Source organism: Tachysurus fulvidraco, chromosome 15 (assembly GCF_022655615.1).
Source record: "Tachysurus fulvidraco isolate hzauxx_2018 chromosome 15, HZAU_PFXX_2.0, whole genome shotgun sequence".
Lineage (NCBI taxonomy): Eukaryota > Metazoa > Chordata > Actinopteri > Siluriformes > Bagridae > Tachysurus > Tachysurus fulvidraco.
This window is the reverse complement of record NC_062532.1, coordinates 10953060-11097238: the sequence shown is the minus strand read 5'-3', so window position 1 is coordinate 11097238 and position 144179 is coordinate 10953060. Positions and strand designations below refer to the sequence as shown.

Below are 144179 nucleotides of genomic sequence, written 5' to 3'. Positions count from 1 at the left end.
CCAAACAACACAAACACAAAGGCAAACACATGGAATCAGCCAACAACACACACAAGACAACCGGTATAAACAGGGGGAACAATCAGTGAAACACAAGGAGCAGGTGTACAAAGCCGGAAACGGATTAAGGAAGGGGCGGGGCAAACAGGGTATACGCCTCATCTCATCTTCTACCGCTTATCTGAACTTCTCGTGTCACGGGGAGCCTGTGCCTATCTCAGGCGTCAATGGGCATCAAGGCAGGATACACCCTGGACGGAGTGCAGGGTATACGCCAAATGTTGTAAATGTACACAAAACAAAAACAAAAGCACATACTGTAACACAAGACAAAGCCTGCCAGAACGTCAGACATGAAACACGAAGTGAGTCATTTTAAGTGGCTCAATCACAAATTCCTTCCAATGCACTGGAACATTTGCTCCCTAAACAATCCCACAATGCAACACAAAAACCAGGGCACATCACCTCTAAGTCAACATCATCTACAATTTTAAGTAGCTTGTTATCGCTGTTGTAGCTATCAAATGACATTTACTTACAGTGCGTTCTTGATTTTTAACTCAACATTCTATACAGTTTAATGAATACAAAAACAAAATTACATAAAAAACATAAATATTTTTATATTATTTACCAGAGTTCGAAAGTGTATATGCACTATATAGTGATTCATAACCTAGGAAACTAAGGAGCTGATTGAGACACAACCTCAGACTCTCTCACATTCACACTGACTACAGCACACTCACATAGTTTATAAGGACGTATATTTAAAAATGATACTCTCTATGTCTCTTTGTAGCAGTCGATACCTTTTACTGATCAGATTTGTCTCTTTGGTTTTGACCTTGTTTTGTATTTACATGTTTTCTATTTTTTCTGCCTTTGTTCATCACCTCGATGTTTTTGGATTACATCTTGGTCTTGCTTGACGTTACAACTTTACAATTTCGAATGACATACCATATTATTTATTCATTTATATTCACATTTAGTGCTATTATCGGAAATAATCAACAACTTCAGACTAATCAGAACAGGGAATACGATGTCTATGGTCTAAATGAATATAATAATCACTTTAAATTCAAGCAGTGTTATTTATGTTAATGAACAACATTATATTAAATTTGCAGTTATCCAAATCACACTGGATATCATTTAAACAAGAGAGAGGGCATCAAATGTGATGTGACCACCCTGGAAATCAATATGATGGTTAAACAGTAACAAGTGAATGAGCAAAAAGATATTCAGCAGTTACACTTACTAAAGACTCCAGGATTAAAATGAAGTACTTTGGAAATAATAATTGCTTATTGTGCTTGAGACATGCATCTTATAAAAGAAGAGCACTAAATCAGCTAAGATAAGCAGATAATCAGATGGACACAGTAGCTCTGCATGTCATCTACTGTAGTGATATGAACACATAGTGAACTGAACGAGACAGAACATTTAAACTGGTTCATTTATATTACACAGAACTTTATAAAATTATTATAAACTCAATGATTATATGACATTGACTAACACATTTCTAAGAAGTGATATTTTCCACAATGCATTTCTTATACTATGCTATTACTGTTTTAACACAACCCTAAACCAAAAATAAATTGTATTTCTATATTTAAAAAACACCAAGCTGTTCTGCTGAAGTACTGTAAATGACACAAAGGTTCAAATGAATCAAGAATTCAAAGCTTTGGTATTGTGAATAAAACAAAAAGAATTGTTAGAACTAGACAATAAATGCAGATACAATGGCCAACACAAACAAATATTGCACTTATTACAAATCCTTAGGCGTTCCTGAAAAATGGCAAGTCACAGATTATTGCACATACTCTATACCTGAGTTATGCATGGTACATAGGATAGCATTTCAGGTGCAGTATTCTTATGTAATTACCCATTTTATAACATAAATTCATGCTCTCGATATATCCAAAACACTAGTCTGTATATACAACAGTTCCCTTTTGGCAATGATTAAATGTAATAAATACAACAAGCAGCAACGTTCCTGATCCAATGCTTTTGGATCATAATATTCTATAATAATATTCAGGTTTGTAGGGATATTAACAACAACAACAACAACAACAACAACAACAACAACAACAACAGCGAGAACTCAACAAGTACTTTGTTTCACTTTCACATGCCTGATAATTGGGTAGTTAAAAATGAGGCATTGTCTACTGTAAAGCTATTCACAAAATGTATTAACATCGATGGCTGTTACACCTGATATATTTCTTTCAGTTAGCCTAGCTGGCCTACAGTAATCAAAGCTAACCATATGTAAAATATTCACTGATGTTTCTTCATGCATGAACCAATTACTGTACATGTTCTCCAAGATCTCTACATTTACTGCATGAATAGAATCTTTAATGTCCAGCATTCAGATGCCATTTCACCTCCCCACCACGTTTATATGCCTCTAAATGGAGAGACTTCATTTGTAATCCTCTTTAATCGATTTGTAAATAAAAAGATGTTTGTGCTTGCTGTGCTTCTCATGTCTCCCAAGCCATTAGCAGAGGTCTTCTCTGCAAAGTGACACACATAATAAAAATCATCATTTAAACTCCAATCTTGGTTAAAAAGGAGACATAAAAAATTAATGAACTGTGAGAGTGCTGGAGTTTTCCCTAGGCCAAGGGGGAAAGGATAGAAAAATTCCAGAGCTTCCACTGATTAGTTTGAATTTTAATTGAACCAGAAGGAAAGTAGGAGATGGCTGTTTAATGGGAATTGTTCCGTCCTGGTCAGGATCATGGCAGATTCAATGCCTGGGAGCAACGTGTGAAAATTCTCTTTGGATGGTCTACCAGTGTGTACATCACTGTGTACTCACACACACATATCCACACACAATTTAGGGTGAATTAGTAATGCCATTCCACCTATTTGCAAATTTTTGGACAATGGGGGGACATAGCAGAAAGATTCACACAGACTGTAAACCCAAGCCCAATATTATGTAGATAGTACTTGCATCTTCTCAATATGTTATGTAAGAACTAGCAAATTTGTTATGAAGCAAATTTGGTTTGTTTCAAACTATACATAATATAGTAAATATATATCACAGTATTTTCTTATACATCAAAATATATATCTCTTGTGTTTGGGTAGATAGTTGGTGGTTAATAAAGTGAAATTTCTTAGACCTTCTTAGAACATCTCTACCTCTGGATGGTTTTGGTTTCGTCCATGTCGCAATGTACTGTAAATGTATGACACAGTCTTTATTTTCAAAATGTATGAATGTAATGTTTAATTGACCGTTTTGAAGAACTCCAGCAGATACATTTCTGTAGCTTTAGTAATGACCACCAATTTCTGCTGTGACTTTAAGACAGCAGACACAAGTCTGATGTTATACTCAAGTATTTCTGAAAGACGTGTATGAAAAATTAGTGCTGTGTGTCGCATCAAAATATTTCACATGCTCTGCTTCACCGTAACCTTCGGACTCATAAATAACTTGTAATAATCCTGCCATTTGCATGATGTCTCTTGGATTGTTTTACATGCCATGTCAATGCATGTGTGCTATCTGGATATATAGCTTGATGTCTGTGGATGGAAATTATACACATAGAGAGATTTTAAAAGTGAGACACAGCTACAGCTGATGAAACAGTTGTGCAGGGAAGGCAATAGCAACAGCAAAGCTGGTTTATAGTGAGATCATCTGATTTCCCCTTCCTTCAAATCTAACCAGTGGAGAGACAGCTGTAGTGTACGAGAATCCCTGAATAAGAACATGCCCTTAGAACTTGTTCATCTCTGGAAGATGTAGCCTAGAGAGAATGTTAAGCATAATTGAATTCATTTTAGCACCTTCTCAACCTTACAACAACTTATTCACTTCACCTTCACTAACAAGGACCCTCTCTTTCTGTCACTGCTAACACAGAACATTCAAGTGGTCCCTGTTTTCAGAAGAGTAGTCTGCTGAGACAGCCTGGTCTGGCCTAATCACACGTTATTCTTTGTTCAATTCTTTGTATTGTATAGGCATTAAAGAACTACATGTGCACTTGTTTCAATACTTGAGTACCTGGTTCATGTATCATAGTCATTTTACTTGAATTTCCACAACTTGATTACATTTATTTTTGATAAAACATAAGCTAATAATAGTGCATCTACCCTGGAACTTCTATGTGCAAATGAATGTTTTTCCAACACCCAATCAAAAATAACAAGCAGTATGAAATCTTTGAATCTGAGACAGTGAAGGGAAAAGAGCATCAAAGTATTTGATAATTTGCAAATGATGTTAGATGAACCTAGGTAGCCAAAATGCTGCTTTGATGTTAGCAAATGTCTGTTGTGTTAAAAACTGTATATATGTAAATAAATAAGTGCTGCAAGAGCACCTTAATGCTCTGAATGTGTAAGATTCATTTTTCCTAGCTAGTTAACTAGGTAGTAAAATGTATAATTTACCAGCTAGCTAAAACATATAGCAGGCAACTAAATTCGTTGTCTACTTGGTTAGATAAAATACTACTTTTACGCCAGTAACAGCAGTGAAGTAAGATTATTTCCTTTCCACTGGTGATTACACTGGAAATAGATGCGGTTCTTGGAAATTTTTGTAGATCATTATTATAGCAAAACAACTCCATCATTTACATGAATCTCCCATTCCATTCACCTTCCAACTTCTCCTCCAAAAGTGAACAGTTAAATGTGTTTGGAGAAACATGTGTTTAGAGGAAATGAAAACTTGCCACCCGGTAAAGATGACCAGTTAACTTTTGGCTAACATGGATCTGGCTGAACATATGGTTAATATTTAGTTTCTACTTTAAAAGGGAGTACAGACTGCAATAAGCACAAGAGTACACATCTACAGCAAATGATATTTTCCCCCAAGCCAGATGTCTGAGATTGCTGTTTACTCACACTGCAGTCAACACCATCATGCAGAGTCTGTTATGTGATGTGCAAATCATGCAGCTATTAGCAATGCTGTGTGTAAAGAAAATTCAGACCAGTCACTGAGAAACAGCATATGATTACACAAACATACTTCCAAAGTTGTCAGTTAATATGGTACACTTACTTTCTATCATCAATGACAAACTCATTTTATAGAAACAATCAGGGCTGGTCCTAAGTGAGAATTTTTAAAAAGGCTATCCCCAAAACATACAATATATGGCCAAAAGTATTTGAACGCTGACCATCAAACCCATATATGTTTCTTCCAGAAACTCCCACAAAGTTGAAAGCACACAACTGTATTTTATGTCATTGTGTGCTTTAATGTTAAGATTTTCTTTCACTGAAACTAAGAAACTCCAACATGTTACAACACAACAGTGCTGCTAGTCTCAATGTGTGGTCTATAAAGACATTGATTGCCAATGCTGGTGTGAAATACTGTAATTTGAGTGTCCAGCATAGAGACTGTATGCACCATGCACTGCACTTTTTAGATGATTAAGCACTCTTTAAGACAATATTCACCTAACAATAAAATTTAAACTAGAAACTGAATACGTTTGGAATGACCTAGAGTGCATTAGGTCTCCTCACCCTACCCAGAGGATGGTAGTTTATTATAGCAGTGTGAGTTTATGGGGGTGGTTTGGTGTATCTGTAATGGGATGTTTAAAACAACATATACTGTATGAGTGTGATTGTCACGTGTCCACATACTTTTAGACGTATCGTGCCGCTGGAGGTCAAGTCCATGAACTATAATAAGAATAAAAATAATATAAATATAGATGGGTGAGAGAGGGTACAGAAAAACTAAAATAAAATAACAAAGTTGCTGGGAGAACATATCCAGAACAGCTTGACATTAGTCTCTGGGTTTGAACTAGATAGATGAATACTATTCCTCGAAAAGATATTCTCTCAGCTGGTGATACTGTATAAAGCACAGATTGGACCAAAATCTCCCATTTGAGTTTAATTGGGTTGAGATCTGGTGAATGCCCTGTTGAGATCAGACTGCATACCCTGTGGATGGTGACAGATTCATTACAGACGATACCCCCATCCAGGACAGAAATATTCCATCAACGGAACTTTGAATTGATTTGCAGAATTACAAGAAGTTTGAATTGATTTGAGGGCAGTGGCCCTTTGCTTGAAAAAGAAAACTGGCCCAAAACATGGCAAAAAAATGCCATTCTCTAACAGCCTACAGTAACTAACGAACAGATATCTAATCAGTAGAAACCTTTAAATGATTCGTTAATTAGCAATTTCATCTTAAACTGGTTTCATGAACATGACAGTGAGTACAGTTTACACTACATCACATCAGAAGAGCACCTTTTGGACATGGTAGTGTGGGAGACTTGTACAGTTAGCAATAATGTACAACTGACACATTCATATCCTGCAATTATGTCATGCATTCAATTCAATACAATTCAATCTTATTAGTATAGTACTTTAAACAATGGTAATTGTCACAAAGCAGCTTTACAGAAATCTATGCATTCCAGGTATAAATTTAAAATTTAGAAATTAACCAATTTATTTCTAAAGATCAAGCCATGAGACAATATTGTATGAGGAAGAAACCTTGAGAAGAACCATGTTTTTTTTTAGGGTGTTCTATGTACACTATGAACTACATAATGATTGAATTTTGTGTATTTGTATGGTCTGGTTTGATTTGCATCACTTGCATTACTTAAAAGCATCCTGACCTTTGTTTTATGGATATATGACCCAATTCAGAATCATGTCAAGCGAACCTCTAATATTTCTCGAAAACAAAAGCACCATATTCCAGTATGGAATCTACACCTGTACCAAATTTGATGGATCTCTGTCAAAAACTGACTTGTGAAAAAAAAAGTACACATTTTCAAATAAAAGAAGAAGAAGAAGAAACAAGAAGAAACTTTAGCCTTTTATATTGAAATGAATACTGTAAGACATAATGTATATTATTCTGATACACCTAAGACATACTGGGCCATAACAGTCGTATGGGCAGGCTATAAGGAGAAAAATCATTGGAATTCAGGTGCAGGAGAAGTCACAGGCTCATCTTTCTCCAAACTTTGACTGTATTTATTTTCTCTCTTATTCCCATCTCTGAAAATATTGCTTGAAGTATTGCCAGCAAAATCAGCATGTGGGTAGACAACCAGGAAAAGAACAAGAAGAGTCAACACGGTGCTTAAAGGCTTTAAGGTACTCTTCTTTTTTTTCCTTAACATGTCATATGTGTGTGTGTTTGTGTGTTTTCTTTCAACTGTGGTAGTGTATGACACTAGAAACAGAGAAGATCTGGGCTCTTGGTCAGAGTTGACAAGTTGACCTGAAATAAGATGGATAATCTGAACTCCACCTTCTCCCTGATCCTACAGCCCTCTGCTGACAGAGATGGATCTACAAGGGTAATTAAGATTTTTGCCCTATGCCCAAAACATGAAATTGAATGACACTAGAGAGGATTTTTTAATTTGATCTTTTAAATGACCCAGAAACAGGGTATGGGGTTAAACCCTGTAATGTCACACCCTACTTATAATGGTATAACTTGTAGTAGCACTCATTAGAACTGGCTTGACAGTGTCTAAGACAGGAAGATGGATGGGCTGCACTTTCAACATTTAAAGCAAAGTGATGCACCTAGCTAGTAAGCACACAGTCCTCAATCCAAAAAAAAAGCTATAAACAACAGTGATATTATATTTTCACGGATTCTCAAATTAAAGTTAAACAAAAAGTTGTATGTGAGCAGTCACCAGTAAATCATCATAATTGCTGCAAAATGAACAGATTTGGGGCAGATAAGGACTGATGAATTTCTGAAGAAACACATTAAGCTGTCATACCGTCTCGGTTAATTTTGGAGACTTGAATTGTCCTAATAAACTACCACTTAATCCCTGTAGAGTCATTTGATTGCACACACACTGGCACTAATACGTGTAGAAAATTTTATTCATAATCCTCTATTCCTCCCAAGAGCATGGAGTCAAAATGTGACCTCATTAGAACCGTGAGTATCAGGAGACCAAAGTTATGTTCTTTTTTCTTATGTTATTATACACTTATATATCCATTATAAAAGGTATTTATTTATGTTGATTTTAAACCTTTTAACCCTAAACGTAGATTAAAATATCAGTTTGGAAAATAATTAAACGAACAAAATTTAATTCTACATAGTAATGGAATCGGGGGGGCGCAGTGGCTTAGTGGTTAGCACGTTTGCCTCACACCTCCAGGGTCGGGGTTCGATTCCCGCCTCTGCCTTGTGTGTGCGGAATTTGCATGTTCTCCCCGTGCCTCGGGGGTTTACTCCGATTTCCTCCCCGGTCCTGGCTCCCTGTGACCTGAGGATAAGTGGTAGAAAATGAGTGAGTAAAAGAATCAAATCTTTTTTTTCCCCCAACCTTTATCGCAATGTCTATGAATTTTATGATAACAAAAACAAATGCTAATTAATTTGGATTGTTTTGAATTTAGATATTTGAGAAAAATGTCCAGTTTCTCAAGAAACCTTAGCATTGTGATCTATGTGTTACTGTATAATTTCTAAATATGTTAATTAGAGGGTAAAAGCAGGAATGGAGAATAATTGAGGAATTGCACTTAATTACATTCCAGAGGGGGAAAAAAAAATCTTGAAAACCCAAATTTCTGTGTTTTCAAGATTTTTTTTTTCTCTGGAATGTAATTAAGTACAATTCCTCAATTATTCTCCATTCCTGATTTTGCTTTTAATAATTTTATTACATTTTTATTAAGACCTTCAAATTCCTTAGAATAATTCCCTCAGAAATCTTAAAGGTCTCTTCTACTCTCATCCAGCCAAGACAGTTTCGAATATATCAACAAATGGACCTGCACATTTTATTTACATTTCAGTTTAGTATTCTATCAAGTTCTTCAGAACAGAAGAATCATGGCAATTTATCCCCATTCTAGGCAATGTAGATAATACTATGGTTATGGAGTATGGTGGCTATGCCACTGGACTGCAGTGTGCAACATGAAAATGAGCACCAATGGACCTACACCTCAATAAAATATTTTAATATGCTGGAACAAGCAAAGATCTCTACATAAAATGAGGCATCTCTTTTGACTCTCTAGAAGGCATGAACTTCATCTAAGTTTTGCTAACAACTTAAACAGATGGCCTGTTTTCTTTGCTAATGCTATTTTAGACTAGCACTGATTTCAGTAGCCAACTTAATTACCTAGTCTAATCAAGATCTAGTTAATGATTAAATATTTAAAACTTACATTGACTGAATGAGGTTTTCAGGCAAAATAAAGTAGTTGGCCTTAACTAAATATTAATATTAGCATGACATTAACTTAACAGCATCTGAGTACATCTTGGCTTGATAGTTCTACTTTTAATTATGTAAAATAAGTTAAGTATAATTCTCAGCACTTTGTCCACCCCTGTCATGTATTGTGTCAATGCTAATGCTTTATCTTTCAGAGTATTTGAACTGTAGACAGAACCTTGATGAAACATCATTGCTCTTTCAGCACTATCCAATAGCATTGGATCTAAGTACCTTGGCTTAGGACCAGAGCACTAGTGTGGCTTTTTCTTTTCATTGTTGCTCTAAGGTGTAGCTTTTATATAGAGATAATGTGGCCTGATGGTTATATACATTGCAAGTCCTTTGTAAACAACATTTGTCTATGCCTGGGAGAATCTGGTAATTCCTGTTAATGACACTGAGTACCCTGTAGAATCAGTCCTGCTGTATCTTTTGGTGATAGGATGCAGGCAGAATTAAACCAAAAACAAAGGATATATTCAAGCAAGGAAAACCTTCTGATTACCAATCGCTCGCAAAGCACAACAAAATGAACACCTGTAAGGTTTTCACTTACAGCATTACAAGCTGACCCTGAGCATGAGAAGAAATGATGATACCAAGATGGACAGTTAATGTATCCAGCTATAGCTGGAGGCAGTTGATGAGTTTATGGAAATTATGCTTGTATACACAGTATGTAAATCAATCTGCAAAGCCACCCTGTGGCTCTGGAATATAAATTAGAAGTGGAATAACACAGGAGAAAAAAGCCACCCACACCACCTACACATGCACACAGCAACAATGGAATTCTGATATGCCTTCAGGTGAACTTAGGAGTCTATGTAGGCTCAGGTAAGGGGAGTTGCACAGGCCCTGGTTTAATAAGCTTACTGTTTTATATAGTATAATGAAACCAAGAACAACAGATTACATCAAATAAACTATTTCATGGTTTGTCTTAGTTGTAATATTAAACTGTGCCCAATTTTAATCCTGCCACAGGTGATTTTCCTATTCAGAAATTACAGATAGACCCAAATACATTTTTTTGTCAGGGTTTGTAGGTGTATTTTAAGCACAAAATAGTGTTAAAGCTAAGTTTGGTGTCCCTAATAGTAGTAACAGACAACACAGGTTTCTCATAACTATAGGGATTTAATGTTGGATTTCATTTTCTGGCTACGTTTAACTTTAGTTTAGTGTGAACCTGGGAGCAGTTCTTCTAGAGCTCATCACAAGAACGTTTTTGTCCGACCCCTCACATAGAAAATCCAGTAATAGTTATGAAGGAAGGTAGAAAGCAGTATATTACATTGTAAAACTACATTAGCTAAGAGGGAGAAATTTAAAACATATAAAATAGCGATTCTCTTAATGTACAACTGCATGATGTTTGCTTGAACGTAAAACATGTGTTCATTGTGATATTTAAACTTTGCAACAAACTTTACTTTTCTCAGAAAGAAAATTTGGATTTTGAATTGTAAAAAGTAACACATAAAATATTGGAAATTGCTATTTTCTTTAGAACTAAAGGAAGTCAAAGAAATGCTGACATATTGAAAAGGTTCTCTCTGGTAAAATTATGGATCAATTCTCATTTAGCAAACATGGCCGTGTACAGAAAAGTGCCCAGATCGACATAACACTTCTGAAGGAACACTTAATGTTCAGTTATGATTCAGTAAGCATAAATATGTTATAGCAATAAGTTATAGACACAATGTTCCTCAGAGTCCACCAAAGCAACTTCTTATTGCTAGGTTAAGAACATTGCCATCTTGTGGAGGATATTCACCCTTCCCTGTATAAAATGAGAAAACACGAATGAAAGAACCATATCTCTTACAAAATAAATATATAATAATCTCTAGAATTATTGGCATCCTTCAAAAGGATAAGTAAACAATATTAAAAAACATTGTTCTTGTAGTTTATGACAGAACAATGGATTTTACTCTACTCTTTTCTGTACTCTATGACAGGAATCCTGCAGGAATTTATGACAGGAATCAAATGGCGACCAAAGCGGTTCCCTCATAAGACCACTAGAGGTCAACATTGTACACCATTTTGAATCACTTATTCTGTTGTGCTTTCCATATCTCCATGAAAATGTTCACCTGTTGTATGCTTGCTCATTAGTGACATTATTTACATTATATTGGCAAAGGTTTTGGGACGTCTGCATTCACATGCACATGACATTTAATGACATCCCAATCTTAATTCGTAGGGTTTAATATGGAGTTGGTCCTCAAAGGCTTTCCACAAGGTTTAGGACTGTGTTTATGGGAACCATTCTTATTCTAATTCATTTCAAAGGTGTTCTATCGGGTTGAGGTGCAGACCAGTCATGTTGAAATAGGAAGTAGCCAACCCCAAACTTTTCCCACAAGGTGGCAAGAAATTGTCCAAAATGTCTTGTTATGCTAAAGCATTAAGAATTCCTGTCACTGGAACTAAGGGGCCAAGCCCAATCCACCAAGCATTACACTTGGCACAATGCAGTCAGGCAAGTACCGTTCTTGGTCACAAAATTAATCTTTACACGATCTAATCTGCAGCATCTTATTAACTCACTGTCATTACTGAATATTGTATGTAATATATTTCTTCTCCCTCTTCACCTTTCGGCCATTTTCTCCTCTGCTAAAGAAACTCTTAATCCTCTTAAAAGTCCTCCTCACTACTCTTAACACTTCTTGACCTTTCAATGGTTAAGAAGCTTTGTGAATAACTTTTATCTTTACAAGGATCTTCTCTTTAATTTTAAGGCAAAATGCTCACATTTCTAAGAAACTCTTTAAACTAAGAATTTTCATGAATACGGGCCCTGGTACCTCCCCCAGGCCAAAGATTTGCATTGCAGGCTGATTAACATCTCTTTATCGTCTCTAATGTGTGAGGATCTGTGGGATTTTACCTTGCGACGGGACCCCCACCTTGTGCCCCAAGTCTCCTGGGATAGACTCCAAGCAGTACAGAAAAGTAATGAATGGATCTTTTTCCTGCCAGGTTAAGCTGAGTAACCACAAAGACATCCCATTTTTTAAGATATACCCATCTTTATTGTTTCTGGAGCTGACTCATGACTAAAAAAAAAGACATTTGTCTAAGAAATTATGAAAAAATGACATCACAAACATATATACAGTGATGTGAAAAAGTGTTTGCACCCTTCATGATTTTTTTAATTTTTTGCACGTTTGTCACACTTTAATGTTTCAGATCATCAAACAAATTTACTCACTCACTCATTTTCTTTTGCTTATCCAAACTACTCTGGTCGCGGGGAGCCTGTGCCTATCTCAGGCATCATCGGGCATCAAGGCAGGATACAACCTGGACGGAGTGCCAACCCATCGCAGGGCACACACACACTCACGCGATCAAACACTACGGACAATACAATACGGACTACGGGAATCGAACCCCCAACCCTGGATGTGTGAGGCGAACGTGTTAAACACTAAGCCACCGTGCCTCCCCAAACTAATTTAAATATTAATCAAAGATAAAACAAGTAAACACAACATGCAGTTTTTAAATGAAGGTTTTTATTATTAAGGGAAAATAAAATCCAAACTCACATGGCCCTGTGTGAAAAAGTGTTTACCCCTCTGTGGTTTATCTTAACTTAACTGTGGTTTATCACACCTGAGGTCAATTTCTCTAGCCACACCCAGGCCTGATCTGCCTCACCTGTTCGCAATTAAGAAAGCACTTACATAAGACCTGACTGACAGTGAAGTAGATCAAAAGATCCTCAAAAGCTACACATCATGCTGAGATCTAAAGTAATTCAGGATGAGAAAGAAAGTAATTGAGATCTATCATTCTGGAAAGGGTTATTAAGCCATTTCTAAAGCTTTGGGACTCCAGCGAACCACAGTGAGAGCCATTATCCACAAATGGCAAAAACATGGAACAGTGGTGAACATTCCCAGGAGTGGCCAGCCGAACAAAATTACCCCAAAAGCGCAGCAATAACTCACCCAAGATGTCACAAAAGATCCCACAACATCTTCCAAAGAACCGCAGGCCTCACTTGCCTCAGTTAAGGTCAGTGTTCATGACTCCACCATAAGAAAGAGACCGGGCAAAAATGAACTGCATGACAGAGTTCCAAGATGAAAACCACTACTGAGCAAAAAAAAAAAACATAAAGGCTCGTCTCAGATTTGCCAGAAAACATCTTGATGATCCCCAAGACTTTTGGGGAAATACTTTGTGGACTGATGAGACAAAAGCTGAACTTCTTGGAAGTTGTATGTCCTATTACAAAAGTAACTGCATTTCAGAAAAAAAACCCATCGTACCAAAAGTAAAATATGGTGGTGGTACAGTAGGGTGACGGTCTGGTACTGTTTTTGCTGCTTCAGGACCTGGAAGACCATGAACTCTGCTGTCTCCCAAAAAATCCTGAGGGACAATGTGCAGCTATCTGTTCGTGACCTTAAGCTAAAGTGCACTTGGGTTCTGCGAAAGGAAAATGATCCAAAACACACCAGCAATTCCACCTCTGAATCCGGACCTGAATATTGAGATGCTGTGGCATGACCTTAAAAAAGGCGGTTCATGCTCATAAACCCTCAAGTGTGGCTGAATTATAACAATTCTGCAAATATCAGTGGACCCAAATTCCTCCACAGCGCTGTAACAGACTCATTACAAGTTATCGCAAACGCTTGATTGCAGTTCTTGTTGCTAAGGGTGGCCCAACCAGTTATAAGGGGCAAACACTTTTTCACACAGGGCCATGTACAATAGGTTTACATTTTGTTTTACCTTAATAATAAAAACCTTCATTTAAAAACCGCATGTTGTGTTTACTTGTGTTATCTTGGACTAATATTTCAATTAGTTTGATGATCTGATCTGAAAGTGTGACAAACATGCAAAAAAATTAAAAATCAGGAAGGGGGCAAACACTTTTTCACACTACTGTATATTAGAAATATAAATGAGAAGAAATGTGAAATGACTCAAACAACATAACTTAAGTAAAAACAGCACAAAATTCTGTGTAACAATTTCTACAGGATTTTGTATCAAACAATCTCAGGTTTTATGTGTCTTATGTTCTACCGCGAAGCAAGTGAGCTGGAATGTGATTGGCCAGAAGAGGTGGTAGTGCTGCTCAGCTGGGAGAAGCCACTATGGCTGGACTCTAGACTTGTCATAGAACCCCTAAGACATGATGAATTAAAAAACAAACATAAATATATACAATATATACACTCTCACACACACACACATATATATATATAAATATATATATATATATATATATATATATATATATATATATATATATATATATATTTCTCTACAGAGGAATGTTTATGCAAAACATTACAAATATAATGAGGATTAAATGAACACTAACACAAATGTATATTCTACATTTTTTTTCATTCAATAATGTGTCCCTAATGAGACTTTCATTTAAAGTTTAATTCAAATCTTTACGCCAAGTATTATCACATCCTTTGCAGTCATTTACTTTTTCACTGTAAACAACAACAACAACAACAACAAAAAAGACCTGCATGAGTTAACTCATAAAATCATATGAAGCAAACCTGAAGTCAGCAGACTGCAGCACTTCGGTGTAGTACATCACCCGACACTTCTGTGTGGAGACTTGAAGTGAGGATAAGCTGGATGCTGAGCTGTGGAAGCGCCACTGCAGGATGTAGAAACCAGGCCAACGTGTTACATGTGAGCCCTACAGAAAGACACACAGGGACAATAATTCAGGAATAGAGATCAGAGAAATTTAATAAAGCAATGACTTGATGTTAAAAATTATCTTAGCATGTGCCATGTAACCTGTATGCTCTCGCCCTCTCTACAAGCTAGAGCCGCTTCCACCAAGCTGTAGTCCGTTCCCAGTATCCATGACTTGTCAATCACTTGAACGTTGTTGCCTCCAGGACCAGTCAGATTCGTCAGAGTATCTTTCTTTTGAGTTTGTGAAGCTTTTCTTGAGTGATAGATGTTGAAAACAGCATCACCTTTACAAATGTCAAAGTCCCATGTGATAACTGATGATGCTTCTGTGATTTCAATCAGCACCTGTCAATGAAAAATGGGAACACAGGAATATATGGATTTGAATATTGGAAATTGAATATTGGAGAAAAATAATTATCATGTTTCCTCTTCCTCATGAATCCCTAATCTAAGGTTATGAAAACCCTCTTATTGTGAGAGCGTTTGGATTTACTGCATTCTATTAAGATCACCAGCAGATGGCACTACTCACAATGACATTTTATATACTTTGTGGTGAGCCAAGGAGTTTAGGTTGCCAGATGAGTTTAGGTTGCATGAAGAGCTCTGAAATACCTCATGTGGAGCACCTTTAAAGACACTTGCAGTTTTGTAGATAGTTTCAGTCCAGAGTTTGATCTCCTCATTTTCCAGCTCCTCTGCAGTGCGATACAGTGATTTGGGAACCAGGCCACCCTCCGGAACATCACACTGCAACATGGAGCACAGACGGAAAATTTTCACAGATTTCCTGACTCGCTTTCATTTCCGAACACATGCTTTTTACAATTCAATTCAGTAACTGATAAGTCAGTCTCCATTCCCTCAGTGGAGTGAAACAGCAGTGTACTGGCTATATGGGTTAAATTGAGTTATTCATATGAAGAGTCTCAGGAGAAGTAGGTGCTCACTGAAAGTTGTGAAGTGTTTGTGACAAATGAAATCTCGATTCCTGAACAAATCTGATCGGCTTCTCCATATAGGTTATACAAAGACTGGTACAAAAACTAACGTAACTCCATTACTTCACCACTCTTAATTTAACCCCAATGCGTGGCCACTCACTGGACAATCTCCTCCAAGAAAGTCAGGGATGATCTCTTTGTCTATGTAATCCACCAATCCTCCTGAATCCTGATAGTCATTCCCAGCATAGATGAGGAATTTCTTGCGAGTGTTCTCGTCAATGAATGGGCTGATCTAGGGGATGGATTATGAGGTCAATAACACAGAAGGCTCTTGTGCACAAACATGACATTTAATTATCCGTGGCTACAGAGATTGTAAAAACACCTGATTTAACACATGACATTTTAGTGCTGATGAATCAATGTGTGATGACATTTTGTGGCAGTCAAAATAAGAGGAAATAGTGTCCATATGTATAGATAGTAGGTTGGATTTTTTTTTTTTTAATTTTAAATCCCCCTAAAAATACTATGATTATTATACAGCTAGGGTTTTTAAATACATGGGAATAAGCTAATACATTTGTTTCATATAATCCTTACATCCCAAATCTCCCCAAGCTTCTGTTAACTAGCTAGCATATTTTATCAGTAGATATAATTAGAATTTAAGTCATTTAGGCATTCATTTGCAGTTTATTTAACCAAACCATATCAAAATATACTATCACAATAATTACATGTACATTATTTGGCAGACACCCATACTGTACACAGAGTAACTTACAATTTTTATCTCATTTTATACAACTGAGGCTTAAGGGCATTGATCAGGGGCACAGCAGTGGTAGTTTGGTAGATCTGAGATTTAAACTCGTAGACATCCAATCTATAGTCCAACACTAACTACTAGGCCACCGCAGCCCATTAGCTAGTTAGTTAATCACATGCACCCAGGACAAAGCTAGCTAGTTTAGTAACAGTTATCAAGTCCTGTTTACATGTGAAAAACTAACTATGTAATGATTGTTATGGTAGATACAGTATGGCTAAACAAACTGATGACCACTAATTCATACTCCTTGCTGTCAGAATATACATAACAATATACACATATTGTACATATAGTATACATAATAATAACATTAATCAGCAAGTTCACACATTTATTAATCAGTTTAGTTTTGCTGTTAATCATTTCAGAATCTCTTGAGTTTATTCATATTCAGTAACTTGCAGTCCATCATATTTCCTCACAGCAGTTCCAGGGTAGGAAACCAGAGATCCCAGCAGAAGTCCACATTAACAGAGGGACAATGAAACGCAGCACAGACAGTATCCCCAGCTCAGGATCAATCTGCTGGGTATCCTTGATTAATCTGACTAGCAAATTTCCACTGCACCCCACTTTTTGAAATCAGGTTACTCTCAAATTTGTGCACTTTGTACATCCTACACTTGATATACAGTAGCATCAATTTGTACTGGTATCCCTTGTTTATGATATACAGTAATGCTAAAATGCCCCTTTCACAGCTACTTTCATAAAATTTATGTGCTTATGTTATTGGAGGAGAATACAGTATATCTCATAGTAGAATACTTTGAATATACTTGTAGATTATATTATATTATATCAAAACTTTTATATTAAAAGTTATGCATGGAGTTCAGTGTACAAAATAACAGTATAAAATGTTGCAGTTGACTGTAATTTGATATGTAACTATACATGTTATTACCAGTGTCCAGAGCACAGGAAAGACACGGGGAGCTCTCAATATAAGCAGCCGACCCAGTGTCTCAGGATAGTTGGCCTCCACCACCTCTATAATCCTCAGTAAAGCTTTAATTCCTGGCCTCCACAGATGCCTCATTGTCAGCCCCTCCAGATCCACTAGACAGGACCAGCAACTACACATGCACAAGCCAATGCATTAAAAATAGGCAGAAGCGTAGTGTATAAAACCCAGGGTTATATACTAATCCTACCTAATGGGTCTGCCAAAGATGATTGTGTTCTCCTCACAGCGCTTGAGACCTTCCTCATTGATAGATAGCACCTGATGAAGGAAGAAGAAAAGTGAGTAGAAGTAGATAAGCTAACATGGCTGCACCGTATTCATGCCCAATTGACTGTATGTTTAATACTGCACTGCTTACATGCCGAAGAAGAGATTCTTCCCCTAAAGCCCGGACAAGTCCTTTGGTGTCCATTTGTCCAAGCCGTAAGATGTAGAGAGGCAGGCCACCTAACATATAACAGATAAACAGAAACAATAATTACTCTTTGTTCTGCACAAAATAAGTTTTCTATACATTTACTAGTAGTTTATTACACTTCTTCTTTCAATGGCTGATTTATATTTTCGCTCATTTGTAGTTACATGTATGTGGTTCAGGCTGGTAATTTCCACTAGATGCTACAGTCTATGAATTTAGTAGTGAAAATGACTTGAATATGTACAGTATGTGTATAAAATATTGTTTGGCTCTTTTGTTCCTTAGGTTGTCAATATTCTTGGTGGGCATTTTAATTAGTGCCTTTAGAGGTTGTGTGAAGAGTCTTAGGGGCAAAATTTGATATACAAGCTCTGGATCACATACTGGCTTATTCTCTATCCTAAGCTCATGTATGGAGAAGCGGGAAGTAATTGTTTTTTCCAGGTGAGTTCAGCTGTCCTGTAATGTAGCATGAGAAGCAAAAAACACTTCTCATAGGAAACAGATGCAAGGCTAGCACTTACATGTGCTGTCTTGTGATAAGGTACAGCGAGCTAGTGGGCAGGAATTGGTAGATTTCCAAATACAAAAATGACAAAAAAAAAAAATTAAAGGGTGTGTTTCAACATTATGTAATTTTATTTGATTCAACCTTTTTTTAATTTAATTTACTAAATTGACTTGACAGGAAACCTCTAGTCATATTTTATACAGTAGTCCGGGCATGCCAACCATCATCATTCTCCTGTTTGGGCACTGAACATCCAGCATGGTGTCAGACAGGAGCTACTGCCAATCAGGGAGTGTGAAAATGTGAACAAATGGGAGTGAAATAGTAAAAAGTGTTACTATATAGGGGAGAAGAATGATAAATTATAGCTAAAGACTATAGTTTTTGAGGAATGCATGATAGATTCCAGTCAGCTAATTTGTCTTTGTTTTAGAATTTGCTTTGCCTTCTCATCTAGCACACACTGATCTACACATAAGATTAATTTGAATGGCTGGTACCTCTAAAACTTTACCTCCTTTTGAGATTAATTTTAGATAATGGATCATTTCTAACTCCTTTTTTTTCTTCCCTTTAAAAAAAATATATTGATTTGTTTAAATACTGTATCATATCATCCACAAGGTCTTTGGCCTTCGTGCCTTTGTCATGATAGTGCCATCCCCCTGTGTAGTAGTCACGCAACAGTTGTGGACACTTCCATGAGTCCAACAGGAAGTCCACCTGGTGCTGCTTCCTCCAAGAGAGTGTATGGCACAATGTTTCTCGAGCTTTCTCTACATTAAAGTCCCGTGAGCGCAGAAACCTCAGCACATGCTGGTCTTTAGGGAGCTGTGACATATGGACATAGGGAAGAACGTTATAAGTCTAAATCCACATTTAATACAATGAGGATACAACCTATTAGAAAATTGACTTTACAGTTAGAATTAAAAACAATAAATTATTAAAATGGAATTATCCCAACATACAGCCCCTGGAACTGCACTACTCAACCAACCTACTTGACTGTGGTTAGGGGATGAGATGAACAAAAGGAATGGATTCAGATGAATAAAGAGGGATCGGATGTGTGATGGATCGGTTGAGATGGAAATATAGATCGACAGCTCCCTCATACATTCCATCGCTTTCCACTCATCCCAATACACCATTCATCTAATTTAGCTTCCCTCTACATACCGACTCATTTAATTCTACTCATCCTAATCTCCTTGCCTATGGATCCATTCCTCATTCTTTCCCACACATGTATCTCTACACTCATCCCAATCCCCTGCCTTTTTACCTCTCAACATATTCCAAACCTATTCATCCCAGTCATCTTTCCTGTTCACTCCAACCATTCCCTCACATGTTCAGTTTTTATTCGCTAACCCCAGACCAGTACCCTCCCTATTCATCCCAAATTTTTACTCATCCCAACACAACTCCCTTCCCTTAGCCAAGAAGAGATTTTAATACCAGCTAGATATGAACTGACTCAGCACTACTTAAATCTGGTTCCTTCCATTTTATTATAACAGATTCTGGTCAAGAAAATGTTTATGAAGCTCTGCCTAGTGAGGTTAGTGTTTTGAAATGTTATAATGCTTATCTTGTGTCCACCATATGTACAGGTATTTTGTAAAATATATTTCTTTTCTGGGTATTTATTATACTTAAAATTGTGATTGTGTCATCTTTTCTTACCTTTCCCTTGTGTGTCTCCTTCAGCCACTGCCGTAGGCGGATGAAGCAACTCTCATTCAGAGGGCTCAGCTCTCCTAGATAGTGTCTAATGTAATCTGCATGTAACTTATCTGCAGCAGTCACAATGCAAAGCCAAACATTAATTATAACTATAATATATGTGTTTTCTGACAGCTGTTACAGTTTATACAGATGGTTTTATTGTTGTCATGCCTATTTGATCAAATGAAGTGAAATATAAAAATATAATACTTACTTTGTTCAACAAATAAAAAATATGGTACAGTATGCTCTGTTTCTCTACCTTCTACAGAAGCAGGCATGGTCTCTGTGAGGTTACTGTGGACTCCATCATGTTCTTCTTTGCTGCTGTTGGTAGCTAAGTTGACTGTTAGCTTGCTTGATGCTGTGGTACTGAAAGGAGGAGTCCAGCGAGGTATATTAGTTATACCCTCTGACTCTAGCTCTCGGAGGTAATATTCGATAATCTCCTTGCCCTACAGAATTACAGTAGATGAGACAAAGCAGAATTTCTGTACAAACCTGATTCCAAAAAAATTGGGACACTGTACAAATTGTGAATAAAAAAGGAATGCAATAATTTACAAATCTCATAAACTTATATTTTATTCACAATAGAATATAGATAACATATCAAATGTTGAAAGTGAGACATTTTGAAATGTCATGCCAAATATCAGCTCATATTGGACGTCATAAGAGCTACACATTCCAAAAAAGTTGGGACAGCAATAAGAGGCCGGAAAAGTGAAATGTACATATAAGGAACAGCTGGAGGACCAATTTGCAAATTATTAGGTCAATTGGGACATGGTTGGGTATAAAATGAGCTTCTCAGAGTGGCAATGTCTCTCAGACGTTAAGACGGGCAGAGGATCACCAATTCCCCCATTGCTGAGGTGAAAAATAGTGGAGCAATATCAGAAAGGAGTTTCTCAGAGAAAATTTGCAAAAGTTGGAAGTTATCATCTACAGTGCATAATATCATCCACAGAGTCAGAGAATCTGGAACAATCTTTGTGCGTAAGGGTTAAGGCTGAAAACCATACTGGATGCCCGTGATCTTCGGGCCCTTAGACGGCACTGTATCGCATACAGGAATGCTACTGTTATGGAAATCACAACATAGGCTCAGGAATACTTCCAGAAAACATTGTCGGTGAACACAATTCATCGTGCCATTCGCCAACTCTATAATTAAAAAAAGAAGCCATATCGTTTTCTCTGGGCCAAGGCTCATGTAAAATGGACTGTGGCAAACTGAAGTGGAAAACTGTTCTGTGGTCAGACGAATCAAAATTTAAAGTTCTTTTTGGAAAACTGGGACACCATGTTATCCGGACTAAAAAGAGGACAGGGACAACCCAAGTTGTTATCAGCGCTCAGAAGCCTGCATCTCTGATGGTATGGGGTTGCCTTCCATGTGTGACATGGGCAGCTTACACATCTGGAAAAGCACCATCAATGCTGAAAGGTATATCCAAGTTCTAGAACAACTTAAGCTCCCATCCAGACGTCGTCTCTTTCAGAGAAGACCTTGCATTTTCCAACATGACAATGCCAGACCACATACTGCATCAATTACATCATCATGGCTGCGCAGAAGAAGGATCCAGGTACTGAAATGGCAGCCTGCAGTCCACATCTTTCACCCATAGAAAACATTTGGCACATCATAAAGAGGAAGATGTGACAAAGAAGACCTGAAACAGTTGAGCAACTAAAAGCCTGTATTAGACAAGAATGGGACAACGTTCCTATTCCTAAACCTGAGCAACTTGTCTCCTCAGTCCCCAGACATTTGCAGACTGTTATAAAAAGAAGAGGGGATGCCACACAGTGGTAAACATGGACTTGTCCCAACTTTTTTGAGATGTGTTGATGCCATGAAATTTAAAATCAACTTACATTTTCTCAATTTAAACATTTGATATGTCATCTACTGTATATTGTATTCTGAATAAAATATTGACATTTGAAACTTCCACATCATTGCATTCTGTTTTTATTCATAATTTGTACAGTGTCCCAACTTTTTTGCAATCAGGTTTGTACAGGGATATAGACAGCAAACTGAAAAAACACCTCACATTACAGACTTTTCTCATTTGCCTTTACTTGAAAGGATGGCTTACAGAGCAGTGTTCAGGAACTGCTTTGTAAATGTCATGGCTGAGCAATGCTTCAGACAACCTCAACTAATCATTTGTGTGTCACTCATACCCAACACAGGATGCTATGGGAGCTTTTTTAAACAAAATTGTCAGGTATATCTATTTTTGTGGATTCCCACCAATATATATATATATAAACACACATACACACACACACACACACACACACACACCTTATTAATACTAGAAGCATATTGCCTCATAGCAATCTTCTCTGCTGTACCCTCAAATCCAAAGAAAGACTTTATGTCCATATTGGCTGACTGCTCAAAACATGTCCACTCTTCATTTTCTGGATGCACCTGTGGAGAGATTATTGGATGTATCTAGATGATGTAAGTTATTAGTATTAGTAGTACTAGCAAACTCCCAAATGATTTACTTAAAGCTACATTTGGGGCTTTCTTCGATATTTATCATAGTAAAATGTCTCATCATTTATTTGATGTCATTTAACTAGTGTAGTGTGTGTTTCTGACCCTGTAGCAGCAGTGCTCTTTGACCATCACCCTGGTGCAAAAGGATTCATTGTAGGTCTCTATATGCAGAACCCTCTGTCGCCGATCCAGTGTGTTTTTCTGCACAAAGTACAGGTAGTCGACTCCTGCTATCTAAAGGGATTGAGGATTTCATATTTAGAACTGTTATTGCCATGTAACAGTGCTGATGAAATTTGTTTGGAAGTCAGTTTAGCTCAGTGTGTCTATAAGTCGCATATAAAGTACAATAAAATACAAAACCAGACAAAGAATACAAAGGAATAAATAACAAATATTGAATTTACTTAAATTGCTTGATTTTATTAAGGACCAAACGGTGCTTAACAGACCAAATAGTGCTTGCTATAGATGTATGGTTCTGGATGCATTAGACATGTTAGCAGGGCTGACAGATAAACAGGGTAATCTGTAGAATATAATATGTGGAAAGCAATCAGGACCTGATCACCCTGAGCTCAGTCTCCGAGGTGAGTATGTGTGATGTTGAAAGACCCGAAACACACGACGACCCCAGGTCACCAGGATCATTAATGATAAGATTCTAAAGTGCAACACAAGATATATTTTACAACCAATATATCAAGAATAAAACTGCAGCTATAGAATGTTGAGGACCTACAAAAATAGGCCTAATGTCAATACCTGAGAGTTTTGTTACAAAAATGAGGCCTAATGTCAAAAAACTAAAAAACAAACAGGCCAAATAATTCTTTCCTCACTAATGTTAAGCTAGTAGTAGGCTTAGTATTAATTAACTACATAACTAGTCAAATATGATATAAATGAATAAATAATGTAGAGCAGAGTGATGGAGTGTTCTCTTAACTGAAAGAGTGAGAGAACTGACACACCACTGTGTATACAGCACTGACTACAGTTCAGATAAGAGCACGCAAGTGGATGATCATAAAAAACATTCATTTGTTTTTTCTTCCCTTTCCCACAACTGAAAATAGACTTTCATTCTTACACTACTCATTAAATACATGCACAGTGTTTCATTCCTGTTGATGTTTCAAGCCAAGCGGTTTCACTTTGGTATTCTTTGCCTGCCCAGGTTTGATCTCGTTTCTGGTTCGTGATTATAGTCTTTTGCTCTGTTCTGCTTATACTGACCTTGGGTTTGAATCGATTTGGATTTGTTGCTGTTGTGTCATTAAAACCGCCTCAGTTGCAGCCGCATCTGTCTCAGTGTCTGCTGTGACACCCAGCTAAGAAATATCTGAGAATTCCTGTTGTAACCTCTAGGTTATTGTGTTGATTTTCTACATGGGTGTGTTTTTATTATTATCATCATTATTATCATTTCATTATGAATGAAATGTAGACGATGTTCATGATAGTGGACTAAATTTAAATAAACCAATTATTTCATGTTGGGCTGTTGCTTATGGAGGCTGTGATTTTTGGAACACATTTACCTTCTTTAACAGTCGAGGGGCATCCACGTCAAGTGCACACCTTCGCTCGATTACATGAGTTGCTCCGTCTTCGCTCTGACTTTCACTGATGATGTCGCTGTGCACAAAAATGGGGATGAGGGGACAGGTTGGAAATCTTCGCTCGTAGGCCTGTGAGAAGACATGCAGGCACATGACATGTAGATACTGAAATGTTCTTCATAACCTGGTGTCATGTCATATGTAATTATGTTCAAGGACAACAAGTATATAAAATTATATATATATATATATATATATATATATATATATATATATATATATATATATATATATATATATATACTACCGAATACAAAAAAAAAATCTAAATATGCCCAACATTAATACCAAGATTGAGTGATTGATTGATAGATTGATTGATTGATAGATTGATTAATTTGTCTGTTTTGGTCTTTTAATATCTGAATTCACTATAAAGTTTGAACATGTGTTATTCTAAGGTGTTATTTCCTCTAGCTGACTTTACAGCTTAAATGAATAAGCCATTCACTCATGCTGTCTCTATGTCAATATTTACCCCAAGGCTTTCATTAAACAGCAGAGTCGTGCTTTGTAGGCCGCCTGCAGATATACATGAGACATACACAATACTCTCTTTCTTCTGCTCTGACCCTAAAGACCCCTATCTTACTTGACAAAATTCTGTTCTTAGACTGCAGCAATTGTTGTTTTTTCCCCCAAAGGACTACTCTGTAACTCTCTTGACCCTTTTGGAAGGTCAGACTCTGTGCATTCTGATCAATCAGTGAGGCGTTTTGAGTCATTTTGCATGACTGGTTAGCTATTCCACCCCCATGTCTCATAAACACACACTCTTTACTGAAACAATTTTCACAGTGTTCACAATGTGTGCAATATTGTGAAATGTTTTGGTATAGACAGAAAGGTTTTGCAAAAAATGTAAGAAATATATAAGGATACAAACTATATTTTAATAGGTTATAAATTTCTTGTCTAAATCAACCCCGTGTTGGTGATACAGCATGTACAAGGTGTTTTATTCCTCTTATACCACAACAATTTGCTAACATTAACCTATTATTTAACTATTAAAGACATTGTACTCCTCCATTTAAAGTGACATTGAGTGCTGTAGATAAAAACCGCCATTCTATCAACATTCTCTCTTTATTTCTGCTTATTTTTGTATCTGTATACAGTATAGAAGACATCCACTATAGACACATATTTACTATACAAACGATAAAGTATTACAAAGATGGCAATAATATAAACCTGTGATTTGTTATGTGGCAGACACAAAAGTCACAGTCATCCTCTCATAGGAAATTAATGAGTGCCTTCTGACCAATCAGAATATTCACCGGTGCCGTGGTTTGAGCTTTAATTAATTATGTAGATCTCTTCAATGCTACCGCCCCCTGGAAGTAATACGAATTATGATTCGAATGGAAAATGACACCAGTATTAATAGTGCCATGAATATTAACACCAGTAACATTAACACTACCGGAATCTACCCGAATCTGTAAGATTTATTGAGTCTGTGTTTGTCTTCTGGTTTCTATCCCTTAGATATTCTCTATAGCAGTAGCTTTTCCCTTCCCATTAGAGCAGCTATCTCAGTGCTCGGGGGGTGGGGCGGGTTAGTTTAGAAGTGTAAACACATAAATTTCCTAGATGCAGAACTTAGCTGACTCATACAGACGCAGGCACTCTGTAAAGAGAATTTATATGGCACGATTTGAAAATCTCTGCCCCTTGAGACACAAACTCAGCATCAGGTCTATGGTTTGATTTAAGGTCTAGTGACAGTGGAGTGTGCTGACTTTATCTAACAAGACCTTGTGTGAATCTGAACAACCATTATATATTTATACAATCCAAACGAAAAAAACAACAACAACATCATCTTATTTCCAAGTGGTCACCTACTGTAACAGCCACGGTCATCAATTTAGCTGCAGTCAATATACAGAACACTAATGCTTGTCAAGATGGACAGCATTGTGCTTCGAATCACTATGTTGCTATGAAAAGTTTTTTTAAGTAAACACTGCTGGAGTACGCCGAGCTGAAACCGTCACAATGTCTCTGATGTCATTGAAGAAGAAAAAAGAATTATACAGTACAGGAAACAATACTAGACAAGTAATAGCAGATATGGTAATATAATAAAAAGCTGATTTCATAACCACAGGAAGTGCCAGTAAATACAGACAGCACACTGAGGAAGAAGGCAGTTGTTTGAGATATTTTGCGAAACAGCCTGCTGTGCAGTGTGGTGTGAAAAGAACAATCAAATGGACATGTCCTTATCAGCTTGGACAGAATCTACCAGCTGGAGCTCCATATACCCCCTGACTTACTGAGGGATACATTTTATTGTTTCTATTGCTTGATATTTTCTCTGAGATTGCTCATTTGTAGTGTAATGTAATATAATGTACTGTAAAACTTCTAGTAAATGTGCCATGTAGAACTTTGGTAATATTTTATTACACTAGGCCCATTAATAATGTGCTTCAAAACAGCTAATGAGCCATTGTTTGATTCTGTGTGGTGCCATATTTCATTCTGAAACAGACAAAGAGGTAGAGAATGTCATTCGGAGCCACTGATTTTGACAGCAGTGTTTTACATATGTCGCAGTCCCTGCCAAATCTGGCCATGCTCAAAAGTGGTTTGAAGAATGGTCTAAATATAGCAGTGTTTAAAGAGAGCCTGATTTCAGCGGTGTAAAATTCCTTACTTCCAGTTTTCTTATCACAAATTTTGTCATGTTTCGTAATGTTTCTGAACTTCTCTTCAGATTGCTACAGTGGACCATTTTCAAGAACACACACACACACACACACACACACACACACACACACACACACACACACACACACACACACACACACACACACACACACACACACACGCACAAGTTTGTAGGCCAGATATGTCAAATATTTGTCATAAAAAATTGTCATAAATGTTTGGAAAACATTTATGTATTCATGTATCTAAAACAAAAGAAAAGACCTAAGGCGTATCCCGAATGGCATACCCATTCACTGTACTAGTCTACAGCATTTTGTAGTATGAATAGTGTGAGTAGTGTCTCCATACTGAAAAATCTGACAAATAGAAGTGCACTTAAGGTACATGACACTTCATGCACAGTTGATGAGGGATGGGGCTACCTGGCTCGGATTTTGGATGAGAAACAATTTTCAAGATGACCGATGACACTCCAAAAACAGAACATGTGGACAAAACATCTTATAAATGCTTAGCTCACATTGTGTAAGTTTTTTTCAAGAACAGAAATTTACTGTATTCTGCTAAAGCTAGCGGTGTTGTGCGTTTAACGTCATTTGCGAATGATACAAGCCGTCGTATACACACTTGTACATAGTGTGTATAACATCCTTTGGGACACAACTCTAGAACAAAATAGAACAATAAACTCAGACATGGATATGGCAACTGACAAAATTTGAGAATGCTCTAATCATGTCTATTTCCAAAGGATATATAAAGTGGACAGAGAATGTCAAGTTTTCTAAGAAAAATGTCCCAGTTCCTACATCGAGATAAGAGGAAAGCTAGTGTGTTTAATTTGTTGTGTTTAAAAGCCCAGAGCGATGCTGAAAGTATGTCTAGCACCATTATCAGACTCCTCATGCTGAAAAATACAACAATTTGCAATTTTGCTGCTGGGGTTGAAGAAACAGCAGTCAGTTGATGATCGTAGCTGGGACCTCAGTGATGCAGCTGTTCATCTGTGTTACCTGATTGCTAATGAAACAGCAAAAGCATCAATTCTTATATATTTGATCATTTATAAAAAATATATATAGTATGTATATACTATTTGAAGTCTCTTTTGTTTATAGCCGCTTCTGCACTCAGAACGAACCTTGAAACGGCGAATAAGTGTGAAATGAAACAGCGATTAACAAAGACAATTAAAAGGAATTGTTGATGTGTTATTGGCTTGTTTCACCTTCCATTTCGGATTAAATGTACTTAAAAAAGTTTGACAGAATTAAGGTTTTTATGAACCAAAACTTCATTACTATTTTAAATAGCGTCCATTTTAAACTGTATTACTAACCAAAACAGCATCAAATGAAATGGCTTTGATGTCAATAATCTAGAAGAAGGAGAAGAAGCCTGTATTTGTCATTTATGCATTACTGTACAGCACAGTGGGATTCTTTTCTTTTACATATCCCATCTTGGAAAGTCAGGGTGCAGCATTGGCCATAAGTAAGAAAGGGTTAATTGCCCTGCTCAAAGGGCCCGAAAGAGGCAGCTTGGCAGTGCTGGGGCTTTAATGCTGAGGCTTGAACTCCCAACCTGCTGATCAGTAATCTGGAGCCTTGTGTTTTGCTTTTTCATGTGTTGGGACTGAACTGGGGAAAAAGTGTTTTAAACTAAATGCCCCAACAACATGGAACAACTTACAAAAGCACTTAAAGCTCCATTTGTGCCATTCACTAGTTTCTGTGATACCCAACTGTATTATTGCTTTTTGTTTGTTTGTTCTATTTATTCACTAATTTGTCATTTTATGTTGTTAATTATCGTTGTCTTTTTCAGCCTTCTTGGTTAAATCATTCTTCTACAAGAAATTTTATCACAACAAGTTTCATCCTGGTTAAATATTCTTTACTCCTACCACAGCTCGAAGTGAAACGTTATTGCTCAGCACTTAATCCCTGTGTATAGTATATGCAGAAAAGCAGACGATTTTACTGAGTATCTTCAAGTACATAGGGCACGGTGGCTTAGTGGTTAGCTCGTTCGCCTCACACCTCCAGGGTTGGGGGTTCGATTCCCGCCTCCGCCTTGTGTGTGTGGAGTTTGCATGTTCTCCCCGTGCCTCGGGGGTTTTCTCCGGGTACTCCGGTTTCCTCCCCCAGTCCAAAAATATGCATGGAAGGTTGATTGGCATCTCTGGATTGTCCATAGAGTGTGAGTGAATGAGTGTGTGTGTGTGTGTGTGTGTGTGTGTGTGCCCTGCGATGGGTTGGCACTCCATCCAGGGTGTATCCTGCCTTGATGCCCGATGACGCCTGAGATAGGCACAGGCTCCTTGTGACCCGAGGTAGTTCGGATAAGCGGTAGAAAATGAATGAATGAATCTTCAAGTACAAGTGTGTACACAATACAACACTGGATAATTTTGTTGAAAAAATAACCGTCATGCCCAAACCTGGTGCTGAAATAAATAACTCATCAACCAAAGCAAGTCACATGACTATGCACATCACTGATCACTTGACACGGTTTCATTTTAGTCCTTATTGGCACTCATTTAAGTTCTGATTTCTGTGGGTTTCTTTGTAAAGCTCTTGCTGCTGTTGTATTTGTTGTGTTTGCACTAAAACCTCTTTCATAGTCTGCATTATTTCACTGTTCTGTATAAAATAATTTGTCAGTACTTGCACTCGCCTTCACCACAACCAGTGTATTACTAAAGAGTGTAATATTTGAGTACAAGTGAATAATATTTTTGTCACCAACAGACTTTAAACTATTTTACCCTGCAATGCTGGCACCAAAATATATGTATTTATTTACATATTCAAAGCAGGTGATGTGAAGAAAATTTAGATGTGAGACTCTCTTGGTCAATTTTGTGGTGAAAGGGTTGTATTATATGGTCAGTTTGTATGTATAAATTTAAATATATATAAATATAAATTTACACAGAAGTCATTTCAAATGTCCAAGCATCTCTGTTGTCTACTCAATTTATTATAAGGTATTTGTGGAATTGTACTCTTTTATTACACACATTGCCTTTTATCATGGTTAACAACGTCCCTGTAGGGACCGGATTAAAGACATAATTCTACCTACCATGGTTTTAAACTTTCATTAAACCCTCTCACTGTGAAAAGAAATGTTATAATGTCTTTGCCAAGAAACACACAGAGTGCTGCATGGTAATAAAATTTCTCTTAAATAAGGGAGCTTTGAAGACAAATGTCCTGATTCTGCCTAACAAATAGGACTTTATGGGGCTGTATAAAAGAGCTACCTACTGTAACAGATTATCCTGAATTTAGAATATTTTGATACTGTATATAACTCTAGATTACATCATATGCACGTCATCCTTCCATTTCTCTGTCTGCTAAGAGTCTGCCAATCTTCTGCATATTAACTGGTCTATACTGTAAACTCCTGGAAAAAAAAAAGATTTATTCCAAATGCATTTCAACAGACTCTATGCTGAACACAGAGCAGAGTTCAACTCTTCTCACATGGCAGATATTAGAGGTGCATAGGTTAAATATTCACTCAGATTGGAACCGGTCCATTTACTTGGCCAAGAGAAGCCATAAAAAGCCATTGAATGAAGCACCATAAAGTCACAGAGGGAGAAATGAAAGACTTTTACAAACAGTTCTGATGAACTACAAACTACAAGGTCAAATGACAAAGAGTGACATAAATTAGACAAAAAAAAAAAACAGCACATTAAATTTTCATTTATCTGCTACAGTATCTTCCACCTGATACAATATTGTATATACACACACTTTCAGGCAAACTTTTCCTGCACACATATCAGCACATACAGTACACGTAATCATACAAAACCGCACTTACCGCCATTATAAGTTCAAAGGGGTGCTTGTAGACCCGCACCGGTGACTGATATTCCTGCACCATGGTCCACTGGTGAACACTACTGAGGCACTAACAGGCAGACAATCAGCAATGTAGTCCTCGCAGCTGATCTGCATGTGTTGTGTAAGTCAGCTGAGCCATGTCATATGACTCGTCATGTCATAAGCAATGTCTTTAACAGACCATTCCAATATTTAATGTGATGGTATGTACCTTTAAAACATACCATAAATAATAATAATAATAAAAAAAATTTTAATATACTTTTTAAGGACATTTCCAATTTACATTTCCAGCATTTGGCAAATATCCTTACCCTTACATTATTTCATTATTTTTTTTATTACAACTGAGGGTTGAGGGCCTTGCTCAGGGGCCCAACAGGGGCCAACCTTCAGATTTGTAGCCCAAGACCATAACCACTAGACCCACATATGCAGACCACAATGACAACAGTCAAGATAACACAGGAAAGTTTGTATGTTACTCATCTAAACTGAAGCATATTTGTATAATTCGCTTTATAATAAAGAGAATGGGGTTGTGGGTGAGTGGGAAACACTGTGTGTATCTGTCTGTGTATCAACCAGTCAACCAATCTCACCGCTGCCAGCCAGGTTTAATTCCTCGGTGCAGGAAAACTACCCAGCCACTGAGGGGTTAACTCTCAGTCCTGGAAAAATGGGAGGGTTGCATCAGGCAGAACATCCGGTGTAAAACCTGTGCCAATTCAAATATACAGTACGTATTGGATGATCTGCTGTGTTGTCCTGAACAGGGAGCAGCCGTAGGACAACAACGTTCAATACTTGAGTCTATTTTTTAAGTAGAAAATCTGTTTACTCTTACTTGAGTAAATGTGGTAATGTGATGAATTGAAATATTTATATCAATAAATAGTCAGACATTTATCAGTTCATTTTAACAAATAAATAGCAGGTACTTTTTTCCCTCCAATACACATATTTCCTGTGGTTGCAATGGCTGTCCCATATATTAAGTCTAGCTAAATATGAACATATTTCATTAAATAATATTATCTTTTTGAAACTTTTTTACAGAAAGGATGTTTAGTTTATGCTGTTTTTGTGTAAAATAATGCTGTAACCAAGTGTACGAGCACCAGGATTCTAAATCCCCTTTTAATATATTTAATTAATTTCCATTTACTTTAACATTAGGAGAATTTAGAAGACATCTTTATCCATTTACCAAGAGTGGCATACAGAATTGTTTTATTCAATTAAAACATTGATATTTTTTTCACAGACTAAGAATACCATGATTTTAAACAATAAAAAAAAGCAAAGCACATTTACAGATATTTTATTGATTGATTTATTTGTTTGTTTGTTTGTTTATTTATTTATCCTTACTTTAACTTATCCAACCTAACATGGTGTGGACTAATATTAAAATGTTATGGCATTATTAGGTATGAAAGCATTTATGATTTCATGTCATGAAATTTTGAATATCAATAAAACGTCAATAAAATATCAGCTCTGCACATTATATGTCTTTGAATCCATATAATGGCTTTTTGAGTATTTATTTATTTATTTTAAAGAACCATGAAATAGCTCATTGAGAAAAGTGTTTATGAAAGCTCTTTTCTCAAAGAAGCTCAATTCAAGTGACATTGTCAGAGTTCATTTACTTCTTTATCTTCATGGTGTAGTCTTTTAGATATATTAGATTTGCTTTGTGTGTATTCTGAAATTCTAGGTATTAGTCTCTTTAGCAGGATATAATATATGCAGCAAAAGCAGCTACACAATATGAAGTCTTAATCCAATCTCTGATCCTGAATCTTCTACTGTATATGTAAGATCATAAATTACAGTTATGTTGTGCATATGAGTGTGTAGAAACAAGAGTGTGAACATGTATCTGTGTGGGGTGTTTGGTTTCTACGCATTTGCTCTTGGGTTTATATAATGATTCTCTCTTTCAATCCAGTTAAGCATCTGTGCATGTAATTTAGTGGGACTATGATGCAGTTTACACAAACAGAAAAATGATTGTGACATCCATTTTATTCTGCCTTTACTGAATCTCAGTCATATCAGTAATATTACACTGAGAGGAATTATGACATGAAAATGAGGGAAGGTTTTTATTCAGTGATTGTCATATAGGTAGCAGGTGTTCCCAGGATAGGCTTCAGATCTACCCCGAACCCAACCAGGATAAATCTGTTACTAAAAATGAATTATATATATATATTTATATATTTATTAATAATATATATAAATGAATAATAATTAATGAATAAATAAATAAATTAATTACATTTGTAAAAAAAAAAAAAAAAAAGTTCAAATCTTTATTCCCGAAAAGTGAAAAACAGGAACCATGAACTATCAATACAAGGCAAAAACAAAGCCTGTGAGCAATACTGTACACACAGGACAAATATCAAAACAGCAACAAATGCTTGACAAATAGATCCAGGAAATATTGCTGCTAATCAGATTAAGAATGTCTTGTGATGGAGCTGATGGAAAATGTAGTTCAGCGCTCTTTGAGAGCTACCATGGCAGTATACATACAGTTGTCTTTAGCCTGAAATGCATAGATTATTGTCTATGTGGAGTTTTGTATGTTCACCACATGTTTATTTCCTCTAGCTGTCTAGTTTGCTCCCGGCTCTCAAACGTATGCTGGTGGTTAAACTGTTATTGGTTTGCTAAATTACCCAAAGATAAATTTGTGTGTATGTGTGTGTGTGTGTGTGTGTGTGTGTGTGTGTGTGTGTGTGTGTGTGTGTGTGTGTGTGTGTGTGTGTGTGTGTGTGTGTGTGTGTGTGTGTGGTGCAGTATAATATACCGAAACCATTTTTCAACATGCGTTCATGTTAATTCATCCTTGATATATTTTAATGCTTTATTTTTAGCAATTCGGGAAAATAACATCTAAATGAAATCAATATTTGGTGTGACTACCCTTTGGCTCCAGACCAGCGTATTGCATACAGTACTTTGTACACTTGCACAAAATCAGGGACTTTGCAGGATTAGAGTCAGGTTTATGATTAACCAGTTATACCAAGCAGGTGTTGCTGATCATTAATTCTATATGTGGGTTAAAATGCAGCCATTAACTGAAACAGAAACATCTGTGTAGCTCCTCAAATCTGAGTGAGGAACAGCCAAAATCTGTTAGTTAGACTGCTAGTTTCATGTCACAAGTCATTCACCATGGCAAGACTGAGCTCAGCAACAAGAAGGTAGTTACAAGGTCTCTCCCAGGCAAAGATTTCAAAGTAGACTGGGGTTTCAAAAATTGCTGATCATGCTATTTTGAAGAAGTACAAATAAACTGGCAATGCTAAGGACCGTAATACCCATCATTGTTAAACCAATAACAAACAGAAGTCCTGACACTGGGATTACATTAAGAGACAAGGATATGAGACAGCCTACATCCATAGAAAATCTATGATTAGTTCTCCAAGATGTTTGGAAGAACCAACCTGCCAGGTTCCTTCAAATATTGTGTGAAAGTGCACTTAGATGAGTCAATAATGCTTTGTCAACAATTTGTGATCACACCAAATATTTATTTGATTTGAATTTCTCTTCTGTTCATTTTATTCCATTTAGTCAGATTTTATCTTAAACCCTCAAAAAACACTGAAATGCTTTTACCCAAGCTGGCTTTATAGGAGTTGGCTGATCATGGAATGAATTATTTCATCCACAATGATTTGACCATTTCAATACATTCAGATCTTAAACAGACAAATAGTAACTTAACTAGCATTGCTCAATTTATCATTATTTCTTATTACACCAGTGTAAAATGTCACACAGTATTGTGTAACCATAAAGTGAATGGAGTATTGTGAAGCTTAATAGCCTGTGTAAGGTAAAATAGCTGAGTTTGGTGTTAGACATGTCATTAAAGCTACCTGTTGGATCTTTCTGACATGCATTTCGATCTTGGACAAGTGTGTCCAAGTGCAGCGCCAGTATGCAATTACTTAAACTCAATGTGGTGTTTATTACGATCTTTCCAACAATTGCTGCAATAATCCATAACATTTTTCTGAGCACGGGCAGGCAGCATCCAAAAGGGCAAATCCATAACAGTTAGAGAAAAGGAAAATTCAAGAAACTCCTTAGGCCTTAGAAGCACCCATTTATGGTGGTTTAGTGGTTAGCATGTTTGTCTCACCCTTCCAGGGTAGAGGGATTTGATTCCTGCCTCTGCCCTGTGTGTGGCGGTTACTTTTTCTCTCCCATGCTCCAGGGTCCTTTAATATTCTACCCATTCCAAAGACGTGTGTTGCAATTTGAGTCCTATCTTTAAAGTGTGTGTGCATGTGTGTGCATGTGTGCGCATGTGTGTGTGTATTTTGTTATGGTTTGGCATCCATTCCAAGTTCTCCCTGCCTTGTGCCCCAAGTGTCCTGTGATTTTCTTTACGTTCCTGTGTAGAATAAGCATTTCAGAAAATGGATGGATGGATTTGTATGAATGTAATTTTGGTATCCATCTTTCATTGCTTTTATTCCTTTATTTATAAAAGCAAACAGAATTTCTTTTAGTCTATACAAAAAAAGAACAATAAGATAAGTATCAGACACTGCACCATTAAAAAATTGTGTGTTGGCTGAAGTCCTTTAACACTACGTAAGGCTATGTAAGGGAATCATAAGCGTTACTTAGTTATACAACATAGTCTTGAAACCATTTGTGTTAAATATATCCATTGAAAAAGTAAAGGGCTTTTCAAATGAGACACAAATGCTCTGGGGAAGGGCAGTGCAATAGAGCATATACATAGTGACATAGTGTTTGTTACAGTATACCTTATTGAGCTACTCCTAATCTCCTGCCATCTCACCCCACATATACTTACATCTCCAACCCTTAACATTATTGTCCATGATTTCACCATAAGCCCTTCATATCGCTAATTACCTAATTATCTATTTATCATGATTAAATAGCTGAGACCTGAGACCAGCCACAAAAAGCTAGTAATAAGGTTAGTTCATTTCTCCTCCAACGCTATGTGTTGCAATCTTTAATTCCCTCTCTACATAATGACTAATTCTTCCAAACATGTATCTATCCAACAGTATTGCAGATAGAGGTAGTACGGCTAAATCTAGCAGAAGCTGATAATGAAGATAATGAAGCATAGTAATTCTCTCCTAGGGGGGCAACAACAGTTTTACACTACGCAATCCTCATTTTATAAGAATATTCAGCACAATGAGAATTTGAAGAAATTTGCTTATTTGCCTATAAGCGTGGTAAAAGTCAATACATATTCAGAATATATATTTTCAGGCTCCAATTATTTTAGTGATACAATTAGTTGGACTTATTGAAGTATCCAGTATACAAAATACAGCAACATCACCCCAAGAAACTATAAAAGAGTAAAATGAGCTTGAACTATAAAATATATAAATAGGGAGCCTTCTGTTTGTGCTGAAGTCTTGGGGATGCTCAGGACTACAGTATGTGGTGCAGTGATGTACAGTACAGTCATGTAAAGTAATTACGACACCACATTAAATATTAAATATTATTCTTTATTAATAAATGTTAACATGTCCATTTCTGATCTTGTTTTAATTTGTACCTGTAGATAAATCTTTCACTTATGAAATAAATTAAATCAACAAAATGAGTGTTTCAACTGAGAAAAAAGTGAGGACACCCTGAGCCCTAATAGCTACATGTAGAGTCTTCCCCTTTGACTGAAATAATCTCAATGAGACATTTCTTGTAGCCATCTACCAGTTTCTGACATCAACTGGAAGAAAGTTTTCCCCACAATTTGCCTTGGCCATTCCAGAATTCTCCTTTTTTTTTTTTTTTTTTTTTTTTACTTTTCAGCCAGTCCTATGTGGATATACTGGTATATTTTTGTCATGTTTCAAGGTCCAGTTCCACTTCAGCTTCACTTTTTTGACAGATTGTCTCACATGTTCCTCAAGCACCTTCTGATACAATGTACTGTAGAATTCACAGTAGATTCTATAACAATGAGCTGGCCAGGTCCTTCTGCAGCAAAGCATCTCCAATCCACAACACCTCCACCTCCATGCTTCACAGCTAACATGCCCTCTGTTATGGACTGCAAAAAATTTATTTTAGACTCTGTCCAAAATAGTATTCCAGAAGTCTTGGCCTTTGTCTCTTCGTTCTTTTGCAAACTTCAGTCTTACCCTTTTGTTCTTCTTAGACACTAACAGTTTCCTCCTTGCACATGTCCCATGATAAAGTTGTTTATTCTCTTTCTGATTGTAAATTCATGCACTTTGACATCAACTGTAGCAAGAGCTGGCTGTACTATAGGTCTAGTGATAATATTTTAAGCTTTTTGAAGACTTCTTTAAGAATCTTTCAGTCTGCTCTTGGGGTTCATTTGCTTGGAGTGCCTTAACCTGGGCATGTTGTTTTAAATATCCTCCACTTTTTCATGATTTTCAGACAGTAGAACGGCTGCTTACAAATTCATTTGAGATCTTTTTAAAGCCCTTATTAGACTCATAAGAAACTTCTTTCTGAAGGCCTAAGAAAGCTCTTTGTATCTCACCATGATCATACCTCTCATTTCATCAATTAAGAGCAAACCAAACTAAATGTCTGAGGTTTAAACAAGCCTTCTTAAACAAACCTTCTTCAAAATGAAGACACATACTGTACTGTATGTAATTTCTACAAATGAGAAGTGTACTCATGTTCGATATATTTACATTTACAGCATTTGGCAGACGCCCTTATCCAGAGCGACATACATAAGTGCTTAAATCTCTAGCATTGAATACATTAATACTGGCTCACTAGGTTACATACTTAAGATACCATGAGTTTAATGTACCATACCATACATGTGAATGGAAGTGAAAACATGCATTGTGATGATCAAATCTGAGGTCATTTTGAAAATTTGAAAATTTTTGTGTTTATTTTTTTAATTGCAAAATCGCAACATCCTGGAATGCATGGAACCGAGATTCCCTCTTTTCAAACAAGTTCAAACAAACAAAACTGACCACAACAAGAACCATAAAACAACAGCTAAACAAAACATTAGAAGAAACAGGTATGAGTCATATGTGACATAGTCATGTGACACACTGAATCTGATGTCTAATGGGCATGTAGTTCAGTGCCAATTTTATGCCTAACCATTTCAGAAGTTGAATATGTTTGTAGTCCGTGTGAGCCTGAAGTACACAGTACTCTGGTGAGTGTTCCCTGTGGTGGCCGGGAGGGGGGGAGTGCAGACCTAGTTATAACTGGCGTCTAAACAAATGTAAAACTTTATTATAAAGTGTAGGAGAAGGGAATATGGAAATAAAAATGATGATGATGATGATGATGATCATCATCATCATCATCATCATCATCATCATTATTTACATTTACAGCATTTAGCAGAGCAACTTACTGTACATTTCATCTCATATTAGGAGCGACTGAGGGTTAAAAGCCTCGTTCAAGTTCCCATCATAATTATCATCATTATCATAAACATCTTCATCATCATCATCATCATCATCATCATCATCATCATCACCATCATCATCAACAACATTTGCTCAAAACTGCATCACTGGTCTCAATTAAAAAAGGGCAATGAACAGTTTCTTGGCCACATACCAGCTTAGGTCTGCAGTGGCCATAGAATCTGCCTGTGTTTCTGCAGCTTTCCGATACCCCAGTATGGCATTGATGCATGATAATGTACACACAAACCATAATCCATATGCATAATTGGCATGAAAAATACCTTTGTATTCTGAAGACCGATCACAGTGAACAGAGCTGTTCGTTAAAGTAATTGTATATGTCATTGCTCTGATTGAATGTTCACCCTCAAAGAGTTCTGCTGTAGATGATAACTGATGCTTTCATACAGCACACTACATTATCTTCACATTGATTCTGTTCTTCTATGCTATGATAAAATCATTAAATCTGCCGCATTTAAGGTTTAAATCAAATACAGAGTGAATTATCAAAGAAATAAAGTGTAAAGCTCCAAAACTTTATTACCATTGTTGTTGTTTAAGATGGGATGCTCATTAATATTAATAAAAACATATATTAAACAATTATTGCTTTAGTTAATATGACAAAAGTGATATTTTTTTACTGAAACTGCAATAGCAGCCTAACTTAAAAAACGATTTCTGATTTCCTTTGGCCTTTACTTATTACTTTATTTCATCTAAATGTAAATGTATCAAGTGCAACATCAGTTATTATGCAGTGAAGTTAGGGTTGATGGGATACTCTCTCAGACTGAGAAAATTCACAAAGAACTGGCTATCCTTTCACTCATATTCATCTTTATCCTTTATCAAGAGTCAAGGCAGGAACATTTTACTGAAGATTGCAGACGAGTCTTCACTTCCAGTCTGGATCATAATAATTTTGATTGATTCATTAACTCTTTTTTACCAGAGGGCAAAAAAATAAGTTTCTGTCTGTTTTGGGGTGCCCAATTTCAGCTTTGTCATGTTGTACTCCACATTGGTGCTTAATGGCTCATATGAAAGCAGACACTCAGGGGGCTTTAATAATCTGCATTATTTCATAAGTATTTCTATTTTTACCTAGACTACTGAAGCAAAATCTTCTAATCAAAAGGTGATGTCAAACCTGAGGATGTTGTAGCCTTGTGGTTAAGGTGTCAAGCTCCAGATCGGAAGGTTATGAGCTCAAATCCCAAATCCACCCAGCTACCACTCCTGGGCCCCTGAGCAAGGCCCTTAACCCTTGATTACTCAGTTCTATAAAAGAAGCTAAACCTTCTCCTTATCTCTCTCATTACACAAGGAACGACATAAGGAGAACATGCCCAGAAACTCCATTAAGGTGCATGCTTGCTACATAACACAGTCACAGGAAATCTTGGAGAAGGAAAGCATACAGGATGCAATAAAAGCAGGCTAAAATAATCACATCACATTGTAGCACTAACGAATTTGAGCATCTATTTCACACTTTTGCATCATTTATGCATTTACTGTTTTATTTATGAGGTAATTATAAAACTGTGACGTAGATAGCAACATTTTTGCCAATTATTTGTAGTTTCTAACCTAAGTCAATGTGTACTATATATAGTTTGGCTGGCTGCAAGTAAACTTCAACCCTCTGGGGACAATTTAACACTAGAATTAACACTAACAATTTAAACATTTTGAATGAAGGATTTTTTTCATACGGCAATAAACATATCTGTGCAAATACCTCATATAAGGGAATGCATGCAGAAGGCATGCCAAATAATTAATAAACTCTACAACTGCTTAAGGTGCACAGTCTATTTTAAGCATAGTGGCCATTAAAAATCTTGCTCTACTTCTTTGTCCTATATTATGTGCAATAGTTTCCAGGTACAGTACTGCTATAAAATGCTGTGCTCTGCAACATACATAATTTAGTTTCAAAATCAGACAATTCACATAGAGTGTAAGGAGAGAGAGAGAGAGAGAGAGAGAGAGAGAGAGAGAGAGAGAGAGAGAGAGAGAGAGAGAGAGAGAGAGAGAGAGAGAGAGAGAGAGAGAGAGGAGTGAAGGGTGGAGATAAATTACAGCTAGCTTAACAATAAAGAAATCTAATGATAAACTCTCAACTTTATGTGAAGTATAAAAGATCGGCCAGTTGTACAGCTTTTATAACGCAGTTTACTCAAAAAGGTGACAGTCAAGTCAAGAAGCTTTTATTGTAATTCCAAGCATATATAGCTGACACAGTACATAGTAAAATGAGACAACATTTCTCTGGGACCGTGGTGCTACATAGATCATCACAATGCTAAGGACTTAAAGTAAGATAGTCTTAGCCACATAAAGTGCATTGTGTACAACTTAGTTTAAACAGTGCGAGACAAAAGACAGTGTACACAGACAATACAAAACAGGACTACAAGACTATACACAGTAGACAATACACAAAGTGTGTGTCTGGGCTCAGTACAGTTCAGTTCAGTTGTGTGAGAGGTGTATGTGGGTTGTATGGAGGGAAGAGTGTGTGTGAGGGGTTTGTGAGGTCATCCACAATGCTGTTGGCTTTGCAGATTCAGCTTCTGGTGTAGATGTCCGTGATAGAGGGAAGAGAGACTCCGATGATCTTCTCTGACCAGCTGTCCTCACTATTCGCTGCAGGGTCTTGCACATTGAGACGGAGCAATTCCCAAACTAGAAATTGATGCAGCTCAGGATGCTCTGATTGTGTCGAATGCTGCACTGACGTCTATGGACAGCATTCGTACGTATGTAGCTCTATTGTCCAGGTGGGTAAGGGCCAGATATAGGGTTATAGCAATGACATTTGGACAGTGTTGTATCTTAATTCTGATTTGGTATGAATATCTTAATCATGAACACACCTTTCAGGCTGCACAATCATGTTATCTTAATACAACACATAATGGACTCACAATTACATCATCGAGAAAACAAATTTGTTTCAGTTGCTGAGTTGCGAGTTTCACTTGTTCTCTTTGTTCTTGACCTGGACCTACCTACCTACCTATCTATCTATCTATCTATCTATCTATCTATCTATCTATCTATCTATCTATCTATCTATCTATCTATCTATCTATCTATCTATCTATCAAAATCTAATAATAGCTGAGCTCCAATAGGACACAAAGAGAACCATGTTAATTGACACGATTTCATATTTATTGCATGAAATACAGGACAATATGGTGCTCATAAACAAACATAGCTTAGACTATAAAAAACACCACCCACTTCTAGCAGGGAAGCATCTAATAACTAGTAGCCATTTGAAATATTTACCAAGACATTTTATAAGTACAGCTTGCTGTAGTGTACTGTATATCATCCCTGTTTTTGGCTCTTAATGGGGATTGACAGATTACAACACACAGAGATAGAAATTATAGTGAGGGAAATACTTATACTCTTCTTTTTTGTGTGGCATAAATGAATATAAGCCTCGTCCTCATTATGAAATATAAAAAATATACATCTACTAAATATAGTGCAAATATAAATAAATATAATATAAATGCTGTTTTGCTCTGACATCGTTACAGTAATTATGTCCCTACAATAATTACTGTATTTTAAAAGCCTATTTGCTATTCGTTTTTCTGTCTTATACAGTATGTGAGTGGTGCTATTACAGTATATATAATATATTATATGTTGTACAGCATGTAACATATTATCTACTATACAGCAAGCAGAGCTGGACCAAGGCCAGTAAGATAGTGAACGACCTCCACCATCCCAACAATACACCGTTTTCTTTGTTGCGTTCAGGGAAGCGTTTCTGTAGCTTGAAGGCAAATGTGAGGAGAGAATGTGAAGGAGCTTCTTTCCACAGGCCATACGGACCCTCGACCATAACAACACCTAGAGCCTGGACCTTTTCTTGACCTTTTTTTTTTCGGGACTCTGCCATAACGCCCTCTATGTCAGCTGGATGTATACCACTATATAAAACATTTTATGTCTAATTCATACACATCACTGTACCACATTCAGATCCAATCAATCCAATTTCCCTATATGCATTATACGGTATGTTCTACTTTTAATTTATTGTATCTTATTCGTGTATTATTTTGATTCCTTTACCTGTTTATTGTTAATTGGCTCTATCTTTATATCAAGGACATAAAAGAAAAAGTATTTCACTAAAACTGTATGCGACAAATAAAATATCAAATTTGAAATCTTTCAATTTTGATTTGCCAAATTGCTTATTATGCTTCATAACTGAACACTACATAATTCTTTGAACTTAGAGATGGCTGCAATAGCTGTTTGTGAGTAATGGATGAGTACTCAAATGCAAAAGGAGGAAGCCCAAACTACTTAAGGTGTCTCAGACTGAAGATCAGTGGAAGAAGCATAGTGAGCTTTCTGTTTCTGTCATTCTATGCTGTGGCTGAGCAATCGTGCCCTTACACTCTAATGATTACAGATGCCAAATGCCATAAATGTAATCATTAGAGTGTGAGGGCATGGTTGGGGGAACATAACTGTGATAACTGTGACAGTGTGTGTTTGTCCTTCTCTTTTGGCTTACAGGGTGATGTGCCCTCCTTTCCAAAAATATTAAAGATCCAATTTCCGCAACTAGTGACAACACAGGATCAGTCTTTAGAGCCAGTGATAGGCTGATATGCCTGTCATGTTTGGTAGAGAATGTACAAGAGATAGATTTAGAGAATAATCCAGTCTATATTTTCGGGACCTTATTAATATCTACCATATGTGTAGCATTTGGACAATAATTGTACGTATTTCCCTAAAGTAAATGTTCATACATTCATTAATTCATTCATTTTCTGTCGCGTTTATCTCACACAGGGTCGCAGGGAATCTGGAGTCTATCCCAGGGTATTTTGGGAGCACATGTTCTCCCTGTGGTGACCATAAACAATCAGATATAAATTGAGATGCTTCTCTATTTATACCGTCTACAAGGATAATGGAAAAGAACTATTTCCTCCCTCTGAGAAAGAAATTCCCTCTCTTGTAAGCCAAATATTTTTCACTAGCAGGCTGCAATAACAGTTTTTATTTAATCTCTCTCTCTCTCTCTCTCTCTCTCTCTCTCTCTCTCTCTCTCTCTCTCTCTCTCTCTCTCTCTAATATATATATATAAAGCCTCAACACAGCACAATAACTATAGCATGGACTATTAAAAAAACACCACCCACTTCTAGCAGGCAAGCATCTAATAGCCAGAAAGCATTTGCATTATAGGCCACTTCATTTGCTTAATTGTACATCATCCCTGTGTTTCACACTTACTGTAACACATAGAAATAGAAGTGAAAGTGAAGGAAAAGATGCTTATGTTCTTCAAGAAAAGAAAATTCTGCTGCTACTTGAGATGAGGCAGACTAGAGAACAGACAAATCCTGTACCTCAATACAATTTATTTTCAAATTATTATCTCAATAAGATAATAAACTGAGGTTTATTAAAGCCTCCAGATACCCCTGGGATCTGAGACTTCAGGGGCAAAATTTGCCAGGAGGCATTGCGATGTGATTAAGATCTACATATAGGTTATATTCAATTAAAATTACAATATATGATTTTAAAAAATATATTTATTAATTAATTTTAAAAAATAACATTTGGTTCAATGTAAGTAATCATTTTTACATTTAAAGTAGTCAGGTTCTTTAAACATCCCATTTAAATCTTTTTTTTCCTATTAAATTTCATTTGTGAAAGTCTTGATGATCAGAGTTATCATATCAATTTTCAAAAGTTTAAACTTTACAAATATTTTAAACGTTTGTTAGTCATAAATAACTCAAGAGAAAGTGTAATGTGTAAAGTAAGTGTTACTCTTAATTGTGCAGGGGTTGAAATTAATGAATGACAGAAATCATCCATCTATAGTAACGTCTTCATCATAGCCTGGGTCTTGAAGATAAGAAGACGATTCTGGGATTAAAGGGGTCGATACTGCTGAATGAAGTAAATAGTCATATGAAAATGAATTAAGAATTAGGAATTTAACTATACAGGGTAGCATATGTTATTCTATATGAGGCACTCAATTTGAAATGTCTTTGTGACAAAGAATACGTTCGGTACCCTATTGTATAATAGCACTTATATTACATTAGGTGCAACAAACCTTTAAACTTAATCAAGACCACAATGTGCCTTCTGAAAAAGTAGCTTCCTCTTTATCTGAAATCAGGAAAGATTACTAGGCAATTTTTTTCTTGATCTAATACATTTTGCATACTAGTGTAGTCCTACTGTAAGTTCAGCAGACAGCAAGAGATGGAAAATTTCCCCGAGTCTCTAAAGTCTGGTGTATGGCATCCTTACAGCTTTCAATAACATTACAGTGTATCAAATCTGGCATATATGATTTTTATACATTCAGCTCATATGCTGCCCACACACTGGGGCGCTTAAGCGCACACACACTCTGCTGCATTCAGGCAGCCCTTCCCAGTCGATTCAATCAGGGGTAAAGAAAGCGAGGCGATTAGAACATTCATATTTGGTACTCTAGGACACAGGATTCTATAACATACAAGGCTACAGAGAGCAATGTTCAGGTTTATTTGTCGCATACAGTACACAATCATATACAGTACTGCATGCAGTGAAGTGCTTTTCACGACTGTCCTTGAAGGAAAAATGGGTAGAGTATAAAAGAATAAAATAAAGGAATAAAGGAATTAAAACTATATATATATATATATATATATATATATATATATATATATATATATATATATATATATATATATATAGTGTGTGTGTGTGTATATATCAATATATCAATTATATTATTGTATCTATTGTAATGCACTCCCTTTCTTTCAATATGTCATTATTGAGTTTCAGTTACTGTACTCTTATCATGCTGTTTGAATCCGTTGAAAATCAAATCCTTTGCTGTACAAAAAATTTACTGTAGCAATACCTTATCGTATGAAATCAACTTCAATTTAGAAATAGAACCACCTCTGAGGCTGATGGTGTGGAGTTTACATGTTCTCCATATGCTTCAGGTGTTTAATGTAAATGTAAATAGAAATGAGTGTGTTTGTGTGATTGTGATATGATGGGTCAGCCCCCGATCCAGGGTAGCCCCTAGGATAGTCTCCAGGTTCCATGAAACCCTGTGTAGGATAAGCACTACAGAAAATGGATGGATCATTGGATGGATGGTTGGATGGATGAATGGATGGATGGATGGATGGATGGATGGATGGATGGTTGGATGGATGGGCCACTACTCCATATTAACTGTGTGCCCTATCTCATTGTGTTATGTATATAATACATAATGTCTTTTTATCAATTCCCCATATATACGTATATGCGTATATGTGTGTGTCTACAGTTGTGAAATGAGCTGTAACCAACAACCACAACTAAAGCTAATTCCAACAAAAACAAGCAATAAAACAAACCGCACAACTGAAACACGCTGCTGGCTTGATTTTAACATGGCAGAAAATCTTTTCCCTTTCTCTGATGTGATAAGCTGTGGATTTAGATGAAAGCCCAAAAACAAATGATTAATGTTTGATCATGATGCATAAAATATACTTCTATAAATGAATAAACAAACAACAAATAGCGCTGTGAAGAGTTGTTCAATTTATCCACCAGAGAAAGCTACATTGCACAGTGTGTTTTTGGACAGAACATAATGTTGAAAAAATGCGGCTAGTTCGAAGTCTTGAGGTCATATGCATGTGAAAGCAGGTTGACTCACAGTCGAACCTACTTTCAGGATTCAGTGCATAAACTGCTTTATTAACATAATGATAATTTACAAAACTTACATTAAACATGACAGAAACAGAGCATAACTACTGCATAAAACCTGGATATAAGAACGTCTGACCTTACGGCTCACGCACAACAACAATGACTCACATTCACAAAAACAAAAAAACGCATATATAAAGCAGTACATCTACTGTAGCTAAACAAGAAACGCATGAGATGGCAGAAAAACATTATAGGAAAGGGCGTTGCATGGCCCACATGCAAACAATAACAAGATGGGCAATGAGAAAACACCTGCCAGCCCCCCTTCTGGTGGTCTGGCAAGGAACTATCCAAGCTCCAGACATCTCTATTGGAATTATGTTGCTTTAACTCTTAGCTGTCTGTAATATTTAAATTCAGTTAAATTGTATTTGTCATATGTCACATTAGTCTTTCACAGCATCCTCAAATACATGCAAAACATTCAGAATTCAAATAATAATAATAATAATAATAATAATAATAATAATAATAATAATAATAATAAGAAGAAGAAGAAGAAGAAGAAGAAGAAGAAGAAGAAGAATTATTTTGATCACTGTGTTTTCCACAACAGGGTTTCTGTTGAAGTGCCTTGGTTGTTTTGTAAAACACGGTAGTATAACAGTTATCATACCCACGTCTAGTATTCTGACAAATTTTGAGCAATGAAGATTATTGTAAGATTTATTTTGTGGGGTTATTTTGTCTATGGAGGTAATTGTGTTATTAGTATTTGGTGTGCTGACGTGTGAGTCGTTGTACGTGAAGGTCGAGCATGCTCAGAGTGGTGTGTAAGATGTAATGTATGGTGTTCAAAACCGCATGAGCGCTGGCAAATAAAAGTAGGAAAAGTTCCATATTTTCATGTACGCATGCATTGTTCTGACAGACCCATTTACAGGTGACTGAAGAGTCATCTGAGAGCTTACAGCCTCTCTTACATTATCAATATTTCAGAAAAAAATCTTGTTGTCGCTGTATATGTTGTTCTTTCAGCTGCTCTCTGTCTGGGAGGTACTGTAACTTTTCAGTGGCTGGATTTGCTCCCTGCCTGGGAATTGAACCCAAGCCACGGCAACGAGGACACGGGATCCTGCCGCTGGACCTTTGGGGGATGTATGTCAAATGCTTTAAATATTTATTTATTCATTTATTTGTATTTTTCTCAAATCAGTATTAACCTACCGCATTTGCCGTGGCCATTTGTTCTCTTCTGTCATGCTGTCAGGTAAGGATTAATGAAATGGATGCAAGTGCAACATTGAGGTTTTATTGAAGAAACTGGCTGACTAATGCAAAACAGTGTTCACTGGCACAGAAAGAGGTCAGGCGATTACTAAACTTCAACAATAGGGCAAAATCCAAAATCACAGAAGATAAGGAAACATTCTCAGAACCAGAATAACAATGCATTAGAAAATACAGCTTGATAAGTTCAGACAGGGACACAGTGAGTGTTATATGAAAGTGGGTAGTTGTTTGTGAGGCTTTTATATACGGTGTGTGCAATTGTGTATAGGTACAGTATGAGTGTGTGATTAGTAATCAGGTTTGTAGTTGTTGGTGAGTGTAGACATGGGTGTCTGTGTTTGTAGTCCTCAGTGTGTTCTGGGGAATGGAGCAGGAGTTGAGCTGACACATGTAGGTCAATTAGGTAAAGTACCAGGTAATTGTCTCAGCAAATTACAACCATTATCTCACCAATGATGACATTAGATTTAATCAAAATGAAATTATGTCCTATGTACACTAACAACCCTGATGCAAATTGTCCTTCTATGTTACTGGTAACTGGTATCATTTTGATTTTCAGGCTAAATGCTAAACATTCAAATGTCTAATTGCCTAACACCAAAAAGTAACATATAAAACAGGTCTTAGCTCATAATATTGTGAATGTTTTCCTTTGTAGATTGCCTAGTTTGCTGATTATTTTCCAGCTCTAATACTCTTATTAAACCTGGTAATTACATGCTATGATCGAGCAAATCAAGTGTCTCTAAGCATAGGGATATGTTGTGGACTAACACACTTTCAATTTGTCCAATCTTAGGAATTGATTTGCCTGAGTCGCACAAAGCAGTGCTTTAATTTAATCGTTATGAAACCAGAGAAAACAAAGTCATTCACAAAATGACTCACTAAGGTATGTCTCTTCTGAGAGAAGGAAAGGAAGCAAGTATCGCACTAATGAGTGTGTGGATGTGTGTGAGAAGGCTATATTGGCTATATTGGATGCAGCCTCACTTGAGGATTTGTTGACTGAGTGTGGATGATTGTGGAAAGAGAACTGTAAAGACCTGTGTATATTTGTGGACATAATTTGGACATGCGTTTGTGGGCTATTTAGCATAGTAGCTCATTTAGCTATTTGTATCAGCCGAGAAATATGTAGGCTATTATAAGGCATATTTCCCTCACCAATTCAACACATGAGAAGCATACTGTATGATCCCTATGCATTAAAAGACATCAAATGTGAGAAATGATTCGTGTTTATTTGTTTGCACATTTTTTTCTCATTTAGAAAGACGAGTATGAGCATTTTTCTTCTTTTCCCTCCTTGCGAACATCTTTAGTTCTCTGTAATTCTGTCCAAATATGTAACAACGTTCTCTTTTCTCTTCAGCATGGAGTCATGAAACACAGCCTTCTTTTTAACCATAAAGTCTCAGTAGCACAAGCCCATAACCTAAACACGGTGTTATTTTCCTTTTGTCCTATATTCATATCTCTGTCATTATTATGTTGCGTTTGTAGCTGTTTGTTTCTGCTGTTATGTGACAGCCATGTCAGTTATTTTATTAAGATATACACAATAACAAGTCAAAGAACCGTTGAAAAAGTGTAAACTTTTCATTAACAGTAATTAAGGATGCGAAAATTTTTCACCAATATTCTAAGGGATTTTCTAAGAGACACCTTCTACTACTGTGTAGAATGTGTCTTGTTATTCACAGTCACCAAGTATCACTAATTTTATCTTAGGTGATTTTCACACTGGGCACGTTTGCTTCAGTCCGAATCTGAGTGTGATTATTCACGGCGCCCCCACAGAGTTGGTCTGGTTTGAGACTGACTTGCTTCTATCGAACCCTGGTGCATTTATGTTCCTATTACATTATCACAAATGTGCATTAAGAACACACACACACACACACACACACACACACACACACACACACACACATATATATATATATATATATATATATATATATATATATATATATATATATGTATACAGTACATATATATATATATATATATATATTATATATATATATATATATATATATATATATATATATATATATATACTATATATTTTTTATTTTTTACTATTTCGGTCCCACATCATTCCAATCTGCCTTTAACCCTCACTGATTCAGGGGCACTGTTGTATAGCTGACTGTGCACCCTGACCCCAGCTTCCTAACAAGCTGGAAAGAAAGCAAATTCACTGTGCTGTAATGTAACAAACAAAGGCTTCTTTCTTCATGGTACATGTTTGTTGTGGAAACTAATGATGCTGTCACTTTACTTCTTAAACATGTGTGGGCCCAAGTACGAGTTGCGCTCACATTTGTTGGACTCATGGCACAGTTCCATTGCTACTGAACTCACACCACCTCCTACATGTAGTCTCGGGTTTGGTACCGTGGTGCTTTTCCAAGTCCACATGACAGCTTTTACATTACTGAATTCTCATGCTCTGGTTTAGAATAAACTGCCAGTGTGAAAACCCCCTCAGTTAGTTAATCGTCTTTGCCTTTAAAGATTGTATCACATAAAGCTTGACTGATTCCTTCATAAATGGAACTCTTCCAACTTGTTTCTAGAAAATTAGTTTTGTAACACTTGTCAGCTGTAGAGATGTGACTGAATTCTACCTCTTATCAGTTGCTCTGTATAAAGAATGAATCCAGTTTTCTCTTCTGACTAGAAGGAATGTTTTTTTTGATAAATCCTAAGCTTCTAGTATGAATTGTATAGTTTAACACAGGCAGACTTTTTATTAATGATGATGCTGTTTGACTAATATAGTGATTGCTGCAGTTTCACTAACACATGGACACTTAACAGACAGATGACGTCTAAAAAGCCTAACGTTCCCTTACACGTACAGTACTATAAAGGGATCTCTGCTCCAGCTGCTGTCATCAGTTTGAGTATCCTCATGTTAGGTGTTACATGTTGAATTTATCCAACCACTCCAACCTAGGCCTTCTTTAGAATGGCTGCCATGGCTAGAGTCTGTCAGTGTTGCCTGTGAGACAGCAGAGACCAAACCAAATTTGTCCTCGGGTACTGTTCAGATGAACATGGTGGTGGCTGGCAGGTCATTAGCCTGAAATCCGATAGCTTGCAAGAGTCTTGCAGATGCATCTACAGATTTAGCATCCATGTGCTCTCTGATAAGAGGCAAAAACTATGACTGCTCATTGAATTGTAAATGACTCCCTAATGAATTTTCTATCTGCAACACACCTGGGAAACTCATTAAGGACCTAATAATGAACTGATCAACTGGATCAAATAGGTTGGGAAAAGATAAGATATTGCAAGCCAGTGTATCCCAAGGACTGGAACCCCTGATCTACCGTAGCCAGCAGTTTTTCTGTGTCAGTAGAAAACACGATGCAAGAATCCAATATTTTGTGTAAATCTTTGAGCTAGAACAGATGATCCATAGGCCAAATCTGGCTCACAGCCTCATTTCATTTGACCTGCAAAGTTGAAAAAATAATGCTGAAATATCCTGAAGTACATTACTTCTCAACATTTTCACACTATACAAAATTCACAACAGATCTATACAATAGGTACCAGAAGGGTAGTTACTCGCCATACTGTATATACACTGAGGCTGGCTTGATGTCCTTGATGTAAGTCACACTCATTGCGCTGGTGGTGGCATAACAAAAAGTTGGTCAAATGAGGAAAAATGTAAAATAAAATGACAGTTGATTTTCTATTCTGCACAGTTTGCTAAGTGTGACATACCCATTCAATTCAGGTAAATGTCAGAAGGCACTAGGAATGATAGTGAATTCGGTTCCATTTAAAATGTTAATACGGTAATGGTGTAAAAATACATTTTCTATTGTAAATCCTGAACGACTATTCATTTACAATGAACTCCAGTAAGTTATTTAATAATATATTATGTAATAATAATATTTAATAATAAATATTATGTAATAATAATATTTAATAATAAATATTTATAGCAAATTTGGCTTATTTTTTCCCAATTTTTCTCTATCTATCTATCTATCTATCTATCTATCTATCTATCTATCTATCTATCTATCTATCTATCTATCTATCTATCTATCTATCAATCTTATTATTTTTAAATGGAAGTGACCAACTCGACAAATCACCATACTTTCTTTTAGGATGTACAGATTTATTGAGATACATTTTGTTTGTATGACACTATTTTTCCATTGAGCTTTTTTTTACCCAATCAGAATCTCCCAAATGTTCTGACATGGCCTGAGCAGAATTTGTGTTTGAGACCCATATCTTAGAGTCCTGTAATTCTGAAAGCTTTAATGTCTGAAAAAAATCTCTTCATAGTGATAAAAGTAATGAAAGACCTCTCCAGCACTCATATACACAGGCAGGTTGCGCTACAAGCAGTATGTGGTATGTCAAATTATCCTTGCCAGCAATCTCATATGCTGGGAAGAAAAACAGTTTTATCCCGAGCATATGATTTGCTAATCACTAAAAACTACTAAAAAAAAATATATATTTAATTTATTGCATGTTTATACACAAAGAGGCTCATATACAAAAGGCCAGTGTGTGTGTGTGTGTGTGTGTGTGTGTGTGTGTGTGTGTGTGTGTGTGTGTGTGTGTGTGTGTGTGTGTGTACTAATATATAATATCACTTTTGGGACATGTTGTGGGGTCATAGTGCATTGTTAGTACAAGAGTTTTCTGTCATTTTTCTAACAAAGGGGACTTAAAGCAGTTTACACTGTCATGGTCACTACAGACAATTTTATATATATATAAATATACATATATATTTTATACATAAGCAGCATATAGCTATACAGTCAGACCATGACCCCGGTGTAAACTACAATAAATATATATTGTATATATAAGCAGCAGGCATGAAGCATATACAGTATATAATTGTGTGTGTATATTGTGTGTGAATATATATATATATATATATATATATATATATATATATATATATATATATATATATATATATATATATATATATATTGTGTATATATGTCTACAATTGTGTGTGCTACATTGTATATATAAGCAGCAGGCATGATTGGAATTAAAGTGGCAGTGTTGCAAAATCGTTTTTGAGATGCTGCAAGTTAGAGAGAGAGAGAGAGAGAGAGAGAGAGAGAGAGAGAGAGAGAGAGAGAGAGAGAGAGAGAGAGAGAGAGAGAGACGTGTTTCTGCGCTGTGTTCAGGCGAGTGATGGCGCTGTGTTCAGGCGAGTGATGGCGCTGTGCGCTCGACAGTTTACCTGAAGCCGCTCGCTCTTTGCGCAGTAGGGCAGATGATAGATGCGCTCCCTTTAGGGAGAATCGTGGCTCCTTTGCTGTTGGTTGTAAGATGGAACTTTGCGTTTTTCCTCTACGAGATTTTCACTCGAATGTCTTCTCTAAACAGTTAACATCGCAGCCGAAAGACTCTGTAAATACTTTCTGCCTGTCACTCTTCGGACTAAACAGCATTGCTCTTTTTTTATTCAGCTCCCACTGTTCACGCGTTCCAGAAGTCTCCGGTACTAAACCGAGAAATAACACACATTACAGCGACACTTGACTCGGGAGAAAAACTATGTTTGACGCAGAAATACGCAGCTGATGGACCGCATGAATTATTATTACTATCCTCTCCAAAATGATGGCTTTTAACAGCGACGGCATGACTGTGGTTAGAAGATGCCTTCTGACGTTCAAGCCCTTCAGGTGAGCAGTACTTGTTCAGTAACTTGTTTGTTATACTTACAATTGAGATCTAGGTTTTGGAAACCAGTTCATGACTTCTGTTCAGACGCATGTGTGCGTAATGTGCGTAAAGTGTTCAATGTTATGTGAAAACACCTGTAATGATGCAGGCGTGGAGTCTGCAGAATAAACTGGTGATAGATGCACCAGGGTTACTTTTAGGATTAATAACCCATAGTGGGCATTTTAGCTGCTTTGTGCTGAACAGAACTTTTAAAACATGTTAAAGCAGATAAAATAATTATTTGTAATATCATGAAAACTCTTGAGTCGTTTATAATCTGAAATTGCACCAATTTCTAAGTTTTAGTGAGCATTTTTTTTAATGTACTGGTCACATATTGTTTGTATATAATGTAATGTATATAATCTGAAAATCTCAGCCCAATCAAGCACAAGATCAGTTGATCTAGGCTTTCATCAGTCTCAGGTGTGGCATCCGCTCGGACACGACGTATAAAACTATCAAGCTTATCAGACTATTTTGAAATGAAAACTACACACTATTTCACCTAAGGAGCATCCTAAAGAGAGTGTGAAATATAATTTTTACATCTCGTACTCCTTCTCTATCTTCATCACTATACTGTCATTTAGGATGTATACAGACGTATTGTTTTTCATCACTTCATTGTACGTCTGGATATTTTCTTGATCATTCTTAAAATGACTTTATGGTGATTAAATAATTTAAGACATTATAAATATGTTACAAATAACTAACTAAATGACCAAACAACACAAAGCCCAGTCATTACACAAGCACTCATTTATGTGTGCGTATCAGTTGTTATTGATATTCCTTTTTTTCTGGTAAGGAATCGTTCTGCTTGCACATTTCATAAGGTATGCGTGTTAGATTTTCTCTCTGTTATTCTCCAAAGGCCATCTGACTTTGTCAATGTAATTAGGTGTTTATTATTTTCCATTTTCATATGGCTCGGAAATGAAATCTTCTTCATCTATAGGCTGTGTTTGAGCAACTGGTAGTAGCAAATGGAAATCCAGTCAGTCAGCCAGTATCTAAACACTTCTAAATAAATTGCTGAGAATTATTTATAGAAGCTGTAGATGGGTCTCAAGAGGTGTGTATAAGGATGAAGCATATACGAAGCGACTTATTTATATTTCATGCAAGCCATCTATTGATTTTTGTAGCTGTGTTCGTGACACTACAGCACTGTGTCTATAAGTTCACCAGAAACTTAACGCTGTCAGGGGCTGCATGGGGAGACCAAGGCTAAGGATTTCTCTTATAGCCCGACTACCATCAGGCTAATCTGGCTGAGCTTCCTCACCCGACAGGAGATAGTACTACCTACTGAGTGAACTTTTACAGCTGCATGAGCTTCGGTTTGGTTTGCACGAATTGTTTTAGATTAAAAACAAGAGTGCTTTCAAAAGCACTTGGTGGATAACTGAAAGGTCAGGTTATAAATGAGTCTACATATAACTTTAATTAAGAAATGATATGTAGTAATTCACTGGTTAATTACAGAATGTAATTAAGACTACTTTCAAAAACAACTCAATGTTACTAACCTTTCTCAGGAAAGGTCTCCTATACAGGTACGTGCTAAACACAGTCATAAAGTTGTATGCCAAAAAAGAAGTAAATACATCTGCTGCAGAAATATATATATACACAGTTATATATTTGATATACAATCAATCATAAAATAGAAAGTTGGAAAGTCACAGAAAGATATGTGCTTGTTAGGCCTTAATTGACTCATTAGGACTCAGTTACCAAGATATATAACAGTCCAGATTGTAATCAGTTCTTTCACACTATAAACCTTGTGCTAATAGTCAACAAGCACAAGAACCTTAAGTGAATTTAGTTAATGCCAACAAAGCATAAAAGTCTATATGAAGATATAGGAGAGGATTTAGTTTGCAATTTCTGCTGTCCAAAATGCCATTAACTGTTATTTCTTAAGGGGAACTGTGAAGGTCAAGGCAGTATGTGGAAGTACAAGGAAATATATACTGTACATGGTAGAAAGACAAAGCAAAATGACCAAATAACAAGAAACAAATGCATGAGAAAAGAGTGTTTGGTGAAAAGATTCAAAGCATTGATGAAACGATCACCGTGTCAGCTGTTAAGCAAGGAGTTGAGTCTATTATGCATTAGGATTGAGGCACAGACAGTGGCAGAGGAAACAGTGCACAGGTAGACGGGAGATAAGACTGGAGATGAGATGAGATAAGATTTGGTGAAGTATCAGTACATTCTAGAATTAAGTGTGAGAGACAGTATAAGTATAAGAAAAGAGACAGGATCCTACAATAGGAAACTAATCCAAAAGAAAACTTAATATCCACCATAAACAACTTCAAGAAACGCAAGCTGGAGCTTTTGGAACGGCTCACAGTCCCCCGACTTAAACATCAGTGAAAATGTGGGTAGATCTTAAACATGAAGTGCATGCAAGATGGCCCAAGAATATCTCACTATCTAACTAGAAGAATTCTGCAAGGAATTGTGGGTGAAAATTCATTAAACAGGAATTAAAAAGACTCGTACAGTAGCTGGCTGAATAAAGTGTTTGCAGGCTGTGATATTTGCCCAAGGAGGGTGTTACTGTTCTGACTTAGCAGGATGTCCAAAATCGCATGCATGCCACAACTATTTCATTTCTTTTTTTTTTATGTCTATGATATTTACAATAAGGATATTAAAAATATATTCACTAAAAATAGCACGAGATTGTTGTAACTTCATAAATCGATAAAATGTGGCCGCGGTGCCTAAACTTTATCAGCAGTAATTTAACATTGTAAATTCTAATGATATTCTTACAGTCACAATTCTATAGGATGTACTGTAGACAATACTGTTTTGCAGTGGAGAACTTTCAGAAAGGGTACACTTACTACCCCAATTGACTTTCATTAAACAGTGAATGCCTGTTTTGCAAACTACAATCAGTGACCACATAAATTTATACATCTTATAATAATAATTTGTGCTTGTGACAGAAAATCTATTTGGCTTTGATACAAAGAGCAGGTTACAGAGCAGGGATATAATAGCTTTGTACAAACCATTATTATTTCATCCATGAATGAACTATATATTCCGATTAAACAATTCAATTTCCTGACTGCCTTTTGTCCTTTTTGAGCTTGTGCCACAATAATGGCCGAACTAATATCCTTTCTTCTCTCATCCTTGGCAGGATTTTCGTGGTAGGGCTTGGCTTCTTCAGCCTCTGCTTCCTAATGACCTCTCTGGGGGGCCAGTTCTCGGCCAAACGGCTCGGAGACTCTCCCTTTACCATTCGCACCGAAGGTACACAGCTACTATTAGTCAATTTTCAGCAAGCTTTTATTAGTGTTTAGATAGAACAGCATGCACCAAGTGATTCAACAAAGCTAAGTGAAAATGGGGTTTAAGGGTTTGTTACTGTGGGGGATTTCAGATTGGTTTATTGAGGTTTTTCTTTTGGTCAGTACAGTGTGAGTGGGCTCTATGGCGCTATGGCTGTAGACTGTACACATACACACACATATACACACACACACAGATCTTCAAATCAAACTGTTGTTAAAGGAATATACACTGGCACAAACATTGTTAGGGTGGGTAATAGGGGTTTAACGATTAGGATCGATACATCAAATTAAAAGCCAACGACTGGAAGGAATAAAGGCAACGATCCGAATCCAATTTTAATCTATTATAATTGATTGTAAACCTCAATTGGACAGAAAGGACAGAAAACTTGGCCATAAAAAAAAATTTGTGTATAAAAATATTTAACCGGATGCGTAAACAGGTTAGCAACGTGATTTGCCGCTAACTCTGATGTTTAATAATCCTTCTCTACTTTATCATCATTTGCAAATGAATAGTAGGTTTGCTCAAGTTTCTGAAAAAGACTGGCCACTAAATCAAATTATATTCCAGAAGGTTTATATATATATATATATATATATATATATATATATATATATATATATATATATATATATATATATATATATAAAATATCTATAAGTATACAATCAAGAAAAATGTATAATATCATTTAAAATTGTACAGTATAATTATTATATTATATTGTTTTGAATTGGATTCAGAGCTTGGTATAATGAATAAAAAACAGTTATTATAGAACTGATTGACCTTCATACCAAATATTTTTCATTCTGATAAAAAGAACTATAAAGAGGATAATAAATGGATTAATAGTTGTATTTCCTAGAACATTCTGAAACAGCTAGCTAGCTGAGTAGATACTTGATGACAAGGTTAGACACTTGTTATACACGCTTTTTCATGTATAATCATATAGGAAATGCACATGTGACCCAGAAAGGCGCTTTTCTGTCATGAAGCGATGCATTAGCAGTTGTATGATGAGACATTTTATGACAGTTTGTAATCTCCACCCATTATCTGTAGATTCCTTTGTTTTTGACATCTATGGATCTCTTCTCTCTCTCTCTCTCTCTCTCTCTCTCTCTCTCTCTCTCTCTCTCTCTCTCTCTCCCCTCTCTCTCTCTCTCTCTCTCTCTCTCTCTCTCCCCTCTCTCTCTCTCTCTCTCTCTCTCTCTCTCTCTCTCTCTCTCTCTCTCTCTTTCTCTCTCTCTTTATTTTCTGCTCATCATTTACAAAGTAATAGTAGTTTTACGACAGATACAGTATCATCAAATATAAGTAAGATTGAATCTATAACATATCATATAATATCATAATGTGTTAAATGTACTGTATTGTATGGATGCCTGAAGATTACACCTGTTATATATATATATATATATATATATTTCTTGTGGACTGATATTGTTGCCAGTGTTTCCTGACATTGTTTAGGTGATAGTTTAGCCCTGTTTTGATGAGTAACTTGAGCGCTCAAGTACAATATATTTTGTCCCATTTAAGTAATTATTAATCGACTAAGAGAAATTAACATTCTAAATTTGGCAATATAAACACATTGTGGAGTCAGAGGATGTGAAGATAGAGAGCGAGGGAGTGAGTGAGAGAGAGAGAGAGAGAGAGAGAGAGAGAGAGAGAGAGAGAGAGAGAGAGAGAGAGAGAGAGAGAGAGAGAGAGAGAGAGAGAGAGAGCACAGTGAAAGGGAGGGGCAGAGCAGCAGTAATTTACGAGAGAACAAAGCCATATAGAGAAGGAAAAACATTCTCATTCCCTATTAATGCTTGGACATTAAGTACCCTATGAGTGCTAGCTAGTAACTTCAAATTGTAGACAAGCTGATAAACTGCTGCATTAAACTGTAATAACCTTGTGCATATTCATGTTGTGAGAAATATTTGCATTTTTTTATTTTCTATACACACTAGCTGTAATTGAGCTCATGACAGAACCCAGCCATCACCAACAAAGCAGACAAACAGCTGGAATAAAGTAGCGTTGCTTATAAAACAGTAACATGGACTAACATTCTGAACTGATGTGTGAAGTTATCGACTTGCTTTGTTTGTATTCACAATAAGAAATCATGTACTGCTCACATTAATTAGTATTAGTCCTTATTTCTGCTATATCTTTTATGTTTTGGCCATATGCACTGACAACTGTATTAATAACAACATCTCTACATTAATGTCATTATTCAAATGGCACTAACACAGTGCATACAGTCATTTACGTACAGGTCAAGATCTTCAGGTTTTTGTTCATATCAAATATAATCATGGGGAAAATATGTGATCTAAGTGACTTTAACTAAGGCATGGATGTTGGTGGCAGACAGGATTGAGTGGATTCAGTATTCCAGACACTGCTGATCTTTGGGATTTTATTGCACAGATTACACAGAATGGTGGTGGGTACAGGGGGTTGTTCAAGTGTTAGGGGTGGGGATGTGGGGCAGGAAGAGGTGTAAGGAAGACTCTCTATACTTTTTAAATGGCAGGACGACTCTCTAAATTACCTCTTTATGCAAACATGTTAAGTGGAAAAGCATCTCAGAATGCACTATAAGTTACACCTTGAACAGCACAAGACCACATTAAGTTCCACTTTTGTCAACCAAGAGCAGAAATAGATACAGTATAATACACCTTCTGGCCTCTGCCCAGATATGTTTCTGTGGGGGAAGGATGAAATGGTTCAGTAAATTGAATAATTTTGTAAATGGATCATCTTGTAAGCTGATGTTGCAGCAGCACCATCTCAGATACATGCACCCATAATGCTACACACACAATGTACTGTAACAGACACATACTGTACACACACAGTGATGAGAGCAATCTAGTCTTCATACTGTGATTGATTCAGTGTCATAGTGGTAATTAGAAGGGTCAGGAGAAATCCAGTGCTCTGATTCCTATGGTTCAAAAACACTGCATTTATGAAAGTGGCTTACCGCATTTCATGCTCTCTACTGCATATAAACACACCAATGCACTCACAAACCAAAAAACACCACCACAATGTTCATATTTGTGTAAAATTTAGAAGAATGAATCAGCAGTACTCGAGGGGGATGCAGCCAAAATACGAAAAACAACAGATCTATGCTGAATAGGTGAACAGTGTGAAAGTCTGTGAAACACTGCTGACATTGAGAGCTGTGAAATTAGCTTGCATTAGTAACATGGTAAGTGTCGTGACTGTCATATAATGTAGGTTTTTTTTTCCAGAAGCAGGCTAGTTTGAGTATTGCACTATGCTAGCAAGCAATGCAAGAGATTGACAAAAGAATGAGATTTTAGAACACTTTATCCACACATGGTGCTTACTGCTAGTGTTAAATAAGTTGGTTACATTTGTCTATGGCTTTTCTGGGAAAACAGAATCCTAGGTTTTTTTATTTTACATTTCAACTGCTCACATTTTATCTTCTTAATAATCCTGGATACTTCTAATCTCACACATTCACACATTCCTACACCCTGGGTACTTAGTACTGTATATTCTCAGTGTCAGCAACCATGGTTGGATAAATATTGCATGTGACTACTTTAGAAAATGCTTTAAATTCAATTAAGACAACTAAGTGGAAGGTTGTGAGTTTGACTCCAAGGACCACCATGCTACCACTGGTGGGCCCTTGAGCAAACCCGATGAAGTTGTTCTGCAAAATGCATATTTTGACCTGTGTAAAGTTTCTTGCGTAGTTGATCAGACATCTGTTTATCCATCTTCTGCTAATTTTCTGTTCTTATTATTTCTGACCATTCACTTTCTCCTGGCCAGACTTTTTTGACAAGATCTGTAAAATTAAACTGCCCCCTATTGATGTAATTTCTGTCACAATTAAACATTACACTCTTGTATTCTTCCCCTCAAATGCTGTAACTACTGTTTACACAGCAGTTGGGGTTTCTGTGATTGTACAAAGCACCTGATATGAGGCAGATGATGTTCAGTGTCTGATTGGTTGTCTGTTGCTAAGCATCTAGTCTTAACATTTTAACAGTGCATCATTTCACACTGTACACATTTGGCACTGCATTGTGATTTTAACACACTGTAAAACTGGTGCTAATGCTGCTTTGGAGCAGGGTTTCATAATCCTGTGTAGAGAACGGTGCTAATCTCGCTTCTGAATTACTTTACAAGAGTAAAACGTTCCTCTAGCACAGGTAAAAAGCAGGTTTTAGAACAACAAGTTCAGGTGGGCTGATTTGCACCTTGTAACTCTTTAACTGAAGTCCTACTCCAACCCTGGTCACTAGTGTGAGCTAGTTGTAGGAATAATGCAAAGAGAGTCACATACTGTATAGAAATGAAACTCTGCAAGAGTGAGATACGGAAATGTGATTATCGGTCAATAAATTGTAACCACCAAGTTATGCAATAAAACCATAGACATTAAATCAATCCTCATGATGACAGCCAGTGGTGGACTTTTCTGTGCTGTATAGTAGTTTGTGGAGCATTTGTGTGTAATGGGAAAATATTATTGGGTTACGAATGATTCATCAGCTTTATACTTTATACATATTTAGACATAGATAGATAGATATTTTATGAAAGTGATAAATAATCCTTCATTTAACAGCAACAAAATACTGCAGCGAGTAAGAGAGAGAGAGAGAGAGAGAGAGAGAGAGAGAGAGAGAGAGAGAGAGAGAGAGAGAGAGAGAGAGAGAGAGAGAGAGAGAGAGAGAGGCAGCTGATTCAATAATTACTTAATGCCAAATCGCCTTTCTTATTAAATGCTTCCCCCAAGATGGACATAAGAGATGAAGACCTCTAGTTGTCTTTTTCTGTGTCCTTCTATATACTTGATGCAAAACTAGATTTTACTATCTCTCTCTCTCTCTCTCTCTCTCTCTCTCTCTCTCTCGCCCAGCTGAATAGTAATGAATAGCGATGTGTGATGTCGTTGGAGGCTGGGGGCGTAGTACAGTAGCAGAGAGAGCAAATCTTTGCCTTACTGCTGTGCTGGGTTTGGCAGTCATACCCTTTCCAGTTTCTTCATTTGTAATAATCAATTGAAATCCATCCCTTCTGTTAGAAACCCTGTGAATTTTGTACAAGACAGGAATGCCTGTTGATCTGCTCCTTTCTGCACAAGAGCTTCTTGTATTTATTTTATTGTTGCCTGCCTCCTCCTACCCACCACATTTCACTACACCATTTAAATCTTTAATATTAATACTGTACCCCAAGGCTGAGATCAGTTTTCAAGGTTTCAAGTCAAGTCAACAGAATTGAATGCCTCAGTGTGTCTGGAATGGGATCGGTTGGATGAATACTACGGTCATTTTCAGTCGCCTGAAGAATAGCTCTTCAGTATGTTGCAGTAATGCATGAATATCACGGCCAATGATTGTGAAATTCAATCATGATTTCCAAGTCTTTTCTGATGTTTTTCTCATAGATGCAAGAAATATGGATGCCATCCCACAGATGTCATTTTGGTAACTCTTACTGTTCACTGAAGCTGCTGTTATTCATGCCTTAAAAATAAATCCATTTTCAACTCACTTCTTTTGCTATCTCAGTGTAAAATTGCATTTTATATATATATTCTTAGGGGGCATTGTAGAGGCTTAGGGGTTAGCACATTTGGCTGACACCTTCATGCTTGGGGGTTTGATTCCTGTCTCTGCCCTGCTTTCACAGAGTTTGCATGTTCACCCGATGCTTTGAGGGATTCCTTTGGGTACTCTGTTTTCCTCCACAGCCTAAAGCCACCTGTTGTGGGCTGATTGGTGTCTCTAAATTGTCTGTATTGTGTGAATAAGTGTGTGAGCGTGTGTACATGTGTGATTGAGAAGTGATGGGTCGACTCCTTGTTCAGAGTGTCCCTTGCCTTGTGTCCCAATTCCCCCGGGCTAGCTCCAGGTTTAAACTGTCAGAATGCTGCCAGTGCTACAGAATATAGAAGGATGGATATATCAACTTTAAATATATCCAACAGAGCGCAGAATGTTAATCACTTAAATGCAGCACAGGCCAGTAGCACCTCCATTTGTTAATTCGGATTTTTACTTTGTCACCTTTATGTACGTGTATAGTTTAATCTGTCAGAATTTTCCCTCTAATTTAAATAATCTACTCAAAGAGCTCAAGGAGAGTTTTGCACTTTTTTTTGCACAAAATTGCACTGTCACATCTCAACTAAAACTGGAACTATTTTTTTCCCCCTTGTATTCTCTAAATACACCAAACAACTGTAAAACAAGTCTGCAGCAATAAAAAATCAACCTGGCTGTCTGTCATTCTGATTCAGGTTCTCTTACAGGAGTAAAATAGTGCTGTCTGTCTCTCGGTGTTTATCAATTACATCTTTTGCACACATACCAGGATAAGGCAGAATAATCAAATCTAAAATAGGATAAAAGGAAAAGAACAGGATATACTACATTTTCATCTCATTATATTTACTGGTGGTGAGCGACAACAAACACACAGCGACTTGCAGTGATTTATTTTTTCATTTATCTTCAATAGCAACTTGGCTAGCGTGCAATCTCCCATCAAGTTTTTACTAGTCTATGCCTGCATCTGAAATCATTTCTCTTGTGTAACGTACAGTCGGGAGCGCTTTCACAAAATCCTTGTTTAATTTCAAATGCAGAATTTTCATAATTTGATGTGATTTTATTTGTTCTTACTTTTTATATTAATAGCAGCAGTCTGGCAGATCCAGAAAACCTGAATCACTGCCTGTTACTAACCAGTACAGCCTGTGAGGTAGTAAAGCTCTCTACGAATATAAAAGTCTGTGAGAATGGGAGAACTCACCACTAGTGATTTTCTCTGCACTTTTTTTTGTGCTAATGTTTACATTTGAAGTGTGTCAAGTTGCAGAGCTGAACCAAATGGACATAAAAGCCATTAGGAGATTTTTCAGAACACCGGCAGTTTCCGTAGCAGCTCATATTTCTTTTGAAAATGTTTTTTTGTAGGAAGTACAAATGCTGCAGGGTCTTCATGGTAATTGCGATAATCCTTGTTGGTAGACGCGGGGTGTGTGAGGGTGGTAAACACTGCTGTTTATGTTAAACATGCTAATCTTATTTACATTGAACAAACGTGCTTCTGAGCTGGGTTTAAGATTACAATTGCTCACACGCCAAAGGGCAGAAAAACCCAGGGTCATGTTAAATTGCCAACACTCCAAGCCGGCAAAATATGTAATCCATGTTTTCAGAATTGCCATGGTTTGAATGATAGTTTATTGCTGTCTGATGTCTGTCTGATTATGTTATTGTAATTGTAGAAGGCTTGAATTTTGCTGGTGGGCTGAGTGACATTTACTCAACAATTTTTCATTGAAGTGGACCATTTGAATTGTTTTGAATCATTATATCACTGTTATGAACTCTTGACATGAGTGATATGTTGGACATAAAATGTGACCTCTTTATACTGAGTATTTATCCTGAGTGCATTTTTTTTTTGGAAAAATATCTTTAAACGACACTTTAAGCTTTTAAAATAAAAGAATCAACCTTAAAACTAATCACTAATAATCCCTTGACACACTTATTAGAATGAAATCCAAATGTAGGCTAGATGAGACGAGTGTCTTTATGAGAAATTGATGGCTGCTGATGACTGCTAGCACCATATGTTCCTTTTTTCACCATTATTTACTGGTATATTTGACAGCATTGTAAAAAAAAAAAAACCTCAAGAACTCAAAGTCAGCAGCATTGATTTGTGCATTGATTTGGAAATATCATTAATATACGGTAAAATTCAAAGAGGAAGGAATATACTGATAATGCTATATATATATATATATATATATATATATATATATATATATATATATATATATATATATATATACTGTATATATATCCTACAAGCATACAAAAACTTGTTTTGGATGCACAGACTGATGCACAGAGATCCTGAGAGAATGCTTAATATTTATATCACCTAGAGGCGGAGGCATAAAATCAAGAACAGCATCTCATATGTAATCAGCACATGACTTCTAATTATAAATAAAATGAAGACTTTATGATATAGGTTTGAAAGCTTTTGGCCATCACAATTTGTCATCTATACTGAAACTTTAGGATTTTGTTGGGAGTAAGCTGGAAAAGTAAGCTGTGGATTGTCTTTTCCTCATTTCATTAAAGTGGCATTAGCCTTTCTCTAGAGACTTACCAGAACTCCTCTGCATTGACACTTCCAAGTCCATTTTACTCCAGTTGAAATATATCACAACATAAACGTGGCTCTCAAAGTAGATTGCTGATATATAGTATCTTGGCTATATTGACCTATAGTGAACACTACTGCACCCAATACAGTCCATTTTTTTAATTCACCTTTTTAATTCAAGTGGAAATACAAACAAGTCTATTATACTATGCTATTTTACATTGTTTTAGATATTTTATTTAAAACAGAACAGAATATTGTTATTTTTAACCGGCTTGAATGATGAAATGGTTCTTTACATGGCAGAAAATTGTTCCGTAATTAAGCTGATTATTATGCTACAGTTGTCACCACAAGGCCAGTTAGGATGCTGTAATTCTCCTGACGTGTACACTTTATAAAAATAATTAACGTCTTATGTTTATTAAAAGGTTGCTTACTAATTGGGACTTGGCAGTCAGTGAGCATTATTTAAGGTTATTTTATGTGACATAGAGTTAGGCAAGTGCATTGATTAGGCTGATATGGGTGAATTGGCACTAGTCTGCTTACCTAGGAAAGTAATATACTGTATAAGCTATCTTATCAAATTTAACATTTTTTAACTTAGGTGGGAAACTAAAATGGCATCCTTATACTTAAAGAACATTCTGTATATGATCAACTTTAGACAATTGCTTTATTTATTTATTAATTTATTTATTAATTATTTGATTTTTGCTAGAATTTTTGGTCGCTTCTTTACACTTAGATTAAAAAATAAAAAATTAAAAAATTGGCCCATAATGTCGTTTTCTTGCATGGGACTCCTACATTTCCTAGAATCAACTCTGACCGCAAAATGAATCTGTTTTTTTTGTTGTTGTTTTTTGTTTTTTTCCGTGGCTCTTTTTAGTAGAAAGCAAAGCATCTTTAAAAAATACACAAATCACACTCACGGCTCTATAAACACCACCAATCCTCAACTAATCCACAAGTAATCCCCTTTAGAAATGGAAAGCTTAACCTTTCATTAACATTTCAGTGATTCAAAGTACACATCATTAACACTGAAGGGTCAAGTCAAGACGCCTGTATTGTCATTTTGATTATACATAGCTGATGAAGTACAAATTGAAAAGACACAGCTAAATGAAGGTTCTTCTTAATAAATTATTACACCTATTAATGAAAAGCTGTTTATTTATATGTTTTATAGAACCAAGCGTAGTGTAGATTGCTAGAGGACATGAAGAATTTGTGTGTAAACAATATTTAACAACGGCAAACCATATTTACATCAAATTTAGACTTTTATTTTTCATCATAATTCAGAAAATATATACTATTCAGAATAAACACATGCATTATAAGAATAGTCCAAGCTTGCCCACAAGACAAGCTGTGCCATAGATTTTCTCCATTTATTGCTCACCCCACAGCACCTTGCAGCATTCAAGTGGCTTTGACTGACCCCCTGTACTCTTTTGCTCAGGCAGTTGTCATGAAATGAATTCCAAATTGCACAGAACACAGAAAAGGGTAGTGCAGAAGAGATATTACAGAAGAGAGATCGGTCCAGCTGTTGTTGCTTTGGACATCAGCTGGATTGTCAGTGTCCAGACAGTAAAGGGAGCAATGCAGACATTTCCAAAATGATAGGATGTTTTTTCTTTGTTTATTTTATTATAATGGCCCTAGTTATAAAGACAAACCTATGAAGAAGGAATACAAAGAGCTACTGTAAAGCCTGAATGGATAAAAAAGCTCATCGAGTGCAGAAGATGTAAAGCCAACACCTGAGGATAAGACTGTGTCTTGAACACTCTCTAAAAGTACGCTGTCCCTCGAAGCACTGCTAAAATGTTCAATGTTAGAGAAAATGGTGTCTGTGAAAGACAGGAAGACAGGCAAGATTTTTAAGTGGTTGCAATTTAACTTCATCCACTTCACATTTGTCCTGTTAGTCTCAATTGAGGACGTCTTAAATGCTCTTGGGAATATTTTCGAATAGAAAAGGAGCACTCAGCATAAAATGCTGAAAACTTACACTTCAGGTATAAAACCCTACCACTGTTATGATGTGACTGTTAGTATGTTTGTTAGTGAGTGTGTTTGTGTTCATATCATTTACATGAACACTGACATTTATGACGTGTCAGACTCCGTTAGCCAGAGCGGCATACTGAAGTGCTTTGAAGTCTTTATATGTCTCTAGCAATATCAGTGCCCTATGACTTGGTCTCTCGGTAAGTTTCACTGGCAGATGAGGGCAGAGATAATATTTACTGAAAGCAATAGGAGATATACAATATTACACCATTCAGTTATTATACTTAGTCTTGCTGTCTTGAAATTTATATACTGTGCTCTGTGGAATCATTGCCCTCTAATGTGAGTATTCAAATCTATTCATTCTTCCGTCTATCATCCATCTGCCCATCCATCCATCTGTCCATCCATAGATCCATCCATTTGTTTGACCATTTGTTCATTTTTTTCACCCATCCATTCATCCATTCATCCTTCCATCCATTTGACCATTCATCCATCCATCCATCCATCCATCCATCCGTCCATCCATCCATCCATCCATCCATCCATCCATCCATCCATCCATCCATCCATCCATTTGTCTATCCATTCATCTATTCATGCATTCAGCTATCCATCCATCTGTCTGTCCATCCACCATTTTTTGTACCACATATCCTACACAGGGTTGCAGGGAACCTGGAGCCTAACCCTGTGCCAACCCATCGCAGGTCACAATCACACACATTACAGAAAATTGGCAAGTAAATGTATTTTAATTAACGATTAGTTTGTAGTTATTAATCAGATAATTCTAAATACTAAGTTATGTTTTGTTTCATAGTGATGCTTTATTTGTTGTAATTTGACTAACAACATAGAGCTATTAGAAATGATTTTGACATGATCAGAAGAAATAGATCTTTGCTTGTCAAGTCATCATTAAACAGTCCATTTTTATAATAATCCTCCTAAATCAAATATTATCTTGCTAAAGATGTCCTGTATTTATCCATTACACATCTATGTGTAAAAAGGCCAAGTGCACCAAGACGGTGGGAATTGTTTTTAAAATGGTACCTGTTATGGTACCTCGCTCAGGAAGATGGTAAAAAAGTCGTGTTTCAGAAAACAACAAACAGAAAAATATTTGATATTGGCTGCTTATCCAATATCAAATAGAGAGTTAAAATGAATAAAATAAAAGTCTTTGAAAACTCTTCTCTTCTTAACCAATTTAACTCTTCTTATGCAGGTTACTAGAATCGGATCCAGTGAGCTGCCTGTAGGTTAATCCTTTGCATAGGTGCATATAATTGGATTAAAAGTCATTCCGATAGAAGAGCTCTTACAGAAGCTGTAGTGGGTTTTGTATAGGAAGCTATGGCTTTTTTATATACTTTTTTGTATACATTATTTAGCACTGATACATTTTCTGTATCAAGTATTCTGTTCATTCGTCTGGACTGTGCTCTGCCAGTTGACGACCTTGATTTAGAACCTAAAAAAGACCAAAGACTTTCCTAGTGAAAGATACCCTGACCTACAATGAGCTGATAGATTGCGTTTGTCAGGATCTTAGTTCTACATTGAGGCCCTTTGTCTGCAGTCAGAACAGTAAATGTCAATGGAGCCAAGGAAACAGAGCAAAACCAAAATGACTTGGAAATAGAGTATGTCTTCAGGGGAAAAGCCCTATATCATAAATGTGACATTAGATTGTGTTTGTGATCGTGTTACTGTAAGGTTGCTGCCTTGAATCAGTTGGATAAACAGACTAAAATATGGAAAGCTAGCAACCAGTTTATATCAATTTAATATAAAGACCACATGTCCACAAAATTGTATGCAGTACAATATATGATTCAGTCAAAGGCATTTGTGCAAAGAATTTAACTTGAAGGCATCTCATTGGATCAGAGACTAGTAAGTTTTCATGGTCATCTATGGCTTTTTTAATTTGTTTAATTTTTTCATTCAAGACTTATTACAATGAAATGTTGATTTATTGTTGTATGTTCCAACAAGCCATTTCATCTTCCTGAATGAGGTGATACAAAAGCTCTTACAAATGTGATGATATGTTTGTGGAAATGCTGAGAAATGGGAGTGAAACATGCTACTGTATGTAATCGTTTGGTCACTTCTTTCTAAGATATTAAGTACATTTTCAAGATTTGATATTTTCAGCAATGTACCTTCGTATTATTTGTATTTTTTGTTATGATTCTTTTATTCATATGTAATAGATTTGACTAAATATTAAGCATAATTTTTTATTTTTTTTTGTCCTTGAAAGGTTTATTGATATAATTAATGGGAAAGAACCAGTGCTTCCAGAACCAGTGCCATTCAAATTATAGACGGTCACCAGTCATATCCAATCACACAACAGCACAAGCCCTAACGGATAAACAGTGGACGACGTTGTTGGAAAGTTACAACTAGTCCAACCCACTCTATTTGACTGATAAGTGATGCACAGCTTTTCTCAGCTGTCATTACAGGCATGCTGGAGTACTCATCTGCAGGATGACAGTAAATGGAATTAGCTTGTTGATCAGGCAGCGTTGCTGATAGCTGAGAGTGGTGGAACATGCTGAGCTCTGGGATTTGGCACAGTTGGCAATTGAGCACATCAGACCACATTTACATTCCTTATCATATTCAATTTGGTAGTAGAAAAAGATTTCTTTAATAAACCTAGGTGTAGGATATCAATTTGAAATTTCCTGTGCATTTGTTTGTAAAATAAGTGCTCTGCGGTCTGTGACTTTTTTGCGGGTGTTCTGAAGCAATAGCGGTCTCAAGCAGATGTAGGGATGTCCTGTTGAGATGATGCTCATGCGATGTGATTTCTAATAACATGCAGGATGCAATAACTTTATATCTCTGTGGCCTTGTGTTTTCCTTCCATAGGCACGCATAACTGTTAATGCAACTCAAGTTTGGAGACCTTATTCTAACCCTAACTGCAGACTAGAATAGAAGCCTTTATTCGTCTAATATACATTATAGCACAGTTTCTTCACATATCCCAACTTTGGAAGTAAGGGCCAGGCATGATACAGCACCCCTGGAGCAATAAGGGTTGAGGGCCTCATTCAGGAGTCCATCAATGGCAGTTTGTCATCAACCCAGTGCAGTAATGCGCTTGAGCCACCAATAACCCCCCCATACCCAAAAGGTATCAGGCTATATTCCCAGTTGTAGCATGAGTCATCATATCCTTTACATTTGTCTCATATTTGGCCCTCGCATGGCCTCTGTCTTCAGACATGAGCATCACTGTCTTAAACGTTTCGAGCTACTTTGCATTTCAGTGCTCGCCTTCCATTATTAATTCACCTACACTCCTACTGTTACACTTCCTCTGCTTAATTCCAGTTCAATTCAATTCAACTACTATAATTCTCTTCCCAGAGTGTGTGTGTGTGTGTGTGTGTGTGTGTGTGTGTGAGTGTGTGTGTGTGTGTGTGTGTGCGTTAAATCCAACATCCTAAGAGGTGTCAGCGAGCTGTCTGGAACCATAAGACACAGAGTAGATGAAGAAAAGAAGTGACAGAATGTGTCACATCTAATAGCTTTTGCCTTTCCCAGTTTCCCCCTTATGAATCTAGTCCACTTGCAATCTGTGGTAATGTGCTAATGAATATGCCTCTAGTGCTGCATGGAGAAAAAAAAGCAAAGAAAGAGAAAGATGCAGTAGTGAGAGCTACTAGAGGGAGGAAATGCCGTCTGGTGTGTTTGTGGGTTTATTTGTTTGTTTTTTTAGGGTGGGTGGGTGGATTAAAGGGAAATAAAGTCAGAGATGGAGTTATGTGATGTAGCCAGACAGAAAACAAGGCAGCCGGTGATTGTTATATTCCAATAACACACGTTTTCTTGTTTTGTTTGAAGGACAAAAAATGGTACAAATACTAGAGTTTTAGTTATATTTTTTTTAAAGATTAGTATTTTCTAGTAACAGTATGTTTTATTTACCATAGACCACAGCAGTTTGCCAAGAATAATTATTTAGACTGCACAATATTAGAGAAATACTGAATTTATGATAATTATTATCATCAATTCAATGAACAAAAATCACACTAGAATGACTGGGATGAATTTGTAGGGACCTGCATCTGCATAGAAATGAGAAAATCTAAGTAAAAAGGTTGGAAAAGGACTTTTGGGCTTTTTTGGGTAGTTTAATACACTGGTTGACTCATAAATTCATTCATGTAATTCTCTTCTAGGATTAAGGCAACGATCCGGACCAAATATTTCCTTACAACAGACACTGCATTTATTTTTGCAATCAAATCTTCCTTTTCGGTGCTTTGCATGTCACTTACGAGCCACCAAGTCAGTGTTTTATATAATAATATAGTATAAAATTGCTGAGTTAATTTGCTTTACTTGACATTGCGTGTTCTGCAAACGATATATTGTGCAGCATAAATTTTTTGTTAATGTATTAAAAAGACACTTTCTTTAAATAATTTTCATCCTTTAACACTTGCAGTTATTTTATATTTCTAGAAATAAATTTTTCCACTTATTGCTTACAATATGGCAGCTAAGGACATGTCCCTTTTTCCTCATCTTTGAAGTTATTAAAGACATTATTAAAGACTATTCTGGGAGGAAGACTTGAACTGCTTTGCCTCTTTAACCTTTACAAATGCGCTCCTACTGGGAGAATTCTTATATAAATTTTGAATGAACGTCTTGTTATATCTTGTTACAACACATCACCATGTACTTCAATGTGTTTTTATTAATACAATAATAAAAGCTATTAATAATAATAATAATAATAATAATAATAATAAGAAGAAGAAGGATAAGAGGAAGAAGAAGAAGAAGAAGAAGAAGAAGAAGAAGAAAAAGAAGACATCCTCTTTAGTTCAGTGACAGGGATTTGAGTTAAGGAAAAGGAAAAAGTGGTGAGAAAAAAAGAAACAGATGAAGTTATGTTTTGTGATATGTAATTTTGTTGTTTGTTTTTGCACCACCTTTCATCTCTTTGTTAACGTGCCTTCAGCAGCTCCATGCCATGCCTTACTCGTCCTGTGTCTCTGTTGCTCTGTATTTGTTTGCAAGCTCACATAGCTACACTGTACAGTATAAAGCCTAGCCTGAGAGAGTTGTCTTAAATATCGGCTAGGACGTCTGAACTGCTCATAATGTAATTGGAATGGAGAAATCTGCCCTGCAGGCTTGTTAGACTTCTGGTTAATTGTTGAGAATATCCTTTATTGTGTGTATGTAAACCTTAATGTGGAAATGCTGACTGTAGCTTAAAAATAAATTTCATCAAAGCCATGTACTGTATAGTCAATCTTTGGTATAAGTACAGAAAAGGGTAATGCTTCCAAAACTGCTGCTGAGGTGAGTAGTTCATTCAGTTAAGTGCAAATGTTTCCACATCTTTTGGACAGAAATGTAACTGATCTCCTCTTTTCAGCTGCCAGATTTGAAAGCTGTTGACATATTTGCATATTTGCTGTTGACTCTTGATTCTGCATATTTACTGTTGAACCGTTGTCAGAGCATCTCCTCTGTGATTCATTAAAATGCACACATACACACACAAACAAACACAGATGCATACAGAAAGAAAAACTGCCTGTGTGTATAGAGTATTCCATTCTATATAATCATTTTTGCAGTTTTTACAAACCACTTGTAACCTAAGTGCTAACAGTTTAACAACCTTCACAAATCGCACGCTGCTCTGCCCATCAGAGGGTCACAGAAGTAGTCGTTGTGCTGTATTTTCCCTCTCTTCACTACTCTAGAGCAGACATTGTAAACAGTAACACACACACACACACACACACACACACACACACACACACACACACACACACACACACACACACACATAAGCGGCACACTGTCAGTCCTCCCTCTCTTGCTTCCAAGTCCAATTGGCAGATATTGATTGAGTTGCAGGGGGATGTAATGAATCCACTTTATCAGTCAAAACCTGCACCTGCTTTTTTTTAACCAATAGCGGATTTGCTGCCAGCTAATAAATATATAAGATGATGCCAGGGCAGCACACCTTGGCAGGATTATAACCTCACTGCAGCACAATTCATTGTCAATTCTAAAGCCAACAAATGTTAATGTTTAAACCGAGTAAGCCACAAAAAACATAAATAAAAAAAAAAAAAAATAGAAAAGAACACACACACACATCTACTACTGTATAAGTGTCAGGACCCGGACGGAAGGTGGATTGGAGACAGACCCGTACGCAGGATAGCTTCAAATGAAAGGGGTTTAATACATGAGGAAGACAAACATAAACCACACTACACAGGGAACTAACATTATCAATGAAGCTCACATATATACAGACAGGGACAATCACACACAATGGGGAACAGGTGTGATGACCGGGAGGAGCAGACGTGGACGGGGCAATCACGTGACACAAACAAACACAAACGCACATGGCCATAAGTCTGCGCTGATCCCTGACGGATCTGCGCTGATCCCTGACAATAAGATTCTGTTTCAATTCAATTGGTATCTACAGTATATGATGTTTTTAACAATGGATACTGTTCCAAAGCAGTTTCACAGGAATATACAAATTCAGAATAGAAAAAAGTTTTACATTCAGATTTATATTTATCACTAATGAATAAGCCCGAGGCAACGGTGGCAAGGAAAACTCCCTGAAACGATACGAGAAATAAACCTTCAGAGTGTAGTGTATTTTCTGTGGCTTATCTAAGCCTACATATGGCCTATATAAGATTGTATTTGTGTAATAGCTGATAAGACAACATGAGTGAGATTCAGACACGAAACGAATGAGAATCAGAAAGAGCTTTATTGCCAATTGTGAATGCACATAAAGGAATTTGTTTTGTGTCATACGCTTCCAATACACAGAGACAACAACGATACACACAATAAAAAGATGAGAATAAAGATAGATAGATAGAGAAACAAATAAATAAACGCACATATGTAAATACAAATAAACAAAAAAAACATTAATATAAAAAATAAATAAAAATAAATTGTATTTACATTTGTGCTATAGATGATAGAATAGAATAGAATGAGATGCAGGGATGTACTAGGATGGAAGTGGTAACAAATAAATGTGAGGTTATTACACATTGTTATTGTGTAATTTGGGGAACATCTAATTGTTCATGAGGTGGATTGCCTGGGGGAAGAAACTGTTCTTGTGCTGGTATTTAAGGGCTCTGTAGCACAGGTCTGAACAGTTCAAAAGATGATGTTTATTGGTTAAACAATGATTGGATTCAAATCATAACCAAATTGTTTTTTGGTTAGTAAAATCAAAATGCAGAATGTCAGTTATACTTACAATATGCCTTATCAAACGTGATTAGTTGGTCAAGCATGATAACAGTGCTGGAAGTACAAATAAACAGTTAAATAAAGGAAAACTGTACATTTATGCAGAGAATGAGAGGGTAGTGGGAAAATCCAGAAAAGATAAGAACCAAGGACACTTCATTTTTTTTATATTCTTTGTGCCTGAGGTTTGATTATAATGGTGACATTGTTCTCGAGGAATGAGAGATAATGGTGTCTGGTGAACTCCAACTGTCCTGGAGGACAATGTAGTAAAATCTTGTAACGACCAAAAAGTGCACCCGAGGTCTTAGTGTTAGTTAACGAGAATGAATATAAGGTGCATGATTGTGAGCCTCATTTTGAAGAAGCTTGGATGTCACTGATGTCCTTCAGTGACATGAGGCCAACCCTGTGAGGATCCTGATGCATTTAGAGATGTACCAGCTCCAGTTGGATTATTTATGAAGAATTCGGACATTCTAAAAGGAGACGCCAACTCCATGAAGTCAACGACCTCCCTGTGACCTGAGAAGTTCGGATAAGTGGTAGAAAATAAATAAATGAATGAATGAATGAATGCTTCAGTGTCACCCAAATGAGGATGAGGTTCCCTTTTGAGTCTGTTTCCTCGCAAGTTTTCTACCTTTTCCTCACCTCAGTCACCTCTGGCTTGTTCATTGGGGATAAATACAAACACATTTAAATATAAGTCTAATAGTTATCTTTGTATTATTATTATTATCTATGTATATTTTTTATGTTTTGTAAAGCTGCTTTGAGACTAAATCTATTGCTAAAATTGTTATAAGAAGAAATTTGAATTGAATTTGAATTAAATTGAATTGTTGGTCGGCGCCAAACTTCAATAAACTTTGCTGTTTCCTGCATTATTCAGTCTGAATAGAAACCAGATTCAACAGGGAACATATCCTCATCTGGGTGACACTGGAGAGTGCGTTTATACATCATTCCCTTTCTATAACTTTACACTATATAGTCAAGTGCAATCACGTAACCAGGAGATTTTGAGCAACTTATGAGCACGAGTATATGCATCGGCATAATTAATGAAATTATTATAGTTTTAACTTAAATACCTTTCTTCCGAAGCCATTGAATTTTCAGAAAATTCAGGAAAACAGGTGTGCAAAACTTATTGTAGTGATAACCACGTGCTGATAGTTAATCATTTAATGATAATTATCTAATTTACACAGTTTGCAGTATTGTTTGGATAAACATTAGAACATACTGACATTTATTTTATTATCTGATTGCTGGGTAATATTTTAACTTTAACAGTAGATTTAGCTTTCGTCAGTGTAGTCATATGATTACAGTATGTGCTCTCTGCTCTGTTTTTAACACAGCAAGCGTAATATGGTGTTATATAGTTATAAGTCTGATTAAACCTGGATCTGTAATCGCAACCACACACAGCCAAACTAAATACTATTGTACATCAGCACAATCTTGTCCCCCTCTCTCCTCTACCCCTACATACTGTACGTTTTCAGAACATAGCTAAACCAAATCCTGTGACAAGATCTGTGGGCTTTCTCTAAAACGATAAGCAAGTAGGATTACCAGTGGCAGGAAATGAAATATGTAAATATTTAATTATGCTGTGTCACATTAATTAGGGCACTGCATTAGTTAGATTATAGAGATTTGAAATACTGTCCTGTATTGTGCTTTTTATTTTTCAGATCAATAGACAATCTAATCAGATTAAAGTAAAAACACCAGATTGGAGCTCTGCCACAAGGCTGTCTCTGGGTGTTTTTGTAAAGCTGCTGAAGCAGGGTTTTGTTTGGCTGTATTGTTTGAGTGGTTGATTTCTAAAGGGATCAGTAGGCTTACATGTGATTTCTTGATTGCTGTTTAATGATCTCAGTTGTTTTGGGTGAATTAACTCATATTGTGAGGCGTGAGTTGGCCATAGCAGTTCTCTGTATAAGAGTTCACGCATGAGAATATACAGTGTTATATTATGTAGACTACTGGATGTTAGTATTATAGTGAAACAAAACTAGAGGTGGATGATTTCTACAGCTAAACTGAGCAAGCAGCACCAGAATAGAACTTCAAATATAAAACAACACATTATGGTTTAATGTTATGAGAGGTTTTTTGTTTTTTTTACTTCGGGTTGTTTGTTAGTTATCGATTACGGCTTAATAAGTGAAGAAGTAAATTTTTTTTGGTTTTATTAATACCACACCTTAAGATTTGTAGACCATTATTAGTGGTACCATAATATAAACTGGCTAGCAGTACACAGGAAGTCAAAAGTCTGAAGGCCAAAGGAATGGAATAGTCATTATAATAAGCAGAACTTATTGGCATGTTTTCTAATAAGGTGAGCTTAGCAAGTTTGCCTCTCATCTCCGGGGTTGGTTGGTTTGATTCCTGCCCCTCCTTTGTTCAATCTGTGCTTTGGGAATTTCAGAATTTTCCTTCCCTAGTCTAAAGACATGTGTTGTAGGCAGATTGGCATTTCTGCCAATTGACACCCTGCCCAGGGTGTCTCTGTGCCCTGGGATAGGCTCCAGGCTCTCCATGACTCTGTGTCAGATACGTGCTACAGAAGCTAGATGGATGAACTGATTAGTTTTTGGTATTAATCAGTACAGGTCAAAACCATATCAAATTCAAAAGTCTAAAATAGTTTTTTTGTTTGTTTGTTTGTTTGTTTTTTGTAGACTAAGTATTACTCAAGCCAGATTTGATCTTTTTGAAATTTTGTTCATTGGTCCATCTATTCGTTTGGATCATCCATGGTTAACATTGTGTGAGATCAAATCCAGTGTGTTAACAACTGAATAGTAAAGAAATGTTAGGCAGGCGGTGAATACAATAAGTATAAAAACGGCTAGGGAAATTTTCTTTGCAGGTGGTAAGAACAAACTCAATAATGCCATAGTGTATAGCCTTAGTGAACCACCCCAGATTGGTTTGCAAGTCCTTGCTAGGATCTGCCATGTTTCAATATATGCCATGTTTCAATGATAGTCTGTTCTCGAGATGAATGCAAACATCTGACATCAGCCTCTAAGTCTTCTGAGTTATTTTGAGAACAATGCATATTTAAAAGCCTTAAAGTTGGTCGTTGGAAATCCTGCAACTATCAAGTAGACCATTTGCAAATCCTGAATTGTATTCTTCCCCTGCTCACATTTTTCCTGTTTTTGTGTGTGTGTGTGTGTGTGTGTGTGTGTGTGTGTGTGTGTGTGTGTGTGTGTGTGTGTGTGTGTGTGTGTGTGTGTGTGTGTGTGTGTGTGTGTGTGTGTGGGAAGACTGCACTCTTTCGATCATTACAGCCACAATAAAATATGTGAACCAGTCTAGTCTGATCTAGGTCTGGCATCTTGAGATTACACAGATAGAAGAAGCTACTACTGTAGCGATAAGGCCATAAGATGGCACACGGAAAGCATATCCCCGAACAAGTGTAGTTCTCTAATCTACCACCTGAGATTAAAACTGGATGTTAAAAAAAAAAATCAAAACAAATGACACGAGGCATTGAGCTGTTTCTGGTCACTTACTCATATTTAGCTCAAGGCATCAAAATGTTATGACCGTGAACCACAAGGATTGTTCGCACATGTGGCAGAGGCATGATTGAAATGTGGACCATATGATTTACAGCAAAGGCTTCTACCTTGTTTAGAAGGATAACCGTTTCCATCTTAGGCTTGAGGTGGGCGAATCGGTTCCTTATATATCCCCCACTTTTATATGCCATGGCTGTCAGGTGTAATTCATCATGAAACCATGGGTCTCTTTTAAGTCAGTGGTTTCACATGACACATATTGTCATGTTCCCTTTTCTGGAGAACACAGATGCTTTTTGAAGCTTGTCTACCAAGGAAACCCCTTACTGCTATATCAAGATGAGTGTCTCGTGTATCAGGACATTATGGGTATGTCCACCCTCCTGGCACACACTGCAACAATGGATCATGGTGAACTCAGAAAAGAGCTAAGATTGAGACAGGCCTCACAATTTATTGGCATGAAGCCTGGCCCACTGAGAATGTTAACCTTTCTATCAGCTCAACATCATTATGCTTGCATCTCATAACCCTTCATGGTGTTACTTTTGCTAGTGGTCCTTGATGATGATACTTTGATTTTTGCCAGCAGCCACAACAGTAATCCTCCTGTGTTTCCTGTAACTACAAGCTTTTCAGAAGTGTCTGATCAGCCTTCGGCTGTTCCCAAGTGGTCGCTGACAGAGAAGTGCCCTTGTCTCAACAAGCGGGGCACAGAAACTTGCTGGATATTCATGGCTTCTCTAACAAAAGTGGATAAAGTCTGCTGGGAATGTGTGAACTGACCACAGATATGCTATATATTATACACCTTTTTTCTACTTGTGATGCACAGAATTTAGCACCTGAGTGCTGGGTGTTGAGTGCTGAGTGCTAAGTGCTGGGTGCTGTCTACATCATTTTGCCATTTTTGAAATGTTTGAAATGTTTGCTTTAAACATCTAGCAATGGATATCTGGATATATTTCTATCTATAAAGGCACTAACCTAATCAAGCTGCTTTGAGACAAATAAAAAACTCAACCGAATCTGAAGAATGCATAATAATTCATCATTAAACAGTCATGTATTTAATTATATGTTTGCGTATTAATAATTGTTCAAAATACATCCTGAAATACATCTAAAAAACAGCCATTGCTTGCGACGCTCATTCTCTTGCATAATGAGAGGTAATGGGAGACACATTAGGTACAGTTTCACTGACAGTCTCACAGCGAAAGTATGTGGTTTCTGTTAAACAGAAAAAAAGACCATAAAAATGTATACGATTTTTGATCCAGAGGAATCAATAACATTGGCGTGCTTACCACTTGTCCAGAATGTCTTTACTCAGATTATATTCAGGTTAACTGTAAAAAAAAACATAATAAGGACTTTGACAGGAATTTTGATGCCTATATCAAAGAGCACCACACAACAGACCTCCTTTTATCTATCACAGGTTTATATAAAGGGCAGTTTTTCAAGCACAAATTGACTGGGTCTAAACACAAGCTATTTGAAAGATGGAGCAGCAGAGGAAGCTCTTTTTATTTCAGGCAATTGCAGGTCCTCAGAAATCTCTCGCTGTCTGAAGTTCAAAAAGTCCCAAGCCTTTACTCCTCTGAGAAGACAATACCTTCAAAGCAGACGATTTATGAGGCCTGTGGTTGGGGAGACTTTGTGAACTGCAAACTCTGTCTGGGTGCTGTTTAATTGGCCAGGTGAAACATCGTCCACTCTTTGCTTTGTGCCGTCGCTGCTTAGCTCACAGCAAATTGGAGCCTGAGAGGATTTGAAAAAACCTAGACTGCTCCCTCATTTGTCTCTCTGCCACTTTTATTTATTTATTTATTTATTTATTTATTTATTTATTTATTTATTTATTTATTTATTTGGCCTATATATCTGTCTGTCTATTCTGTTGATTATGCAAGCTTCCTCCTGTTAAGGAGAGATATGTGAGAGGCTGTGCTTAAATTGTTCAGATAAAGGTTTGCCTTTGATATCCATCCATCCATCCATCCATCTATCCATCCATCCATAAATCCGTCCATTTTCTGTAGTGCTTATCCTACACAGGGTCACAGGGAAACTGAGTCTATCCCAAGGGACACCGTTAGATGTGGTAGCAACCTATTACACACACTCTCACACATCCATTCACATACTATGGACAAACTAGAGATGCTAATCAGCCTTCAACTGTCTTTGGACTCAGAGAGGAAATCAGAGTACCTGGAAGAAACTGGGAGAACATGCAAACACCGTGCACACAGGGCTTAGCTGGGTTTTAATTAAACCCCTAGCTCCAATGGTGCCATTAATTCACCGTGCCCCCTTGTGCTTGAAGATTTTAGAGCAAAGGTATAAATGCCCATGTGTTAAAATGCAACTTGTGTACTGATGGATTTTTATTCTACATTTGCTTTGTTGCAATTTACAAATAGATCAGAAAAAACACTCAAGCTCATCAAACTATTGTTTTCACTGTGTTTTGCTGTCTATCTTACTGACTCCTAAGAAGGAGTTTTATTTTCTAACAAGGACAGTTAAAGTTAATCTACTGTATATGCAGGTGCTTCACTTATTACCTGTGTGCCTCTAAGAATTATAAAGCAGTTAGCATTTTTCACTTTTCTGCCAACTACAATATGATGTAGCATAAATACATGAGACAATGTAAAAGAAAAAAACAACAACAACAACAACAATGTAGAATAATATGTTCATGTAAAAAAGAACAGGAGGCTTGAAAGATATGAATGAAACTACAATAATAATCTAATACATAGTGTATTCTGTGAAAAGATTAAGACTGTGTGTGTGTGTGTGTGTGTGTGTGTGTGTGTGTGTGTGTGTGTGTGTGTGTGTGTGTGTGTGTGTGTGTGTAAATCCTGTGTCTCTTTTTTAACGTCACTTTTTGTGTATTTTCTTGCATACGTTATCTTTAAGCACCTTTTAAATCCGTACAGAATAAACATCAATTTAAAACAACAGTTGCTTTTAACTTTTAATAACCATGATGAGGATAGATTGCTGGATTTAAGATCACTTCTCAATGAGGTGCTGACACAAGTTCAGAATATCATGTAACGGCTTTTTTTTTTTGGTGCATCTCACACCTACCATGCAGTTCCACATGTACAGAAGTCTGTAGAGATGTGAACAGCAATGTGCAGGACTCATAAGAGTCCATGTGTGCAACTGAACTCTGGGATTGTAGCCTGGTGTCATCAATACATATTATGTAATTCATTTGTCGTACTGCCTCCGGTTGTCAGTGTAAAGTGTTTGTCACTGTGATCAGATAGTCACGGTGTTCACTCAGATAGCATGCACATGCCTAGCAAACGTCAGCACAAATTACATCTCAACATCTTCTGCACCCCGTTTGCTAATTGTGAAAACGTCTGCATGATATTTTGCAGTAGTGCAATCCGAAAACTTTGTGAACTTCTTTTAATTCCTTTTAATCAGTTTCTTATTGTGTGTATATATATATATATATATATATATATATATATATATATATATATATATATATATATATATATATATATAGTATTTTGATTAATCAAAAAAGATTTTGCATGAGGGGGGCTTGAACTGAATGTGTTTTATTACAGGATGAGATTTAATCAATCACCACCAAGAGGGGGTGCTGTCTTACAACACTGATTTAAATCACTGACGTATTTGTGGTGTTTTGGTAGTTGTAGTGCATTTTGGTCATGATAATAATGATAATAATAATACTAATAATAATAATAATAATCTGTTGTGACACACTTCATGTTTGTGCAGAGTGAGAGAGAGAACAGTGAACATAGTAATTAACGCTTTTTAGCTACTGAAACTTTTAATAATGCAATGTAATTAATGCAATACAAAAAAAACTATTGGATTGCATGGCAATGTATCTTGGGAAACGTTAATATTGACTTACAATTATGTCAGGATGAATTTATATCTATGTTTTTTCTCTCCCACATCCTTCTCTTTTGTGCGCTGTGTGTGTGTGTGTGTGTGTGTGTGTGTGTGTGTGTGTGTGTGTGTGTGTGTGTGTGTGTGTGTGTGTGTGTGTGTGTGTGTGTGTGTGTGTGTGTGACAGTACTGGGAGGGCCAGAGTCTCGTGGAGTCCTGAGGAAAATCAGTGACATGTTGGAGATTATTTTGAAGAGAATTGATACTCTAGCAAAACTCAGCAACAGCAGCAAAAGCCACAGCCTGGAGGAGCTCAGCTCTACTCTTGAGAGGTACAATATGTGTGTGTGTGTGTGTGTGTATGTGTGTGTGTGTGTGTGTGTGTGTGTGTGTGTGTGTGTGTGTGTGTGTGTGTGTGTGTGTGTGTGTGTGTGTGTGTGTGTGTGTGTGTGAGTGTGTGAGTGTGTGAGTGTGATGTGGAAGTCTAGCTTAAAATCTACTCAGAATTAGCATTTTTTCCCAATAGTCTCCATGGTGACAGAAACCCTCATACCAGGGGTTGAGAGGCTTCATGATGTCATATGAGTTCAGGGCAGCATGCATCAGTCGGATGCCTGAACCTCAGCGCTCTTTTGGGCTTCGTGGCTTTGTATTACAGCTTAGATAGTAAAATATAGATAAATTTTATTTATTTAAATCATTGTAATAGATCAATAATTGACAGCTTAACAAAATAATGGATAACACTTGACTTGAACGTTTCCTTTTTTTGACATTATTTGTAGCATTAGGTAACATTATACAACATTTACGGCAATTCATAGCAACAAAGCAACGAATAGGTCATTCATTTTCAACGAGCGCTGGTGACCTCCAGTATCATGAGTGACAGCAGCCGTTGGCGACAAGATGTCACGTCCAGCAACAAGACTAATCCGAGAAAAGTTCAACTTTATGTATGATTTGGTGCGGCGACTCTCAATGGGATTGAAGACAGTACAATGCAGGGGAATTGTGGCAAAGAGCACACGCTACTTCTCCTTCTTCTTGTATGATATGATGTGTATACACACTGGTGAAATTTATCTTCCTCGAGAATGTTTTGAGAAAACAGTTTGTTGTTAAGTGGAATGCTAGTTGCACCACCCAGTGACAACCATCATCGCTAAGTTACTGATGACTTGCGGTGATAAAATTAAGCATAGCTTTGGTTCTCTTTCACTGTTTGCATCATTCCTTGTATTCGTATTCTCTATATAAACCTCAGTTTCATAAAAATGAAACTGTTCACTTACTTTGAGCTGTCATTCAGTCTGTGAGAAAATATTGTTGTCTAAAATGTCAGTTAATCAATATAAATTCATATATGATCAATAAAAGTACTGAATATCTGCACGACTGTGAGCGTGACAGGTAAATCGGTACAAAAGGACATTTGCTCTGCTTGTACTGTTTAATTATAGCAGGTGTTCACAACTAGAGTGGATATAAAAGTTTACACACCCCTGCTTACAAACCGTAGGTTTTTGTAATGTACAAAATGAAACTAAGTCCGTGTCAGATATTTTTGCTCTTTTAACGTGATATTAAAAGATTATTTTAACTTTTGAATATTAGTTTGAATGTGATTGGTTCATTCTGAGCGCAGTGGTATGCCTTGTTATAAAAGGGTGAATTGTAGTGATACGATTTATCATGGTTAACATAAAAAAGGCTTTAAGACTACATTGGAAGCTCGGCTTCCTCCTAAAATTTCATAAAAATAATGACCAAAGTCTCTGGGTGTTCTACCATACACTCAATTAGTGAATCAAATGATCAAAAATCTCAATACAGTAAGGCACTTATTAATAATTAATGTTCAGTGGACAACACAGCCTGCAAGTAAAGCTCCTGTGAAGCCTCGAACATAGTACAATTCAGTGGAGCTCTAGTAAAAAGGCAGTGTTCAGAGATCCCCTGTACAAGAGAGAAGTCTCACTTTGGGCTCCTATAAATCTGCAGTATGCTTTTTTTTAACTGGCTTACCACCTCTGGGTACAGCCACCATTGCCATAAATGTGTGTAGTGTTTTATTTTATTTTATTTATTTTAAATTACTATTATTATTATTGGGGGGGCACGGTGGCTCAGTGGTTAGCACGTTCTCCTCACACCTCCAGGGTTGGGGGTTCGATTCCCGCCTCTGCCTTGTGTGTGTGGAGTTTGCATGTTCTCCCCGTGCCTCGGGGGTTTCCTCCGGGTACTCCGGTTTCCTCGCCCGGTCCAAAGACATGCAAGGTAGGTTGGCATCTCTGGAAAATTGTCCATAGTGTGTGAGTGAATGAGAGTGTGTGTGCCCTGTGATGGGTTGGCACTTCATACAGGGTGTATCCTGCCTTGATGCCCGATGACGCCTGAGATAGGCACAGGCTTCCCGTGACCCGATAAGTTCGGATAAGCAGTACAAAATGAATGAATGAATTATTATTATTATTATTATTATTATTATTATTATTATTATTATTATTATTATTATTATTATTATTATTATTATTTTGCTTTATTGTTGTTGTTTTTCTTAAGTATTTTTTATTTATTAAATGGTGACCTAACTCATTGCTACTCTCAAGTACTTGTTCATAAACATTTAAAATTTCAAATTTGTTATGTTCAAGCACTAAAATTTTGTTTAAGTTTATCAGAGAAAAAAATGTCTCAAACCAAATGTCCTAAAATAATTTTATATCAGACATACAGTGATAAAATAATTGGAATAAAAATATCAGATAAGCTGATGATAGCTAGTTATCAGTTAACAATTAATCAGCTAATTTTTCTACCTGATAATTTCCTTAAATTGCTTTATAAACAAATAGAGACATTTCAGATTCACCACAGATTCTTTTATTTGTTTAAAACAAGCCTAAATCTCAATTAATGATATTCTTTCATACATTTACTGATTTTCTCAGACTTAAGACAGCCATTTTACTTCTCAGATCATCTTTCAGATCATCCAGAGCATACCCAGATATATCAGGGTATTAGAGCATGCTTCAGGTAAACTGGATGTATACAGTATGAGGGTAATTTGGGGCTTGTGACCTACAGTATGTGTGTGGCATGTATATCAGGGATTTGAGGTCATTTTTTTGAGTGCTCGAATGTGTAGTTGCTTCTCTGAATGAGTAATTGTGCAAAAAAGCTGAACGTCATTTCATATAGTGAAGCTTTTGCCTGTGTTTTTGTGTGTGACTAGGTTTCAGCCTATGGGATTAGTGGAACGGATTCAAGCAATTGCTCAGAATGTGTCAGAAATGGCTGTGCGTGTGGAGCAGATCCTGCAGAAGAGTAAATATCCTGCCACAGGTGTCTATACTAATTCACACACCATTGTAAGACCTAATCCACATTAATTGACCTTTATAATTTAGATTAGTTTATAAGCAAATGTTTACCTATCCTGAATGTCCCAGTACTCGAAGCTCCTCCCAGGTTTAAACTTATAGCTTTAGCTTTAAAACGATTGGATCATTGCCGTTTCTTCTTGTTGTAATTGCTACACTAACATTTATTTTTCTCCAGCAGCTTTTAATGATGTCGTTTTCTGTTGATCAAATACCCCATATGTATTTGCGGTGTGTATGTAGTCATTCTTTTAGTTTACTTTTTTTTTGCACTCTGTTAGAATATTTTCCCCATTGTTACCACTGTTGGGATCATTACTGCAATCAAACAGAACGATGCATAATCCCTATGTGTGTGATCATGCTCACTGGTGCTTGGCAGCCTGTTGAATAAAGAACAGCCCTGCTCCTTTAATTAGGCTAACCGGGACCCAGTGCCACACAGAGCAGAGCATTTTTATTAATCAAGGAAGGAGATGTTGCCAATTTCCTGTTTCCCTGTCTGTCTGAGGCCTCAGAAAACACTTTGGTCATCAGGGATGGTTTTTAACTGTCAATGCACAGTAATGCATGCAGAAGGACACAGATGTGACATTTTTATAATAAAGGAAGGGATCCGTAAAGGTAGATAGGGATAAGGTTTAGCCTTTCCCTGCCTAATTAAAGCTAATGGAGTTCGGTTATAAAAAAAACGTTTTCTTACTGTTCTCTTAGGGAGTCATAATGTCAAACTGAATGTCCTTCTCTGTCGTCTGCAGGGAGAGATGGAACGGCAGGGCAGTGTGAAATCCCAAAAGATCCTGGCTTCCCGGACTGCGCAAGTAAAATTGATGTATGTTGATATTACCATGACTCATTAGAGATCCCTACGGTACATTCCTTATATCATTTTATTAGAATTTATCACCAATGTCAAACCAGAACATATATCAAATACTATATACTAGGAATGCAATGCACTGGCTGTATCTGTGTCGGTTTACAAATATGCAAATATTTGTGTTTTGAATGAATATTTAAACCAGCAATAGTGTGATGTAGACTGAATTCTTTTATTTGTGGAAAACACTGGAAAACAGGCTGCTGGAAAAATCTAGAATTAATGAACCGGAGACATGATATATTACAATATATATTTTGTCAGACTTTTACATCTTGCTCGGCCTTGCTTCCGTTTGCTTTACTTCATTTTGATGGTGTTACAGTAATTGTCTTTGAATATATTTGACTTGTCAATAACAAACAACAAGCAGACTGTTCTGCATTCTTTAAATCACCTAAAACTGTCTGTAACTCTCACTCGGTGATGCTAGTGGATGAGGGCCAGATGGACATCAGACCCTTGCTACGCATTCTATGGAGTTGATGGCTCTGACTGCTCCTTTCTCATCTACCTGAGTGAGGTGGAGTGGTTCTGCCCCCTGCTTGCCTGGAGGAATCAGAGCATTCAGCCCACCAGCAGCACCACACCAAAGACACAAGTGAGATAAATACAGACCTTGTACCCTGTATTCTGCTAGGAGATGGTTCAAGTATGATATTTATGTCTTCCAATTTTATTAGACTCTATTAAACAACATCTCCTCTTGCTTTCAGAAAGAAACCCACTCTGGGGACAGATATTTAGTATTCAGCTCAGACATATTCTTAGACATAAGACGTTCCTGAAGAGCAACCACTTTAGCTTCTGCTACTACTGTAGTTGTATAATAGAAGGGAACTCATGTATTGCAGTTGTTATGTACATCCAGCCATAGACAATAGATAGACTATAATTCTATTAGCATGCACGGGAACATGGAGCAATATAGTGAGCACACTAAAAGTGCTGTGTAATATTTTCAGAAGAAATGCTTTAAAAAATTCATATTACAGGATTTATTAATGTGAATAGAATATTGTTTTGAACTGTGTATAATGGATGGACAGACAGTGGGATGGACAGACAACTGATGAATATTGATGGATGGATTGATGGATGGATGGATCTATGGATGGATGGAGGGAGGGACAGACAGAGGATTGCTTGATTGACAGCTGGACTGATGAATGGATGGATGGATGGATTGAAAGACAGACAAAGGATGGCTAGATTAACGACTGGATAATTGTATGGGTTGATGGGTGAATGGATGGATGGACAGATGGATGGATGGATGGATGGATGGATGGATGGATGGATGGATGGATGGATGGATGGATTGATGGACAGACGAAGGCTGGATGAAATGATGGATAGATAATCGAAGGGATGGATGGATGGATGGATGGATGGATGGATGGCTGGATCAGATGGATGGATGGATGGATCAGATGGATGGATGTATGATGGATGGACAGACAAAGGATGCATGGCTTAATGGCTGGATAATTGAATGGGTGGATGGATGGATGGATGGATGGATAGATATATTAACAGATGGATAAAGAAAAAGATGGATTAAAGCTTAGGAGAGAAAGAGAGGAAAAGTCATAGAAAAAAAAAAGACATTTTAACATTCTGAGCTATATTTAAAGAGAGATGTTCATAAAAAAGTTTACAGTGCAGATTTATTCTTTTTGGATGATATTCAGAGCCAGTGGTTTAGGTCCAAAAGTTACGCTAGTATTTATACAGAGAAATCTGCATAATATATGTAATTGTCTATATACATTTCTATTGTACAGTATGTGCATCTCAGATCATCCAAATCACTTGTGTGTAGTTCACATCTCAGTGTTTTCACGTTGGTCAAAAAGTCAAATAGACACTAGACAAATCGCTTAGACGCTTTTTTCCTTCTCGATAGATGAGTAACGTGGGTTTTGCTTTGTTAAACAGAACTAATATATGCCTCCTTCGCATGATTATGCTTGTGTGTCATTTTTGCTTGTTTGTTTATCTGCAATCGTATTGTTCTTCCTTCAGCTATGATAAAGACACATTTCTTTCCATTAGTTGCCTGGGTTACGTATGTATGTGTGGGTGGAGCTATAATACAGGGGTGGGACATATTTGGGTTGGGGTGTGTTTGTTTTGGTGATTTCAAATGTCGAAATTGGCTTTCAAAATTCGGAGACCGTGCCTTTAAGTCTGAAAGAAATCTGTGATTTTAAATCCAGAATGAATAAAAGGAAATTGCAGGGATTTTTGCTGTCAAATGTAATAATAAACTATGGTTCACAAATTTATGTATTTATGTTGGCTTTGTAGAATTAAAATTGATCTCATATTTCATTCATATATTTACAGTCTATTTAAAGCTATTTACAAAATTTTAAGTTTTAGAGTGACAAACTATCATGCAGTGGCACTGGACTTAATATTGTTTCTCACTCAAGCTGATATTTCACATGACAAATGCAATTCAGAATTGCACAGTTTTAGGGTCTCATATGTGCGTAACTCTGACAAAACTTCTCCATTTGAAGTGACTATTGATGTGTGTGCATTAAAACCATAGTATGTGCACTTAGCCCAACCTAAATACAGCCCTTTATGAATAATGGTTCCCAAAATGATTAATTTTATGCTGCGCTGCACAGCTGGGTGTCTCGGGAATAAAGGTGCGAGTTAGGCATTTTGTTCAGCCTGTGTTGTTTACAGTAGAGTGAAACTAGGCCAGTTAGTGCAGAATGTTACACGCAGAACATTTCTGGAGCTGTGGTGACTCACTGGTTCGTGCATGTTCATACACCTCTATGTTTCACGCTCCGCTGTAGTTAAAGTAGGTCTCGCATAGTGCCACAGAGAAGATACTGTCTGTCATGTCCAGAATTTTTTTATTTAAATGTGCAAAAATTGTACAAATCATACATTACATACAGTACAATAATTCATAATCTTCAGTCAAACAATAGGAGAGCCTTGTATTAACAAAACATTCCACTTATATATACCCTAAGAATTTTTTTAACATTCTTGTATTAAATATATTTTATAATATTATATAAGAATATCATTTTCTCTGTAATTTCCTGTACCGTCATTCTGTGTATTTTTTTTCCAGCTTGGCTACATTTATACGGTTCTGTTTTCTTCTGTCTACATTATATCAAGGTCTCTCTATACAGTACTCTGGACAATGTCTGCTGTCTTTAATGTACTTAATAAACTAATTTGACTGTGTATCTTTTTAGGCAATATTTCGTGCTGATATGGGCCCTCTGCTGGAGCAGGTGGGTTCAGGGAAAGAGTCTCTGAGCTTCATGCGGAGGCGGATACGCAGGTTGGCTGTGCAGTGGGCTGTAGCTGCTCGCAGGCTGGACGAGCGTCTGCGCAGCCAACAGAGGCAACAAAAGAGGGTGAGCTTATGTATCCACACACTGTGTTATTGCAAAAACACTTGACAAAGAAATGACAAAGAAATTTCACATGACAAAGAAATTTTCACATGACATCATGGGTCATTATGTGAGTTCAAGTACAGCATCATCTATAAAGGATTAGCTATGAACAATTCTATATATGAGCATCATTTGGGATGTTTATTTAAAGGTTTGTTTAAAAGTGCATAATACAGAATAATGTACTACAAAATGGCTTGTATAGATGGCGACTCTTGAATTATTCTTTAGGTCAATGTCTTGTGAATGTTTAGAGTAGCCCTGTAATTAATAAATATTAGGTTTCTAAGTAGTTATATAATGTTTATAGAAATATTTAGTTTTAAATATTAAGTATTAAGTTATTGCTTAGACTGAAGTTAATTAAAACAAGTTTCTAATTAGATTGTATAATGCATATTATTAACTTATGTAATATTAATGCAAACCAATTACATTATGAAATCTCATGAGGATATTTGCACTAATGGGAACTATGACTCTTTGGGTTAATTGTGGCAGTAATAAGTCTAAGGAGCTAAAAACTACAGTGTGCATGCTGCCCTGTAATTGTGTGACCTCCAAAAAGCAAATCAATGGAACATCATCTTATATATGTCAATGCGATCAGCATGGAATTGTGAATACAGACTTTATGAAGAGAAACATTTGCTGAGCAGGACATATTTATATAGTAGAGCTCTGCCCCCTCTGTCCTGCTGTGAAAACTAGAAGACCCAAATAGTGCAAAATATTAGAGATAAAGCAGGTGTTTCATGTGTGCAAGCAATTTAAAGACAAATGAAACGTTTTAATGTATAATAACAAGAAACAAAAGGGAAAGGAAAAAGTGAAAAGTGTTTTATAGGGAGATAATGGGTCAACAGTGTGTAGTGCTCATTAGTACCAGTACTGTGCTTTTATAAGCCAATAGAGTAAAAGTATTTGTATTATTATGTTAAATATTCTTTTATTCTTTTGTTCAGACAGACTGAAACAAGTGCAGTTAAAAACAATTTGGCAAATAAATCGAATCAAAAGGCAAACTCGAGGTCAGTTAACAGGCACAGCTCTGGTGATTAGCAACAACCTGGATTATTGAACCACAAAACATACAAAAAGAAGATCATAAACCTCCTGAACTATGATGAAGTGAAAGGCTTTGGTAACAGGTAGGACAGGTATGAAACACTGAGAGAGCGTTAATCGCACAACTGGCCTGTGTGAGAAAGTCTCTTCTAAAGGGTGACTGAGTGTGTGTGATTGGGAATAAGTGAGTGATGACTGCGAAGGTGTAAGTGAATGTACTTTCTAGGAAATACAATGTTTGGAAGCCATGATGCATGTTGGCAGGTGGAGTTGAGTTGTTCATATTGTATTCTCCTGTTAACACACCTGCTAATACACATGCTATTTACTTGTAGTGATAGGGTTCATAGTAAGTATTGGGTTTTGGGGGTTAGGGGGGTGTTGGACAATGGTGGCTGAAGGACTCATGGGGTTAAGGTGCGGGGTTGTTGATTGGAAGGTCTGGGTTCAAGCCTCAGCACTGCCAACCTAACACTATTGGGCAAATGAACAAGTATGTTAACCATCTGTAGTGAGTCTGTCTGTGTTCTCCTTTGTTTCTGCCTGCTGTTAATTGTTGACCCCGCCCACCCTGTTTGTTACCATGGACGTTTAATTGCACTCAATCTCTTCCCCAGGTGTTTTGTCTTAGTCCATGTCTGTCTCCGTCTTGTGATTGGTTCTCGTTCACTATATGTACTCTGTTTTGTTCACTTCCCGGTTGTGAGTCGTTGTTAGAATGTGCTGTGCTGTCTGTTTATGTCTCTGTTCTGATCTGTTTTTGCCTGCTTGTTCGTTGTTTGTTTCCTGTTTTTTGCCCATTAAAAAAGTAACTGCAAATGGATCCACATTCGCCTGTGACTAACCGTGACACCATCCCTGCTCCAGTGGTGCTGTATCATAGCTGCCCCTGTGCTCCGAGCCCAAACTCCTCAGTATGGACATGCAAAGAAAAGAATTCCACTGTGCTATAATGTACATGTGATGTTAATAAATCATTCACTCAATAAAATTATTTTGTTTTGAATAACAGTCAGTCCAAAATGGTAGTGCAGTCCAATAGATATTCCAGTCTTGAGTAATACAAAATATAGTGTGTACTGTATATGTGTGTGTGAGTGGGGGTGGGGGAGTGTATAAGGGTTTAGACTTCACATCTGTAGTTAAGGTGGGGTGTTATGGAAGCTGACTGCCTGGGGGAAGAAGAAGAGAGACTGACAGTATTGGCTCCTGTACGCTTTCTCAGATGGAAGGATCCACGCTGATGCATACTGAAGCCTTCAGGTTTCAGATTTTTCAGAATTTTCTGCAAAGGCAATGCTTCTGGGTATTCCTTTAGCTGTGTTCAAGATCTTAACATGAAGGAACGGTAGCATATAGTTCCTTGGAAATGTGTTGATTTCATTAAACATATGCATATTATGCACTTGTACAGGTTTTTCAGCGTTAGCGGCAGACACTGTGTGGTGTGGTGTGTTTATGAATATGCACAAACAGCTCCAGGCTTACAACTCATTCAGGAAAGCTAAATTACATTCTCTATCATCCTCTATTCTATAGATGAATGACTCAACTCTGAATGCAGCACAGAGTCGTGCTCAGTAAAAAAAAAACTATATCTCTCTTATGCACACATTTATTTTGTGCGTTTGTCTGTGTCTCAATTTCAGTTCTTACGTGAAGATGCATAGGGTTTTATTCATCTGGGCTGCACTTATAGATTAAGAATCCACATGATGCAAGCCAGTATCATTTACACTCATTTACATTTGTGCTGCATCAGTATCCTCACCCTGAGCACATCCTCCAATAACAGTCATCAAATATTCTCAGCTGAACTACCAGAAAGCAAGATGGATTTGATGACTCTCTGAGATTTTTTTTCTTGACAGTCTCACTCTCTTTTATTCATCCTTGATTTAAACTGATCCAGTATAACATTCAGACTAGACTTAGAGACTGACTGAAATGCATACATCAGTAGATAGGTGAGTGTGGACATGAACGTACAAGATTTGACAGCTCTGTTTATCTGCCTATTATGGTCTTGCTTCTGCTGTTCTGCTCTGTGAATCACAGAAAGCAGCATCGTGGGATTTCTCCAGCAGAATGAGCTCGGTAATGCTTGAATGGGGATCATTTTCTTCAAACGCATTTCTCCAAGACTCATGCTTGGATGTGCTGAGACTTATTCACAATGCAGAAGCACATTTTCCCATAGGGCAAAAAGGTGATTTTGCTCAGTATCTGTTTCGCACATTATGTGCTTTTTCTTTAAATGGGCAACTTCAGCATGCTTTAGAAAGCATGTGGCCTCCTGTATAAAGTGCGTATAAATCAAACAAAGCAAATGATGGATTCTGGACAGACAGTGAACAATAGAGAATGACAGAATAACAAAGGGAATATATAGAAACAAATTGAATAAGTTAAAATAGTGAAACTAACAGATTTAAGACGTTTATATAGCACAACAGGTCTACAGGGGTGCAGAAATAAGGTTTTAATCCAGATGTTTCCAACTCATTGTATGTAACAGTCCACATCAGGGAAGTCACAAATGATAGCCAAATAGTTTATTTTCATTTAAACATGTGTTTTGATTAATGAGTTTGGGGCATGGAAGCCTTTATTATCACTACATACTGTATTACAGCACAGTGGAATTCTTTTCTTCGCATATCCCGATTGAGGAGATTGTGGTCCGAGCACAGGGGCAGCTATGATTCAGCACCCCTGGAGCAGGGAGGGTTAAGGGCCTTGCTCAAGGGCCCAACAGTGGTAGGTTGGCAGTGCTGGGGCTTTTACCGCAATCCTTCAATCAACAACCCAGAACCTTAACCACTTGAGTCAAAACTGTGTAGTTATAATACCACAGCAAGGTTGAGCTTGATTAATTTGGTTTTGATTAGTTTCTATAACTGCTGAAAGTCTGGTAGCTTTAAATACAGCTGTAAACACTTAAAAGGCTCTATGTATTGTTTAGCTATAAATGAAATATCACTAATTGTTGGCACTGTGATAAAAGAGAATTTTGTTTATTCATAGTTCATTTGTATATTTTTATAATTATTTAAGCAACTGTAGTAGCAAAAGAAATGCTGAAAGTCTGGGATGCTACATCACCCTCAGCACCCCACCTCTTCAGTCCAATGTCAAACAGGCCAGATTAGTATCAACATTTCCACTCAATTGTGTTTTCTGCATTTATCTCAAAGATACATAATGCACAAATGAATTGAACAAGTGTTTATTTCATTCCAAAAAAAGTAAAACTATGGATTTATCATGCAGCCTTGCAGAAGCCTCGCGTTCACCGCTCCTATAAATACCCCACATCTTTCAACTTTTCTTCATTTTGTATTGCTACAGCCTGGAAGTGAAATGGATTTAATTAGGATTTTATGATTTTTTTTTTATCTTGCTAATAACAAATTACAATTACCATATTTTATGTTCAGTTTATGCTATTTTAGCTGAGTTTATTGTCTGGAGTTTATATTACTTCTTTGCCCTCTGATTGAATAAGGAAGGAAAGGTCTTTTTTCGAAAATCATTCACGTTATTAAATGTCCACACAAAGAAGTCCGCAGACTACATGCATGACAACCTTGATTTAATCTTTCGGGAGAACCGGAAAGTGGTCCTACAAACATGGGTTTGTATAGCATCCTTGTTCAGCTAAGAGAGAGTGCTAGACATGGACTACTGAGGACAAACTGTTTGGTGCAGAATTTTAGGACACAGAGTTTATTTGAATGGTATTTTATCAAGTAAAAAAATGTTGCACTATTTACCACACAAGCCTTCTCTTTCCATCATACTATATTGCAGCCTGAGTCACGGCACATTACAGACTTTGACAATAATGGTAGCTGTGAATTATGGAGCCCTTCCTTTTCCCCACAGTCAAGAAGGAAAAACGTATTGTGATAAACAGGTTATAGGATGAACTGCTGATACAAACCAGGAGGAAAACCTGAAAACAGTTTTCTCCAGAAAAATAAATAATAGTCACATAATATAATTGTTCTCTTATTTGCGGTATGCTGTGAAACCTAAATAGAATCCACAGCCACAGTTTTGTGGCCCATAGACATCAATAGAAGTTGAGTGTCTTTTCTACCAGGCTTAATGTTGTCTCTTCGTTCTTTTTTTTTTTTTTTTGCCTCTGAGGTCATACTGGAATTTTTCTAGAAACAAGAATAATAAAAGGAGCCACTTTGTTTAAAAAGAGCTGCACTTTCTAGGCTATTTACCCAATATAAATGTAAATTGCAAAAATGTTGATGCTCCACATATTAACACCTGTAAATGGAATACAGTATAAAAAAAACATAAAAGTTCTGTCACTTCCCAGTTTCTCTACAAAAGAAATGACTTTCTTTTGCTTTTTTTTGGTTCTCTTTGAATTCTTATATCTTTTCAAGGTGCTGGTACATGTGGGTTTTCTGACAGAGGAGTCTGGTGATGTGTTCAGCCCTAAGGTATTAAAAGGAGGGCCGCTGGGTGAGATGGTGCAATGGGCCGATATCCTCAGCGCACTTCATGTGCTGGGACATGACCTCAAGATCTCACTGTCAGTCAAAGAGCTGCATGGGTGAGTTTAATGTATTATATCTGCATAACATCTGCAGCTGCAAAGGTGCCATTTGTGTAATTCTGGGGGGTTTTTTCAGCACCACGGAGAGCTCCCAATTCACAATTTTTCTATTGTTTTGAATATTTGTGCATTAGAGTACATTGCTTTATGTTTTCTTGGTTCAATTGTACATTCACTGGATAAAAAATCACCTTCTACACTGTGTCATAAAATGGCTCTTGTATGAACAGTGTGGTTGTTTTAAGGTCTTGCAATCCGCATGTGGAATGTACACACACACACACACACACACACACACACACAGTGTGCCTCTATAGGAGCTATGTTTTTTTTTCTGTATAGTCTGCTTTTCTTGAAAACCATAAGCTTTAAGCTTTAAGAACTCAGGGGCATGGTCTATGCTATATGTTTCGATTTTATAATTATTACACAGTATAGGCTTGGGAGTATACTAACCAGAAGGTAAGTACATTTCTTAGTTAAAAAACTATGAGTAAGAAAAACATGTTATGCAAGTTCCCAAAAGTCTTCAAATAGTAGTTATGAAGGACTCGGCTGAAACTGTTGATCAGCCATTCCAAAAAAAATTAAAACAGGATATGGAAATGGCCTGTGTGTCATGGTTAAGTTGAATTGGTGTTTGGGACATTACCCATCAGCCCCTGCATGTTTCCTCATCACATGTCTCTCTAATCACTCACTACGGTTGATTTGCATCACTATTAAAGTTGTGTAAACTGTGTACCTCTTTATCATGCTAATAATGTAGTGTTTTGTTTGTTGCTTTGCCTTCAGTTGCCTCGTTCCTTGTCTCTATGTTTTCCTATTTTACACTGTGCACAGTAAAAGGTTGCAGTTGGATCTGTCACCTCTGAGCACCCCTGACTCGGAGACCCAGCACTCCTGACACAACTGGTCAGAGTAAGGTCCAGTTGATTAGTGGTTACGTTTTGTACAACACTAGTGGAATGTATAAATTAATACAATAAAATGTTATTGAAGAATATATAGCCACGGAAAAGAAAAGAAAAGCAGCAAGTACTGTCTGTCTACACACCAGTCTTCAATTAAACTTCTTAAAGTTTCATTTTAATATAATAATGTATAGCAATGATAGCCTGCTTTATGATAAGTGGTTAATCCACTTTGCTAATCCACTAATCCACTGTATTTGCTTTTGGTATAAAATAATCTCCCACAACAGCATATGGCAAATGCTCTTATTCAGAGCGAATTACAGAAGTGCTTTTGAAGTCTCTATCAATAAATTCATTGATACTTGTTCAGTGCTATTGCAAAGTTTCTTGAAAAAAAATCATTTTTAGTTAGTTGTTACAACTACAATACCCACAGCCTTAACCATTGAGCCAACACTATGTTTAAAAAACCTGAAAGAAAAAAACTTTCCAGGAATGACTATGTGAGCTGTCGTTTATGGATTACTCACTTATTGGCCATGGTCTCATCATCCTTCATCTCCATATAATGTTTTCTTTTATTTTCATTCAGCAGTCACAGAATAGCTAAAATCCATCTTGATAGTTTTGGAAAAAAAGGTGTACTGTATTTTTTGTCTCTCTTTATTTTTTAGCCAGATCATTTCAAATTACTTGACCAAGAAACTTCTTTCTTTCTTTCTTTCTTTCTTTCTTTCTTTCTTTCTTTCTTTCTTTCTTTCTTTCTTTCTTTCTTTCTTTCTTTCTTTCTTTCTTTCTTATACAGGCATTACAATACATTGTGATGCTGAAATCATAGAATATTACATGTTTTCTGCATACAGTATATCTTGAAATGATGGATTTTACTTTTTATAGGGCTCCTCTGTTTAAATTGGTTTGTCAAATAATGATACTGTACACCCATAAATCTCACTATAAAGATTATTAAGCAGACATTCTTAGGCTCCTTACGTTTTTCTCTATAAATCACTTAACATTCACGCTGTCTACTCACCGATAAATCATTGTGTAGATTAGCTCTGTAAGTTGACATTAGCCTCTCTTTTTTATCTTAGCACATAAGCTCAGAAAAGCATATCCTCACCATCGTTCTATACGAGTTCAAGCCTGCACTCTGTCACCTTTAAGCTACAGTTATACATTCAGACATCTGCTTCCTCTCTGATTGGCTTTATGTCCTTTTACTGGTACAGTACCAAGTTTTATCCCCTCTGTAAGGAGCAGCAAAGTGTTACGATCAGAAACCCTAGATATATTCATTTCTTTCTTACACGTCTGTCTGAATTGTATGCTATCGGTCACCATGCAGAGTCTGAAGATGACTCAGAGCTTGAAAAGCTCTGAAAAGCACAGCATGACAGCACTGTTGGTGTTCTTCTGAAAGATGTGCAGTTATTAAATGGGAGTGGGGTGTGTGTGTGTGTGTGTGTGTGTGTGTGTGTGTGTGTGTGTGTGTGTGTGTGTGTGTGTGTGTGTGTGTGTGTGTGTGTGTGTGTGTGTGTGTGTGTGTGTGTGTCTTTAGGACTTATACATTGTTCTCTGTTACGAGTGCTATTTTTATTGTAACACAAATGAAACTGACATCTCAATTAAGCAATGTTCAACAAGAATAAAATGGGGGTCAGTTTGGAGGGGGTTAATAGAGCTTCAGTAGTGTGTGAAAGTCTGATGTAAGGAAATGCTGTAAAGCATAGATGCCCCCCCAAAAAAACCTAAATTAAACTATATTACTCAGTTAAAACTGCTAAAACTTCTTAAACTATTTGTAAATATATATTCTTTAAAGCACAGTAAAGAATAATAAATTAAACAAGCCAATATTTTATGAGTAAATTGCTATCTTGATGAATCTGCAATGTTTTTTTGGAGGACTTTGGCAGTCCAACTTGCACACTTGCAAACATTTTTTTTTTAGCTCGGAAAGTGTGAAAGATTGATTTATTCATTTATTTATTATTTATTTATTTATTATTATTATTTTTATTATTATGTTACAAAAAGATGGAAAATACAGTCCAAAGATGGGGTAAAGAGAGATGTTGAGAAGTGATTTTTGTTGATCAACTGCATCATTTTGTGTATCATTTCTCCTGTACCCCAGAATCGCTTGTGAGGAAGCGGACAATCATTGGTCTCCTTCTGGCTATTATTTACTGTCCAGTGTCACCCAAATGAGGATGAGGTTCCCTTCTGAGTCTGGTTCCTCTCAAGGTTTCTTCCTCATATCATCTCAGGGTGTTTTTCCTTTCCTACGTCACCTCAGGATTGTTCATTAGGAATAGATGTTAAAAATAAACAATAATTTCATTTTAAACTTTACCATTTTTATTCCGTTCCCCTGCTCATGTAAAACTTCTTGGAGACAATGTGAATTGCTAAGAAAAAAACCCTATACATATAAATTGAATTAAACTGAAGTCTTGTCAGCCTTCAGGCTTGCGAAAAAAACACATGCACTTTAATTCTTGACTAAAACCATGGTTATCTAGACCGATGATTGAGAACAAGACAAGTCCTCCAAAAAATTTTTATTAATCTGAGATAAGTCAAAGTCAAGGCAGAAAATGTCTTAAATAAATATGACTTCACATTCATCTGCATCTAGCATCTCCATGCTTATATTGTATAGTATTGTATTTATTCTATTGTATTCTATTGTAAACACCCACTTTTCAAAGGTTTTTCAGATCTAGAAAGATAAATCCCTAATCCTTGGTTTGACATTGACTTTAAAGCTGTCTTGAATGCTGTCTATCTATTGACATATTCTTATTAGACAACCTTTTGTCAATAATAGTGGGCAAAACTGCTGACTTTCAAAAGAAAGGGCCATTTGAACATCCAACCACAGACATTCTATCAATAAATACCTGTTTATATGGCACAAAACCCAATTAAGATGGGATATTGTGGAGAATACAGTGACTATATGTGGATTTGTAGTGTATTTCCCATGCATCAGATTTCACCCTTGAAGATTTTTAACCTTGTGATCATTTAAGTACTTTATATTAAAGATATAATAATGTTTGTCAGAGAGTCTGTATCTGTGGGGAGGGAGGGAGAGAGAGAGAGAGAGAGAGAGAGAGAGAGAGAGAGACAGACAGACAGACAGACAGACAGACAGACAGACAGACAGACAGGTATATAGATAGATAGATAGATAGATAGATAGATAGATAGATAGATAGATAGATAGATAGATAGATAGATAGATAGATAGATAGATAGATAGATAGATAGACAGACAGGTATATAGATGGATAGACAGACAGAGAGAGAGAGAGAGAGAGAGAGAGAGAGAGAGAGAGAGAGAGAGAGAGAGAGAGAGAGAAGGAGGGAAGACATTCTGCCACTTGTATTGTCATTTAAGAGATTCAGCTTATTGCTAAAAGGAGCCAGGGGGGTCAGTGAGTAGGACAGGCACAAAGCACACATCGATCAGGGATCTTCCCCTTATCAAGCTTTCCCACTAATGATTCATCATCAGCAAAATAGAAAGCGCTTGGGTCCATGCTGCCTCTCTGGGACTGATCTGAACCTATATATTTTCTCTCTATTGGATTTTTATCCTCCTTTCAGACCCAGAGGTTAGACTGAGAAAAGGATGGACTCAAGAAAAAATTAAACCTTGAAGGCATCGCCTATTGAGACAGAAAAATCATGGAAAGAACAGATTGGAAACACTGCCAGCGAGCCTGTGAGCTCTGTCAGCTTTTGAGTTATTAAATGCTCCCCTGCTGGCAGGGGGTGGTGTTGGTGAGTGTGTGTCTTTTATAGTCGTGTGTGTTTATTTTCGATTCATCAAAATACTGTCATGTGTTACATGAAGTGACATGCTCTTGCACATCGCCCACACGCTTGAAAAGCTGCAGGAGCTGTTAATGTGGTGATAAAACAGAGAGTGATATGTCCATTGAGAAAAGATCTTTTGATGCGGCAAGATGCAGGGAAATATACCGAGTGTGTGTGTGTGTGTGTGTGTGGGGGGGGGGGTGATATGTATAAAGACTGCATTTTTTTCTTATCTTCAACTTCCCAGTTTCTGTGAGCCAGTGACCATAAGGGGCCTCAGATTCCTGTTCATTGCTCACATTTTAGACCTTAGCTCAAGGCCATCCACCTCAAGGTTTGATGTTTTGTGCAAGCTGAGATGCTTTTCTGCTTTTCACGCTTGCAAAGAGTGATTATACAGCAGTTACTACATCCTCCCTGGCAACGTGAACAATGTTGGCTAGCAACCTAGCCATTTTCCTCTTGTCAACAAGGGGTTATGACCAGTAGAACTGTGGCTCACTCGGTCTTTTATGTTTTTCTCATCATTCTGTGTAAACTCATAAAACTGTATTCACAGAAAAATCAGCAGTTTATCAAATCCTCAAAACAGACCATCTGGTACCAACAACCATGCGACAATGAAAGTCACAGAGATAAGTTTTCTTCTAATCTGGTGTGTGATGTGAACATTAACTCAAGCCATTGATCTGCATGATTTTCTGCATTGTACAGCTGCCACATGATTGGCTGATTAGGCAGCTGCATAACTGAGCTGGTATACAGGTGTCCCTAATAAAGTGGACAAAGAGTGTGTATGCATATACATGCTACATTAAAATGATCAATAGAAATACTACTAGCCTTTACACAATTTTATTTTATCACTTTAATAACACTATAATTCATCATTTATAATTTTGTCATGCAGCAGTCTAACTGAGTCTTAACAACATGAAGTACCTGTCATCAATGACAGAAAATATCAATATACTGTAGCCCACTTACACTGAGATGGAAAATAGCATAGGAAAGTACAAGTTTATTTGCATGCAGGATACATAGTTATAAAAGGGAAATGATTTATAATCACAGTCTCTGTTGTCAACAACATGAGTCTAGTTCCTCTCAAGGTTTCCTCCTCATATCGTCTCAAGGCTCATCAGGGACACCTCAACTCAATTCAATTCAGTTTATTTGTATAGCACTTTTAACAATTGACCTAGTCCAGGGGTCGGCAACCTTAAACACTCAAAGAGCCATTTGGACCCGTTTACCACAGAAAAAATACCACAGGGAGCCACAAAATTCTTTTGACATCTAAAATGAAAATAACACTGCATATATCGCTTTGTACCTTTATGGAAAGTATAGAAAAAACTGTAGTGTGTTGCATTTATGAAATCAATTAACTGCTACAGAGTAAACGCAATTTTATTTCTGCAGGCAAACAAAAATATTTTGAACAGTTTAGAAAGTTAAGAAAAAAGACACTGGGTTGAAGGTTACTTTCAAATAAAATGTTTAATATATAATTGAGTCCTTCGTATTCATGACCAGGGACCTCAAGTTTTGAAGACAGGCAAGCGTGACATCTCCAACCCCTTGCTTTTTTTCATTGGATGTTGCGTTAAATCTTTCCCAGATAGTGCTATTTTCTGGTTGGCTATTGTGTAGCCTCTTTTTTGATTGGCTGATGTGTCAGGCTCGACTAAGAACTGAGACGCGCTTGATTCCTGCCCGGTTCTACAGAGACAGCGGTGCGGACTGATACATTTTGGGTGCTGCGGCTTATTAAATACGTGATAGTCAAAAAGTTTTTCTGCGTGAGAAATACGATGTGCGGCGGGAGAGCGTGAGAAAAGACCGAAATGCGTGACTGTCACTCTCAATGCGTGACACTTGAACGCCCTGCATGACATCAAAACTTTAACATGCCGGCTGCAGCAAACCAAAAATGCGCCCGCTTCTGTATGTCAGATTTCGCAAGTCGGCAGTTATGACGCATATTTTGAGCGACCAAAAAAAATAAAAAATGAAACACGGTTTATTTTAATGTTACAAGAGCATCATGATCTTAGAATTTAGAATTATATTTTTAAAAAAACTAACTAACAACAATAAAAAAATTAAATTAAATATTTATTTTCCATATCTACAGGGAGCCGCAGCAGAGGGATGAAAGAGCCACTTGCGGCTCCGGAGCCGCGGGTTGCCGACCCCTGACCTAGTCAAAGCAGCTTTACAGAAGTAGAGAAACAGAATCAAAATTTTAAAGTTCAAAATTAAGTGATTTAAGATATTTTATATCTCTAATATCTATCCCTGATGAGCAAGCCGGAGGTACTGTAAAGGAAGCGAGGAAAAACTCCCTGAGATGATATGAGGAAGAAACCTTGAGAGGAACCTGACTCAAAAGTGAACCTCATCTTCATTTGGGTGACACTGGACAGTAAATAATGTCAATGTAAATAATGACCTTTCCGCAACAGTTTGTTGAGTGGAATTAAGCAACCAAGAGCTCCTGAGGAGCTAATGGCACAGCGTAATTTCTGAGTCCATTACAGACTTAACACTAATTCCTTCTTGCTGAAGTCTTCAAATGTTTGCTAATAAAGACCCGAGCACAAAGCTGACAGACACAACAGTAGTTCAAAGATGCCGTGTTTGTCACCAAGTGGTTGTACCCACAGCAGTCCCATGGGTCACTGACTGTTGATGCAGATCAATCCCCAGCAGAGTGCACCACCAAGTGACGAGACCAACCAGGGATAGGGTGACACTGTCAATTGTTTAAAGTGCTATAAAAATAAAGTTGAATTGAACTGAGCTAGATCACTTAATATAAACTACAAACTCGACTGCCCTAATGAAGCGAAAGAAATGAGGGATGATAGTTAAAAGTTTATATTATTTATTAAATTACATACATAATAATATTCTTTTATTTTGTTGTCATATTCTTATGGGAATCATCTCAGCACCATGCAGATATGTTAACTGATATCCCAGCCTTCGAGAGGCTAAAAAACATAACTAATTAATTAAAATTAATTAAATGCCGTTTTCATAGTCAAGAAACCTTGATGAATCAGATTATGTAGATCAATGCAGTAATCTCTAATGCATGAATCTTTAACGCCATAAATTAAAAACGGTTCAGTTGTGTAATCCGTTTTGTTAAGTTTCATTAAGATGTTTCATTAATATGCCTATTCCCTGACTCATGTGAGTTATGGTAGTATATTATAGTATATTCTGTTTGAGTGGCCCGACAGTGTGCCAGCCTACACGTCCCATCTACGATGCCTCTAAAGTTCATAGATGTGTCTGAGACAGCAAACCAGTCTGCTGTCTGTCTGTCTGTTTCTTCTCCCCATTGGCTTCTCATCCTCCACCCACAGCCAGTGGACAAGAGAAGAAGAAATGACTCATGCTATTGAACTCTAACAGATTCTCAGTTACTGCAGTGCCTGAACACATAGCAAGATTTAAAAATGTGTCAGTTTAAGCTTGTTCTGCAAGGATCTATATTCAAAGACAGGCTGTATATCTTTACGCCTTCTTTAGGGAGACTTTTTCGATCTGGAACGTAAGAAATTATTTAAGAAATAAACTCAGAAGTAATATCATGCAGGATTGTGTACCGAGTTTGTGTATATTTACTAAAACCACACTGGTCCTTTTATTGTGTGTATCACGCTGCTTGTCTGTGTTCAACACATAAAATTCCACTTCCTTGTTCACTATAGTATCGTCAGAGGACATGATGAGCGATACATTTTTCATGGCCGTGACATTTGACATTAAATATGAAAAATATAAATGGAAAAAGGGAAGTCAGTTTTATGTTTCAGTTTCCATGTACAAATCAGTGTGAGCTAGATAGCTATTTAGTCGTCAGGTTATAAAGTGAGTATACCTGCTGTGGGAACGGAGCATGTTTTTTTTTTTTTTTGCATTGTGCACTGTCACATTACAGTAGCCGATTAGATAACTACATTAATGTGCAGCTGAACATCCCTAATAAAGTGGACAGCCAGTGTTTGCCCTTTTTGAAATAACATGTATGCTTTCATTTTAAGTGCTGTTCGTGTACTTATAAATCACTCAAATTATGAGGAATTGAAATTCTCCACTTTTTACATTCTACCAAGCTGAATTCAATCTGAGCTCCATTCTTCAAGTGAAACATTTATTGGACTCATCTTCTGTAATCCACTGTTGTAGGACAAGAACAACATTTAGATTAACAAATAAAATAAATCATTTGAAGGGTTATACGACCTTGCGAATTCATTCCAGCGAACTACTATGACAATATATCAGAAGTTCTTTTTTGTAATTGCTCATGTACAGTAAGGACCCTCTAGACTGTCTTTAAGAGGTACAGCAGAAAATACACCTAGACTGAGCTGCAGCTCCTCTGAGTTTTGTCTTTATTTACTTGAAAGTCACAATGCTAAATGCAAGGTCTTCGCTCATATGATAATGAACTCTTGACACAAATGCATCTAAAGCTTCAGAAATTTGTCAATTGCTTCTTTAACATTCTGTAGCTGCATCTGTATCAAGCTGGCAGCTGTTAACATTGACCCTGACATCCTGGTGTGCCAAGACTTAAGGAACATTTTAATATAGAATTGTACAGTATATAATTTGAGATAACTGAAAAACACTATGTCTTGCAAGCAGAGTTTTAACATGATTGCAAACATTACATTCGGTCCATGTTCGGTCCAGTTTGGCCATTTTAGAGCTTTTTTTAGGTTCCTTTTCTCAAAATGCACTGTAACTGTAGGTCATACTTGTTGATTTGGTTGGTAGCTAACCTCTGGTACAAGAGGGAAAAAATCCTGGATATATGGCATCTGTTCATAAAGATCTAGAGGAAATCCATTTATTTTGTTCATTTAAAACTGACTCTACAAAACTGTATCTTTCTTTCATTTAACTGGTGTCCATTTCTGTTGTGAAGCTGTGGCACAGTGTATGATTAGAGTCAGTGTTGTAATGTAACGGAGTACAAATACTTCGTTACTGTACTTAAGTATAAATGTCAAATATCTGTACTTTACTTCGCTATTTAAATTTGTCAACTTTCACTTTTACTCCACTACATTTCCTAGATAAAATGTATACTTTTACTCAGTTATATTTCCACTAAGCATCTTCGTTACTCGTTACTACAAAATAAAATCAGCAGAAATGTGTGTGACTGTAATAAGGGAGGTTTGGCGAGTCACTGCTCCTAGATTGTATTACGCAGTTCCGCACACTCTATTTCAGCGTAATGTTGCCAAAAGGAGGCGGAAGCACAGGCAACCAGTCAGAGACCAAGAGCCACATTTTTTACTGTGTTACCGCAAAGAGCCACATCATACACATGGGCACACATGAACATCACCTTTTTTCCCCCTGCCATTTTGAGAGAGAACTTGACACAAATTGTTTACTCAAATGATCTTGCTCCTACTGGGAAACTTTGAGGTATTTTCATCTCACTCACATGCACGTTTGACGAAAGTACCGTATTGGACTCAAGCGAAGCGAACACACATTAAAAAGACAAATACAAACTTCGATATGAACGTAAGAGCCGCATGAAACCGGACAAAGAGCCGCATGGCCACCCCTGTCTGACGACCGCCCCGACGATTGTGGTGAACAGGATGAAGAAGATAACGTTATACACCCGTGGCCGTATTTGCAGGAAATGTTTCTGTACATTGGAATGAAAGATTCTTCCTACCGGATGAAGTGCCTCTTATGCCTACCGAAAATCACTGAAATTGTATTTTTTACTTCAAATACTTAAGTACATTAAATATCAGAAAATTACTTTTGATACTTAAGTACAGTAAATATCAGATACTTTTTACTTGAGTAATATTCTAAAAGGCAACTTTCACTTCTACCAAAGTCTTTTTCTAGTACGATACTTGTACTTTTACTCAAGTATTGCTTTCTAGTACTAGATTAGAGTTAATAAGTGAGTAAGTTAACAAACAAGCATATAAGGTCTGGCTTAGTACTCTGTTTGAGTACCTTAAATAGACCCATATTTTGTCTAATTTTTCCTGACTTAACTTTCATTATCATGTCCATCTGTCTCTCACCTCCAAGGTTGGAGTTTGATTCCAAAATCTACCCTTTTAACACAAGAGTTTGCATGTTCTGCCCATGCTTCAGGGGCATTCTCTGGCTACTTTTGGTTTCTCCCTCAGTCCAAAGACATGTGTTGTATGCTGAGTATCTGTAGTTTGTACATGTGTGCAAATGTGCCCTGCAATAGGTTGGCACACTTTCCAGGGTGTCCACCACTGCCTTGAGCTCCAAGACCCCTTGGAATAGACTCCAATCTCCCTGATGATTTTGTGTAGGATAATCACTAAAGAATGTGGATGGATGGATGGATGGATGGATGGATGGATGGATGGATGGATGGATGGATGGATGGATGGATGGATGGATGGATACACTACAATGGGCTCAAATATTAATTTACTGTTAAAAATGTAGAAGGACAGAAACATTACATAGACAAACATTAACATTCAAAAGACTGCTCCTATTACTGTGAATAGATATTTTTTCTGTTGTGCTGGAGCTCTTTACTTTCTAGTTGGGCTGGATTTACCAAAACACAATACAACTGAGCTACTTGGAACAATCAATGGATGTATTTGTAGTCTGTGGCATTATGCATGCATGTGTGTGTGAGAGAGAGCGAAAGAGAGTGTGTGTGTGTGAGAGAGAGAGAGAGAGAGAGAGAGAGAGAGAGAGAGAGAGAGAGAGAGAGAGAGAGAGAGAGAGAGAGAGAGAGAGAGAATGAGAGAGACGGAAAGAAGGAGAGATCCTCCTCATGCAAGCGTGCACTGACATACAGCATGGCTCATTCTCTTCTCAGCATGAGGTTGATCCTCTATCTACGTCTGAAAATAACCAGCAGCAATCGTATTAAAACTTGCTGGCACTTGCTGCTTAGAAATTGTAGGATGTGCTGCCAGTCAGCCTTTAGTGAACTCACACACATTCTCCCTGAGGAATTTTCAACCCCAGATCTTATTTCTATTACAGTGTTCTGTCAATGTGTATGGTTGAGATTCTCTTGTGTCCTGGTGTAGCAGCTCACAAATTCATGCAAATTCAAATTCTCCAAATGTTTCCTGTAGTATACATCTCATTAAAGCCACTAGGCAACCACAGCGGTTTGGGGAATGTGTAAACATTCCTAGCTAAGTGCTGCACTGTGCTGCTCATTATCACGCATTTCATTCTCTCTGTGTGATATGGCACACTTACAATCAAATATCTATTCATTATCATAAATGAGAGATACTCATTTTTGCCTCTGTATTCAGCTCGCATACATTCCAGGATTCAGCAGATTATTCTCTAAGTAGTTCATGATCAGGGGTGACATGGAGAACATGCGTAATGAAGCGAATATGGTTACTGTAGTAATAGTGATGGTCTACCAGTATGGACATGTAATCCCAACAACCCGAGAGTGGAACGTCATTACCGTTGTCCGTATCCGATGTCGGGAGCTTTATTCTGTGTCACTACTCACAGATATTACACACAGGTGTTAAGTGATAAGCGTGTAGATTGAGTGGTAAGAAAAGAAAATGGTTAAGTTGGTTTGAACTACTTAGAAATTTATGTTTTGTTTACGTTTGTATATATCAATACAGGACTTGAGTCATTTTAAATACATTTCCCACCTTACATAGGATATGCTGTGGATCCACTATGGCACTGACAATGATAAGGTGGTTACTAATATTTTTGTACTTAGTGTTAAGTCTATAATTAACTCAGAAACTACGCTGTTCTATTCGATTCTCAGGAGCTCTTGGTTGCACACTTCCACTGGACTACAAACTGTTGTAAAAACATTATTTCCTGTCCATGCTCACCCAAATAAGGATGAGTTTCCATTGGGAGTCTGGTTCCCCACAGCCTCTCAAGGTTTCTTCCTCTTATCATCTCACAGAGGTGTTTCTTGCCACCGTTGCCTCCGGCTTGCTCATTAGGGATGAAGTGTAGACAATGTCAAGTGTTAAAAGTGCTATATAAATACATTGAATTGAATTTAAAGAATAAAAGAATGAATAGATGAATGAATGAATGAATGAAATTTTAGAACTGCATCATAATGCATAATACACTCTGTGTAGTGTAGGGGTAATAAGCAAACTTTTCTGAGCTTTTTGTTTTGCCTCCATATTCATATTTCCTCTCGTTGTATTTTGTATAAGCTTAACTGTTTGGCTGTTCATGAGGATATTTACACTTCATTGCCCTCCTCTAATGAAAGCACACATGACTCTATGGCAAAAGAGTATTGTGTTTAGATCACCTTTCATTTACACATTCCCCATAATTTTAACGTAAGGCCATCCTTAAAAATATTCTTGTTTGCCGTAACCCGACCGAACCTGTCAATTTAGGACCAACTCAATATTTATTTATTTTATTTTTTTGGCTTCAAGTCCGACCGACTTGCCGGTTGTAAATTTGCATTAAGACCGACCTTTTTTTGTACTCTTCAAATATATCTAAAAAATTCATTAAAACAGGTCGACACCGCTTTAACTTGGCACGAAGTTCTGGAAAAACTGTGTCCAGCATCAAAATAAGGTTTGCAATGATGCGCCCGAAGGCACGGGTTGAAGAATGCTAATTTGTTTAAATTCATACCTACGTAATGACCATCACCAAAATTGTACTTTTTTTTTTTACATTGAAACTTGAAAATATATATATATATATATATAGACCTACCTACTGACCTTTTATTTATTTAATTATTTAGTTAGTTAGTTAGTTAGTTAGTTAGTTAGTTAGTTAGTTAGTTAGTTAGTTAGTTAGTTAGTTAGTTAGTTAGTTAGTTAGTTAGTTAGTTAGTTAGTTAGTTAGTTATTTTGCTGTTACAGCAAACCAAAATATTTTTAAGGATGGCCTAACTGGGAAAATTTGTTGGAAGCCAGAGAATAGATGGTCTTATATGATATTTTATAGGATATTATTGCAGTAACATTTCTGTCTGATGAACAAAGATGTGTTGGTTAAGTCTGTCAGCTAATAGGATTAGACCTTATACCTACAGTATTCTAACAGTACTGATTGATGAAAAGACAGTGATGATAAAAATACAAAGCCAGCTGGCAAACAGGATTAATAAGAATGAAGAATAAGTAAGAGGTCAGCCATTTTAGAACAAGGCCTCCATCCAAGTCCATTACTCATGCAGTGTTAGTCATGCTAGTGATTTGTACAATGATATTTTCATCAAGCTAATTTTATAAATATCCATAATCCCTTATGACTAATTACACAATGATGATAAGAAACAGTATGTAGCAGTATATCAGGAGAGAGTGTGACTCTTGGGAGTTTCAGGAGTGAATTTTATTTAGCCAGGCCAGTACATCAATGAAAGTACGTGGAGATGAAAGACCAGAGTTTATTAGATGCTCAGCCTCCTCCTCCACACATGCTTTTGTTCCTCATGGCTACAGCCATGGATGCAGTAGGTAAAGGTAACAAGTGTAATTAACACAGAGCATGAGTTAAGGAGAATATGTATAAAAGGTGTCCATCTTCCAATATCCTTTCATGTAAACCTTAAAAGTATTCATTCATATTCAGCTTTAGAATGGGTCTAGCAGAGAGATGTTAAGTTTACTGTGCAGTAGCACATTGATTGACAGAAGGACCTGAACCTGATAACCTGAACTTTAAACTTAATTTAGGGGTAAAGAAGTGTGAGAAAAGACATCAAGATATCTGTAGAGAATAATCCTCGGGATCCGAGTAATAATAAAGCATAACCACATGAGATGAATGGGGAAAAAGTGTGATGTTTACAGAGTTTCTATATCGTCACACTGTCTATTCTTCATCTCTTCTAATTGAAATTGTCAGAATCTTATATTAGCATTTAGCAGATGCCCCTATATAGGCCTTCACATCCCCAGAATCTTCATATACAAAGAAAGTGACTTTGTCTCAGACGTTAAAATATCTAGACGTTTATTCATTTTTCTAGTTGAAACATTATTTGGTTTATTTTGTTTATAGCCAAACAATGTTTGCTGAAATGAATAGCAGACAGGCAGATAGATACAGGTTCAGCTTTTATGACAACAATCCACAGCAGACAATGCATAGGAATTAGACAATTATCACGATAAGAGACAAACAGAAAGGCAGATGATTGGAAAACAGGTGCAAACTAGGACACAGTGCAGGTAATTGGAAAACAACCCAAGGTCAATTCAAATAGAACAAACAGGGAATGGAAACGGTTCAGAAACGACACCGGAAAAAGCTTGTGAGTGAGTGAGTGTGTGTGTGTGTGTGTGTGTGTGTGTGTGTGTGTGTGTGTGTGTGTGTGTGTGTGTGTGTGTGTGTGTGAGAGAGAGAGAGAGAGAGAGAGAGAGAGAGAGAGAGAGAGAGAGAGAGAGAGAGAGAGAGAGAGAGAGGGCATCTCGTTAGACGTCTGGTAATTGTGATCATGGATAGGCATAGATCATAGACTCATAAAATATTGATGGTCTGTGCAAATCAATTTGGGTGAATGACAAAGTAGTAAATTTCACTTCTCTATGGCTATCATGGTTTATTGCATTTTTTTCTTCATCCTCTTTGCATCATATACATTTATTTTCACCTGGGTGTAATTTCTGATCTTACACACAAACAAGTATATTAATTTGGGAGTCTGTGTCAGACAACACTGACCCCAAAGCATCCCTAAAAAAGTAATTTATCATCAATCTTTCTGGCTTTTGCTGAATTTCTTAGATATATTTATAAACAAGTACATAATGGTTTAGAGTTTTTGAAATACCTCTACATATTTCTCTCTCTCTCTCTCTCTCTCTCTCTCTCTCTCTCTCTCTCTCTCTCTCTCTCTCTCTCTCTCTCTCTAATATAACCTAATATTGTCAGCAAGAAAATATATAAACAATATGTTTTCAGGTTTTTTTTAATGTTATTCTCCCAGGCCTCCTGGGCCGAGAGCTTGATTTTTTGTTTGATTTGACTTGATTTGAGTTAACAATTATTAATTAAATTAACAACCTGAGATTATAAAAAGCTCAAATAAATGTTCACTTGATTGCAATATATACTCCGTCCAGGGTGTATCCTGTCTCGATGCCCGATGACGCCTGAGATAGACAAAGGCTCCCCGTGACCTGAGGTAGTTCGGATAAGCGGTAGAAAATGAATGAATGAATGAATGAATGAATGAATGAATGAATGAATGGATGCAATATCTGTAATGAGATTTTTGTAGATAAAGCAAATTAAATAAGAATTTGCAAATAATATTTAAATTGTAAAATACATGTTTTTTCCTAATATTTTTAGGAAGGCACAGTGCGAGATAACAAAGAATAAAAACAAAATATTTTGAATTCATCATATTAAAATATTTGTGGCCAACTGACCAGGGACATTATTCAGTGCTGATATTTGTTAATCAGATAGTTTTTCACAGCACAATCAGACTAAAAGTCTAATCTAAAAGAGTAAAGAATATTAAACAGAGGGTCATATTTAGCCTTGGTGATTAGCAGAGCAACAAAGCAGAGAATTTACACGATGTCATGGTCATGTTTTTGAGAAAACACACCAAACAACTTATCATGACGTGATCAAATTATGAAATAAACCACACATGAATACCCCAAAACAAAACACAACATGCAACAATGACTGAATAAAGACGGATACAAAAGAGCAGGTATAAATAGAGCAGGACATTAGGGATAATGAAATACAGGTGACAGCACACGTGGGGACGCGCATGACATTAAATAAAACCCTCTGCTGGTCTGGCAGGGAATTGTCCCAGTAGTTCCTGACAGTTACATAATGATTGGCAGGACTCTATAATTGGTCTATGTTCAAAGTGTGTAAGTGTGTTTATATTAACACAGTCAGGAAGTGAAAAATTAGCATTAGTTTGCATCAAGACTCATAATGTTTCATACGTCTTGTACACCAACTCACTACTGACTGCTGTTATTACACAAATTTATACAGTAAATGTTTGCTAGAACCCTCTTTGTTCAGATTCCTATATTACTGCACAATGTACTGTACTGTATAATATACAGTATGCACACTGGACTGTGGTATTTTGTGTGCTATTTTGTGTACTTGTCCTGTACTTTGTGTACTTGTCCTGTACTTTGGCTTGCACTATGTAGCACAGATGTGTTTATGTGGCTAGGACAATTTACTTTAAGTCCTTAGTAGCACCACGGTCCTGTAGAAATGTTTTATTTCACTATGTACTGCGTCAATACATAGTATTTTTTTTTAAGACAATAAAAGCTATTTATTTTGCTTTTGATTATTTTTTGATTATAGATATTTGCTTTCTTGTCACCTCATCTATGTATTAACCATTAGCTAGTTAATGAATGGGCTAAAATATTTCTTTTTCTATCATATGTGATTTTCTCGTTATCTCGACATAACAAAAGTTGTTTTGTCGAGATAACGCCTTGATCTCTGCATGTACCCCATTGTTAATATGTATTGGATTATTACAACATTAAACCTTTATTCTCATAAATACTGTCAATGGTTTTGTATTTGTTTTGTCATGCATTTATTTAAAAAATGATCATTTTGTATTCATTTATTGTTCTGTGATGTAAGAGCTTGTGGATGCTCGCTTTCAATTAACGCCACGTATCTAAAAGCTCCTTTAATGTACTGTACGTGTCGGACACTTATGTGGAAGTCAATCACATGAGTCCCTGATGAAAGTAAAAGCACATGTGATCATCCATGATGTTGCGTTACTGAGCTTTTGCTGCCTCTAGAACATGTTCTTATGCAGAGATCATGAAAAAATTCTTAGGACTTTTGTAAAAGTCCAAAACCTTATAAAAAAATCTTGTTTTAAAGACTAGAAACGTTCTGTGTCTGTACGACGGTCACAAGTCCTCCTTTTAATGTCCGATGCGGTTCAGCGCTTGACAAGTGCAGCTCATGTTGTTTAGTCCTGAGTTCACTCCATATGCTTTTGTTTGTTATGCCATATGCTTAGGCTCTGTTTTTCTCTTTTTGTTCTGTCCTGTCATACAGTAGGTCTGTACCCGGTTGTCTCATTACAAGTTTTATCATGTATGCCTAATGTAAATTCTCAGCTTTGGTTCACAGTGTCTTGTTTGTTGAGTTTCTGCTTTTATAAAACACAGATTTTCCTTTTGACGTTGCCTACCTGTGCATGGAACCTGCTATGAATTTTGACAATGATAAAAACACGTGTTTCTGCTTTCTACTGTCATAAGGCACGGGATCCCACAGCTTTATTTTATGATATATTTTATTTACGTCAAATATAAATAATTACAATCAGTCAGCATAGTCAGGGGATGCATCCTTTGCTATTCCTTTTATTTATTGCAGTTGAGAGAATAAGGAAATATGTGGGCACCGTTAGGCAGGAATCGTCAATGAGTGATGAACATTCATCTTAGCAGCACCTCAGTATTGGGTTATGTATTTTCACTGGTTAGCTGTCTCAGCAGCCAGATCTCTCTCTCTCTCTCTCTCTCTCTCTCTCTCTCTCTCTCTCTCTCTCTCTCTCTCTCTCTCTCTCTCTCTCTCTCTCTGTCTCTCTCTCTCTGTCTCTCTCTCTCTCTCTCTCTCTCTCTCGTTCACTCTGAAGAAAGAGACTTTCTATTTTTGTGTGTGTGTGTGTGTGTGTGTGTGTGTGTGTGTGTGTGTGTGTGTGTGTGTGTGTGTGTGTGTGTGTGTGTGTGTGTGTGGTTGCTTGCCTGTAGTCATGTGGAAATGGCACAGCTATGGTGGAGTGTGTAATTGTGTGATCCTGAACAATTCCTGGTAGGATCCTATTGTTGGGCCGCTGACTGAGTCAGTAAATGCAATAATTGTTTAAATGGGTTTTAAACAGTCGGCTGATGTTGCAGTGTGGATGAATAATGTGATTCAGTCTCAGTCTCTGTGCTTTACACACATACACATGCTCCAAAAAATGCTGGGCCTGACCACTCATTGTTTAGTATTATGTTTAGGTTGGTCAGATAGGAGTGGAGTTAAAATAACAAAAACACTTGTCAGATTTAACAAATGAAAAAACTAAAGTAATGAAAAAATGAAACAGGTGATGTTTTATTCAAAGTACAAAGTAAATTTCATTAAAGATACATAATATTATCTGGCTAGTTTCTGACACTCTCACACCAGACGGAGAATGCTTGCATTGATTGGCCTTTAAATCATTAATTCATCAAGTAGGTCTTACATATAACTGGGGTTGCTTTTTTGAGCCAATCAATAATAATCATAATCATCATAATGTGTACATACATATTTTATTAATCTCAAGCTCTTCAAAAATAATTCTCTAATGAGGTCCTGATAGGTGACATCGCTATTCCAATGTGTGTGTGAGGGACTGAGAGAGACAGAGATAGAGAGAGACAGAGACAGAGATAGAGAGAAATAGAGACAGAGATAGAGAGAGACAGGGATAGAGAGAGAGAGACAGAGATAGAGAGTGAGAGACAGAGATAGAGAGAGAAAGAGAGAGATAGAGAGACAGAGATAGAGAGATTGAGTCAGAGAGAGACAGACAGAGACAGAGAGAGATAAAGAGAGATAGAGAGAGATAGAGACAGAGACAAAGACAGAGAGAGACAGAGAGAGAGAGTGAGAGACAGATAGAGAGAGAAAGACAGAGATAGAGAGAGAAAGAGAGAGACAGAGATAGAGAGATAGAGACAGAGAGAAACAGAGAGAGACAGAAAGAGAGACAGAGATAGATAGAGAGAGATTGAGAGAGACAGAGAGAAACAGAGAGAGACAGAAAGAGAGACAGAGATAGATAAAGAGAGAGATTGAGAGAGACAAAGACAGAGACAGAGATAGAGACAGAGATAGAGAGAGATAGTGAGTGAGAGACAGAGATAGAGAGACAGAGAGAGACAGAGAGAGAGAGTGAGAGACAGATAGAGAGAGAAAGACAGAGATAGAGAGAGAAAGAGAGAGACAGAGATAGAGAGATAGAGACAGAGAGAAACAGAGAGAGACAGAAAGAGAGACAGAGATAGATAGAGAGAGATTGAGAGAGACAGAGAGAAACAGAGAGAGACAGAAAGAGAGACAGAGATAGATAAAGAGAGAGATTGAGAGAGACAAAGACAGAGACAGAGATAGAGACAGAGATAGAGAGAGATAGTGAGTGAGAGACAGAGATAGAGAGACAGAGAGAGACAGAGAGAGAGAGAGAGAGAGAGAGAGAGAGAGAGAGAGAGAGAGAGAGAGAGAGAGAGAGAAACACAGAGAAAGACAGAGATAGAGAGAGACAGAGAGAGAGCGAGAGACAGAGAAAGAGAGAGACAGAGATAGAGAGAGACAGAGATAGAGAGAAACAGATAGAGACAGACAGAAAGACAGAGATAGAGAAAGACAGAGAGAGACAGAGATAGTGAGAGACAGAGATAGAGTGTGAGAGACAGAGATAGAGATAGAGAAAGACAGAGAGAGACAGAGATAGAGAGATAGAGAAAGACAGAGAGAGACAGAGATACTGTAGTGAGAGACAGAGATAGACATAGAGAAAGACAGAGATAGAGAAAGACAGAGAGAGACAGAGATAGAGAAAGACAGAGAGAGACAGAGATACTGTAGAGAGAGACAGAGATAGAGAGACAGAGAGTTTGGAACAGTACAAAGTGCTTCTTTCTTTCTGCATTAGTGCCTGCAGACAGATTGCCTGTCTGTGTGTGTGCCTTGGTGCTTTTAAAAGACTACACATCCATAGCTATATTAAACATCCACAGAGAGTGCCATGACAAAAGAGCTCTTGCAGCACCTCCACACTCTTTTGGATTTGGATTTCGCTGTGCTAGTGCATGTGCCCATAGCATTTGCACTTTACTAATGGCCTGTTAAACCCAGTACAAAGCCTGTAATACATCCGTTTATCAGGACTTTCTGTGGGCTATTATCACCTCTGTATAGCTCTGTTTTTTTTCTCCCAGGTTTCTTGGTGTTCCTCCAGGAAGAGGAAGTTGCCCATTACGAGGACCTTTCCCTTTTGACCTTATCTACACTGACTACCATGGACTGCAGCAGATGAAGCAACACATGGGTCTCTCTCTCAAAAAGCACAAGTCAGTGTTTGTGTGTCCTAAATATATAAATATATATATTAATAACTCTTTATTTAGTTGTTTAATTGATTCATCTCTTGCACTAATAATGTAGTGTACAATATATTTCACTGATATGAACCAAAAAATAATGATACAGCATTCTAAAAAAATCATTTAAAAACAGGTTCTTGAATTTTTTGATGACTTTCTGATAAGAAACGTCCGCTACTGCTATTCCTAGACATATTTTACCAATTCCCGTTCCATCTTGTTCGTATACTATCTTGAAATAGTAAAGTATGCCTAGAAAAGTTTAAAAATCATACTTTTCTAAAATCTTATACTCATATCTTTTACATTTATTGTAACCTGATAATTATTATTGCATCTTTCAATAAGAACTAGTTTATATATTTTACTAGACTCAAGATGTCGTTATTTGCAGTGTGAATATTACAAAATGCTGTTCACATGGTTAGTCTCAGTTATAACTGTGTAGCTTATTTTGATCATCAATTAATAAATAAATCAATCACCAATATGTTTATGTTGGTCAGATCTAGGAGTAGACTTACAAATATATAACAATAATACTGCCAGATTTTATAAATGAGAAAACTAGTGAATTGAACAAACTGGCTAACAAACCAGGTAATGTTGGACTGTATGAAAGTCTAAAATACAAACACATATGTGCTTGTTAAACCTCCCTATCCAGACTTCCAGGCTTCCTCCTTTGATGTTACAACAGCCTTCACTCTTCTGGATCGGCTTTACCCTAGATTACAGAGCGTAACTGGTGGGATTAGAGAGCATTAGTGAGTTCATGCGCTGATGTCAGGTGAGGAGGCCTGGGGTGCAGTCAGTATTTGAGTTCATCCCAAAGGTGTTCAGTGGGGTTGAGGTCAGGTCTCGAGATCTTCCACTCTAACCTTGGCAAACCACGTGTTCATGCAGCTTACTACAGTATGTACATAATGGAACAGATTTGGTTCCCAGGTACAGTATAAAGAGAATGTGTGATGTTATAGAATACAAAAACATTGTAGACACATACAAGGTAAGGCCCACATATGTGAATAATGCTCCAGGTGTCCACAAACTTTTGGCCATATATCAGAACTGTTTTTCACTATTAGCCTTCACGAATACAGTATAATATTTCAGATATAAGACTTTCTGGGATGCCATCTGTTAAAAAAAAAGACAAGAAATTATGTTAAATGACCTCTTATGGAAAAATTGACCTCTTTTGCTGTGACAGGTAAAGGTACTGTATAGAGAATATAGGCTTGTTTTATCATGCAGTCATAAGATAAATCAGAAACCGCTCGGCACGACACCTAGTCACACGTTACCGAGACACTGAGCCGTTTCCTCACTTAAATCTGCTCTAAAGAGTTAGCTCAGTATGCTGAGAAATGATGACAGCAAGACACTTACTCAACGACGTTAAGCCCTTAAAGCAGCCCTGAGTAATGGAATCTTAAACGGTGTTTCATACATTAGGAATAATATTTGTGCAACTTGTGCCAAATCTGCTTCATACATAAGCGATTGCAGTCCCTGGTATAGCTCTGTTAGTGTCTGCCTTGTAGATAATGGAATTGCAAGAGAAAAAAAAAACTATCTTTATAAAATGTCTTTAGGAGATAAAGTGGAGGAAAAGACCCTGATTTGTTATGTGTATTAAATCTATTTAGTCTTTAGATTCAGGGCTAATTTTTGTTTTATTGTGACTCATGTCTCCATTTCAGTTTGTTTTGAGCTACATATTTAATTTCTTTCTTAATGCTCTGGTGCAGCGAGCCTGGGCTATGCCTTGATTAAATTTAAATTAAAAAGGATAATAACAATGAATGCAAGCAAACAGCTCTAACCATGGAAAATGTTAAAAGTAAGTTTTTATTACAACTTTAGGGCCTAGGGATAAAGCTCCTCCCGCGTACGGACATCTTGTTAATAGTCTTAAAGTGTTAGAATTTATAATGACTGCTAACAGTGCTTTTAAACATATTTATTTATAAACCAAACAATGTCTAATATAAAGTAAAATGATACCAGTCCATACAATAATAAGCGTAGAAGTTGTTAAATATATTAAAATAAAGATAGTAAACTGCAGTATTAAGTAGCTCCTTTTATTTTAATTGGGTCAGAATTAAATCCTGCCGCTTTTAAAAATAAATTGTTGCTAGTCTGATTATTCTCGTCTGTCCTCATTCATTATCAAGGTCACATGAGATCACATTCTAATGTTTGATGTGAACATTATCAGAAGCTCTTGATGCGTATCTGCATGATCTGATGCTTCGTGCTGCTACCACATGATTATCTGATAAGATAATTACATGAATGAGCAGCTACAGGTTCACTAGAGTGGCAAGTGAATGTATATATTCATGCCCCTACAAATAACACATTTCTAATGGTTATAAACGGATCATTTCTTGACTGACTTTTAATTATGTTTAATTATTAATTATCAGTCATAACAGTAGAAGCACGTGATCGTATGAATATAGTGAATTAAGTAAAGTGCTTTATTTGACCTACTGTATATGAGGCATTGCAGGTGACATTTTGAAAATAAAATGCGTCTGTACATAGTCATTAATCTTTGTAAATATAGAATCAATCATGTCAATATATAGAGAGAAGATTCTTTTTTTATTTTACAACTCAAGCCTCCACACTGTTATTCATGTAACTTGCTAATTAATTGCATTTTGCTCTAGCGCTGGTTTCTTCAAGGTGTTACTGAATGAGATTTTACCTGGGAGTCAATTTTACACACACACACACACACACACACACACACACACATACACACACACACGTGCGCACACACACTCACACAGGCGCACTCACACAGGCGCACACACACTCACATAGGCACACACACACTTTCGCACACACACTCACACAGGCACACACACACACACACACACACACACACGCTACGGCACACACACACGTGCACACACACTCACACAGGCGCACACAAACACTCACACAGGCGCACACACACTTTCGCACACACGCGCACACGCACACACACTCACACAGGCACACACACGCACACACACTCACACAGGCGCACACACACGCACACACACACACTCATGCGCACATGGCTATCTTTTATGATTATGACTCATAATTATATAACAACCAAAAAAAGATGTTTATTTTCATGATGGTGAGAAATGTTACTGTGTATCAAACACTGGCTGTAGATTTACCATTAATTTTACAATAAAGTGCTCTAGAATTGACAGTAAACGACTAAAAAACGTATTAATAATAAACAACACTAATATCTTCCATGGTATAAAAGAACGGAATCCAGTGTATTAACTCATTTAACTGATGCAGGATACAACTGAGAAATTTGGGGATTTGAGGACATGACTTTCTGATATGAAACTCAACACCTTAACTTCTGAACAATTCAGAGCAGTTGTTTAGTCGAGTTAACTGAATAGAATTGATTGAATCAATGTGTGTTAATAACTAATTGAGGTGGCTCTGTCTTTAAGCCTTAGCATTATAGATCAGGAATTCCATGGATTCCATGGATGGATCATAACCATGGCCTTTCACCTCTGATGTATTCAGGAACTGTACTGTATTATGTTCTTTTTTATACTACATAACATACTGCAGCACTTTACTGTGACTATGTGTTACAGTTGTTTACTGGAAGCTTTATAGCCTTTTTCTTGATTGCTTGATTTCTGTAAAATGCACGTTTCTTTCTTTATTTTTGCTTTATATTCTCTTTAAATCAGCACTACTTCAGATCAACTAATCTATCTTTAATGCTTTGACTCTTTTGCCACATGGGAAGCAGACAGCTCATAATAGAATCATTAGACTTTCCAGAGTCTTTAAACACTTTATTTTCAGCATCTTTAATGTAGATCATAAGGCTCTATTTGTTCTGCAAGACTGAGCCAACTAAAATGTTGCACTAACATTGAGAGTTTATGGGGGAGTGAAGAAGACTGTATCGCTGGAACATCTTATCTCTGGTGTAAAATAAGGTTGGAAGCATTTTATTTATATCAGGACACTAATCCTGCGCTACTCAGTCTATGGTAACTGTTTGGCTGGTTCCTCAGTTTGGTTTTGCGTTCAGAATAACGGTACAAATTGCTGCAATTTCTGGACTTACAATGACTTTATTTACCTTTAAACCGATCACACTGGAAGTTCTTCAGTTCCTTCAAGTTTTCCTGCTGTCTCAATATATCAGTACTGGGATTACATAACCAAACTGACACTGCATCCTTAGGTGCCAATGTGTCTTCAGTGTGGTGTAGAGGTGGAGAGACAGAATGAAATCACCTGAGATTAGCTTTTATTGGCTTTTGTCGAGAACAGTCATAAAAAATCATAGCGGTGTTAGAGCATATGCCGGCAGCCTAAGCAAAGGCAAAATTTTGTTCATTTTCCAGGCAATGGAGCAGATCAAAATCCAGGAAATTAAAAGAATCAGAAATACAGAAACAGAACATTTATCTTTAATAAACAAGCTGATCGGAAACTATAACAAAGAACAATCAACACAAAGCATGGCACACAGTAAAACAGTGACAGAACATGGATGGAGAAAGGACTGGAAACAAAACAGTGGAAGTACAGTATTGAAGCGGGTTTGAGCTTGAATCTACGCTGCACGCTGGAAGGAGCAGTGTGAGTTAATGGGGAATTACACCACTCATTGTTTTGCAGGTCTAAAACAAGCTGCCTGGATGTGAGCTGTAACTCTGATTAATATGTAGTGAATATAAAATAAATATATTTGACTGTTTATCTCTCTTTTAGAAGTTAATAAAGTGTTTCAGCATCTATGTAAGCATCATTGTTTCTGACAGATGTCACATCCGGGTGATTGACACCTTTGGCACTGAGCCAGCATATAACCATGAGGAATATGCTACCCTGCATGGCTACAGGACCAACTGGGGCTACTGGAACCTCAACTGCAGACAATACATGACCATGTTCCGTAAGTAATGTTTTTTGTTGTTGTTGTTGTTTTGTTATTGTTGTTTTAGTCTTAGCAGTGTGGGAAAGCAAATTTATAATTATTAGGTCTAACTGAGCCAGGCAGGTTTATGTGTGTGTTGATTGTGTGAGTTTGTAGCTCACTGGGCTGCAGCTGCTTCTCAGGTATGCCCAAGGTGTGTACTGGCAATGCAATGGAATACAATTACCCGAGAAGCAGAGCAGGTGTTCATGGTCGCAGCTGTGCATCTGTATTTTTCTTCTGTCTTACTGCAGTCTGAGAGAGTCATTTAGTCTGTAGTTTAGTGATTTAAATATTAAATAGAAAACCAGACAGCTTGGTTTCGGAGGAGAAAAACGACAACAACGTAATAAGACTTGTCATTCTGTTCAGGTTTGCTCAGTTCTGCTCTCTCAATGATCCTAATGCTGCCTTTGTTCTATTTAGTCACCCGTGCTGAATTTAAAGCATTATATTGTTTTGTACACTGCCGTACAGTTATTCAAAAACATGACTAGAAAAGTCAACTAAACTGATCGCTCGTCAATATCTCGTCATTAAGCTTTTCACAGTAAATTGTGCTCTCTTGTGATTCTGTTCTGCTTTTTGTCTATAGGTTAGAAGTTAGACATTTTTCATACAGGTGATTCATTACATCTCTAATGTGCGGTTCAGATATTGAGAGGCAAGACACAAATGCATGAGATCAGCATTTATTGAGAACAGACCAAATCTCATATTATAGAATTATAGCTTCAAAGAACAGGCAGAGAGCATTAACAAAGGAAGATCTATATTCAAGGCAGAAGTGCTAAAAGAAAAAGGAAATGACAAGAATTTGAAGCACAGCTTGGAAATGAATCGATAGAATTAACTATTAATCAAGATAGAAGACAGAAGAGACATGCGTGTTTGATCCACACGGCATGCTGGAAGGCAAAGTGTGCGGTAAGTTTAAATGACATAACACCCGCCTGAAGGCACAGCTTATGTCATTGGTGTCCTCACTGGAGTCAGGACTCAGTGACATCCTTAGCAGACCAGAAAGGTAAAGGGAAAGAGCATGATGTCATCAGACGTGGCTACGAAAAGAAGACAACGTCTGTGAAGCCAGGTGGTAGAGAGAGCATGGTGAGAAGAGTCGTCATTAGGGCAGTCAGGATGCGAGGTGACGACCTTGGTGACGCCTGGTGGCAGAGAGACAACCTCGGTGAAGCCTGGAGCAACAACATTCGTTCAGGAGTCAGAAGCTGGAGGGCCATATGAGAACGGATCGAGTCAGGAGATGGAGGGCCATATGAGAACGGTTTGACCCAGGAGATGGAGGCCCATATGAGAACGGTTTGACCCAGGAGATGGAGGGCCATATGAGAACGGTTTGACCCAGGAGATGGAGGCCCATATGAGAACGGTTTGACCCAGGAGATGGAGGGCCATATGAGAACGGTTTGACTCAGGAGATGGAGGGCCATATGAGAACGGTTTGACTCAGGAGATGGAGGGCCATATGAGAACGGTTTGACCCAGGAGATGGAGGGCCATATGAGAACGGTTTGACTCAGGAGATGGAGGGCCATATGAGAACGGTTTGACTCAGGAGATGGAGGGCCATATGAGAACGGTTTGACTCAGGAGATGGAGGGCCATATGAGAACGGTTTCATGAGAACGGACCGAACATTGTAGCAGTGGTCAGAAGACAGACAGACAGCATTTGTATTCCAGGCACAGGAGAGAAATCAAAATCCAGGAAATGAAACAAATAAAACAAAGGGAAATGGAACCAGAAATGCAGGAACAATTCTGAATTTAATCAACAGTAAAGTACTATAAGATCTTGTAAAGAGAATAGAAACAGAAGAGTTTAAATACTGTCTATAAACTGATCTGAAACTGCTACAAAACAGGAGAGAACAATCAACACACATCAGAGTGATTAACCAATGGCAGAGAAAAAGACAGAGAGAGGACTAGAATCCAAACAAAGTATACAGAAGTGTGCTTGCACTTGAATTCACAATGCAGTCTGGAAGGCACAACGCATCATGGGGATTTACGTGACTCTGTAATAAACAAGCTGCAGGGTTGTGCGTTGTGACTAAGATTAATATATAGTTTATAGGTACAATTGTATCTATTGTGTGGTAAATGTATAGTTTATTATTTTTTGCTGTTTATTTTTTATTTTCTCTCTCTCTCTCTCTCTTTCTCAAGCCCTCTCTCTCTCTCTCGTGTGCTCTCTATCTCTCTCTCTCTCTCTCTCTCTATATATATATATATATATATATTTTTTTTTATTTTTATATATATATATATATTGTGCTCTCTCTCTCTCTCTCTCTCTCTCTCTCTCTCTCTCTCTCTCTCTCAATAAGTAAAAAAATTAGCTTATGTTACAGAGAAAGCATGAAGTTCTTTGCCGTAAAGACTTTCCCATGGTGTAATATAACCTACAGTGGAATCACCTTTCATATATATTAAAGAAATGTCTCCTAACAGAAAGCTTTACCATTTTTATCAGCAATTCTAGGTCTGTGCAATATGACTTGTTCTTTATCGATCTTTAAAATTTAAAATTGATTTTACAAATTCAGTACAAATTGTTTCCCCATTGTAGCACACACTCCTGACAACTCCTTCATGGGCTTTGTTGCTGAAGAACTAAACCAAACAGAGAGGCTGAACATTCAGAGAGAGAAAGTCAACAATATGGCAGTGATCTATGGCAAAGAGGCCAACATGTGGAAGGTAACACACACACACACACAAACACACACAGTGCAACAGCAAGCTTTCCTCATGAATATTTTACCACTGTGAAAAATTCAGCGGCACTGGATTTATGATTATCTTCCTTTTCATTTCTCACGGACACTCATTTTAAGACACTGCTTGGTGCTTTATACGTCGCGAAGGCCCTGCGGGTGTCACCTCGGTCATGTAAAGCTTCATGACTGATAGGGAGATAACGATCACTTTTAACCCTGATTGATAGAGCTACAGAGACACGGGCATCCTCTTGAGTCGCATCTGTTTATGGCTGTTATAAATCTGGAGACGAAGGCTGTCGCGGTAATAACTCTCTGATGAGTTGTCAAACGCTTTCACCTGGTAAGTGGTGCCGGATTTAGCTTCTAATGTGGTACTCATCCCTGAGGACTTGAGGTTGTGTATCATTTTATGGCCACAGTAGACTCAGCACTTCTAATGGTGCACTCTGAGATAGATTGCCTATCATAGTCTGTTAGGCACAATGACAGCGTTGTGCCGCAGTGGCATTTTAGACAGAATACAGTTAGCACTGTGACACTAATCAAGTTGTGATGAAGAGCAAAGCTTGCAAAGAAGAGAGAGACACATCGAGACAGAAGGAGAATTAAACATTATGCAAACATCAGTGGAGGAAGTTGCTTCCTTCTGTTCCTAGCAAAACTGACAAGCAGCCCACTTTAATCTTTTAGAACACATGCTTCGGCTGTCAGAAATCTAGAGATGAGCCACTGATTTTTTTCTGACAGCGTTCAAACACAAATCATTGCTTCTTCATCTCATACCATATTTACAGTCAAATGCCCTCATGAGAACAATGCCCTGTAGTCTATTCTGTCACCTAATGCATTCATACAGTATTGCTGTCACTTAACATGATGGCATCACAACTAATATCTTTCTATTTCTGTTTTTTTTTTCTGTCCATCTGCTCTTTCCATTATCTACAGCTTGAGGTAAGTGAGAGATTTAATAGATCGTTAGATGATTTTGCATTTAATGGCCTGATGTGCATAAACACAGCTAGAAGTAAAGAAAGGAAGTGGGAGAAGTTGTGTCTCGAAAACCAGATGCACAAGACCCTACAGCTGCTGCAATATTATATTATTGTGATAAAATTGGTTAACTCTTTACTTGCGTCATGACAAGATAACCGTGTGATAGCATGTAATACCTTGAAGGTCATACTGTATGCTATTGTCATAAGTCATAACAAAAGTCATAACAAAAGATGTCCATACTCCAACAGTGTTACATCATAATATTTGGAATCTTTTGTTCTATTCTGTATATAAGTGTGCATTTGTTGACAACAACGACATAACATTTTATGCCACATTATAAAATAAATTATATTTATAATAATCCATATTTTTAATTTTTGGACTGTTGGGACACAATTATATGTCCTACGCTTAAAGAACTGACAGAAATGTAATAAACGAGAAGTAAAGTTCTGTTATTTGAAAATATCATCCTGCTGCTGTTATTTAAAGGGAATTCAATACAATGCCCTAATTTTAGACCGTGCTTTTTATATGCATGCCAAGGTCACAAAATTCATTAATTTATTACAAAGTATTACTTAATACCCAAATACTCTATATACTCTATATATGGTACACTATATAATTAAAACTATGTGGCCACTTGAAGAATCACACCAATATGTGCTACTTATACATCTAATAAAGACATACGCTCTGCTTTGGGTTATAATATCCTCCACTCTTCTGGGAAGACTGTGTACTATAATTTGGGGATTTGTGCTCATTCAGCTACAAGAGCATTAGTGAGGTCAGGCGTGGTGGTCTGGGGTTCATTTGGCATTCCAGTTCATTACAAAAGTGTTCAGTGGGGATGAAGACAGGGCTCTGTGCAGGCCAATCAATTTTTTCCACTCCTGCCTTGGCAAGCCATGACGTCAAGGAGCTCTCTTTGTATCGTACATGGGGCATTGGCGTACTGGAACTGGTTTAAGCCTGTTAAGTTAGTTACATTGAAAGGAAAATGTCTAGACATTGTGTGATTCCAAAATTTGGCAACAATTTGGTATGAGATACAGATACATAAGAAAATACTACTTGTTTATTTGTTTTTCACCTTAAGCCAATAAAAAGATGTTAGGGTTCACATTTTGTGGGGAGATTTACTAGCAGGAAGTATCCGGAACAAAAATTGTAAATCTAGTTTTCAGTTGAGACCATGTCCTACATCCTGAAATCCTTTATTTATTGATGTTTTCCACCCAGGGATTTAACAGCTGTATTTGTACCCTGCCCTCTCTCCTGCAGGGAAAAGACAAGTTTCTCACCATCCTCCACCGCTACATGGACATTCATGGGACAGTTTATTATGAATCCCAGCGGCCTCCAGAAATCCCTGCCTTTGTCCGAAATCATGGCTTGTTGCCTCAACAAGAGCTTCAGCAGCTTCTTAGGAAGGCCAAGGTATATTCATTGTGCTTCTGAGTTTTAACTTATATATTGACTGTCTAACATTAATTATTCTTTACATTTGAAGGTAAAATAAGGGCCAGATGCCCTATAAATAAGAGTCAAAGTATATACTCTATCAGAGGTCAGATCATAGCCAAATACAGCTAACATACAGCAAGTAATTTTATAATAAAGGGTTAAAAATTAAAGAACAAATATAGAAAAAAGCTTAGAAACATTAATGAATGTGTTCAGTTGAATATAAATACACAAACTTGGGTTACTCTAATTCATTTCTATTTTTCTGTTTTAAGCTTTTTGTAGGGTTTGGCTTTCCTTATGAAGGTCCTGCCCCTTTGGAGGCCATAGCCAATGGCTGCATTTTCCTTCAGCCCAAATTTAATCCGTCTCGTAGCTCTCTCAATAACGAGTTCTTCAGAGGAAAGCCCATGTCCAGAGAGGTGAGTCCTAATTGTTTGGCAACCTGAACCCAAATTCATGATACTTGTAAGAAAAATTTAAATGAAATTTGATGCTATTAAGAATTTCTTTATATTGGCTGTAAATGCATCTCAATCTCAAATTTTTAAATATTGGGGTACTTTGAAAGAACAAATTAGTCTGGACGTAATCCAACCCAACCTCTGAGGTCAAAGGTTTACTGTACATTGCTTAAAGAAAATGCTGTGTATCTGAAAAGGCAACTAAGTTCCTTAGTTCCTGTTCTCCCATTCATTATCATTCTCTCATCAGTCTCTTTCTCTTTCTTTCTCTTGCCACCTTGTTATTTTACTGAGAAAACAGTGAGAGTAAGCACTTTTTTCCTGAAGACTTTCCTGTGCTGATAAAACTAGCAAAACATTTTGCCATTAAAACGCACTATGCCTTGATAATTGTGAAATAAATGACTCCTGAAAGTAAAAAAAAATCACCACATCAATGATTTTAAGAATTACTTTGTTAAACAACAGATTTTTAAAAGCCAATTATCATTCATCTTTATCTGCTGCACAGGATCCCGTGTATGAGCTGTTGCTATGGAAACTATAATGTATTCCAATGAGCAGCATTAACATTAACCTGACAATTATGTTTATAGTTTTTTAATTGTGGAATAAAGATAAAATACAGCTCTTTTTGCATTTACAACATTTGACACATGCCTTTACCAAAAACAATTTACAGAAATGAAAGGATGATCTCATTTTCAATACACTTTAGCAGTTAAGGTCTGGTATTTAAGGTCCAACCGTGGTAGCTTGATAGTGCAAGAATTTGTAGTGACAACTGTCTGAGTAACTAATGCACTGAGCTGCCACTGCTCATCATACAATAGACCCTGGTATAGTATTCCTCTTACACCTTCCCGAGATAATCAGTGTAGCCTTTCAAGGCCATATTACACCAAATGCGTGAGATGTGAATGCCACTTCAACCACTAACCACTGCAGAGGTTATACAATCATGACATCTTCCAATATTATGATTTTACATAACGTTTATTGATTATAGACATGAAGTTTTGCTTTATTTACACACATAAGTGAAAAAATTAAGAAAAATGACTAGGTTGGTGCATCAAATGTCAATAGTGTTGTTGTAACATATTGTCCTTGAGAATAGGAATATTAAGCTCATAGCATGTGGTCTTCAGTTACATTGGAAGTGTCATTACGGTCTCAAAAGTAGTAAATCCTAACAAATTTTCATTTTCTTTCACTAGCAGGTCATACTCCCATACCCAGAGAAACCCATAATGTACAGTACATAGTAATAATCCTAAGTTGTTTTGGTTTGTTTTTGAATCAGGTGTCCTCTCAACACCCCTATTCCGAGCAGTACATCGGCAGACCGCACGTCATCACTGTGGACTATAACAACTCGAAGGAAATAGAGTCGGCCATTAAGGAAATCTTGAAAGCTAAGGTGAGTGCATATTCATTTAAAAGATGAAAACATCTGCAATCAGTGTTTTAGTTGTCCCTCTAAGGATTATGTGGATTTGCGTTCAAAGAAATAAACACAAATTCAAGCAACCGCCACAGTAATTTGTGGAGCTTGCAATTTTTTCAAAATTACAGCAAATTTTCTGATGATTGAGCCCAAGCCCTCTTCAATTCACATGTTTTAATCATGGCTACAGCTTTTACAATTACATGTGCCTTCACTTGTAGAAGTTTAAACAAGGAACCCTGTGATTACAGAATCCAAAATCTGTGGAAAAAATACCAGTTGTATGTTTTTACTTTTACAGCTACAAATTTCATATTTGTATTTCATATTCATATTTTGAATATTGATTGTAAATATATATATATATTTTATATGAATTTACAATCATTTTTTAACTTTACACACCAAACAGGACAACTATGAATTTCTATGAATTTAAATTTCTATTAATTTAAATTTCTATGAATTTAAATTTCTATGAATTTCAATTTCTATGAATTTCAATTTCTATGACTATAACCTTCTATAAAAACAATATATATTATCTATCCTACACACATTTGGAAGCTTTATTCTACATATTTTAGTACAATTTTCATAGAAGTTTAACTCATAGCATGTCACTTTTTCTTTTTTGTTGAATATGGCAATAAACCCTGAGAAATTGTGGTTCGTTTTTGTGGGTTTCTTGTTTACTGATATATATTTTTTATATATTCTTATTTTGATAATCAAGAAAAAGAACAAGTTAACAACTTATCTTAGGGACCATGCGGTAACCTGTTTAACACTTGTACTTATATAGGGGGAAGTGATAGCTTAGTGGTTAAGGTGTTTGACTACTGATGGGAAGGTTGTGAGTTTGAACCCCAGGTTCGCCCCAGGCTGTCACTACTGGGCCCCTGAGCAAAGCCTTTAACCTTCAATTGCTCATCTGTATAATTGAGATACATGTACTGTAAGTTACTCTGGATAATGCTAAATGCCAAATATACAGTATATACTTCAAATCTAAGCATAAAACTGAAAGTCAAAAAGAAAAGTGTTGTTATCTTTTTACTGAGTAACTCGATGAATGAAGAATAGTGCTGGTGATCTATATTTCATTTAACTGAAACTGTTACGTCAAGAGGACTTATTTTAATCCAATGGAGTAAGAGTTGGAGATGATTTTATGTGGTAAACTTCATTAATGACAATATCAGAGCAACTGGGATCATGACTGTTGGTGTAATCTACCATTGGCAGATCCAGTGAGACCCAATTTTGGCTCACTGGGGGCTGTTTTGAATCTCTTTGGCACACTGCACTATTAAGAGTAAATATTGGTTTGCTCAGCTTGAATTATGGGGTCTTCTGAGTTCACATGGCTTCTGACCAATGCTGATACGAGTTGACCATGTTCCATATATTGTCCTGCTGGAGAAATGCCAGTTGCATTAAATCACTCCTAGAATGCTTGATCTACTGTATCTCCCTCACAAGCAGCAGATACAATCGATCGATCCCCTCTTCTGTGTATAACTTCAGTGAACTTCCCAAGTGTGTGTGGCGTCTGTGCAGGAAAATGGTCTACGATGCTTGAGCAGAACATAAAGAACATTTCAGAAACTTCATTCTGGTTGGCACACATCTTATGAGACGATGGAAATAGAAATTAGCATTAAATTACACTCACTCACTCATTTTCTACCGCTTTATCCGAACTACCTCGGGTCACGGGGAGCCTGTGCCTATCTCAGGCGTCATCGGGCATCAAGGCAGGATACACCCTGGACGGAGTGCCAACCCATCGCACTCTCATTCACTCACGCATTCACACACTACGGACAATTTTCCAGAGATGCCAATTAACCTACCATGCATGTCTTTGGACTGGGGGAGGAAACCGGAGTACCCAGAGGAAACCCCCGAGGCACGGGGAGAACATGCAAACTCCGCACACACACGGCAGAGGCGGGAATCGAACCCCGACCCTGGAGGTGTGAGGCAAACGTGCTACCCACTAAGCCACCGTGCCCCCCATTAAATTACAAAAAAATATAAAAATAGGGACAAATGTACATAAATGTACATGACAATTTACATAAAATATTTTACATAAATCAGTTGTTGCTCTGTGGTGATCCCCAGCCTGCATTGATTTCTAATTAACTTATAAATATTTAAAATAATTTTTTACACAGTTGTATGTTATTATATTAATATATTAGTTAATCTGTATGTACCAGATTAACAACCAAAGTTAGAGGAGCTGAAAGGAGGTTACTTTCACTGCCATTTCTATTTCTAGTAAATCTGAGACATTACAAATGACAATGAAGATAATTTGGTGAAACACTGTAGGAGGTTTGCATTGCTGGTTACAAATAATTGAAGTTTCTAAGTAACTTTAGAGGCACAGTTTGTTGATTAAGGATATTGATTACAATATTGTCGTTCGGGTCTCTGTATTTATACACAGGTAGAGCCCTTCTTGCCTTATGAATACACCTCTGAAGGAATGCTAGAGAGACTGAATGCATACATCCAACATCAGGTATGCTTTCTGTTTATGTACACACACACACACACACACACACACACACACACACACACACACACACACACACACACACACACACACACACACACACACACACACACACACACACACACACACACACACACACACACACACACACACACACACACACACACAGAGTATTGTCTATGAATACTTCAGTCATAGCTGATCAGATATTAAATGATAATAAGCCACACACACACAGATGATATAATCTGTTCAGCATAAACTGATTAATTACAATGGTTTATTTTGTGCTGTTATTTTTGTTTTTCACACATTCAAAGGACTTTTGTCGCATCACTATCCCCTTTCCATCAGCCAATGAGTCCAAACTGTGGCCAGGGAATCCACCAAACCCTTTTGTCCTCATGCCCAACTCCACAAGTGTTGTATGGGCCTCAAACATCAGTGCTCCAGCATCTTGGCCACCTCTCAGTGCCCTGAGGTTGCTTCTCAGTCCTGAGGCCTCTTCGTGTGTGAAGACATGCCAGGATGCTGGCCTCATCTGTGAGCCTGCCTTCTTTCCTTTCATTAACAACATGGAGGCATTCAATGGGTGAGGATTTTAAAGGTGTTAAAAATGTTGCATTCAAAACAAGTTGTTGAATGATATGAATGTCATAATGAAATTATGACACCAGAGACAGCATCAATACTCTTGTTCATTTCATCCAATACCATGTACAACACCAGACAGTACCTAATTATTCTATTAATTATTTATACTTTTTACTCCTATCGTCACAGGGAGGTTGATATTTGTCACCATCACCACCTCACCATCAACTCATTAGGGATACATTTATATTTGGCATTTAAATATTTCAAATATTAAAAATTGTTAAAATTGCTGTACAACAAATATTGAATTGAATTATGTATAGTATGTAGATTGGGTGGTAGTCTAGTGCAATAGGTAGTGTTGGTGCCTTAAAGATATAAGTCCAGGGACATAGCAGCAGGAACTCTCCACATGTCAACATAGGATTCTTTAGTTACTCTCACCCAGAAAAGTATACAATTAGGCTGATTAGCTGCATAGTAGGAGGACTGAGTAGAAATGTTCCCTAGGCGTTAATGAGTGGATGAATGCATGACACCATGCAGTGGATAGGGTTGCCATCTAGGGTGTCTTTTTGACTGAAACCTAGCATTTGCTTCAAAGCCAGTTTGAGTCAAGATGTAAACAAAAAAAATGAACAAATTTTCAGAATCATGAAAGATAAATTTAGCTTAGTCAGACTACCTCTGAAAAATACAGGCTGACTTGGACAAACTGGAAGACCATCTTTCCCACCTGACAAGTTATTTTCCAACCTCTATAATGCTAAACTAAACTGGAGAGCAATACAGTATGTTCCCTTACTGCTTTTTCCTAAAAAAAAAAAAATCACTTTTCTATGAGAAACTGCTTTGAGGTACAAATACTTTGGCAAGAATCAGTTGGCAAGTGTGGTATCAAATCATCAGTTGGCAAGTATGCTCTTCCAGCTTGTCTAGCTCAGCCTGACTTTTTATTGGTCATCGGATACTGTGGTAAGTGGCACAGGGGCTACATCTCAGAACTCAAAATGTCTCTTTTTCACCGGAAAGAACCGAGTGCTGGTTCAGAGCTAGTTCCACTGGCGAGCCTTCTAAGAACCGGTTTGCCTTTCCTTGGGCTAAAGAGCCATCACAGAGCCAAGTGTTACGTCACTGTTTACGTCCCATCTTTCACTCAAAATCACTCAAACTGCCTTGGTGGAAAAGGGGCATGAGAGCTTCCACCTAGAAATTTTCTTAGATAACTAAATTGTTTGAAGGAGTTAAGGGGTGTATCACTCTCAGAGGTGTTCTAGTCTGGAGGTGGTACAGCAGAAAAAATAGATGAGAGTACACCTGAACAGAAACTGGACTCTAAAGCTATATAGAAGGTCATAGTAGAATTAGCAGTGTTATGCTTGGGTAGAAAGGTTATATCAGAAGAAATATAAAGGGATCAGCAAACAAAAGTAGGATCTAAGATTAGTATACAGCCAGACATACAGAAAGAAGTGTCTCAGCTCAGTCTGGTGCATATATATATATGAGAGAGAGAGAGAGAAAGAGAGAATTATCTTAAACTGATGATGGTGAGCCATTAAATTGCTGTTCCTGCTGAGCCATTGAGTTTTTTTGGATTGATTTCCTATGCTTAAAGGCAACACTAATTTGGCCATCTCATGCCAATCAGTCATATTTAATGGGAGATACTGATTTAGTGTCAATTAAACACAGAGAGACAGTGTCAGGCTGTACGAACACACGTGTAGGTGCGCTTTCCTTTATTCCAGAAGTGGGCAAAGGCAAAATGGGTCTAAAAATAGACTTCTGTTGGGGCAAACTGTGGCAGATCACAGGCTAGGTTAGGAACAAAATAAAAAAACAAGGCAAAGCCACAGGCAGGTCAAGAACAGGCTGAGGTCTACAAAAAGGGTTATCAAAACAGAATGAGAGGCTAGACACAAACAAACAGAACATACACCTTGCAAGGAAAACAATACACACAAGGGTTTAAATACACACTTAACTACACACAAGGGAGAGAGGCAATGACAAGACAGGGGCGGTGACAGGACATGAAACAATTTTAAACTGAAAAATGGGGACCTATATATTTTTGTCTTAAATTGAGATACTTTGGGCAAAACTGCATCAGAGCCTGTCTGGTAGATATTTGTTAAAAATGCTTAGCATTTGTTAATAGTCTATGAGCTTGTAAGTAACACTGGTATGTTCTAATTGAAATACTTATATTATGCTTGATCGATTCTTTCATTTTTTTCCTGGTGGGGTTCACATTGTATGAGAAGGTCAGTCCTTGGGTACATAATCCAGCTCCTATTCAAGTATCCCCAAGTACTGTATATACTCTCTAATACAGGGATGCACACAACTGGTGCGCAGGTGCGCATGCACCCCCAAAATGAAAAATGCACGCTGTTAATATGCTCTAAACGCTCATGTCCGTATCGACGTCGTTGACGGGCGTTGATGCACAGTCGCCATTTTAGATCGATTTAGATTGAGGTTAATGCTGTGAGAGATGTCCAAAAAACAGCAAACTTTAAGTAGCTTCTTTGGCATTCCGCCACCTCAAAAGATGTCAATGTCGGTACGTACAACGGCATTTTACCGAATCTACGGCAAATGGTTGCGATCGTGGATTTCCTTGTGCATCTACTGTGCACTGCACACACCCTTGAGAACTGTGCGAAATCAGCTGATCGGGGGGTGTCCTATTGTGTGACGTTTAATCGATCCGTTGAGGTGGAGCAAAAAATATACAAGTGACTCCACTATAGAGAATGGATGCGTTTAAAGCAAGCAGGAAAGCGATTGGCAACATCTTCTGTGTATGACTTGGTCAAGAAGATAGTTAATAAAAGCGATCCAGATTGTTACTGCAACATTTACAAGATTCTTAAATTGTCCCATACACTTCCTCTGAGCAGTGCTGCTTGTGAGAGGGGTTTCTCGCACCTCAATATAATAAAAAACAAGTACAGATCCCGTCTGTCACATACTCATCTTTCAGCCCATTGAATGAACAATTCACTTGTCAAAGATGAGTACAGATACATTTGACCCAAAGCCAGCAGTAGAGCTATGGATGCAGACAGCCCATCGTAGACTTAACCAGGGAGGTGCAACTACTTCCACCGCCCAGGAGGCTGTAAGTTCGTCCTGTACTACAGTTGAAATTGAGGACAGTGAGGAGGGCAGTGAGGAAGATGATGTTTAGTTTCGCTGCGCAAAGGGTGAGTACCAGTTCCATTCTCTAAGTGCTCTGATTGAAAGGGACAGCAGTTCCTCTCCAATACTCACCCAGATTGTCTTATTATGGAGAGCAAGGCCAACAATCCTGTATAGAAACCTCATTTCCAATGCCTTTATTTTAAATCTTATTCTTTTGGATACTTCCTACATTTCCAAACATACGTGAGGATAGGGAGGTAAAATCGATCACTAAAATGAAAGCTTCCAATTGAACTCCTGCTTTACCGTCACCGACTATTACACAATCTGTGACCCTGCTGACCCAATGTGTTTGTCAATCTCACATTCCTTTTTCCATCACTTACAAACAATATCCCAGGGTAAAGGTCTAAAGTCCTCCACCAGAGACATGCTCTCTCCTCTCTATTCTCAAGAGGACGTCATTTTTATCCCACTTTTCAAAAGTGAAACACTGAAGTGAGTGTTCGTAGGTACTGTACATGTTGGCTGTGTAGGATGTGCCAAGAAAACATCCCTGCAAGTAACAGACATGTTACCTTAAGCACCCCAGACTGGGCATCTCTCCTTGAGAACCACAGACAGGAGTGTAGGAGATAATTCCTTGGTTGAGTCTTAAATGCATCATAAACAGTTTTGAATCAACTTGTGTCTGTGTGTTGCTTATGAACATTGTAATCAATTGTATATTTGATATTGTATATTATATAAGAGCCAATTACAGTAGTCTACAATGATACCATAATATACAATGCCTGTATATTTAAACCCTTTCTCTACACAGACTGAGTAAAAAAATCAGGAAAACCTATACGCCTAAACATTCATTAATTGTCTAATCAGCCAATCACATGGCAAATCAGTACATACAGTAAAATCATTCAGATGGGCCAGCAGTTTTAGGTAATGCTCAGCCATAGATAGGGGGGGAAATTGTGATCTGAGTGCTTTTAAATGTAGCATGATTGTTGATGCAAGAAGGGAATGTAGACTGTACAGTTTACTCAGAATGGTGCAATAAATAAAAAACACCCAATGAGCAGCAGTTCTACAGCTGGGAATGAATTGTATAGAGACGCCAACAGAGAATGGCCAGACTGGTTCGAGCTTACAGACAAGTTACAGTAACTCTGATCATCAATCTGTACATACTGAGATAAACAGAAAAGCATCCCATAATTCACATCACATCAGGTTCTACTTCTATCAGCTAAGAACAGAAGATAAGGCAGAGGCTCACTAAACCTGGACAGCTGAAGACTAGAAAAACCTCCAAATTAAAAATATTTTTTTCTCCTTCATGTAGGATTGATGTTCAGTGTGAGGCTTTGGAAATGGAGATGAACCACTTATTTCCAGCTGTGGCTATCAAGGGGAGAGAGTGTTTCCTGCAAAAGGAAGTCCTTCTGTTCAGCTGTGCTGGGATCAGTACCAAACACAGACGCCTTTGTCCCTGCAGAGACTTTCTCCAGGGTCAGGTGGCTCTGTGCAAGGATTGTCTCTGAGCTTTATGGTACACTGAGACCAGATCCTGGGCTGGATGAGGTGCAAAAAACATAAAGGCTTGATGATCTAATCTGCTCCAATACAATGGATCCCCCATGAAATGAGAGCTATAAGAAGCATATCAGAGCTGAGACTGCACGAAACCAACATAATCAGCTGCTAGAGTCAGCTTTAGGATCTGGTTGCGAGACTGTAATTTTTCTTTTTTTAAATGTAGATGGCAAAAATGGCTATTTTTCCACAATTATTGTTTGAATAATGTTCTATCTAAATGCAAAGTATTGAAACAACTGATAATGCTGTTTATAATAAACACATGTGGTAAAAGTGTGCTGTTCACTGTTCTGTGGTATCCTAGCAAAAGGACTTTTCAAGTTGTTGTTTTTTTCCCTCGAGATTTTATTAGATATGTAATCAGAAGCCCGAACACAGACTAAACACAGTGAGTCTTTATTCATCAGTATATCCATATAAGTTGTGTGTAAACGTTTGGATAAGACAAACTGAAAATTAAAATTTTCACTGGATTTACAAATGTTATGGAAATGCTAATTTCTTTATAATCACGTGTATGTTGTTGAATGATGGTCACACATAATTACTAGGCATATGCATGGCACAACTAACTCCATAATAGGCAAAGCTCAAACACTGCTGTATTCACAGACTATACATCAAAAAAGACTTTCATGTCTATACTAATACAAACATACATATATAATTAAAACGCTATAACAGCACTGAAAAGATAAAGACAAATTACAGAAAAGACGGCTTAGCTGTGAATTAAGTGAGGCGGAAAGAAAATGATGCGATTTGAAAATGGAGTAGAACAAAGGTCTACACTGTACCAAGATGATTATGCTCGCCAAGCGCATCACACAGGATAGCTCTTTTTAAATTGCTTCAAGTGTCTCGGCTGACGTGCTGAACTGTTGCACAGCATGAAAAGATGTTGCTGTGGCAAATGAAACCGATTTCAACACTTGGCTCTTTCATTTTGCGTTTGTCTTATCTTACCGGTCTTTAAACCTTCTTTCCTTCTTGAGCACGGTGAGTGAGCTATCCCTAGAGTCAGCTGCAACATATGGCTTATGGCTATGTGCAAACAGACCATCCATGATGCTTTTATATGGCAGCATTTCTTTTAGTTTTTCTATTATTTCTACTTTTAAAAAAAAAACTTTAAATAATGGCTATTAATATAAAATGAATGGTTTTCGCAAAGTTTGAGGAGATTTTTTGAGCTTTATCCATGGGTGCTTGATGGACGTGAATAGAAAAGGGGCTTCGACTGAATCATATAAAATATATAAAATATAAAATATCATAGGCCAAGTCTGAAGAAATATTCTAATTTTAAAAATTTCAAGCTTCTCTGAATATCATGGAGTTTGCATGATTTTGTGCTCATTTCTATGATGGCATAATCTAGTGATCTAGCATGAAAATCCGTTTCTAATAGAGACTGTTTTCTACCATTCAGTGAAAAAGATGCTAAAAGATGTAAATAAATAAGCTATTTTAAATTGACAATCTAATCCATATATAAGTTGAGTAATCCATGTAAAATATATGATTTGAGGCTGATCTCTAGTTGAGTTGAGCCCTACATCAATAGTCCTTTTATGGATATATTTACATACATTCATACATTATTTTAAATTTACAAAATTTATATATATATAAATATATATATATATTTACAATTTTTTAAATCCATTGATAAATGAGGCCCAGCATGAGTAAAATGTGGATGAATTGATCTGGACTCTAGATATGCAATACAATTCAAATGTCATAATTTGATTCATTAATTAATTCATTTTGTGGCAGCATTGTAAGTACTGTACACTTTAGGTAAGACAAGTATTCATAGGGCTAAATGCAACATATGCTCTTTATGGCACTGACATTTCATATGTCCATACAGTATATAACCATAAAGGCTAATTTGATTAGGCATCGGCTGTCATACGGAATATAAACCTTGATATGGAGTTGACATAACAATCAAATCAATTTACACAATTATATAGATATATGGTGGTGTTGACATTTCCTGGACACCTTTTTACATTGCCATGCCATTCTGGTGTCAAACAGTTGGATGCAATAGCAGTTCTGTGTTAACAAAAACAGAATAAAAAGAAAATAATAATAATTGAAATAAAACATAATGTAGGGTTGGACAACATACAAACCAGTGCAAATCTCAAAGAAGTTGAACTTTCAGTAACATCACACAGACGTGAATGATGAAGTGAGACTTCAAACAGCCAAAATTATATAAAGGTTATGCACTAATCTGAAGAAAAGTGGATTCGATTAAAAGTTCACTGACTGTAAGCAGAAACTTGTCCTTGCGAGTTGATCACATAACCGTCTGTGGAGTTTTAGCTGATGTGGAAGTTGACTGGTAGATTGAGGTCATTTGAAAAAAAAAGTTTCAGGACTGATGAAGTGTTAGAGACATTTATTAATTTTCTAATTTGGTGGGAAATAATGACAGTCAGCATGTTTCATTGTGGGTTTTCAAGTACTATCTAGTTGAGAACTCGAACTTGAGAAATGACTAATATCTATGTCTAATAACGTCTAATAATAATACATTTATATAGCTATAGTGAGCTCATACCTCACATAGATAGTATTTTATCTCCACTGGCAATTTCAAATCCCACACTGTATCAAAAACTTGTTCCACATGGATATAATGTATTATTATTAGACAGAGAAATTAATCATTTCTCAAGTTCGAGTTCTCAGCTAGATAGTACTAGAAAACCCACAACAATGACTGTCATTATTTCCCACCAAATTAGAAAATTAATAAATGTCTCTAACACTTCATCAGTTTTCTCTTCCAGTATGATAATGAATTATATTACTGTCTAATTTTGTAATGGATGTACAGTGTTGTAAATGGTGTAATTGATTGTTATACAGTATTAATGATTGTTAATGCTAAAACCTTCCCAGTGTAACAGATATAACAGATAACAGATGTAATGTAATGTAATGACGTGTCAATGTTTTGATGAGTGATGAGTGAGACCGTGTGTCATGACGCGGGATAAAAACAGACCCAAACACGGGATAGCAAAACAAACGGGGTTTAATAACAAAAACACTAAACATGACACGGACTAAAGACAGGACAATACAACAGTAGATTCCGCGCTGCCATCAGCAACGCGGCACACTTAAATACAAAAGACAATCAGGCACAATTAGGAACAGGTGTGGAAACAGGGAGGAACAAGACAAGGGCAGGGCAGACATGTGACGAGGAACATAAACAAATGCACGTGGCCAAAGTCCGGGCTGTTTTGTTTCAAATTTGTAATGTTTTTGTAATACTCAATAGGGTTCTGACATTAACCAGGAGTACATTTCAGTTCAGTATCAGTTGTTATGGTGTTCTAATGTGTCACCTCTGTAATTTGTCATTTGATGCAGACCTTATATGAACCTAGCATGAAAATGAAATGTAAAATGAAAAAAGGTGTATAAGCAGGAAAAAAAACTGAACAGATTTTCTGTCCTCTTCTCTTCTGTGTTTTCTGAAAACTTGTCATTTACTTAAAGAGGAAATCTGCTGATAAAATGAGGTACACTTGCTACCAACCATATGGAGAATACATTATATATTTATATTAATGCATTATTTATAGCACAAACAGACGGATACTTTTGATTTTCAGTAATGCTGGATTGAAATGTTTTGTTTCTGTATTATGTTTCTTCAGTTTGTCTTCCTCCAACTGAGGACATACAGTACAGTATGTTTCCCTAAGTGACTGCAGGTTTTGAGGCAGTAAAAGCCACAATGATATAAAGTGAAAATACATTTAAAATGCAAGATATTGGTCTGGGCCTACAGTAGATATTTTTCTATTTCATCATCTGTTATCCGAATGCTAATTATTATTAGAAATATTTCAGACTTTCTTTTTTACAACCCTACTGTTATTTTCTCCCAATAGGGCCAATTAAACTATGCTCTAGGCCCAGATGTAGGAGTAAATTGAAACAAAAAGCCTAAAGGCTAAACCTCCTAAAATAGGCAGAAAGGGAGAAAATAATCCAATAGACACACATCAGCATTTCTATTTAATGAAAAGCATTTGACACCAAAGTCAACTCTGAGGCAAAATGCTGCCAGATCATTAAAAACTTTGTGGACAGGTAGACAGAGGCAGGTACACAATTTGCTGCTTGTCAGTGTCAGAGAACAGCACAAAGCTTGTCTGTATTTAGATTAATGACTAAAGCAAAGTCTTATGCTGCACTTACCTGATAGTCAGCCTCATTTATCATTTTCTTTAGTAAATGTTGTAAATGTTTGACAAAACCAGGCAATCCAGAATATATCTCTGATCACCTCTATCTATATTCCTCTCCCAGGTCTGTCAGGTCATCAAACCAGTTACTTCTCAAGGTCCCACATTCACGCTTAAAGTCTAATGGATATATGACTCTCAGTTGCTGCACCCACAACCTGGACCAGTCTCCCTCTTAGATTTTTACATTACTACTTTGAATTCTAGTTTAAAAGTCCATTTTATTCTACATTTGGAAGCCACTTTATCCAGAACCCTTATCCAGGGTTACTTACATTTTACACAACTGAGGGTTAAGGGCCTTGCTGAGGGGCCCAGCAGTGGCAGTTTATTGGACCTGGGATTTAAACTCACTTCTGTCTGTTTGGTAGGCCAACATCTTTTCCACTAGGCTACAAGATCCAAATATTTTCTTTTCTTTTGACTTTACTTCTTTTGACTTGATTTACTCCAAATCGAACAAAAAATTTTCACCAGATTTACAAAGGTTTGATAAACACAGACTTTCATATCTTACCTATGTGTAAAATGCATAGTATGTTTTGGACATAGGTCGTTATTAGCACCTATTAAAAGCCACCAAAGTTCAAATGCCTTTGGTCCAAAGTCTAGAAACAAATGACAGAAAAGCTGAATTAGGTGTGAATTACAGTAAGAGAGGTGAAAATAAAATGGTGTGACATAAATGGAAGCGAAAAAAATATCTGGACACCATGCATTGTATTCTTGAAGTGCCAACATGCTGGAAATAAATGGGAGCAATACATTTTTATTAAATATGAATATTGTCTTATTTTGTTTAAAGCTTTCAGGTGTGCACACCTGCCCAGCTTTTTATCAGCTTTTGTCCTAATTGAATGAAATATTTATTTGTCTTGATTTATTTTTTTATTTTGTTTTTGCTCACTTTCTTTCTTTTCCATATCACCGCAAAATAAAACTACTAAGTCACCCATACTAAGTCAAGACCAAAAACCTTCAAATGCTTTTTAAGGGCCAAACCTTAGCTGGTTTTATTCATGCATTGTCTTTAGGGTCATTAGGTTTACCACGAAATTGGATATAATCAAATTTTGATTTAGATTAATCAAAATTGAGAAAGAAAAGATACTGTAACAAACATTTCTGTATAACCCCTCAGTCAGGACCAAGATCAAATTTAGCATGGGAATGCATTTGTCTCAATTTAACATGAACTAATTATTTCTACAATGCAATTTCCATTGTGCTTGACCCTGATTGGGATCCTGGCTGATGTGCTTATCTCACATAAAACAGGCTGCTGAATTTTGAATTAGATGCCAATCTAATAAAGACCAAAATATACAAATATTAATAACAGCAGCAATGATTCAGCATGAAGGGCAAGTTGAAGCTTACAGTAAGGAAGTGAATATTAAACAAATCATTTTTATCCATAAGACAGACATAATCCTAAATAATGTACTTCAATATACTGAAAACATTTAGGTAAAACCAAGTTAAAAAAAAAAGTCTTATCACTTGGATGCCTGTGTTAAACATTTCATGTTATACAGGGACTCCACTGTGAAGATCAGGCTGTTTTAGTGGTGATTTTGTTCAGATAAGTGAGGAAGCATGGGTATGGTTCAAAGTGGAGCTGTGCATCTACATTGCATCTTCTATAAAGAATCAATTGCCTTCAATCTAAAATATGGATCAAAGTTCATCTCCAGTAAATCTCCAGCAACTTGATTCATGAGTTATTCAATGGGTCTGAAGATGAAACAAGAGAAATGCATCGTTCATGAGAGATGGATAAATAGAGGCATGTGAAAAAATAACATTTCATATAAGTCATGTACAACAGTATGAAGCTATCTCTTTGCCTCAGGCAGCAGATGCTCTAAAGAGATTTCATAGCATTGTTATGAGAAGACAAAGACATATTCTATTCTCGATAGCATATACTACAAGAGAGAATTGTTTTTGTCTTTAAGTACTATTCGGGAAAAGTGCCTTCTTACATCAATTCAAAACTACAACACCAAATGCATTCATAGCTGAAATTCCTAACTGGGTCAAGAAGACTTCTAGCAATGCCAGAACTGTCTTTTAGCTTCATGCTATAATTAGCTGGGGAAAAAGCCTCCCTCTGTTTCTCTTCAAAAAGGATTTTATGTCATGCCAATCAAAAAGCAATTATGCTTAGCTTTTGATAAACATATGTCTTGCCACTGGAAAGTAAATGCATGTACCTTAAAGCACTCATGGATAATAGAGTGCTATGAAGCATAGTACTGTAAGTGAGAAGGTATTGCTTTTCACCAAACCACTCTAAACTAAAGAATACAGTCATTTTTATACACTTAAGGAGAATTTAAATTTGTCCTGACTAAAGCTGTTATAAGTGTTACAGAAGTACAAAGGTTACACTAAAAAAATTCTATGACAAAGACTCCATTTACACTCGGTAGAATGCTTGAAAGTTGAAGATCACACTTGAAATTACATAAAACAGAACAGAAATTCAAACCCAGAAACGATCAAAAAACCGCGACAGACTTTTAACATATCAACATATTAGTATGGAGTGACGCACATGAGCTCATCCGAATCTTGCTGCCAGAATACCACAAACCGCCACTCAATCTTAATAAGACTGTAGCTCTGGCATGACATGGCAGGCACAGACGTTAAAATGTGGGATGAAACCGACCCAAAACTGTATTGCCTACAAGCATTAAATATGACTGTACCATTTTTGGGTCTGTTGTTGTTGTTGTTGTTCAACATATTAATTCAATGATATTTTAAATAACCCAGCTTATATATTTGCTGCACATTATAAAACCTTTAACAGTCAGTTTGGAGAACATTCTGTACAATGTCTGGTTGAATGCTGGTCAAAATGCAAAACAGCAAAGCTTAAATGCATCAGACTTTGAGACAGAACCTTTTAATGCTTTCACTATTAATGTCACTGTAATGAAGTGTATATTCAAAATTCAGATTTTATTTTGTTTAATCAATATGCCAAGAATCGATGATTATTCTCCTGCTTTACTAGGAAGTGCAGTAAAGGTTTATACCTCTACAGTCTCCTGGATCACAAGCAATCTGACTAATAAAAGAGACTGAAAAGATTCAGGACTGACTGTGGAACTGTGGAGGTGCTGAGCAACATTGTGCTACCCCAGGGAACTGTCCTGTCTCCTTAACTCTCCATCAGCCAAACAGCTCAATGAACAGGTCAGGAAGGTTAGCACCAATATAGAACTGAATCCAAACTTGTAAAAGGCAGTGACTAAGAAGAAGCTACTACAGTTTTATAAAACAATTTGAAGAATTCTGCCTATTCTCCTCCATGCCATGATACAGCATCTGACTCATTCCACCAAAGTGCTCATGGAAACACAGTTTGGGAAATTCTACAGCCATTGCAATCAGGATCTACTATAATTAGTCAGATGACACCATGACATCCTGCTACCTGTTTCTCAGAGAAGACGATAAGTCATTTTTATAATAAAAAAAAGTCCAATAGTTAAATATTATTGTTTATCCCATTATGGCCTCTGTAGTTGATATGAAATAATACACCTGCATGAGAACGCTACTTTCTGAGCACTGTGTGATATTAGCTTTGTTACACTGCTGTCAATAAATCAAATGTCAAGTATCCAGAATGTTTCCTATTAAGTTAGTTTGCAGTTGAGTTTCACACACATACAGTGGAAGGTCCTTTCAAGGTGT

At 37.0% G+C, this 144179-nt stretch overlaps 2 protein-coding genes across 3 annotated transcripts; one reads left to right on the top strand and one right to left on the bottom strand.

The window, feature by feature from the left end:
* Window positions 1–12805: 12805 nt before the first annotated feature.
* Window positions 12806–31311, bottom strand: LOC113639457 (SEC14-like protein 1). Its single transcript, XM_027141280.2, has 15 exons — window positions 31158–31311; window positions 24537–24686; window positions 23095–23226; window positions 22789–22917; window positions 20725–20917; window positions 20421–20530; window positions 19370–19559; window positions 18158–18246; window positions 17987–18057; window positions 17737–17908; window positions 16152–16286; window positions 15663–15797; window positions 15144–15389; window positions 14894–15039; window positions 12806–14498 (listed from the first exon to the last, which is right to left on the bottom strand). The coding sequence occupies exons 1-15, from the start codon at window positions 31218–31220 to the stop codon at window positions 14393–14395; spliced, it is 2067 nt and encodes a 688-aa protein (XP_026997081.1). The 5' UTR covers window positions 31221–31311; the 3' UTR covers window positions 12806–14392.
* A 21607-nt stretch (window positions 31312–52918) lies between these two features.
* LOC113639474 (alpha-1,6-mannosylglycoprotein 6-beta-N-acetylglucosaminyltransferase B-like) lies at window positions 52919–136618 on the top strand. 2 transcript variants are annotated; one of them, XM_027141329.2, is made up of 18 exons: window positions 52919–53426; window positions 56654–56766; window positions 82039–82183; window positions 85093–85184; window positions 85999–86072; window positions 86554–86721; window positions 89360–89524; window positions 95044–95213; window positions 115996–116127; window positions 120993–121126; window positions 123743–123873; window positions 124845–124850; window positions 126189–126344; window positions 126647–126793; window positions 128142–128258; window positions 130750–130824; window positions 131139–131410; window positions 135917–136618. In XM_027141329.2, the coding sequence occupies exons 1-18, from the start codon at window positions 53359–53361 to the stop codon at window positions 136113–136115; spliced, it is 2364 nt and encodes a 787-aa protein (XP_026997130.1). In that variant the 5' UTR covers window positions 52919–53358; the 3' UTR covers window positions 136116–136618. The 2 variants fall into 2 exon arrangements, with proteins under 2 accessions (XP_026997130.1, XP_026997129.1); XM_027141328.2 differs by having other exon boundaries at window positions 85093–85202.
* The last annotated feature ends 7561 nt before the right edge of the window (window positions 136619–144179 follow it).

Bases quoted from the DNA above. Each gene is read 5' to 3' on its own strand.
- LOC113639457 (XM_027141280.2), bottom strand. From the start codon at position 31,220: ATGGTGCAGGAATATCAGTCACCGGTGCGGGTCTACAAGCACCCCTTT. The intron at 22,918-23,094 runs GTCAGAAACACA...ATCTCTCCACAG, and splicing joins AAGAGCACTGCTGCTACAGG to GTGCATCCAGAAAATGAAGA. The intron at 15,040-15,143 runs GTTACATGGCAC...GTCTTTCTGTAG, and splicing joins GAGAGGGCGAGAGCATACAG to GGCTCACATGTAACACGTTG.
- LOC113639474 (XM_027141328.2), top strand. From the start codon at position 53,359: ATGATGGCTTTTAACAGCGACGGCATGACTGTGGTTAGAAGATGCCTT. The intron at 86,722-89,359 runs GTGAGATAAATA...GTATCTTTTTAG, and splicing joins GCACCACACCAAAGACACAA to GCAATATTTCGTGCTGATAT. The intron at 126,794-128,141 runs GTGAGTCCTAAT...TTTTTGAATCAG, and splicing joins GAAAGCCCATGTCCAGAGAG to GTGTCCTCTCAACACCCCTA.